Source organism: Macaca mulatta, chromosome 14 (genome assembly GCF_049350105.2).
Source record: "Macaca mulatta isolate MMU2019108-1 chromosome 14, T2T-MMU8v2.0, whole genome shotgun sequence".
NCBI classification, from domain to species: domain Eukaryota; kingdom Metazoa; phylum Chordata; class Mammalia; order Primates; family Cercopithecidae; genus Macaca; species Macaca mulatta.
This window is the reverse complement of record NC_133419.1, coordinates 111,748,516-111,892,694: the sequence shown is the minus strand read 5'-3', so window position 1 is coordinate 111,892,694 and position 144,179 is coordinate 111,748,516. Positions and strand designations below refer to the sequence as shown.

General features: G+C 39.4%; 1 long non-coding RNA gene across 1 annotated transcript; it reads left to right on the top strand.

Moving 5' to 3' along the window:
* The first annotated feature begins 47,632 nt into the window (after window positions 1–47,632).
* Window positions 47,633–136,473, top strand: LOC144334455 (uncharacterized). The gene is made up of 3 exons (XR_013404277.1): window positions 47,633–48,505; window positions 89,424–89,484; window positions 136,284–136,473. It is a non-coding gene; the product is annotated as an uncharacterized LOC144334455 (long non-coding RNA).
* Window positions 136,474–144,179: the final 7,706 nt, after the last annotated feature.

Below are 144,179 nucleotides of genomic sequence, written 5' to 3'. Positions count from 1 at the left end.
TTTTGTTCATCATTCATCACTTTCCTCTATAACCTCCAAAAACTGTTTCTTCCTGTAAGTGCTTGCAATCTGTGTTTGGTTTCCAAATTAAGAGGCAGGCTGCACATTTCCTATGGACTCAATTAGAGCCTGCAGTGTGATGCCCTTGCCTACTTGTTTTTATTTCCAGATTTCTGTAAGCTCCTGAGTAATTCTGGTCTATGGCTTAGGGTAAAGATGCATTATCATCCTGACAATGTCATCTGGTGAGATACATTTTTAGGCGGTAGTAAGTACCAACACTTACGAAGCCACAAGGAACAATGAACTGCCTTAGGAGGTAGCTGATAAGCATAGTTCTTTGAGGATAGGAACTGGGTCACATTTATCTGTTTATCACTAGTGCCTGGCACAATTCCTGGTCCATAATTATTAAAAAGTGTTGGTTTCATAAAGAAATTGGATGACATTGTTTGGTACTTCCAAAAGCAGTTGTTAAACTCTAGTACCCAAATGAGAGTAACATCTGTTTCTAGAAAGCCAAATGCATTCCTTAGTACCCACTTCCATTTATTTAAGATAGAGCTAAGATAATAAAATTGGTATTAATAAGGTCTTTTTCCCTACTGCTATTCTACTTTCTTACATTTTTCAAAGATGTGAGCTATTATTTTTCTGAGTGCTTCTATGTTTTCATTTGATACAAGGAGTTACAGAAATGTGAAACTATGAAAATTCATGTGAATTATGGAAACCTAAGCCCAGACAGAACTAGAGACCTAGAATATGCAGCTGTATAAGAAAGTTAAATAAACAAGTCTGCTTAGACTGGTAGGACTCTTACATAATACATGGTGAACAGACACGCCTTTCTGCCTGGGCTCACCCAGGAGTTTGCGAATGAAGAGAGCTTCTGCAGGGTAGGACCAATGGCTCATGGATTTTTTTTTCCTTAGCCCTTCACTAGCAATTGGAACATGGAAGGGTCTTAGCAAGTGTTAATGGAATGGATTCATGAAGGAATAATAAAGAAAGCCAAAATGAAATTTCTTTTAATTTAAAAAGTAATAAGGATAAAAATACCTGGGGATATGAGGAGATCCATTTCTCGAATATATATTCTTTTTAGGCTTAGAACAGAATAGCTGGTATGTTTGCGTTAAAGTTTCTGCCCTCTGATGGTTCAGAGAATGAGTGGTCTCTGACTAACCCAGCTGTACTTTGTCCTGCCATCTGTTTATCTAAATGAACTCTCATGCCATGTGCCTAAAGAATATGATATACGTTAAGGGATGATAGATTCCATTTGACTACCTATAAAATACCCAGTTCACTAATTTAGACCAATAACCAGAAGGTCAGTCTGAACTCATGGAAAGTTGAAGAGTATAATATTAAAAACAGAAAACAAGGGGAAGTTTTGACATCCACACTATTTACATCGTTGTCACATCCCAGCTTTGGCAGAGGCTCGATTACTGCTCAGAATTGCATTTGATGAGAAATAGTGTAAAGGCAGAAACATAAACTGGGTTCCCAGAGAAGTTACACAGGAGTGGCTTAGTCTTAACAATAAATGACCTAGCATTAGACCATCAAACCATCAGTTACAGCAGCAACAATTTCTGGTAATGTTGCTAAAGAAAATTTGGGGCATGCTAGAAGGAGTATGGTCCAAAGTGTTCTTGCTTTTTTCCTTTTGAGTTGTGGGTGGTTTTCTTTTCTTCTTTCCTTCCCTGCCTCTCTTTCTATATGTCTTATCATCCATTTATCTATCACCATTCATCAGTCATCTATCTATATGTGTGTCTACCTACTTACCTACCATCTATTTACTAAATTAAGCAGGATGAAATAATTTACAAAGTTACATGAGTATAATAATAATATATGTAGAAACCAGGTGAGCCTTAATCTCTTTACTCTTGTCTCAAACACTTGCATTTGTTTAGTTACTATTGCTTGAAATATTTTTCTTACAGTTGTATAGTGTCCAAATCCCCCTATTTCTTCTTAGCACAAATATATTAGCATTTTTTGAGACAGGGTTTTACTCTATTGCCTAGGCCACAGTGCAGTGGCACAGTCATGGCTCACTGCAGCCTCAACCTCCCAGGCTCAAGTGATCCTACTACCTCAGCCTCCTGAGTAACTGGGACTACAGGCATGCACCTCCATGCCTTGCTAATAATTTTTGTTTTTTATAGAGATGAGGTCTCACTATGTTGCCCAGGCTGGACCTATATCAACTTTTTAACGTTGCATTATGTCTTCTTCTTAGACTGTATGCTTCATGAGTGCAGTGGCCTTGTTTCGTTCCCCTCTGTATCTCTAGACCTAGCACAGTGCCTTTATGGTTAGCAAAGATTTATTTATTAACTGTATGATTGCATGAAAAGAAGAAAGAAATGAAAAAGTAAATTTAACAAACATATCTGAATACAGTAAGCCAGTGTAGGTGTAACAGAAAGCCTGTGGGTCTTAGAACCAGACAACAGGAGCGTATGTTGCCTCAACTAATTACTAACTGCGGGATTGTGTGCAAAAGACCGAACTTCTCAAAGCTGATTTCTCTCAGTGATTTCCAATAAGAATACATTTTGGTCATCAAAGCTGGTTCTCTGGCCTTTGCTAGTATCTCCCTTTATTGTCTGTGAATTCTATCCCCTTTTACTATTATGAGTATTCAAAATGAGCAGTCCCAGGAAAGCTTTGCTATAGGTTCAACTTACATGTTTAAGTAGGAATTCCTGATTAGAAGGTTCCCATTTAGTAATCATTCCACCTGTAGTTTTGTGGGAATTATCTGATCCTAGACAAAGGATTTAACATTTGAAGAAAGCAATGCAGATCTTAATCTGAGTAAGATATTATCCCAATGAGCTTAAGTCTCAAGATCAATCCATTAGGTATATCATATTTAAATTAAAGCTAGAGCACCCATGTCCTGGGGCCTCCGGTGGGTCTTGGTCAGGGGAAGGAGGGAGATGGGTATGGGGTTAGGGGAGAGGGTTATTCAGCCTGGACTTCACATTTACCAAGATCCTCCAATTTACAGTTTACAATATTTTCTTACACACACACACACACACACACACACACACACACACACACACACCCCTGCATGCACACACAATGATTTTAATCATGTTGAAAGTATTGATTTGTTAAATATAATATTTAAAGTTATATTCTAAAAATTTCACAACTCTTTTTTGGCATTTATTACTTATTTTAAAAATATTTCTAAATCCCTAAGAAATATAAATGGCTTGCTTTCTCTAACTTCTGAAATCTCTGTCTACTCTGTGAGATGAGGCTACCTCTGAGCTTATGTGACCAACCTTTCCACAAGAAGATATTCTCTTGAACGTGTCATGGAATTGCTTGGGTTTATTTTATATGTCAGAAAACTAAGGCAAACATGTATTTGCCATATTGTTTTTAAACCACCCAACCACTACATGACATCCAGTAGTAGGGTTAGTGATGGTTAAACCTATATTCTTGACATAGTGCACTATTATACCTAGTCCCTTTACGCTAGAAACAGGATTTCTCTGGCATTATCTGCCAACGATGTCTCAAGCAGCTCAGCTTTTAAGAATTGTTACATGAGACATTTGCTCTTGGCACTGGTAGTCAAGGTAATTTGGATTAAATTGGCATGTTTTAGCTAAGAAGTTGTTTTTAAATATGCGACTTTGTCTTTTCCTTGTGTTGATTTTGCCTGATATATTTTGATGTCAAGTTAGGTGTATATAAATTTAGAAGCTTTATGTATTCCTGTTGAAGAAAACCTTTTGCCATTATGAAGAGACTCTCTGTCTCCAGTTATGCTTTTTGCCTTAATTTGTTCCTTTGTCTAAAGCTTTTCTACATCTATTGGGTTTTTGCTGGGTTGAACTAAAAATCTTTTATATTGTATTCCAGAAGGAGAGACAATAAGTTTCATAGAAGGCCAGATTAACTTAATTTTATTCCAATACATTTACTACTAGTGCTCTGTGAATGACCATGATAGTTTCTGCTCAGCACCCCTTTCTTTAGCATGTTTCTCATCTCTATGGCTGTTGTAAGAGCTACCTTGGTTTTAGACAACCTTATCCCTGTGGGTGAACATCTTACCCAAACTGAGTCAGCACCATTTTTCCCAGGTTTTGACTGGAACTGAGAATATGACTTCTTATTCTGTGTTATAAGTTATTAGAAATATTACTTTGGAGATTTTGGTACCTGTGTTTCCCATGATGGGAAATAAAGCTGTCTTTAGTTATTGAGAATAAAACTTAACTTTTTTTTTTAATCTAAAAGAAACAGGTAAGGAGCAGAGAAAAGGGATGGGTTCTATACTATTTGGGTTGCTGGTTCCAATAGTCCCTAAAGCAGCTGTATCTGACTTTACAAAGGCCTTCCTTTGTCCCACTCTTTCCTGGAGTCTATGAGACAATAACCTCAATCTTGTTCAAACTAGTTTATGCTGTATTTCTATCATTTGAGACAAAAAGAGTCTTTATTAGTATGTTCCACAATGAGTTAGCCATTTTGACTATAGGAGGGTATTAGGTCGTGGTTTTCACAAAATGAATTTTGTCAGGTGGCTCAGTGGTGCTCAGTACAGCTCCGCTCTGGAGTTTTAAAAGACAAGATTAGAGGCAGTGCCATCTTGGAATTAGCAAAGTCAGTGCAACTTGTTTAAAGCAATGATGTCTAGAAAAGTGTTTTATCTCATAGGAATACAAATCCCACACAAACCTTATAGCTTAAAAAAGTCACTGTGTTTGGAGCCTGAAGTCAGTGAGCATTGGTTGTGAAAAATCACCCTGCAGGCATGATCCCAAGCTCACTAGGTTAACCGAACAGTCAGGAGGATGAAAATCAAACAGCCAAGAAGATTCATGATTAGCAGGTGACTTAATGAGTTTGAATTCGTCTCATTTTGAGGCTTTATATAACTGTAGCAAAATTTGAGAGTGTTTATGAAAGCTCATTTCTTTCTCTTTGGATAAATGAAAATTAACTTTAGTGGCTGGAACCTTTTTTGTCCTTTGAAGGCTTAATTTGTTGCTCTTGCCTTTCTCTGGGCTCACAGAAAGATGCCTGGTTCCCATAATACCACCGAAAGCACAATTTGCCAAGGGCTTGGTACCATTCCCCATGGCGGCAGAAAACTATCACAACTAATAAATCAGAAATACTCTGAACTCATTCTGAGTCCAATATTTGATTTTTAAATTTGATTTTAAGGATATTATGTTTTTCTTCTTGTCAAGAATAAGAGTGAAATAGTAGGAAATGAGGTCACAGTATAAGCCAGTCATGAAATACTTTCCTCACTTCTACCTTTTAACCTGGCCTGTCAAATTAGTAGAAATTAGGAATTCAGATTGTAACGTAATTAGACGTTAAAGAAACATATACTTCAATATATCTTATAAAACTGTATTTTATAAGTAAAAACTGTATTTTATAGTAAAAACTTTGATTGCTCCCAAACTAATTTCTAAATCTAACGCAATTTCAATATAAATCACAGTACAATTTTTTGGGCAACTTGACTTTCTAAAACTTATAGGACAGTTGCATAAAAAGCTATGTCAACTTTGAAAAGGAAGGGCAAAGCAGAAAGGCTCAGCTTGACAGATAGTAGGTTGTATTGCAAACCCAGATTGATAAAAAAGCAATATAATGGAAGCACCAGGAGAAATAAATAGATCAATGAGATCCATGTGAGTCTAAATAAATTCTCTGTGTTGGATTCTAATTTAATTACATGATGAACATAGTCTTAATGAGGTTAATTATTTGAAATTTGGCACACAAAGACTTTTGTGAATATTTCATGTTTCCTCAAAACCAATGTGGATTCTCTGTTGGGTGTAAGTTTCTCTACGTCTATTGGTTTGTAACGATTAATCGTGTTATTGAAGTCTCCTATAATCTTTGCTCCTTTTTACTTGATTAAAAAATTCCTTGTGTTAAAATTGTGTTAAAATTGAGTTATAATGATTTATTTTCACTCTGAGGATGATGTTTTTATGTTTATCGGATATATTCTTAGATACATATATGCTGGTCATCTTTACATAATTTGATTAGTCTTTCTATCAATATGTCATATAACCCAACCTTGAAGTTACGAGGCAGTGAGAAATTTCTACGCGAACACACATGAGTGAATTCAGTGACCAATCATCTGTAAATGATGGCTTGGAAATGCGGGTGGATGATAATAGTAGTTAACTGTGAGAAGAATACAGAAGATTTTGAGGTCAGGAAAGGGTAGAAAAGATGAGATGAGCAATATTCATTCATTCATTTATTTCCTTATTAAGTGTATATTTTCTGAGTGCTTGCTATATGCCAGGCACTAAACTTGGCATATTGAAGAAAGTTTTTAAGATGAATTAGTTTAAGATGAATTAGTCCTATGGTCCCATCAAGCATTTGCTTGCAAAGCACTCATGTGTAAAGACAGATCATGATGTACATATTCATATGTAAGAAATTGAATGTGGAGCGCCTTATATATATATAAAACATATCAGAAGTTCATCCTAATAAAATCTCCAGTTGTCTTTAGGAAATTTCAAATCTGGAAGTAGATTTAAGATAATAGGTTAGCATGATTTAAAAGCTACAACTTGATTTCAAAATAAAAAATATTCAATAATTACTCTTGTATCAGTAATGATCCCATTTGTTAGAACCAGACTGTAGCTATAACAGATCCTCTTCAGAGGTTTAAAGCAGCGATTTTCAAACTTAAGTGAGGAGGTGAATTACTTGGATACTTAATAAAAATGCTAGATTTTCCCTCCAGAGGGTCAGAGGGCTTGTAGTGAGCATAAGTATCTAGATTTAGCAGATCCTTAGCTGATTATGATACTAGAACTGCGTGTTTAAGAAACGCTGCTATAGACTCTACTAATTCAAGTTACAGGGCATTAGTAAACAAGCAATACCCAGAAAAGTGACTGCCTTCCAGGCAAGGAATGGGCAAGTGACATACTTGCAGTCTTATTTGGATGTGATCTTGTTTTTCAGGTACTGCAAATTCACTTCTTAAATATATTTAGAATATTTTTTGTAATATATTAATGACCTAAGGGGAATAATCCTCATAAAAACATGAAAACATAAATTTTTAATTATTTCTGGCTACATAGTTTCCAATCTTGTCTTGTTTCTATATCTGCATAACAGCTTTATTTTCTATGCCTAGAGATTCCTCTTTCAGTAATTGCAGCTTCTGTGACCTCCAGTTTCTTTGCTAGTTCTTTCCATTGTACTGGACAATTTCGTTGATAGTTTCCTGATTTGGGAAAGAGAGAACAGTGAACAATCTTTCTAATTTTCCTTTTTGACCACGGAGAAAAAAATTTACTTATTTTGACCTGGCTAAAGTCCTATTTTCTCCTCTAGAAACCATTAGGAATATGCAGCAAGGCACAGCGTGCTTGATTTCTGGAAGCATCTTAGGAGAATTCTGGGGAAAATCCCCATGACCACCCTTTATTCATAAGGAGATTATTTTTTCCCTTCCCCATTTAGGAAAACTCCCTCTAATATGCTTCCTACTGACAACTAAAGCAGGTTTGGGAGACTATTCAATTTTAATAATAAGACACTTTATGTAAATTAAGACCTACTTAAATTCAGAACTGCTTTAAGATTAGGAGGCACAAGTAAACCTGAAAATAAAGCTAAAATGGAACCAAGTTTAATACTCATGTATGAAAGGGATAAAGAAAATCATAATGTATTTGCAGATATAGACCTTTTGACTAGGATAGTAAGATTGCCCCTGAACTGAATATTCAAAAGATAGGTAATAAACAAGCATATATAATAGGCTATTATGTTTAAGCCATCCAGCTAGAAAGTTATAAAAATTTACGGGCAAGCAATGTACAAATTATTTTTCATAAAATATACTGAGTTGACAACTAGATTTAATGGAAAAATATGTAGAAGATTGGAAGAGGGCCATTGTAAATGGAAAAGCACACACTGAAACAGAAATTAGTATCATCAAACATGAGGTTGTTGAGAGACTTGGATTTAACCCAACAACAAATGAAGCAGAATAAGAGTATGGAGAAACACAAGGCTGGCAAACAGAGAAAGACACGAAGGTGCTCGTGTTATAAAAACCTAGGAGCACATAAACATTTCTCATAATGAAAAGCAACTGTGATGTTTTGATGACTGTGTTCTGTGATTATATCCTACATCATCCCTCTAATCTACTGATCAATAACACCTTATCAAAATATTAATAGTCTTTGCTCGGAATGTGTTATTGATACTAAACCCAGGTTGGCAGCTAGCAATAGTGCCAGTCTTTTCTAAATATTTATTAACTACTTGGTTGATTAATTTTTATGGAGTTTTGACAGGAACTGATATGGACTTTACTGGCTTCTATATTTATACCCCATTCTTTCCTTCCCTTTGAAAACCAGAATGACATTTTTGCCAGTCTTAAGCTCTGGCTATTAGAAAACACATATTGAAACCACATATTGACACCACTAACACATAGTAGAATGGCTAAAATGATAAAGATTGACTACCTTAAGCATTGGTGAGGACATGGAGGAACTGCAACTCATACTGGTAGAAATGTACAATGATTAAAACTACTTTGAAGAAAACTGTTCAGCAGTTTCTTAAAAAGTAAAACTTATCATATGATCCAGCCATTCTACTTTGAGGTATCTACCCAAGACAATTGAAAATATGTACACATGAAGCTTGTGTGCAAAGACTCATAGCAGCTTTATTGGTAATAGCCAGAAACTGGAAACAATCCTGATGATCATCAATAGGTGAATGGATAAACAAATAATGGTACATTTATGCAACAGGCTACTACTCAGCAATTAAAAGGATAAACTAGTGATACACAAAACACCACGAGTGAATCTCTAAGTATGTGAAATAAAAGAACCAGAGGAAAAAGGGTACATATTCTAATATTCCATGTATTTAAAATTCTGGAAAACACAAACATATCTATTGTGACAGAAAATGGTTCAATGGTTTCTAGTGACAGAACAGTAAGAGAGGAATTACAAAAGGACCCAAGGAAACCTAGCGGGAGATGAATACATTCTTTATCTTGCTTGTGGTGATGGTTTCACAGGTGCTTACATAGGTCACCAATCATCAAATTTCATACGTGTAGGTATTGTATGTGTATTTATTGTATGTCAACTGTGCATCAATAAAGCTGAATAAAAAAGTGAAATCATTACTGGAATCTTTCATCAGCAGGAAAAAATAGAACACAAGTCAGTAAATTATGTTTAGGTGGCCCAATAGCATATGAGGAAAATACTACACATACCTGAACACTGTGCCAACTTATTAAATTGTAAACGTGGGTCTTTCAGTCTCATATTCCTTCATGAGGAACACATTTTAAACCATTTGTATTGTTTCATTTACCCACAAAGTCAGTCAAAAATAGAAAAACACTTTTGATAACATTTGTAGCTCTATCATCAATTTTTGATTCTATAGATTATTGAAATAATTGAAATATCAGAGGATAGACCCCCTGGACTGCATCTGCTATAAATTTTTCTGCAGGCATAATAACCTTGATAAGCTTGTGCACTAGAAATTCAATTTCAAATGTGGGTTGGTTAAGGCACTGAGTACCCTAAGTACAGATTCCAGAATATGTTAGAAATAACCACTACAAGATGTTCTGGAATTGAGCTATAATATTAGCCTCACAGATATTGGCAGGCATTCTTTTATTTGATGAAACAAATAAGGCAGTGGAATTTATTGTACTATTTAGTAGGGGAAAAGGCAAGAGCTTGTATAGAGAAAACAAAGACGCTCTTTTGCTTTTAACAGAGGAGATAAAATAAAACCTTAAAAGGGGGGCTGCTCATTATCTTGGGCAACTCACATCTTGACTTCAGCATCATCATGCACTTCTTCCTCTCCTTTTCCCTTCCCACAACCCTCTCCTCAGTCAACCATTGCAGCATCCTTACTGAATTCACCTGCACAGCATCTCTCTGTTTTTCCCCTTCTGTAACCTCTCCCCTGACTATTTGAAATAGCCAATGCTAACTCAGTGTTGTTTTAAAATGCAGTGCTCAGACCAGCCGCATTGCATCACCTGGGAACATGTTAGAAATGCATATTTAAATGCACCTCTCCAGATGGCCTGGATTAGAGATTCTGGTGGCAGAGCCCAGCAATGTCTGGTTTAACAAGCCCGCAGGGTGATTCTGGTACATGCTGAAGGCTAAGAACCCTGATATAACCATTCTCCCTTTTGTGAGGTTCTCTTCCTAAACACAATTATTTTGCCTATCATTGCCAGATGAAATTTCCAAAGTGTAGATATGACTATATCCCTCCCTAGGGCGAGAGCCTTCTACCTTCTTCACTGTTAATACCAGTAAACTGTTAATACCTGCTGAGCACTTTCTATGTGCTAGGCTATATAGCTCCCAGCTGGGCATAATAACTAAGAAATGTGTGGTGAATGGATGGGTGACCACTTGCTCTTTTGTGGTGTCAGGTTGCAAGGGTCCCCATTACTGGTTCCAAGCCCTGGCCTCACATTAGATTCACCTGGGACTTAATAAAATATACCCCACCCAAGAACCATTAAATAGAGATCTCTATGGGCATGGTCTTGCATCGTATTTTTTTGTTGTTGTTGAGACGGAGTCTCGCTTTGTCACCCAGGTGCATCGTATTTTTTAACGCTTCCTGAAGTGATGATATGAAACTGGTTGATAGCCGAGTCACCTATCTCTGTGACTCCTGTCTTCTTGGCCTGTTTCTCTCACAGCTGAGGTCACTTTGTCCCCAGCTGCAGCAGCCACTGCCCTGCCCTTGGCTCTGTCATCAATCTTGTTAGACAAAGGAATGTAAGAAACCAGGGGTAGTAGCTGGACTGACTCAGCTTCCTGTTAACGGCATTTTTACTTTACTTCCTCACTAAGGTCTTGAGTTTAGCAACTGTCCTGGCTTCACTCTAGTCACTTTCCGCACAGCATCCAGAATGAGCTTGTCCAAACCTAAGTCCGTCCGTGGCACTCCTCTGCTCAGAACCCTCCAGTGGGCTTTCCAGTCTCATGGAGAATAAAACAAAAGTTCACTCGGTGACTTATGTATCTTCTGCTCTCCCCTCTCCCTTGCATGCCCATTCCCCCATTGCCTCTCTGGCCTCGGCAATTACTGCTCTACCTCTGTCCAGAGCTGACTCTGCTCCAGCCACACTGCCCTCCTCCCTGAGCCTTGGGTGTACTTGGAGCCTTTGTGCTTGCTGGTTCCTCTGTCTGTAATCATCCCCCCTCTGCCCATTAGCCTCATATCTCCCTTCCACACATCTTTACGGAGCATAACTCGAACGTCCTCTTCCCACTCAGTAAGTCCTACCGTGACCACTCTGTTTAAACTCGCTGGCACCTTTCTAGTGCTCCTACTTTGCTTTATTTATTTATGGTTTGTTGTCCATCTCTAAAGGCAAACTTCATGAGGTAGTGATTTTTGTGTCTTATTCACTGCTGTATCCCCAGTACTTAGAAGAGTACCTGGCACATAGTTTGTATCTGATATGATTTGGCTGTGTCCCCATCCAAATCTCATCTTGAGTTGTAGCTCCCACAATTCCCACATGTTCCGGACAGAATTGGTGGGAGGTAATTGAAATATGGGGGTGGGTCTTTCCTGTGCTATTCTCATGATACTGAATAAGTCTTTTGAGATCTGATGGTTTTTTAAAGGGGGAGTTTCCTCACACAAGTTCTCTTTCCTTATCTGCTGCCATGTGAGACATGCCTTTCACCTTCCAGTGTGATTGTGAGGCATCCCCAGCCACATGAAATTGTGAATCCATTAGACCTCCTTCTTCTGTAAATTGCCAGTCTTGGGTATGTCTTTATCAGCAGGATGAAAATGGACTAACACAGTACCCAATAAATATTGACAGAATAAATGAATTCCCGACTCCTGTGTTCAGGCTGTCAATCTGATAGTCCATTGTAGAACCTGAGCTTCTGCCTCATTCCTTGTGCCCACCTTCAGACCTTGGCGATCATTTCTCTACCCCAGGCCATCTAAGGCAGAATCCTTATTCTCTTCTGGCCAGGCCTTGCAGGGGTTGGAGAGTGGCTCCGGACACTACCAAGGCTGAGAGGCTTATGCCTACAGCCTTACCTCCTAACCCTGCCTCTGCCCTGCCTGTGTTTCTGTGTTAGCCTACATTAGTTCACCTCAATCTTGACCATTTTCCTCGACAGTTGCCTAGTGCTAAGCACCGTATGTAGTCTGTCCCATTCTGGTGGAGGACCCCTGTGGGAAGGCCTAGTGTCTATATTTTTAGTCCATCCTGTTTCTCTCTCGAGCTCTAAACTCTCTTTCTGTCAGAAGATGTGTTGTGTATTGAAGGCACTGAACCAAGATCAATTGTTATATCTATTTGTCTATCTAACTGTACCCTATGCTCCTTGAATGCAAGCTCTAAAGGACCAGGGATTTTTCTTTTTTGTTGTTCATTGCCATTTCTCCAGTGCATCAACCAGTGACTGACCCATTGCAGTCATGCAATATATAAACATTTGTTCAATAAATGGATTAATGACTTCCACTGTTATTGCTTAAGGATGTTGCTGCCACCCCTGAGTTCTCAAGTATAAAAAATTAGAAAATCCACACAAAGCAATGCTTTCATTTGAGAGAAGTTACAGAGTGACCTGCCTTGATTCTTAATTAGTTCTTTTTAATTTAACCCCCTTGTTGCTTAGTTTTTAAAAATGAATAAAAAAGAAGTACATCAAATTTGTGGAGAAGTCACTTTAGAAATGCTATAAAGATATAAAATAACAGATGGAGTTTCACGGTCATATAATAGTAAGTCAAGAAGCATCCATTTTAAAAATTGAAACATTGGCATCTAGATATCCAGATATTTCCAAATATCTGGATGTTAGATGCAACATACAAGCAGATATGTAATTGACATTTTGACTTTTCATGGTGAGATCCAGCCTTAAGGAAATTAGAAGAACAATTGTAAAGCAAGTTATTTTCTCTTATGTTGAAAAACATGACAATTTTTGGTACCTATCTATGATGGCATTTCCCACACCACAGTAGCCTTGGGAAAAGACACAACAAAGCAAAACCAAACCAACCCTAAACATCCATAGCTTCTGAGGGCCACAGAGGTGCTGGTTCTCCCTCTTGCCTTGGACTTCTGCCCATTAATGGCATAATGGCAATGTCTCTCATTTTGGGGCACTCTGCGGGGGATTTACAGGCATTGACTCACTTGTTCACCCCAATGACCTACTGAGGAAGAATTAATTGTCCCCATGTAAAAGATGAACAGCAATTTCATTTTTGGCTATTTATCCAGAAGAGTTGAAATCAGGATCTCAAAAAGATGTCTGCACACCCACAATCCTTTCAGCATTATTCGCAATAGTCAGGCTGTGGAAACAACCTAAACGTCCATCCACAGGTGAGTGAGTGGATAGAGAAAATGTAGCATATACATACAACGGAATACTATTTGGCTTATAAAAGAAGGAAATTCTATAATATGTGATGCCATGGATGAACTTTGAAAACATTGTGCTAAGTGAAATAAGCCAGTCACAGGAAGACAAATACTGTATGATTCCATTTATATGAAGTACCTAAAATAGCCAAATTCACAGAACCCAAGAGTGGAACAGTAGTTGCCAGGGCCTGAGGGAGGAGGAAATAGGAAGTGACTAATCAGTAGGCATAAAGTTTCATTTAAGCAAGACAAATAATCTCTAGAGATCTGTGGTATGATATAGTCAACAATACCATATTGTACATTTAAGAATTTGAGGGCAGACTTCATGTTAAGTGTTATTATCATAATAAAACAAAATTTAAGAAAATACAAAAAAAGATGGAAAAAACTCAGTAGTTCAGCAAAATCTAAGTAACTTTTGGTTAGGAATCAATGTAGCTAGGGAGAAAAACCTTTCCTCCTCCTGACCTTGCCCTTGCCCTTAGCTTCCAGGCATCTCCCACCTCCCAAGCTCTTCACCCGCATGGCAGTGGATGCTGATACCAACCTATACGTATAAAGTATTTAGTATAAGCATGAAACATTCTAAAGGATCATTTGCTGTTTATGCAAAATTCAAATTTAATTAGATGGTCTATATTTTTATTTGCTGAATCTGACAATTTTATTTCCAGTATCTCCTCTGAAAATATTATTATTGTGCTATAATACAAGAAATTTAACTAAGAGTAAATTATACTCATAACAGTGAACACATGAAATCACCCTGGGTGCCCATTAATAGTGGATTGGATAAAGAAAGCATGGTATGCATACAACATGGAATATTATGCAGCCATTAAAAGAATGAAATAATGTCCTTTGCAGCAATGTGGGTAGAGCTGGAGGCCACAATCCTAAGCAAATTAACAAAGGAACAGAAAACCAAATACTGTATGTTTTAATTTATAAGTGGGAGCTAAACATTGAGCACATATGGACATAAACATGGGAACATTAGACATTACAGACTCCTAGAAAGTGGAGGGAAGGAAGAGGGCATGGGTTGAAACTGCCTATTGGGTGCTATGCTTACTGTCTGAGTCCAATATACCCATGTAACAGTCTTACACATAAACCCCCTGTATCTAAAATAAAAGTTGAGAATTAAAAAAAAAAAAGAATAAAGAATACTAAGGAAAACTGTAGGAAGTACCTCACACCTTCTTGCGTTACACCATCTCTTTCATCTGATTGGTCTTTAATGCCACTTACCATGCTGGGTTTCACATCATTATTTGTGAGCCTGTTTCTCACCCAGTATTGATAAGTAGCCTGGGGGGAGGGAAGAGTTATTTCATGGTTTATTCCACATTGCGTCTCCTTAGTGCCTTGGTCGGCACCTTCACAAAGAGGTTCCCTGGTGCCCCACTTCTTGGAGCTGTCCAGGCCAAACTGGTCCACACCCAGAGGAGGTGAGAAGAGCCAGGGAGGGGTAGATTACCTCATGGGGAGGTCTGACCAGGCCCGAGTGGAAATACAGTGAATCCTCAATATTTGCAGATTCTGTATATATTTGGGAATCCACCTGCTTGCTAAAATGCATTTGTAACTGCCAAATCGATACTCATGGTGCTTTCATCATCATTCACAAGCATGCACAGAGTGGCAAACAATTTGAGCCACCCAACACAAATTCCTGGCAGAGACTGAACAAGGCTGTGCTCTACCTTGTTGTTTTGAGCTCTCATACTATAAACAAATGTGGTGTATTTAGTGCCATGTTTTCTGCGTTTTAGTGCTTTGTGTTGGTGATTTTGCTATTTAAAATGGCTCCAAGTGTGGTGCTAAAGTGCTGTCTAGTGTTCTAAGTACAGGAAGGCTATGATATGCCTTGGGGAGAAAATAATATATGTTAAACTTCCCTCAAGCATGAGTCACAGTGCTGTTGGCTGAGTTCAATATTAGTGAATCAACAATCTATATTAAACTAGATATCTTTATACAGAAGCATGTATAAAACAAGGTGATGTGTTGCTCGGTTGATGAAAATGTGACCACAGGCTGGCAGGAACTGAACCTGTATTTTCACTTGGAGCAATGGTTTAGTATTCTTGAATTCAGTGTTTGTGGCAACTTTATAGATCATAGCTACTGTGAATAATGAGAATTGACCTGTATGTTCTAGATATTTCTCATTTGTATGATTGACAGGCAACTCATCAGGCTGATATGGATAATGTAGGGGTCATGGAAATGAATTACTGAAACTCCTCAAAAGAGGAAAAAAACGTGGCTGACAATGACTTCAGAAAAGGGAGAGGGGATACAAATGGAGTTGCTAGTTTTTCTAACATTGAAGGCGATCCTTTTGAGAAAATACCAGCGGCAAGCTTTCCTGCTTCTGGCATTTGTTTTTCCTTTACAAACTTAATTTTCATTCCTGCTTTTCAAGAGGAAAGTTTCTTGGCAGCAGGTGATGGGATTTTATCTTGGGATCAGATATCTTTTTGTTCCACTCTTGGAAAATTCAAGCAGGGCAATGGCAATGGATTGCTTCAGAGCTTGACAAGCATAGGGTTAAGAGGCTTCACGAGATTTTTATTAATACAGCTAGGGAAGGCCAGAAAGAGCCAATTTACCGACGTCAGTCCCCTAAACTCCATTTTGCCGGAATGACTCAATCATCTATTGCGCTGGATCTTGTTTCTTCTGGGAATTCTGAGGGGTGTTAGAATTAAATTACCACCACTCAAACATTTTGTACTTGTTGTTTTTGAAAGAAAACCTTGTCCAAAAGCCCTCTCATCTCCTGGAGTGAAGTACAGAGATCCTTGAACAAAACCAGATAGGTAGACTAGAAGATATTCTCTCTTCAAGCCTTCTATATTTTTTTAAGTATCTATTACTGAGAAACTGACTTCGCAAGCCCTGACTTGCTGAGAAGTGTTTATTAACCAGCAGATTGTTCTCTCAGTTCTTTGGTACTATGCATCAAGCTCAACAACAGGTCCAGCCAGAGGCAAGATGGTGAAGAGATTTTGCCATTGTTTTTGTGGCTTCTTTGCTCTACCTCCCCAGTCAAGGTTCCTGGTTTCCATTCTTCATCTTTTCCACCTTTATTTTCAGGAAAATTTACCAATTAAAAGACTTTCTGAGAATATAAATTGATATAGCCATTTTGTAAGGGCTGTCAATCACAATTTTAAACATGTCTACCCTTTATCTCGCAATTCTACTTCTAGAAATTTATCCTATGAATTAATGCACAAAGATATATGTATAAGAATGGTCACAAAGTGCTGTTTTTTCATAGCAAAAAAAAACTAGAAGCAACTTACAATGCCATGTGTGAAAGCCATTAGAGAGAAAAAAGCACATCTCTCTCTACTGACATGGAATCATGTCTACAACTTTCTGTTAAGTAAATATGGCAAGTTGCAGAAAACGTATAGTATAGCTAGTTATATAAAAGGAAAAGAACATGTGTGCATAGAAAAATGTGTGAAAGGATAATATCAATCTCTTGATAATGGTAATCTTTGTAGCCATTTGAATTGGGTATGAGGAGGTGGGGGAAGGAAAGGAGTTGAGGAGTGGCTTTAAAAATTTTATTTTATATATGTTTTATTATTTGTTACATTAACATGTACTTTTATAATGCTATAAAAACAAATGTTATGAATGTTGCCCACTAGTTTTATTTTCCATTCAGGAAATTTCTGTGGAGAGGCAATAACTGGGTCACCAAACACCTGTCACCAAATAACTGTCACCACCTGTGACATTGTTGGGCTGCCACGCCCATGGTGTGCTGCCTTGACCATCCATTTCATTGATGCTGGATGGATTTAAATCATTTCTGTGCTATCAGTTCTATGGGCTTCTGTGATATATAGACAAACAGGCATGGAGACTATTCGGCTATGAAAAGAGGAGCTGCTAAGAAGTGAGGTCCAGTGTCAACATTTTCATCTGTAACCAATTCAAAAGATGTTGGATGCCTGGCAGACATGTCTGCTGAAATGATGCATAGGTTGCATAAAAATATGCTTTGGTTGACTGATTTATCCATTCATTCAGTTACTCAATAGCCATTTTACTGGGCTTCTACTATGTGCTAGACACTGGGCATGATTTAAGTATTAAACTCATTTGTGGACTTGTGCTTAAAGCCCACAACAAAGTATTAAAATATTTCAGTGCTGAGGACCTTACTGTTGTTGAGAAATGAAGCACTGATTTCCATACCTATAAAATAACACCACCATCTGTTGTGATAAGAGAAAACTCTTCAGTGCTTACTTAAAAATGTTAATGAAGAAGCTTCCCTGAAGATTATATGTAAAATCTCCTCGTTCAAATTTAGGCCGTCATGTTGTAAAACAAGTAGGAATTAGATGAGTCAATGTAGGAAAAAAATTCATCTGGTCAAAGTCTGCAGACAGAAACAGGGAAATGTTTTCAGATCTGAAGGAGAATATTAAAGAAGAGCAATTAGATAACCTTATTATCAGGAGATAATCCATAGACTATATGAAGATCCCTTGAAGGGAAGACAGGAAACAAGATGGGGAAGACAACATAAGGAGTCACCTTTGAGCAATTCAGAAACACTAAATAGGTCAACATAGGAACTTCACATGTGAGCCAGTGTGGAGTAGCATTGGGTACTTCCTAGGAAGTACAGTGCTTCTCCCAGATCATCTTTCTTTCTTATGGTCTGCATAGGATTCATTCTAGCTCCTGTCTTCCGGAGACCAGATCTCAGGAATTATGTTTTTACAACCTGGCCAGAACAGTGGCTGCTGCTGTAACTACAAACATTATGAGTTCTTCTTCGCCCCATTTGTCCTTTCTCTTTTGTGTTCAGGAACAGAGAGACTAAATTCTATTTGTCTTATATTCACTTATCCATTCATTACCTACAAATATTTTTAAAGAAGAACCATATGCCAAGCCCTGTGCTAGTTGATGAAGCACATGGAAAGGTACCCTTCTGGCCAGGAAGGCCCTCGTAGTCTCGAAAGGGAGACAGGCATTTAAGCAATAAATGACAGAATTACTCTTGATTGTCCTTTCTCCTTCATTCCTGATATCCAGTCCTATTGTCTCTGCCTCCAGAATATGTCTCCAATCAGACCGTGCCCCTGCAGTTCTACTGCCTACACCTGAGTCCAAGGCACTCTTCTCTCTCACCTGGAAGAAAGGGTCCTCTGGCTTTTGTTCTTGTTCTCTGCAATCCCTTTTCCTTACAGGAACCAGGAAGATCGTGAAAAGGATGGAAGTCAGATCAGGTCACTACCCTGCTCAAAAACTTCCAATTGCTTCCTACTGGACAGAAAATAAAATTCAGACTCTTTGCGTGGCCTCTATCTCTTCTACTACATCTGATACCATTGTGCTTGCTTCTCTCTGTGCTCCCATCACACCAGCCTTCTTTCTCCAGCTCATTCCTCCCTCAAGGCCTTTGCATCTGCACCACCTCTGTCTGAACAACTTTCTTCACACCTCTGCATGACTCACTGGGCCTCAGCACAAATGTTCCTACCTCAGAAAGGCTTTTCCTAACCACCTTCCTTAAAGTATGCCTCTTCCCATCTCTATGTATCACATTACCCTTTCTATTTTTCATGGTATCCATTGTTGTCCGAAAAAAATGTATTTATCCCCTCGCTTCTTACTATTTGTGTTCCCCATTGAGATTGTAAGCTGGGGGAAGCGGGGACTAAACTGTCTTGCTCCCCCTCTATTGCCTGGGTATAGGTCAGTATCCACATATGTTTGTGGAATAAATGAATGAGTATAAGTAATGGAAGTAAAATGTGTATTTGCAGCATCCTCTGTACTGTCCATATTATTTGCAGATTAATCCTAATACTAACAGAGATAGAATCATGCAGCCATTTGTGGAGTTGTAGGAGTGAGAAAGAATAGTAGAAGTTTGTAATCCTCTGCTCTTCCACAGTATTGAAATCAGTGGCTTTATTCACTTTTTATGAGCCCTTTGAGGATGTAAATAAAACCCCTGGACTCTCTAGGAAAATGTACATTTGTACGTGCACCAAAATATCCACATAATTTCACTGGGTTTATGTAGGGTGACCAACCGCCCCAGTGTGCCCCAGACTGAGGGGTTTCCAGGGATGCAGGACTTTCAGTTCTAATACCAGGACAGTCCTGGGAAAACTGAAATAGTTGGTCACCCTAGGATTGTATCCCCCCAAAAGTCCTTTTGTGAATCTTTTAAGTGCCCAAGAAGAACCCTTCCTGTGGATGTTAACATATCAGAAAATGTTAAATAATTACTGAGCCTCTACTAAGAGAAGATAGAGAAGTGAAGCTGATGAAGACAGTGTTGAATCTGAGTGTCGCTAATGTGCAGGGCAAGTCTGTGTAATGGGACCCCATGCATAAGAGGAGTTTAGAGAAAGCAGATGCTATGAACAGTAATAGCATCACTTTAGGTGATATCATGGGCAGGTGCTTATCACTACCCATGACTGAGTTAGCATAACTATCCCCCACTCCCTTCCACTCACCAAAACTAACCCATAGCGTGAGTGTTAATGCTATGACTGTCCAGTGCCAGTTGGAGGCAAGGACACTCTCATAATGTGGGAAAATGAACATGATAAAGAAAGCTTAGACTATCTCTTCTAGAAGGCCTTCTCTAATACTTGGCAAATTGTGGGAATCCAATAAGTATCAGATATAGGTAAGCAGAGGTCATCAGTGTTTTGTATAACTAAGTCGTTTGATCAATATAACTCCTAAAGGAAGCTAATTAAATACGCCCTTGCTCTTGGGATGAGGTTATGTATTCACTTGGTATGAGTTTTGGCAAGCTACAGCTATGGCGTCTTCATAATAAATTTGTGGACTATCTCTTTAAGAAACAACACTCTCATTAAGTTTGAAAATAACTTTTAGGAAGCTTATAGTCATGTTTTGTTTGAGGTATGTCCTGGGAAGTCATCCAGGGAGCTCTGACATATACCTTCCGGAGTAAATAGCTCTAAGCCATTCTTTCTGTACAAAACTGCAAGGATGAAACTATGTGCATGGAGTACAACCATTCTTACTGTCTTGTCCATTTGCCTGGAGTAGGGATAAGTGACTGCAGTAGACATTACTAATGTTTCCCAACATTCAGCTCACTTTTTTTTCCTGTAGGCAACTGCTCACCTGGCCTTACCTTCAGAAGGTGAGGCCATGTCACTAGTCCTGGCCAATGAATCTATATGAGCAGAAGGCATGCTCACCACTTCCAGGCTGAAACACAGAGGAGCAGGTGTGAAATCCCGACGTGCTCTACTTCTCTGCTATTGAGGAGGGAACCTTGTGTAGAATTGATAGAGTCACAAGATTGAAGCAGCCTGAATCCTTGAGTCACCTTGTGGGTAATACCTGTCCTAAAGGGTCAGTGAGACCCATGGTGGAGGTTACATGAAGAAGAAATAAACCTTTGTTGTCTTAAACTCCTGGGATTTCATTCAGTTAATTTACTACCTCAGTGTAATCTGGTCTATTTTGACCTATTCTACATCAAACCAAGGTCGTTAAACTATAGATGACAATGAGGGAAGCTGCAGCCTCTGAAATAACTTATTTCAAAGCTCTCTCCAACAGGGGAGTCCATATTGGATGTTAGCAATCCAGCTAACACTTACTTCCTAATTATACTCACAAAAAAATGAATTACATAAGCTGAGAGTCCCCATTCCCAAAAGTGTTCCAGTTCTCTATGACAGCTGCTCTATATCTCAGCCTTCAAAGTGCTGGGTCTGAGAGCAGCTGAACCGAGAAGTCTATGGTGCTCCAGGTTACCCTATATTATCTTGTATCCTTGCAATAACCCCCAAGATCCAGGCAGTGATTCTCAAACTTTTCCTGTTACATGTACCCAGCATCAGTAGACATCAGTAGAGAGAAAGCAATTGAGTACATAGCTTGTCAGAAACTTATGTTTTCTTGGACCAATAATAATATTAAGAACTAACATTTATTAGTTCATGCACATCTGTGAAACATTTATTAGTTCATGCACATCTGTGAAACATTTCATATTATTTTACCTTATTGATAAGGTCTTCTCAGACCACTCTATTGAAACTTGTAATCCCTGCTCATGCTATAAACCTTATCTCCCTTCTCTGCTTCGCTTTTTTCCATAGCCTTCCTACTAGGATGTAAGCTCTACAAGGACAGGCATCATTGCCTACTTTTTCACTGCTATATCTCCAGGGCCTTGAAGAGTTTCTAGCACATGGTAGGTGTTTGTTGAATCTACTGAGTGCCATGTAGCCAGATGGAGAATACTGAATTCACCAGAATTCTACTGTGTGGGTGGGTGGGGTTGGGGTGTGAGCTGAGGCAGGTGGCTTGGCAGGGTTGCTTTCCCCAAAAACAGTAGCTAGTGGCAGACTGGCCTGCACTTCTCAGGTGCTAAGCACAGTGGGGACTATCAGTTTCACAGTGAGCTGAGAACTAGGGGACAGGCACCATGCAAAGAAGTCAAAGAGAAGGATGAGAGGCAACAATATAGCTGAAGCTGTGTGTAATGCAATGCAATGCCTGTCTACAACCAAATATCAGAAAAGTTACTACACGAATGAGATACTGAGCGTCATTTGCTTTCTTCTGGGAAACAAAGCAAGGATAAATATTTGAATCTGGGTTTTAACATAAGGTCCAAGTGTTCTGGAAAGAAGAGAAACAAAAGACATAAAAGCACAAACCTTATTCTCACTCTTACCCCACCCAGAAGGTGAACTCTAGGTTATTACTCGTGGTGCAGTAGGAAGTGTGTGAAGTACTTCAGTAAAAGCAGTCAAAATTTGCTGAGCTCTTATTAAGTGTCAAATAACTTTACTAAGTGTTTTACCGAAAGTCATCTGATCATCACAACAACCCTGTATGGTATGTGCTCTTCTTACTGTCTTATTTCACAGCAGAGAAAACTGAGGCACCAAGAGGTTCACTACCTTGTCTCAGATAATCCAGGTAGGAAGTGGGAGAACTAGGATTTGAACTCGGCAGTCTGGCTTCTGAGTCAGCTCTTGTAACCAATGTGACAGTGCCTTTTGCTTTTTAATCCTTTGTGTCACTTAATTCTGACAATGGACATATGCTCTAGGACGATTCTTCTAGCTTCACAGATGAGGAAGCCATGGCTTGGGAAGGCTGAGTAAACTTGCCTGGTGTCACAAAGTGTTTAAGTGGTGGACCCTGAATTCAATTCAGATTGATTTCCTTTCTATTGCTCTTGTGAACCAGAAAGTATCTGAGACACATCTTAATGAATTTAGAGGTTTATTTTGCCAAGGTTAAGGGCCATGGCCTGTGACACAGTCTTAGGAGGTCCTGAGAACGTGTGCCCAAGATGGTTGGGTTACGGGGCTTGGTTTTATACTTAGAAAGACAGAAGTTGCAAAGCAAAGACATAAATCAATACATGGAGGGTATACATTGGTTTGGCCCGGAAAGGCAGGACATCTCGAAGTGGGGGCTTTCAGGTCGGTCATAGGTGGATTCCAAGATTTTCTGATTGGCAATTGGTTGAAAGAGTAAGCTCTGCCTGAAGAGTTGAATTCAGCATAAATAAATTATTGAGTTTAGATAAGGGAGTCATAGAAGCTAACGTTCTTGTCACGTAGAAGACTGCTACCTAGAGAGAAGAGATGGTGAATATCTCTCATCTGATCCTAAAAGGTGTCAGACTCTCCAGGAAAAGACCTAGTAAAGGAAGGAGATTCTTTCCAGAATTAAACTTCCCCCATAAGAGATAGCTTTTCAGTGCCATTTTAGAATATGTCAAAGGAATATATTTTGGGGTAAAATATTTTGATTTCCTTCAGGGCCTGTTATCTGTCATGTGGTGCTATCCCAGAGTCAAGTTGAAATTTGGCATCTTATTGTTACAAAGATTCTGTTTTGTCAGTCTTAAGGTCTCTATTTATTTATTTATTTATTTATTTATTTATTTATTTATTTATACAGAGTCTTACTCTGTCACCGAGGCTGCAGTGCAGTGGTACGATCTCAGCTCACTGCAACCTCTGCTATTTGGATTCAAGCAATTATCCTGCCTCAGTCTCTCACTTGGGATTACAGGTGCCCGCCCCCACACTCAGTTAACTTTTTGTATTTTTTAATAAAGGCGAGGTTTCTCCGTGTTGGCCAGGCTGGTCTTGAACTCCTGACCTCAGGTGATCTACTTGCCTTGGCCTCCCAACGTGTTGGGATTACAGGCGTGAGCCATTGTGCCTGACCGTAAGATCTCTGTTTTAATATTGGTGCTGGTCAGTTGTGTCTAAACTCCAAAGGGAGGAGGGTATAATGAGGCATGTCCAACCCCCTCTTTGTGTCATGGCCCGAGCTACTTTTTCAGGTTTCTTTGGGATTCCTTTGGCCAAGAGAGGAATCCACGCAGTCAGTTGAGGGGTTTAAAATTTTATTTTTGGTTTATACTCTCTTTTGTAGTATTCTGTACTTTTCCCTCACTACTTTTATAGTTGGACTCTACCCTAGGATGACTAATTTACTCAACCACTCTGTCCTACCATCTTCTGATGGTGGAGACTGTGCCTGGTATTGGACTAATAAATTGACTGAGGTCCTAGATTTCCCATTTAGAAGTTGGTGACTCTGTTGGTGTTTCTTCATTTGCACCCCTCAGGCCACCATCCATTCTTCTCCCTCCTCTGCTTTTCCCTGTGCCCAGGGAGGCGGATCTATATGGACCGCATCACTCCAGCTCCCTTGTCCTCTGGCTTCCTATAGAGTTCAGCCAATGGAAGGCACCAACAAGATATCAGAGATTCGGAGGAGAGAGTGGTTGGTGTATGGGGTATTTAACCCCAATGCACCATTTCCCCTGTTCCTTCCTTGCCTCCCTGCTATAGCAGCAGGTCATGGTGGCTGGATTCTCTTTTATGACTCCAGCTCTCCCTGGGGTGTGATAGCGTAATTCCTGCCCTCTACCCCTCACTCAGCTCCTTTGAAGCTAGGGATGATAACAGCTTTTCACTGTTGTTAGTTTCTGGGTGCTTCATCATCTCGTGTAGATGGGCTGTGCTATTTCCTGGTGAGGCTGTAATGTGACCCTTAAATAAGTCATGCAAATTTCCAGAGTCTCAGTTTCCTTTTATGTAAAATGTAAAGTATAAAACTTATCAAAATAGTATTGGTATATTTCAATTGCTCAGTCCAGTATCTAGTCCAAGGCAAATGGACAATGGATAGTAGCCATTTAAATTGTCATCATTATTAATATTCTGTAACCTTGGGACTTGGAGCACTGATAATTAATGTGATATGAATATGCAGTATAATCTTAAACAGCAAAAATGTACTTCTCCTTGCTCTTGGACTCTTAAAAACTCAGTGGGAACAGCAAAAGTGGGCCCTCCAGTAAATGCTCTACAGGTCACTGAGGTTGACCACTGGAAGTAACAATAACTGTGAATACTTTTTGAGATCATACTTTTTTTTGATCACATACCGTGCTAAGTCCTTAAAGTTTTTCTAAGCATGCTTTAATTTTTTTATGGGCACAAAATAGTTGTACATATTTATGGAGTACAGTTGTACATATTTATGGGGTACATATGCTAAATTCTTTAGTCAATTAATCCTCACAATGACCTTAAAAGGTGAGTAACAGTCATGAACTCTGCCAAAGTGGCCTGCCCAAGATTAGTCACAGCCAGACAGAGCTGGGATCTAGCCCATGCCTACCTCCAAGCCTGAGCTGTCCCGTGCTCGGAGCTGGAGGGTGGTGGCTAGCAGCACCAGCCCTATTTCCTTCAAGAGGAAGCCTGGCTTTCTCAGTGCTGCCTGGAAAAGAACATAACACTCACTTCTCTTCTTTTCCCCCAGATCTCCTCATTATTCTGTCACATAGGAGGCAACTGAGCCCCTCAGGTCCCTCGGGGTGCCTGAAGACTTTGTAGGCCAGTTAAGGGGGTAGCACTGAGTCTTGAGGTGGGCGTGTTTGATTAAGCTGTGGGGACTTCAAAGTGGGGTCAGAGGTCTGTGGAATCCATCAAAAGAAGCTTCTTGCCTGAAGCCACACAGAAGGATGACAGAGGAGCAGGGAGCCCTGCAGAGAGGGAGGGCCACGGTGGAGCAAGGGAGGTGGGACTGCAGAGGCTGGGAGTGGAGAGGCTGGCAGGGGGAGCACACTTTGGGCATCTGAAGGTGTGAGCCCCATGTGAGGGATGGGGCTTCTCATAATGACAAACTCGGAGAGAGCGTGGGCCCCACAGGACCCAGGAGGCAGAGGGAACAGATCAGAATGCCCGCACCAAGGGCCCTGACATAGAGCTTGGCTGCAAAGCCCCTGAGGAAAGGGAGTTCCAATTTGCTTTCTAATTAGCTGAAATATTTGGAATAAATAAACGGATTTCTCTGGAGCCCACTTTATTACATTTGGAGTCCTCTTTCAGAAGGGTTGGGAGGGGAACAACATGTGCCTCTGAAGTGGAACCATTTTGCAAATACTTGAATAGTATTTCATACTATATGATCACTTATGGGAAAGAAAAGACAAATGGCTTAAGTTTTCCCTTTCTCCCACCCTCAAAGAAAGAAAACAGTCCATGTATATGTTAGCCTTAAAAAAAGAAAAGAAAAGAAAGGAACCCCTTGGCTTTTCTTGCTGACTAAGAGAGAAGAGAGGACAGCTGATATCAGCTGCCTCAGGAGGAACTGCTTAGCAGGGAGCTGGGAGTCTTGACGCAACCTGAAAATATTCAACGAGGGGATTCTTTCTCCATACAGCATCTTCTAAGGGTAGGCTTTGATAAAGTTTTAAATAAATTCCACATTGAGTAAATACCTGCACTCTTTCTGCCTGTTTAATCAAGCGAGCTGGGGTCTCCCTACTCCTGGCTTCATGCCCCCGTGGAAGTCTGGATCAGCGAGAGAGATTACCTTGACCCAGTCATCTTTGGGTTTTTCACAGTTAATGGCTCGTTTTATCAGCTCTGTATCGTTCCCTGATCCACAGAAGGCTAAGATAGAAAAGTAGGCTCCTTCTTTGATGGCCACAAAAAGGCCCATTCTGCAGAGCATATTGTGTGTGGTAAAATCCACCAGGACTTTGAGGAGTAGAGGATGGGTTTTCACTAGAGCACATGGAAACAGACTTAGAATTGAACACCAGGCATTCACCCATCAAAGTCCTTCAGGCATTTCACCCGGGGATTCACCCCGATCACTGAAACTCACAAGGTGCCCCCTCCTCAAGTCAGCATGGTGGCTCTCCTGGTCTTGCTTCTCACATTCTTCGTTTTAGTTCTTATAACCTCCACACACAGCACCTCCACATAACTGTTTTTTCTTAAGTGGAACACTTATTTCTCATGCAAAACAATGCAATGATCTTATTTATGTCTTTGTTTTTATTTTTTGAGATAGGGTGTCACTCTTTTGCCCAGGCTGGAGTGCAGTGGCGTGATCATGGCTCACTGCAGCCTTGATACTCCCGGCTCAAGTGATCCTCCCACCTCAGCCTCCCGAGTAGCTGGGACTACAGGCGCATGCTGCCACACCTGACCTAAAACAGCGTAATGATTGATTTTGATGTCTCAGCTCACCAGTGCCCTCAGAGTCTCAGCTTCCTCCCCCCTGCCTTAATACTGTGAACTAAGTTGTATCCCTGCACATTCAAATGCTGAAGTCCTGATCCTCAGTGTGATAGTATTTGGAGATGGGACCTTTGGAAAATAATTAGGACTAGATGAGATCATGAGTGGGACTCTCATCATGGGATTAACACACTTATAAGAAGAGACAACAGAAAATGTGTGTGTGCTCTTTTTCTGCTGTGTGAGGACACAGTGGGAAGGCAGCTACCTTCAAGACAGAAAGAGCCCTCACCAGAACCCAACCCTATTGGCACTCTGATCTTAGACTTCCAAGCCTCCAGAACAGTGAAAAAATAAATACCTATTGTTTAAGTCTACAGTATTATTTATGATAGGCCAAACTGTTATTTACGGCAACCCGAATAGTCTATGGTAGTATTTATGGAATTATTTATGGCAGTCTATAGTATTATTTATGGCAGGTATTTTCTCAAATAAAGGCAGCCACCAAGAGGAATGTTGTTACCAACTGTATTAGTCTGTTCTCACAGTACTGTAAAACTACCTGAGACTGGGTAATTTATAAAGAAAAGAGGTTCAGTTGGCCCATGGTTCTGCAGGCTGTACAGGAAGTATGGCTGGGGAGGTCTCAGAAAACTTTCAATCATGGCAGAAGGGGAAGCAGGCACGTCTTACATGGCTGGAGCCTGAGGAAGAGAGAGTCAAGGGGGGAAGTGCTACACACTTAAACAACCAAATCTCACAAGAATGCACTCACTATCACAAGAACAACAAGGGGGAAATCTGCTTTTATAATCCAATCACCTTCCACCAGGAAGGGAAATCACCTCCCACCAGTCCCCTCCTCCAACACTGGGGATTACAATTTGACATGAGATTTGGGTGGGGACACAAATTCAAACAATATCACCAGCTATTAGAATAACTGATTTTTTTCCACCTGTCTCCACCCTGCTTTACAAGTGTCTAAAGAGAAAAAAAATCGTCTAATTCCTCCCTTAAGTGTCATGTGATATAACAAAAAACCTGCAACTTCCAGGGGCAAGAGGTGAGTCCTGCCTGTGCCTTTAATTGGCTGGTTAGCCATGAATGAGTGATTTACTGCTTTAGTTTGTGCTTATCTGCTGGCCAAGAGCATAGGTTGAAATAGATGATTTATAAAGTCAGCTACTGTCCTGAAATACATGACTTGATGATTTACAGAGATGGCAACCTGCAGATAATCCCTGAACAATAGCAAGACCTAGTACTAACAACAGTACTGTAAAGGCTGAGCATACAAACTGCTAGTGTTCTGGGAGTTTGTCTATGAATCCAAAAAGACGATCTTGAAAGGATGCTTTCCAGTTCAACTTACTTGAATTTCACTTAACATTTAAAATCAGGATGAAATATGAAAAAAAAGTTGATGATTTGCTTTCCTTTTTATAGCCTCATCTCAGGGTCTAATCTGCATAGTTTTGTTCTAGGATGGGAATGAAATAGTTGAGATGTCTTTCAGGACATTCCCTTAGTCTGAACTTTTATTTTTTAGTGGAAGGAAAATGTTGTATCCTGCATCACTTAAATTCTTTGTCATTCTCTAAATATTTATTAATCCCCTAATAATGTCTCCGGTTATTCCCAGTAACATGATCATTTATCTAAAAAAAATGTTTTTTGAATCATCTGAGGATCTTGATAAAAATAAATTCCCTAAATCCCCTTTTAATTAAGGAGGATTCAGGAATCCACTATACCCTGTGCTAAGACACACTTCCTTCTCGGCATTTGCTCCTGGCTCTGTGAATCTAGGGGAACATAAGATCCAGAGACAGCCCACTTGGTTTTATCTGGGTCAGGCCTACATCACTCCTTATGGGAAACATGAATTTCCTGTCTTGAAAAGATAAAATGATCACCAACCCCTGTGAATTTGTAAAACAGAATTTTGGAACGGTAACCGGAGGGGGTCACAAAGCCAGTTGGATGATCTTTTTTTAAGAAAAAAGTATAGAATCTTGAGCTAGGAAATAAGAGTTCAGGCCTTGGCTCTGTTGCCTGGGCAGAGTTTCCGGTTGTTTATAGGGACATTGATAATGCTTTCCCAATTGGATTACCCTGTAGGTTAACTGTGCTAACACAGGTTGTTGGGGTCCTTTAGGGAGCCTAGGAATTAGCCCCATCTTTGCTGATTAACCTCTGAACCAATTGAGGAATAGGACAAAAACTCAGTAAACGTTTAATGACAAAAGTGAGGATGCTGGATGCAGATTAGTGAAAGAGTCAAAATTAGTGTGCTAACCTCTTCCTCCCCAAATTCCATCCTGGAACAATAACTGAAGGGATATGTGGGTTGACACTCTTTCCCCAGTCTGGATAGAGGAAGAAGAAGAAAGAGACTATACTCTTTATGCTGAGGACTATTAATACTTTAGCCCTACTGCATCAGAAAGGTAAGACCAACCAGTTAATTCACCTCTATGGTAACAGGAAAGGTGGGACACAAGGCTAGGAGAGTTTAGGAAAACTGCTTCTTACAGAAAGCACAGGAGACAGATATTTCCTTCTAGAACAAAGGATAAGAACCAAATCACCCTGGGGGCTGGCTGGGTTGAGGTTGGATGGAGGAGGCCACAAAACACTTACATGACAGAGGGTTATGGTGAAGCCCCTGACCTGCTGATGACTGGAGTGACAGCTGTTTGTGGTCTCTGTTTTTCTGCTCAGATTCAAGGTTGAAGTCAGGAGCATGTGGTTAGCTGAACTTGGGTCACATGGCTCCCTAGGTACGAGGGCAAGTGGATCCCCTCAGTGGGTCTCATCAGACTATTTATATTGTGGAAGAGTCAATCCCAATAAAAGAAATTAGGCATCTTTTAGGAAGGGGAAATAGCTCTCTAAAATCAATAAAACCCCACTAGAGTCACTTTCATATTCTGAACTTTCCTTGATCTAGTCCAGAGTTTGTATACAAGGACCTTTAGAGTCTGCCTGTAGCCTAAATTTCTAGACTCATCTGTCATGTTTCTGCTCTGTCACTTTTCTGCTCTTTCCCCTCTGATCAGTCCGTATATATTCTATGTTTTTTCATGCCTCTGTACTCTGGTTTCATCTGCCTGCAATACACCTCTCACTCCCTACCTTCTATCTTTATACCTGGAAGACTCCTACTTATCCTTCAAGGCCCAACTCTTATTTACTTCTTGCGTTGTTGATAGTGAAAGGTGGAATGAAACAATCCCTTTTCCTCGATTTTCTGTGCTACCTTGCATGTGTACACATGACTACTATTATATTACCATGTTGTATCAAAATTATTTGTTTATCCTTCTGACATGACAAAGGCAGGGATTACCTCTTTCACTTCTGTGCTTTACAGAAATGTGATAGCGATTTAGCGTGTTTGGTTGTTTTCTGTTTTTCCTGAAATCTTCACGCAAAGACTGTTGATGTGTAAAGAGTACTAAACCTGAAGTCAGAGGACTAATTCTGTCCTGGACTTCCATTTGTATGGCCACAGAACCATAAGGTCTCAGTTTCCTTATCTGCATAATTAGAAGGTTGTACTGAAGCAGTAGTTTACAGACAATAGTAGTGTCTTAAACAAGATAGAAGTTAATTTCTCTCTTTCGTGCAAGAAATCCTGAGATAAGAAGACCAGGTCAGCTCTAGTGGCACCACAAAATCAGCAGAGACACAAGTTCACTCTAATGGATCCTCTGCCCTATTCAGAATGTCGCTTCTTAGTCCAGGATGGCTGCTGGGATCAATACAGGCTCCATCCACACAGGCCGTAGAGGGGAGGAAGCGGTGAAGGAAAGCTGAGACACTCCATTTTCTTATAGAAACTTTCGAGAAGTTTTTTGCCTAACACTTACATCTCATTAGCCAAAACTTTTCCACATGGCCAAAACTGGCTGCAGAGAAGAATGGGAAGTGTAGGTTTTTAGCTGCACAACTACATGCTCAGCTATACATAAAGTTTCTCTTAGCCAAATCTAGAAGGGGGAAACAATAATGAGAGGTAATGGGCAGTCTCTGCTATATTGGGCTACTTTGGTTAAGGTGATTAGAGAAGATCTCTTAAAGGAGATTAAAACTGAGCTTAAATTTGAAAGATAAGGATTCAGTTAGGCAAAAAGATATGGGAACAATGTTCCATGTAGCGGTAACAGTAAATGCAAGGTGATTAGCTGGGTTGGTGTGGTAGAGACCACACTATATACTCATCAATTGTTCACCAGTTGTGTCAATTTCCTTTCCTGGGCATTCTGAAAGACAATATATACCAGCCTTTCTTGCAGTTAGGTTGAGATCTTGTGACTGAGCTCTGGCCAATGGTCTTTGTTCCTTTTCTAGGCTCAGGGAAGCCCCCTCACCATCTTTTTTTCAAGGGAATCATGAATGCTTGTGTTGATGGTGATGATGTCTCAAAATGGAGAGATCCGGATCCCTGAGTCACTTCTCGGAGGAGGGCACCTCAGACTCTGATATGAGTAAGAAATCTTAGAGTACAGAGCTCTAAGATTTACAGACGCACAGTTTAAAAATCACTGGACTACATGACGCTGGAGAGCTTTTCAGCTCTAAGATTCTGTAAATGTTTTTATTTCTTACTTATAAGACACATAGCATGGCCTATTTTGACTCTTTTGTAAATTAAATGTTACTTTGTGGAGACAGATTAAAAATATAATTATTGTATTGAATCTTCAGAAACTAACTGCTGAGCAGAGTGCCAAAGAATTTAGATGCCTGGTAAGAATACATTTAAATTTTTTTTCAATTAAGTAACTAACACATGTTCCTTATGTAAAAGTCTAAAAAGAAAATGAAGATATATATATATATATATATATATATATAAAACAAAAGTTATCATGGTTCTACAGCTCAGAAGTAACCATAATTAATGTACATGTTGGTTTCATCAAGGTGGAGACTGGAGTCTTGGAGGATGGCTGTGCTGTGTAGTCAACTGTCTTGGGAATAGGGGTAGGGTGGGAAGGGTGTAATATAGCAGGTCTTGAAACCAGAAAGAAAAGCATATAAGGTGTAGATATCTACTTGTGTCTCTAGTGACTCTGAGCTGGCTTCTCAGTCCAGCCATAGTCTAGGGTTGTGGTTACTTCTCTCAGGCCCCAAACATTCCCACTGAGTAAAGAAATCTGCAAATCTGGGCAACATAGGAAGAGCCCATCTGTAAAAAAATATGAAAAAACCAACAAACTCAGTTGGGCATGGTGGTGTGCACCTGTAGTCCCATCTACTTGGGAGACTGAGGCAGAAGGATCAATTAAGCCCAGGAGTTTGAGGCTGCAATGAGCTATGATTTTTGTCACTGCCCTTCAGGATGGGCAACAGAGTGAGACCATGTCTCTAAAAAAAAATTTAAAAAAATTATTCAGAATCTTGGTTTTCCAGGCAAAGTCATGGTATTGGAATCAGAAGGATTTGAAATAAGTGTTGATTCAGCTCAACCTCCTTGTTTCCTCCACCTGGCAGGGGGAAACACTGTGTTTTATGACTTTCCTGAGGTATGCAGTAGAGCATGAGAGGCAGTGTAGTACTGTGGTTTAGAGGACAGTCTCTGAAACCAGGCTGCCTGGGTTAAAATCCTAGCTCTGTAACTGACTACCCAAGTGATTTGGAGCAAGGTACATAACCTTTCTGTGTCTCAGTTTTCTTTTTTTAAAAAAATGGAGACAGAAATGATTCCTGACTTGTGGAGTTTCTGAAGGAGAAAATAACTTATTATAGGTAAAATACTTGAAGCAGTGCCTGGCACTCAGTGACTTCTCAATAAATGATAGCCATTATCCTTTTTTAGCAGGAGAGCTGGGACTTGATAACAAGCCCCTGGATCCTTGGATTTGATGATCACCATCTGCCTTCTCTTTTTACCCTTCATATACTGAACATGCCTGCATTCCAGTCTCTACATGACAATCTCACTCAGGTTTTAACAACATAAACCTGATCATGATCCTTCTCTAGCTGAAGCCTTTTGTGGTTTCTCATTGCCCTGGAATTAAGTCTTAATTGTTACCTTGTCTTATTTGAGACCTCCACTACCCATTACTTTCCTACCTCTTCCTTGCACTCCTCTCGCCCTCAGCATTCTGCGCTCCAGCATTCTGTTCTACTCTTATTTCCTCTTATTTCCATTTAAGGCTCCATGTTCCCTGTGTCTTGGGACTTTTGCTTGTGCTATTCTCTGTATCTAGAACACTCCTTCCTCTTTCTCCCCTCTTTTATTTTGCTAGTTTGTACTCATGTTGCAGGATTCAGCTTAAGTGTTACCCTCAGTATGGGTAAACAGCAACATTTAAGAAGGCCTTCTTTGATCCCTCATTCTATTAGCTGCACTTATCCTTTTCCACTATATATATATATATATATATATATATATATATATATATATCTGTATATGAAAAATAATATATATTATACACGATATATGCACACATACACTTATTCATAAACAAAAGACTGGAAATAATGAAAACAAAATGTAAATTAATTTTAGTTCTTTCTGAGTTGTGTGTCCTTGGTAATGTGTAACCAAGTAATGTGTGTCCTTGGTAATGTGTGGGGGGTGTGTGTGTGTGTGTGTCTAGAGAGAGAGCTCCAAAAAACCTTTTCCTTCCTTTTCCTAATGCTTTTAACAACTGTCTTCTGCACTAGTTTGTAAGAATGATGAAGCTATTATCATTATGATTATTTTATCATTCTATTCTTCTGTACCTAGCATAGTGTACATACAGGTGCTCAATAGATATTTGTGGAATAAATGAATACAAGAAAGAATGAATAATAATACATTTGGTGATATGGCGTTTGTATGTGTATGGGGTGATACTTAAGCAGAGTACTTCCATCCTTGATTATCATCTTTGAATATAAAGGAAAGTGTACATTTATAGAAGTTTAAAAGTATTATTTAGTATCATTGCAAGAGGAGACCATCGTTGTTAACAAAACTCAGCTAGTATGAAGCATTGCTTGATTTTTCTTCTCTGCTCCACGCCAGTTTACATAGAACAACGTCTCATTCCTGCCTCTCCCAAAAAATACCAATTGCTTTTCTAGAGCATCACCTTTTTGAAATAGATTCTTACTTTCTGCCCAGACAGAAGTGTTTTCCACCCTTTCCCAAATTATTGCACAAATGTACCACATATTTAGTGACTGAACACAGCACAAATCTATTATTTTACATTTCTGAAGGTCAGAAGTTAGAAATAGGCCTCCCTTTCAGGACTAAAATCAAGGTGTCTTCCTTCCAGAGGCTCCAGAGGAAAATCCATTCTTAGACTTTTGCAGCTTCTAGAGACTGCCAGCTTCTTTGGATTGTGGTCACACCACACCAATCTCTGCTGATTCATCTTCTCCTCTGACTCTGATCCTCCTGTCTCCCTCTTATAAAGACCCTTGTGATTATATTAGGCCCACCCAGATAGTCCAGGATAACCTCCCTATCTCAAGATCCTTAACTTAATTGCCTTTGCTAAGTCCCTTTTGCAATATATGGTAAGACATTCATAGATTTGAGGAATTAGGCAGTGGACAACTTTCGGGTCTGTAGGGGTGGGCAATATTCTACCTACTACACCCCACTCTTCAGACAGTAAGCAGATCTGAATCTGCTGCCTCATCAAATAGAGTCATATAAAGACCATCCAGTTCAATTCTCCTCTTAGAAGTGCCCAGTGAACAGACTTGCCCAGTGAACATACAAATTGTTCCAGGCCAGAGTTTTCTAATTGCATGACATTGTCCTAAGAGTGAAAGAACACGGAGGGCTAAGTTTAGGTGCAAGTACAAGCAGGCACCTCAGTGGGTTTGCATTTCACAAGATATGAAGAGCAAACTCTTCCAATAAGAAAGACTAGTTGCTGGAACCAGCAAGTAGAGTTAAGAGTCTTCCATATCCTGGGCTATTCAAATGAAATTAATTTTGCCCCAAGAATCTGCTCCATGTTTATGCTTCGGTCTAAATTAGACTTTTTAGTAACTTGGTTAGAATCTTACTTGTATTTGAATTTTCTCCATTTGATACTTGGCCTTTTACATTTTAGGGCAGATATTGCTCTGATTTGGGGGTTGTTTTCCATCTGTCACAAAGCATCCCTAACAGGCTGCCCTTGCCCTTGGCATAGGCCTGTGATTTTGGGCCCAATCGTTAAGGACAGCAAAATAAGATTACTTTGGTTTCAAGAGCATTGCTTTGCAAATCTCAGCTAACAATGAGAAGAGCCTGTTCTTTTATAGGCCAGTGGGGATGCATGTTCACTACAGAGCCTTCTGAGGCATCATGATGCATCCAGAACTCCATGTTTATATGAAATACAGCGCAAGGAAGGGAACTGGTCAAGCACCCCAGTTAATTTGTATGCATGTTAAATATATGACTTAGTGGATTTTTTAAAGCATATCTTTTGACAAGTTTCAATAACTGGCAAGGGTGTATGTCCACTACTATACATGAGACAGTGATGTTGCCTTCAGCTCACATATAGTCTTAATAGTGGTTCTTTTCATAAGTGGCATGCAAAGCGTGGCTATGAGGAAGAAAATGCTTTTAGCATCCTTTCCTTTTGAAATAATCGTGAAACCAGAGTTCAAAAAAGAACTATTAGTTGGGTTGGATGCTTTTAAAATTACTAAATATTAACCACTGAAATAAAACTAGTGAAGACGATTTTGGGGTGCATATGAAGTAAGTTGTTACCTTCAGCCATTTGGAAACATAGACAGGCACTCTTAACATCTATTTACTTTAGAAATAAGGTTTTTTATTAAAAAATTAAAGTGAGCTTGTCAACATTCGCATTCCAGTACTTTTAGTATAGTGGTCTTATATGAACTTATGTAGTGTACAGTGGTTGTTAAGATAAAGCAATGTTGAACTTTCCCCAGATTTCATGAAAAAAAAAATAAGCTGATGGGGAGAATAATACATTTTTCTCCCACGTATGTATTTTAAAATTGTTTCTGTCTGGTGCTACTTGTTTAATATCATATAAGCTAGTATCTATTTAATTTTTAAACACTTTATTATCGGTAGGCTTATTTTTTATATTTCCTGGTATTCTACAGAGTATCATAACTTTCAGCCTGTATATTACTTGAACAGATTTTAGAATTTAATTTGACACCCCTATCCTAACATTGTCTTTTGATTTGCAAACCTAGATAACCAATTACTGGACTTGGTTACTCACATGTTCCTGAGGCCTCCCAAACATGATGGTTCTAAAATAGCAACCTTCCCTCCTAAGGCTACCTGCTCTCTTCTCTCTGTGCTATTCACTCAGTTTCCCAAACTTTAAACTTAGAGACATCCTTGATTCCTCTTCCCTCAATATTTAATGGGTCATCAAGTTCTGTCAAATTTACCTATTCAATATCTCTGTAATTAATCTCTTTCCATTGATGATTTTATCATTTTGGCTCCAGTGTCCTTCTTGAGAATGAGATACTAAAGCAACTTTCCAGCCCCTCCCAGAGTCCTGTCTCCTTTCATCTCTTCTCTGTACTGCAACCTGGAATGAATTTTCAAAAACACCAATGTGATCATTATCCCTTCCTTTTGGAAAAGAGATCGCTGGCCTCAGGATAAAACCCAAGCTCTTTTGCATAGTTTATGTCACCATCCATGTATGGTGAATACCATCTACACTCTCTGAAATTAATGCCACAGTCAGTAGAACCATGTGCAACTCCCTGGATGCAATAAGCTCTCTTCTGTTTCTATTCTGGAGTGCATTCAATCATCCATCAAAATGTTACTGAGCGCTGCCTGTGCACTAGGCACTGTATGCTATTAAGACGTTCACAGCCTCATGGGGAAACCAGGTACATAATACATGACTGTAATATCTTTTGGTTATGTGCAAAGAAAGACCTATGTACAAGGTTATAGAAACACGAAGTATGGGTGCCTAATCCAGCCTGAGAAGATCAGGGAAGGCTTTCTGGTAAAAGAGACAACAATTCTGAGACTTAAATGATGAGAAGAATTTAGTTTTTCCCCTAAGAACTTGATATGACCATTAAGGGTAGTTGCATAGCACTTTACATGTATGTTTATGATAAGAAATCTAAAAGATAGTAGGTACTGCCTGTATGTCAGGCAGTGGATTAAATGTTTTACTTGTATCTTGTTAATATTTATGTTAGTATTGCATTATAATGTCCATTCAAATAGTTCACTGTGTTGTGTTCACATAAATCTAGAATAATGAAATAATAAATTGATGTTAAAAAGCAAAGTACACTTATGATAGAGTTAGTCCTTTCAGAAAAGGGGTGTTTTCACATATCTAATGAGGAGATCACATTAGAAGGTCCTGAAAGTAGGAAAGATTGTTCTTATGAAACTGGAAACCAAGCTTCATTTAATTTGGAAACATATTTGTTCTGTGAAAAATATTGAGCAAGTCATTTTTGGAAGTAAAATTTTTTTGTAAGAAGCTGGTAGTTTAGTTCCAGTTCTTTCATCATCTCCATCATATCAATAAGGGTTCGTAGTGCTACACTGAGACCAACTCTGGTTGATGTGAGCAACTAACTGTATTTAAGAGAGCTAGTGAGGCTGATAAAGAGGACGTGGTGAGGAAAATGGCGATGGGATGGTAAGAGAGGAGAAGCCAGAGAAAATGCAGTGAGCTGGGGTGACCAGAGTTCATTCACAGTACTTCTCTTACCATACAATTTCAATTTCTGTTTATACTTTCTAATGGTGGGACAGTATTGTTGCATTAGGAGGTGAGAACTGCAGAGGTAACTTCCTTATAATAATGCTTTCTGAAGCCATTGTTCCCATTAATCTTCTTAGTAAAAATAGCTCATGTTGGTTAAGTTGTTTCAACTTCACTAAAACCTGAAGAAGATGCAAATAAATTTATAAAAACACGGGTGAATTTCCCTAGTAATGGAGAAAAATGTTGCAGTCATAGAACTGAGAAGCAACCAACTGAAGAAGAAATGGAGACTTTCCGGTGAAGTTTATAAAGACCATTAAGTTTGAATTTGCCACAGGCAGTCCTACAACAAAGGAAGCCTTAGTCATATCCATCACATTAGGATCAAGGAAGTCTAGAGACTGTTTTATCATTCCAGAACTGTGTTCAGAAGCAGCAGCTTTTAGTGAACAAGAGGAAATGTCTTTAGAAGCAAAGCTGAAGATGATGAACGTTGGATGGGACAAACCAACAGCCGCAAGACCAGACCCTTTCAATAAAGAACACAAAGGGTTTTTGATCATCAGAAACTATGGGAGGGAAACATATAAATTCTCATCTTGGAAATATTTATGACCAAGATAATTAAATGATGAGTTCTGAGAATGGAATATGGCAGCTGCTTTCTTTCCTAAAAGTAATTTATTTTTATATTTGATTGAAAGGGACACTAATAAATTCATGAGTTTGGAACTAGAGGTAATTCATGTTTTATGTAAAAATTTTAGACACTTGCTATTTTGCAGTTTCATGTGATCAGTTTCCAAATCTAACAGTTAATAAATCAGAAATGGTGGTGGGGAAAGGAGGCTGTGAAGCGGATGGAATCAGTAGTAATGACGGAGAGCTAGCTTGAAGCTGTACAGCCAGGAGAAATGCCCTGGCTAGTCACATTATCCATCCATTCTTGTAAGGACAACATCGCTGCTTCCACAGAGCATGAAATGCTGCAGCTGGTCCCGTCTACACTGCCAGACACTGGGTGCTGGGTACTAGCACTGGCATGGTTGCCACTGAAACTTTAAGACTTGGTCATCCTGACTATTGTTGCCACCAGCAACAGTTGTTTGTGGTATTTCGTTTTGTTTAGTTTTTCATCCTTATTGCTCAATTCAAAGACCGGGGTGTGTGTGTCTATTTGGCAGAGCCTAGGACATGGGCCTTTGCCTTACTTGCAAGCCAGCCTGGGTAAAGTGTAACAGTATCAGGGAATATCAGCTTCTACAACAAGAAATAGGTTCTGTCTTATGCCTTGGGAATTTCCTAAGTAAAGGAAGGGATTCTGATGCTGGCCAAATGGCAAGATCATGTCTACTCTTCTCTCCAAAACACCTAAGTTGCAAATGCCTGCTGTGTCTGATGACAATTGAAACTGTAAGCTAATGATTTAGATGAAGAATTATGAGGTGCATAATTGAATTCATAACTGAACCCTGAAAGCTATGTATCTCAGGCCTCTTGCTGAGCATTCTACCTCCTAAGGTTAAAATTTACCAATTTGTTCTTTCCCCTCTTAATGTTCTTCTCATCCTCTATTTAATCACTGCAAAATCCCATCCTCTATTTAATCACTGCAATATTATGTCATTGATTGCCTCAGTATGCTAGTAAAGTGAATTTGCTGTTCAAAATGAGGGTTAATAATAAATGAATATAATTGTAAGAATGTTACTGATGAAACTATATTTAGAAATAAAAGGCTGTAAGATGAACAAAGTAAATTTTTGAGTATAAAGAGTTTGGCCTCTTTCACCAAGGACCTGCCAACATGGGCAGCCTTCACACCAAAACAGTGAAGAAGGTAGCCCGGGTCATCATAGAAAAGTATTACATGCACCTGGGTAATGATTTCCACATGAACAAGCATGTGGGTGGAGACTGTCATTATCCTCAGCAAGAAGCTCTACAACAAGATAGCAGGCTGAGTCATGCATCTGAAGAAGCCGATTCATAGGGGCCCAGTAAAAGGTATTTCCATCAAGATGCAGGAGGAGAAGAGAGAAAGGAGAGATAATCATGCTCCTGAGGTCTCAGCCTTGGATCAGGAGATCGCTGAAATAGATCTTGACACTGGAGAAATGCTGAAGCTTTTGGACTTTGGGAAATTCATCCCAACTGTAGGCAAGTGACCTGGAGATTGGACTATTCGCCACATGGAGCTGTTTGAATCTTTCTGAAATGTTGTAATATTTTCAATAAACCTGGAAAAAAAAAAAGAAAGAAAAAGAAGAAAGAGTTTGTATCTTTGTCCTGTAAAAGCAGAAAGTTGTTATAGGACGTTAAAATTATCATCTGGCATCTTACTATGTTCTGGAAGGTTTCCATGAATTATCTCAGTTAATCTTTACTATGTGATAGGTGTCATTATTAGTCCCAGTTTATAGAAAATGAAGCAAAAAGCTACAGAAGTTAAATAATTTGCCTAACATAACACAAACAGTAAGTGGCTATACCATAATTCCATTCTATGTTTGTTAATTTCCAGTTTTTATGCTTTTAACTACCACATATTGAAAATGAAAAATACGGGTGTCTAAGGATGCCTCTACTTGCAATCACAATGTAGTTACTTAAGAAAATGTTTCATATTTACAAAATCTCTAAATATTATTATGAAAATAATAAAGAATATTGAATTATTTTATAAAATAAAAGAGATTGTTTCAGATAAACATGGCAGAATAAACACACATGTTTTCTTCTCTTTCCTCCCCCAAGTCTCACTAGAATGACAATAAAAGAAATTTTAGGAGGCATAAATTAACAAGGACATAAAGGCATAAACTTGGAACAGACAAATAATTTTTTTAAATTTGGAGGTAGAAACTTGGAAGAACTAAAAGTAACTGACTTAAGTGGCCTGAAAGATCAGAGATCCAAGCCTGTAGTATGAAAAGCCAATGAAAGCAAACTGATTGATGCTGCAGAACTTGAGGAAGGCACAGGAATTTGGGACCATGGGTATCTGGAAAAGTAGGAGGCTCAGGATGGGGCTTAAAAAGATGGATAGGTTGAAAATATTTATAAATATTAGTGATTAAATCCCCAGATCTTCTTCCCTAGGGCCACAGTTCCCCCATACTCTGGCCAGGGATTTGAGGTTCACTCTGGAGAGAATGAATCACATTCTGTAGATAGTAAACACAAGCTAGTAAACACATTCTCTCTAGATAAAAGCACACAGGTTCTCAAATTGGAGAAGCTGCACACAACTGCAGGTAAGATAGAGGAGTCCCTATATTGGAAACAGAGAATGTTAAATGTAAATATGCATATTGGAAATGAGATCTCCAACCTAACCCCACTCAGCTTCCTGAACACTAACCATGAAACTTGTAAAACCATTTTCTTTATCCTAAGCAATGAACCTGGAAGATTTTCATTTGGGAAGCAAAACTTGCACAAAGAAGAAGTGCTATGGAGACTACTTTTATGGTCCCTCAAAAAGACAACTGTGTCCATACCTGACCATCTTGCAGTGAAGCCTATCAGTTAGTAAGTCCCACACAGAGCTACTTAATTTCCAATGAGGTATCCACAAATCATCAAATGTTTGAGGAAAGACTGTAACCATGCACTGAACAAACAGAAAAAAAGAAAAGCGATGAAGCTTTTAAATATGCTCAGAAACACAAAATGCGAATAAAAAAGAATAGATTGATTTAAAAAGAAAGATCTTAGATATTAAAAAGTGATAGCAGAAACTAAAAATTTAGTGGACAGCTTGAAAAATAAAGTTGAGAAAATATTTCAAAATATATCTCCCAAAAGTGATGAGAAAAGACAAGAAAATTAAGGATCATTTGAAGAGTGCCAAAAGATATGATAATAGAAGTTAACAGAAGTTCCAAAGAGAGGGACCAGAAGAAATCAAGAAAAAATATTATTGAGGATCTTTTCTAAAAATATTTCCCAGAACTATGGGAATTAAGTTTCAGAGAAAAGGCTGAAAGATTGACCAGAAAAATGGAAATGAAAAACACAAACTAAAACTAAAACAAGGCATATCACCATAAAAATTTTAGGACACCTGAAATAAAGGAAAAATCTAAAAACCTCCAGGGGTCTGGGTTGGAGGGACAGAGGGATAGAGGGAGGGGTCATTACATACAAATGATTGGGAATCAGAGTAAGATTAGACTTTAGCAAGCAATATAGGAAGCTAGAAGACACTGGATTTATAAATCAGAATTTTATATCACGCCAAATTAGCAATCAAACATGAGGGTAGAAAGATGTTTTTGGACCTGCAAGTTCTTAACAATTTTAGGTCCCAAGGATCCTTCTCAAGAAGCTCCTGAAGACCGTGCTTCCCTAAAGTTATGACATCTTCCAAGAGAAGAAGTCAAGGTGTCTTGGAAATAGAGATTTTAACATAGAAACAAGATAAAGACAATTTCCAGGATAACGGAAAGAAAAGCCTAGGACAAATGTGCTGTGGCAGACCTCCAGAGCAACTGGTCCTGCTCAGAGCATGAGGAAAGAAGGCTCCAGCAGGGATGTTTGCAAGAAAAAAATGTAAAAAGCAAAACTGATGGGTTTTCAGTTGTGCCTGAACTCAGCTTTGTCAGAGTTGGGGAAGGAGTGACAGTTGTGTAGTAAACCAAACAATTTGACTAAATGAGGAAATTATTAATTCTAGAGAGCAAGATGGTATAGAAGAAAGAAAATTAAGCTACAATACACTGTATTGATTTACTCTGCATTATTCCTACATATTGATAAAATGTGAACAGTAAACATTGATTAAACCAAAAAGGGTGATAGAGTAATTTTAGAAGACTAGGAAAAAGTGAGTTTACACATTTATTTGTGTGTAAGAGGGTGAGGGGCATGGTTGTGAGAGTTAGATTCTCATCTTACATACTACAAATTAATAGCTCTCAATTAAATTTTTAAAATCGTAAAGGAAAAATATAAATAAACGATTTAGAAATATGGAAGTAAACACCAGAAGAAACAGACAGACATATCGAAGGTGGCTGATTCTGGGGAGCTGGAATTGAGAAAGCGGCAGGTATTTGCTTTTTTGTGCATTATTTTAATAAAAACAAATTAAATTAAGAAAGCAAATGTGCTCCTTTAAAATCTAACATCTTGACAAACATCTTGTTACATAATTCTCATGGAATTATAAATATTCTGACTTTTTTGCCAAACATCTAAATAATTAGATAGCCAAAAGTGATTCCAAAGTAGTAAAGTAGAAAAGCTACAAAGTTTCCTGTTCCCTTTCTACAAACTATTTGAGAAACCTTGTAGTTTATTTGAAAGTACTTCATATCTTAATATGTTCAGAAGGACATTCAATAAATATTTTTGAATAAAAAAATGAGCGTGAGTAGTAAATGTTCCAATTTTTAAAAATAGTGAGACTGTTTTTTTGACCATAAAAGTTACAGATTATATACTGACTGTATTTAAATTCAATGTTACTTAACACAGGATCTGGCCATACATATGGGAGATGCTTGCTAAGTGTTTGGATGGAACTGAAATTTTTGAGTGCCCTGAAGACCTGATGGAGCCAAGAATTAAGGGAGGGGGTGCTCTCGGTTGACTTGCTACAGTTTGATTTGTCACTTTCCTGTTGGAATGAAAACGAAATTCACAAATTCCTAGAGGCTTTTACTAGGAGTGAAATTCCAAGCTTTTATGATTCTTGTCTGTAAAGGAACTTATTGGACTTCATGCTTCAGATTACTGACCTACATCTGGATTCTAAATGGATTCACGGTTTTCCTCATAGTCTATAAATCACACATCCAAAATAAAACCTCTTTTAATCTACTCCAGTCCCAGCCACTTGTCAGTATTTTGTTAGCAACTGAAGAACATATCTTAAAAACAAAAGGTATTTTTAATATAGGGAACAGGTTTTTTTCTGTTTCATTTTTATTTTATATTTTGATTAATTTAGATCTTCTGCAATTAAAATTCATCTTTCATGTATTAGTTAGTAACACTAATGATAAAGTCTTCCCCTTTTAAGTAATCTTTCCCCTTTTATTTTTTTTAATTTAACAAATAAATATTTATTGTTTATTGGAAAACATGGTAGAAAACACCATCTGAATATTATAACAGCTTATAGAATGCTCACCATGCACCAGGAATGATTCTAACTATTTTGCTCACAAAAACTCACTTAATTTTCTTGTATTACTTTTCTGTTACTGCTCTGCTAAATTACCACAAATTTAGTGGATTGTAACAACACATCTTTATCATCTTACAATTCTGTAGTTCAGAAGCCCAACGTGGTCTCACTGGGCTAAAATCAAGGTGTCAGCACGACTACATTTTTTGTTTTCCTACTGGAGGCCCCAGGAAAGAATATTTCCTTACCTTGTTCACCTTCAAGAGGCCGCCCACGGTTCTTGGCTCATGGCTCCTCTCTCCATACCCAAAGCCAGACACTGCTTCTGTGATCACCTCTTTTTCTCTGACTCCCCCTTTCTCTCTCCTTCTTTCACTTTTAAGGATCCTTTTGATTATATTGGGCCCAGCTAAATAACCTCAGATAATTTTTCTATTTTAAGGTTAGCGGATTAGCAACCTTAATTCCATCTGCAAACTTAAATCTCCTTTCCTATGTAAGGTAACATATGGGTTCCAGGGATTAGGATATGGACATTATGGGAATCTTACTCTGCCTTCCATACCTCTCAACAACGCTAAAGGTACTATGATTATTATCCTTGCTTTACAGATGAGGCACAGAAAGCCTATGCAAATTCCCCGAGGTTACAAAACTGAGATCTGAACCCAGACAATCTCGTTTAGGAATTAATACTCTTAAAAATCACATTACGCCAAGATAACTCATCACCAACATATTGTAGTTTTAATTTTACTGTCTTTTTTTCTGTGCTTCTAAACATAATTATTAGAGTATAGGCATATTTTGTGACCCTTTTTCTTACCGTTTTCACTTTCTACATGAACTTGCCCCATCTTTATACTGTCTCTCTGGCATCCCATTTCAGCCCCAGGGCCTTTGCACATGCTATTTCTCCTGCCTGTGATGCTTTTCCATATATCTGTGTGGCTTACTCAGTCTTACTTTACTATGCAAATATATTTTCAGGAAGACCTTCTTTGACCAAGGTTTCTAAATATACACCCTATACCTTTTTATCCTTTCACTCTCCTTCATTTTTTTCTTTATAGAATTTATCATTAATTGATTTCATGTAGTATATTAATTTATTAATTCATTTATTATTTGTCTCACTTACTATAAAATAATCACCACAAGGACAGGGACTTTTTGTTCATTGATGTAGGCTCTCAATAAGTATTTCTTGAATAATGAATGAACAGTGGGAATTTTATAATTAAGGAAAGCCATTCACAATGCCACTACCATAACAAATATCATCTGTCTTCATGTTCTATGCATTGTCTATTTGTAAATATAATTTTACACATTTAATTATAGCACAGAGACATTTACATGTGTGTGTGTATATATTCAACTAAATATTACATCTTAAGCATTCTGTTCTATGGTCTTCAAAACTATTAGTTTTAACGACTTTATGAAAAAAATACTAAATTGGTGTATATAATTAACCAACCATTTATTAGATGTTGTTTAGATTATGCTTTGTTCCTTTATTAACCAACTGTTTAATCTTTGGTAACCTAACTACTTTGCACTTATTTGCTCATTAGGAAAAGTATATCTCGATTATCACTATTAAACACAATAACATAAGTAAAGTACCCATATTATACCTGAATAATAATTGTTTTCTTTATATTATTAGTTTCCTTTTCTGGTTTTATTTCTAATATATTGCTACTACAAAGTAATGCTTCACTGAATATTTGTTGTTATTGACATTTTTGTATTATTCCTTAGGAAAAATATCCAAGAAAAGTATCACTGAGCTGGAGTGGTTCGAAATTTTTGCTAAAGGAATTAAATCGAGTCAACTTATGATGAATATTTATATGTTGGTTTTACATGTTTCCCAAAAGACAGAGACGTGATACTCCCCTTTATATTTTATTTAGAGCACAAGGTTTTTACTATTTCAGAAATATTTACCATTATTCCCATTAATACTTTAAGCCTTCCAAGGTATAAAACTTTCCTTTGCCTCATGTCTCAAAAATATTCAGAATTATATTTAGAACTGGGAAATGATTATCTCAGCCCTTTTTGGGCTGAGTGGATTGTTCATTCATTCTAGCTTTGAATCTCCTTTGAATTTCTTAGAATTGTGCCCAAATTATTTCCTTCTGAGCTTTTTTTTTTTTGAAACATCTTTCTAATTTAACAGTTGCTTTTAAAAATAGATTCCTCATCAGTTTGCTGCTATAGTTGTCTATATCTTTCCTGATCTCAATTTAGTCACAGCATCTGTGCAAAATGGCATGAAAGTTATTTATTACTCCACCATCCAGAGGGAATGCTTGATTCCTGACATTTATATTCCCTTGAACATAAACGCCAGATAAAAAGAAAAATCAAACTTTATGCTTTGGGGACTGAACAGATTGCCTACCATGGTTAGTAGAGAGTGCCCTCCCCCGCCTCCTATTCCTGAATTAGAAATACATTTTCATGGATGGTGTCCCTAAATGACCAGATATTTTTCTTTTTAATTAAATTTGTTGGGAGAGTTTGCACTGGGGAAAAAAGACCTACTGGGCTGCTAGAATAGCTTAATGGTTAAGAATAGGCTTTGGAAACCTGTAGACCTGGGTAGGTTGCCTTGAGCCCGTTGCCATTAGATTCCTGAGCTGTCAATGGGGATAATAGTCCTTAGCTCATAGATTTTTGTAAAGGTTAAATGAATTAATGTATGTAAAGTATATGCAAAATGTCAAATAAAGGAAGTGACAAAAATGTTAATTATTACATAATAGTTAAGGTAGAAATAAAATGACCTTTACATGCAAAAACATGTGCAACTTGACAGCCACTGCTACAAACCTTAAGAGATTTGCCATTGCTTGCCATTAAACCCACTAAGGGTTTAAATGCTTTGTCAAACTGACAGGCATCACTCTGTGGTGGTTTTAGATTCTGTGCTGAATTATATCTTTTAATAAGACTTGTTCTTATAGAAGACTCTAGTAGAGTTACACGGGTGATTATACAGAAATAAAAGCAGAGTTTTCACATGGTGCAGATGGTTTAATCATGGTTACATTAGGATTCAAGTGAAGGGAAGACTCTTACCAGCTCACTTGCAATACTCAGGCATTAGAAGATGAAGTTATGTGAGGTGTAAGGAAGGGCTTCCCATTTGTGGCAGACATGAACCGATGCTTTGGGGACTGAGCAGATTGCTTACCATGGTCAATAGAGAATGCCCTATTGAAGTCACATAAGGTCATTTCTGACCACAAGTCATGAGATGGAAGAAACGTGAGTTTCTAGAACAGAAAAAAAAATTCTGTTTTTTTTTTTGAGACGGAGTCTAGTTCTGTCGCCCAGGCTGGAGTACAGTGGCACGATTCCCGGGTTCCCGCCATTCTCCTGGCTCAGCCTCCCGAGTAGCTGGGATTACAGGGGCCCACAACCGCGCCCGGCTAATTTTTTGTGTTTTTAGTAGAGACGGCGTTTCACCGTGGTCTCAATCTCCTGACCTTGTGATCCGCCCGCCTCGGCCTCCCAAAGTGCTGGGATTACAGGCGTGAGCCACCGCGCCGGGCAGAAAAAAAAAATTCTATTGTGAGTCTTCATACTACTGAAACTGTAGCGCTTAGTTTCAGTTGATTTGGGATGCCCTGTCTTTCTCCTCAGAATTGGGGGATGGGAGTGTGATCCTGTACCGAGGCTTGTCTTCTAGAAACACCAACATTTGTCAGTAATCCTCATTCATGTTTCATTGTCTGTAATTAGTCTATTATGGTTGCTAATTGTCACATGTTTCTAACTGAAAGCTATTTTTTAGGTTCCTAGAATCTCCTCATTTCTTCTACAACCCTTCGGGTGCCAAAGAATTGAATCTGCAGCTCTCAGTCCATGTCAAGCCACCAGGCACTCTGTGGGACCACCTAGGACCCTGACAATTTCCATGGCAATCTTGGCTGCCCAGGATTTCTCAGCTGCTCTCAGACTCCACCAGAGCAAGGGGCACTCTGTGAGGCAGCTGTGGGCCAGTCTTTGCTGACACAGCACCCAGACTTTCACCTCCGAAGTCTGTGTCTCCCAGGGATCTGGGTTCCCCTCTTACATTCTTCAGTCCTGTTTGGGAGTTTAGCATTTCTTCACCAAGCTTCTTTTTGCAAGGGACCCACAAGTTCTACAGGAATCTTGTTTCTCTCAGACCCTCTCTTCCTAGCCCAGCAGAGGATCTCAACTAGATCCCAGAATGGGAAGGCGTTTCTGACTCGTCATGCATTCCTCCAAATCTATGGTTTACGCTTATGATAGAGGCAGGAGGCATCCAAGCGTTCCCGGCGAAACCTCGCCTTCAAGCCTAAACCAGCCTGAAGGCTGAAAAACCGGACAGCTGGTCCCAGATGAAGCCCGCCCTTTCCTGATTCTGAATAACGCCCTCCTGCGCGCTGGTAGGACGGGGCGGAAGTTCACGCCATTTGCAGCGGGGAGGAGCCTGTTCTTGTGTGGCGACCTGGGCTTCGATCTGTGAGGCGGGAAACCTGCTGGCAGGACTCTTGCTTTGGTGAGAGTTTTTTCTTTTTCCTTTTCCCCCAATACATTCCGTTTTCCTCACCCTTCTGTGTGTCCGCAAGCCTAACCTTTCCTGGTCATGTGACAAGAGCCGGTTTTAGCTGAACTAAGGGGAAAGTTCTGCAATGTTTAGACATCTCTTTTGAAACACAATAACCTTTAAGATAACAAAAAATGTTAAATAGCAATTTGCTAAACATCAGGAAAGACATAGAAGTCAAAAAATGAAAGCTTTTAAAGACAAAAGTCATATCAGATACAATTAAAAATATTCAGAAAATTTGGAACCAAGTTCATATTCAGGAACATGGCATACATTTTGTAGGGACTCACTCAAAGTAGAGAAAAAAAAAAAAGATATAAAAATGCTTACTACTAGTTCTTTCTCCCAAACCCAATTGCAGAAATGCCATAGAAGTAACAGGAAAGTGTATGGATTTGAGCATTTAACATTAAAAATTGGGATGGTTCTGAGGAGACAAAGTGCTTGTGTCCTCACACGGGAGAAAACAGTAGCTGTGGTAGGAGAGGCACCAGGATCTAAGGATAAAGGGAAGGAGTTAGAGAGCTAGGTTTTCTTCCCATTTCCAGTCTTCCATTATTCCTTCCATTATTTGAAGACCTATGCTTGTCCCTCCACTAGTGGATTTTTTTTTTAGAAAGCCAAACAAAAGCAAACATTAAAACCAAAAATCCTGGCCGGGCCTGGGGGCTCACGCCTGTAATCCCAGCACTATGGGAGGCTGGGGTGGGCAGATCACCTGAGGTCAGGAGTTCAAGACCAGCCTGGCCAACATGGCGAAACTCTATCTCTACTAAAAATACAAAAATCAGCTGGGCATGGTGGCGCATGCCTGTAATCCCAGCTACTCCAGAGGCTGAGGCAGGAGAATCTCTTGAACCCGGGAGGACGAGGCTGCAGTGAGCTGAGATTGTGCCACTGTACTCCAGCCTGGGCAACAGAGCGAGACTCCGTCTCAAAAAATAAAAAAAATAAAAAAAGAAAAGCAACAACAACAGAAAACCCCAAATCCCCATCAGTTCTATCCCAGTGCAGCCAGGATCCACAGCAACCTCGGGGCCATGCTGGTGCTCACTGTGGTGAGGAACCGGTAGACAGCAAATTGGGGCTGGTATTGGGTATTTTATCACTCCACCCCACACCCCACTTCCCATTTGAGGGCTAGTAAATTAAAATCAACAGAGGAACCTCACGTAGCGGACAGGGAGTAGGAGCTGTGCACATAATGATGGGCAGAGTCAGGCTGTAGCGCCAGTGTCTTCCACTTTGGGGCATGCCCCCGTCTTGTTTAAGCATATTAAGAGAGCCATGATAACCAGGGATGAGAGTTTGACTCTGTCTCCCATTTCATATTACCAACCAGGGAAATATGAGCTCACAGGAAACACTACAAAAAAGGTATGGATAGACATATACCTTTTAAAATTATTGTCCAGCCTTAAAAAAAAAAATAAAGCTAATATTATTCATCCTTAAAAAAAATCCTGAAATATGCTGCATAGATGAACCTTGAAGATGTTATGCTAAATAAAGTAAGCCAGTCATAGAAGAACAAATACTGCATGATTCCACTTATGTGAGGTATCTAAAACAGTCAAACATGTAGAATCAGAGAGTGGAATGGTGATTGCCAGGTTGTGGTGCGAGTGGGAAACGGGAAGTTACTAATCAACAGGTATACAGTTTCAGTTTCAATTATGCAAGATGAATAAGTTCTGGAGATCTGCTGATCAGCACTGTACCTAGGGTCAGCAGTACTGTATTTACACACTTAAAGATTTGTTAAGAGAGTACATCTCATGTTAAGTGTTTTTACCATAATAATAATAATTTTAAGAAAGACTGCCAAGTGAATAAGCTATACCATATGCAATGAAATTCATGGCCTTAATAAGTCAAGCATTCATTACTAATTTATATTTTCAGAAAGATGTAGAAGAATATTGTTGATTGAATTAAAAAAGCAGAATCAAGTGGAAAAATTGGGTGAGGAAAATATGGCTATTGAAATAAGAACTCCATAAATGAATGTATCACAATATGGCTGAACAATTAGTTTGCTATAAGATCAGGTTAAGAAACTCCTTCAAAAAGCATCAAAATGTAATACAAATATTAGAAATATAAAAGAGAAAACAAGTAATATAGAGGATGGAATGGAAGTGACACCATGCAAATCAAAGGTGCCCCTAGAAAGGAAAAAAATAAATAACTGGAAGAAAAGAAATGTTTGTAAAAAGCATAAACAAAAATTTGATTGAATTTCAGGTTGAGAGAAATCACTGGGTGCTGAACAGGTTAGAAGATAAAACAAACAAAAGAACACCTGAAACATTATCGACATTAAGTACATAAAAAGCTAACAGAAAATTCTAGTTTCCACTGGGAAGTATCATATCACTTAAAAAAGAATAAGAATCAGAATGGTGGTTTCCAGCTTCACCCATGTCCCTACGAAGGACATGAACTCATCCTTTTTTATGGCTGCATAGTATTCCATGGTGGATAGCATTAAGAGATATACCTAATGTAAATGACGAGTTAATGGGTGCAGCACACCAACATGGCACATGTATACATGTGTAACAAACCTGCATGTAGTGCACATGTACCCTAGAACTTAAAGTATAATGATAATAATAAAAAGAATAAGGATCATGCTGACATTAGACTTCTTAATGACAATACTGGATGCAAGATAATGGAGTTGTCCAGCTAAAAAAAGTTGTATTTTTGATATATTTATGTAAACAATTATAAGTATTAGGATGTAATAAAGATATTCTCAGGTGTACATGACCTCAGGCTTACTACATGTAGATCCTCTTTGAAGACATGTTTGTAGGAAGTTCTCTGATTAGAGGAGAAATAAATACAGAAGAAAATGATAAAACATGTAAGATAAAAGGGTAAGTAACTTAGTAAAGTTCAATATTATTTCAAAAGAATGGACCAAAGAAAGTATATTTATACTAATCTAGAACTAAGTTCTAGTTGATTAAAAACATAGTTGGGGTGAGACGTAAATGTATTCATAACAATCTATTCAGAGCTGCTTGTCTTGGCAATCTGGGACCCCTGTATAATGAGATAGCCAAGAATAGGTAAGGAAACAGCCTGTTGCAGGAGAATGACCCTGGGGTGGGAATCAGGAGATCTGAGATTTACTTCTGTTCTGCCACTACTTTGTTGCATGCCCTTTGCAAAAAAACTTATCTCAATTATTCAGGTCTTTTTTCTTAAGTGTAGATGAGGCGGTTGGACTAGGGCTAAGTTCTTTTCAGTTTTCTTATTCTATGACATTCACACTTAATCTTTAATCAGAAGCAATGATATGGAGGTTTCTGTCTATATATGTTTTTCTGAATTTAGTATTATAATCATAAACAGTAGTGGCCAACAGTGATCCTTTTGGAATACTGAAGCTGAAACTCTTCTAAGTGCTTTTGTGAAAATATTATCTCAAGGTAAATGACATTTATCTCTCAATTAGGCAGTAAAGGACAGGAATGGAATTTACATTCTACTGTTTCATGCTCATATTTTATTGACTTCATTAAACTTTGCATTTAAACACTGTATATGTCTGCAATTTATTAGAAAATTAAATGACAGTGACATTTGATACACACAGTTGAGATGGAAAGGTTACATTTGCATGAATCCCTGTTTCAGTTTTCAGTTTTAATTCTGAATTATAAGAGTCCTTTCTCTAGTCATTAACTCATTCTGGGCATGCATTTATTAGACTATAATCTATTGGAAATAGGAACTGTACCTGGTTTACATGGCCCACAATAAACACTCTGTAAATGGTTGAATGGAGGAAATCACTCAACCACATAGATGGATACTGCTTACTCCCGTTCATGGTCTAATGTTAGTGCAGCCAGCCCTCTGTTGGTGTTGGTGGTCAGGTTCTGAAGTGCTTTTGGTCACCTCTTTCCTAGTTCCCTGTTCCAAACCTGTATCATGGTGGACATAAGCCATCTATACAACCCTTGTCACCTTCACTTTAAACGAATGACTCTTACATTTACTTCACTGAGAAAACTGAGGTCACACTCTTGAAATGATACTAACACTGGCTGACTTTGTGTTGAGTACATTTTGGTGCTCTGTAGACATAGACAGTAAAACCCTCCTGCAATGCTAGTGAGGACAGCTGGTTGTCAATGAGTTCTAGCATCTGGGAACCCATGACCAATCATATTATACCTGAGTGTAAGTTGTTGGACGTCTTATTGTAGAGTGTGTTCCTTAAGTGTTTACTCTATCTCACAGACCTGAACTCTTCCAACTCTATTTTTTCTTCCTTAGTGTGTCCACACACCTACACATTCTTTCCTCCCTTTGGACAAGATCTTTCCATTCTACCAGTGCATTTCATCTCATCCCTCTTACTTTTCTCAGGACTTTGCTTTTTCTCTTGTGCCTTTAATTTCTCCTCTGCTGGTTCCTTTTCCTCAGTCCAATTCATTTATTTATTCATTCAATCAGATCAGATTAAATTATTCATCCTAATTCTTCACTCCTCTTTAATGTGGTTACGTGTCCCCCCTTTTACCATAAACTCTGTAATGTTCTCTCACTCTCATTTTTCTGGGTCTGTTTTCTCATTTGAAAGATGAAGTGCTTGAATAAGATCAAATTCTTACAGCTTTAATATTCTGTTACATACTTAATGGTTAATTAGCTGCAAAGATATGGACATTTTTATCTCCATATTACATATGTTTTAAATTTAGTGTCAGAATCATAAATAATAGTAGTCAGAGTATATTTTCCTACCTCATTGATGTTTGGCTTTGTTAGGTGACTGCTTTGACCAATGGAAAGTGCAAGGAAGTAAGAGCCAGACCCAGTCAAGCCTCTGAGAAGCATGATATGCTTCTGTTTGCCTCTTTGCTTTCCAGTGGTCTCCTGTGAGAAGAACATGCCCCAGGTAGCCTCTTCTTTGAGAAGCACAAGGAAACACATGGTGGTGGAACTGAACACAACCCACAGCCTGGAGCTAAACCCATCCTAAGCCAGCCAAGCTCTTCCAAGATCACCCAAACTCAAGTTGACCCATAGATTCATGGGCAAGGAAAAAAATCCCTGCTGTTTTAAGATCTCAAGTTTTAGGGTGATTTGTTATGCAGCATTATTGCAGTAAAAATGAACTAATACACTACCTAATCTCATTTTTCTATTCAACAATTATTTGTTGGGTAACTGATATATGCCACATGCTTATAATACAGGCTTCAGGGATACCACAGTTAATAAAATAAAGAGGACAAAAATAATAAGATAATTTTGCATTATGACAAATTCTAGGAATAAGACAAGATCAGTGATGTGATAAACTGTGGTGGGGCTATGGAAGAGCGCACATTTCATTTGGATGGTCAGAGAGAGCCTCCTCTGGGAAGGAAACATTTGAATGAGATGAATAACAAGGGAGAGGCTGCCAGAGGATGATCCAGTCACAGTGCATTCCTGCAGAAGAGCCAGGGTGGAGGTCCTACGGTGGAAATGAGTTTGGCTTAGGAACAGATTCGAGTATATCTCAAATAACTGAAAACTATAAAATTAACATCAAAAATATTTGGAAGGCTGGAAGCTAGGCTGATACGTAGAAATAAAACCCAGCCTCAGGAAGCAGCTGAGCCAGACTCAAAAACAAGGGGGGCAGCAAAGAGTAATGGATTCTGGACTGGCCTTGCTGGCCACCAACTTGTCACAGGCCTCCAGGTTGGGGTGGGTCAGCTGGCTTAAATGTGCAGCTGGACAGACAGCTGCTGTTTCACTGCATTGTCTCACTGCATCTGTCTTCATTATCTGCATCTTATTTTGTGTTTCTTGGGCCAATGTTTTCCAATCTCAGCTAGAGATATTTTACATTGTTTTCACTGCATGCAAATAATTTCACAATTTTCTGTGGAAAGCATTTGCTCCCTCCTTTCTTGTTTTTTTTTCCCATTATTTTAATAGAAGTCGTGTGCATACATGGTTTAAAGAGTCAAAGAACCCTGTAAGGTTTATTATAAAAAACAGCCACCCTCATGAGCAACACCCCCTGCTGACATTTCCCCATTCCAGAGGCACTTTCATCTTTTTTACATGATTGACATTTCACCTTCCTGTCTCTAAATAACATACTTAGTGCTACTTCTTGATTTACTACTTTTAGGTATTTTATATTGATTTCCCTCAATTGACTAGGAAGGCTTAGCTTTCTTCCTTCTTGCTTCTTTTATCAAACACCTTTCTATTCTATCCCATCACCGTTTCCTGTTGGTATAACGTTATGACAGTTTTGCTGAGCTTAATGTTTAGTTTGTATTATGATGATCACAAAAATGCTTTTAATAGCCAAACCAGATGGTAAGATGTAATGATCTTTCCTTTCCATAGTAGGCGGCTTCTAATATGGTCCCCAGTGATCTCTGGCGCCTAGTATTCAAGGCCTTGTGTATTCCCCTCTCCTTGGGTGTGGACTGGGCTTATTGACTTGCTTCTGACAATTAGAATACAGCAAAAACATTGGATGTCACTTTTGAGATGGGGCTGCATAAAGACCAGCTATCATATTGGGCACTATCTTTGGTTTGCTCACTCTTAGTGTGGTAGGTAGAGTTCTAAAGACATACCCCCAAATTCTTACTCCCTGTTTATTCAATCAAACACTAATCTCAGTACTTCTATGAAGGGATTTTGCAGATGAAACTAAGGTTGTTCATCAGCTGACCTTGAAATGGAGGGATTATCTTGGATCATCCAGATAGGCCCAAAGTAATCACATACACCCTTAAAAGCAGAAGAGCAAGGCAGGAGAATAAGTCAGAAGAAGAAGGCAGGAACAGGAGACAAGAGGCAGAAAGAGAGATCAAAGAGATCAGAAGTGTGAGAAAGCCTCAGCCTCTCATTCACTGGCTTTGCAGATGAAGGGGGTTACCAGCTAGGGAATGTGGGTAACCTCAAAAGCTGGACTCTGGTCAACAGTCAGCACTGACATGAGGACCTCAGTCCTACAGCCATGTGGAACCGAAATCTACCAACCACCTGAATGAGGCTGGAAGTGGATTCTCCCCCAGAGCCTCCAGATCAGAGCCCAGCCTGGCTGACATTGGTTTTAGCCTTTTGAGATTCAGAGAGAGCCTCTGAGCCTACCTGGACTTCTGACCTACAGAACTGTGAGATCATAAGGGAGTGTTCTTTTAAGCTGCCAAATTTTGGGGAATCTGTTATAACATCAGTAGAAAGTAAATACATTGTGGGAAGCCAGTTGTCAAGTTATGAGCATACAAAGGAAACTGGGGAAGTGATAATGTCAAGCATTCATTGTGATAAGGCTTATGTTATTGAATAAAATTTTCTGAAAGGATTACATGAACAAGGTCATTCACTTACCCAACAAGCACTTACTGAGTGCACGCTGGGGACATGGCCCTAAATAAGATAGACAACATTCCCGTTTTCATGGAACTTACATTGTAGTCAGAAAAGAGAGTGGGTAACTATGGTTTATTTTTGTGTTCTGTTCTTCCAACTCTACTTATAATCGGGAGAGATTTCATCACCTTTAGCCTCATACTTTTAGGAAAATTCCAAGATTATTTGACAAGCATTTAATAAACACCTACTAAAGCCTCAGATTGTGCCAGGTCCCTTGCACCGAATGTGTGGTCAACAATAATTCCTGTCCTCACGAATCTTACATGAGGAGAAGATGGCATATGTTGAAGTGCATAGCTACTATGCAATGGGATCTGTGCAGGAGACAGGCATGTTAGCCAAGGGGGATGGGTTTAGGTTTCTGGAGCATTGGTTGAGGTGCACGATAATGAGATGCTTTCTATTTAGCAAGCACTGTCTTTTTTCTCTTTGTCTCTGAAAATAACAAAAAGGGCCATGTTTTCTTCTCGTTTTCTTATTTCTGATTGCAGGGAGCAGATCTCAGAGAAAGGTAAGAGTGCATTATCCTTGAGTATTGCCTGCATTTTTTAATTTCTGTTCATAAAAGTCAGAGATCTATTAGGTATTTGACCTTGAGCTGGCCAGATGTGTTTGTTCAGTAGCAGAAGATTAAGATTTCCTGAAAGGCTTGGTTGCTTTTTTTTTTTTGTTCCTGAGCACTATGATTTTCTGGCATGTGCTATTCCCAACGTAATCTCATTACCATTACTCATTTACTAATTTAGCGAGAGACCATTTAGCTCAGGGGAACCCTATGTGTATTTTAAAAATAGCTACACATTCAGGTTGCTTTGATCTTGTAAAGAGAATGAAAAAGGAAGCTCTTCATTTTATATGTTGAAATAACTGATTTGAAATCAACCTGTTTTCCTTTATATACAAACATGTGCTTAGACATATGTAACCTGTATAGAAATGTGTTTTGTATGTTTGCATACAGACTTCACAGTGGGGTTTTTTCTTTTTTTGTAAAATACTGCTGTTTGGTTTTCTCATTAAGATTCAAAGAGCTTCACATTTGTAACTTTTTTTTTATTGATTCAATCAACAATCAATTGCTATAGACCTAACACTATGACAATTTTGAGGATATAAACATGAGCATGAAAGAGACCTCAAGTAACTCAGCTTGGTTGAGAAGCAAACACCTGGATTAATTTCTGGAGAAGGCGAATGGGTAAGAAATGCCTTTCCTTTGACAGAAGCTGAACCAGTGACATGATGATGTACCAGCCTCTATCACAAATATAATTTCAGGTTGGGACATAGCTTTTCTCCTGCAGGAGTGCCTCCCTAGGAACAATAGAATTGAGGTAAATAGAATTCTATTAGAATGAATTAGGCAGGAACTGGGAGTGAAAATTGGATGGGAAATCCTGTTTAAATAAACTATATTAGGTCAAGCACAGTGGCTCATGCCTGTAATACCAGCACTTTGGGAGGCTGAGGCAGGAGGATTGGTTAAGTTCAGGAATTCAAGACCAGCCTGGGCAACATTGTGAGACCCTCATCTGTACTAAAAATAATAAAAATAAAATTAGCCTGGCATGACTACGTGCACCTTTAGTCCCAGCTATTCTGGTGGCGGAGGTGGGATTACTTGAGCCCAGAAGATTGAGGCTTCAGTGAGCTGTGATTGTATCACTGCACTCTACTCTGAATGTCAGAGCTAGACCCTATCTCTGAAAAAAAGAAAAAGAAAAAGAAATAGAAACTGTATTCATTAAGGTAATGCTATCTATTATTTAAAAAATGTGTAATTACATAGGATAAAAGTGTATTCTTCAATCATGTCCAAAGTAACTGTACCTGGCTGATGGAAGCTTTCCTCCATGCAGTGACTCAGGAATCAAAGCTTCTTCCAGCTTGTAGCTTTACCCACTTCAGCACTGTTTTTCAATGTCATTGTGTTCTTCACCAAGCTGGCAGATGCTGAAAAAGATATAAATGCATGTGTGAAGCTCATAAGGCCCATCCAGGTTTAGAAGCGGCAGACAGCACTTCTTGTCCCATTCCACTGGCTAGAACTCAGTCATATGACATCATCTGACTAGGGGGAAAGCAGGGAAAGATAGTCTAACTGTGTGGCTAGGGGAAGAAAGAGCTAAACAGTTAATCTCTGACACAGAAGCCTTGGGCTGAATCATAATATTTTAGGTTGAAAAGTATTAGAGGGTTTTGTACCCATTTATTTTCTTCTTTCCTAGGTAGAGCACACATCAACTCTTTCTTAAATGACGTATGATCCAGGCTATTCTATATTTTTGCTTTTTCAGTCTGGACTGTAGTCTGTCAACATCCAACGTTAAATTGTGATTTCCAGAAAGGATCACATTACTCAGGATATAGTTAACCAGTAAAAGCACAGTGGGACAATTTTTTTTTCTCATCATGTCAACATCGCCCAAGACTATCAAATAGTTCTTACTTTTTATCATTGCATTTACTCACTGAATTTTGTAGATGTCATGGCTGGGAAAAATGCAAACTGCATTTTGGAGAAGACAGCATAAAATTTTTGAGTAAATATTCCTTTGTCTTGGTCATTATTGTGTTCCCAATGCCTAGCACACTGCCTGGCACATTGTAGGTATTCAATAAACATTTAATGGATGAAAAGGATTTTTAAATATCTTATAAGATTTATTAAACATACCAGAGACTTTCATATTTTCCATTCGTTTATCTTGCTGGGCTGCATCCCAAGTAATGTCTGCATATCAGTTTTCCAGTTTAATACATTTTGAAAATTTCAATGTTTAATACATTTTTAAAATTTCAGTGTCTGTACTTTTAATTTCTAGAATTTCTATTTGTGATTTTCCCCAGTTTATTTGCTTTTTGGATCCTAACTCTTCCTTTATGTCTCCGAATATTTTAAACATATTATATTTTTGTCTCTTTCAAAATGGTCTAAGTTCTGTAGATTGTGGCATTTGGAAGTTATCCCTTCTATCCTCCTCATTGCATGTGTGAGCTCATCTTCATCTGGTGTTTTTACCATGGGAGTCTCAGGTGTACTAGAGGTGGGAAAATCCCGTGGGGTGTTTTTGAATTTTTCCTCTGCTGACGTTTTTTACATAGAACCAGTTTTAGATCCATTTTTATGTTGCTATCTCATTTTAGGGTCGGGCTAGTAAAAATGTGGACCACACACTCGCAAATGGCATGAGTTTGGGGTTCTCGTTTCTGGTGGATGACTAGGAATACAGTCTAAAGTCTTAATTTCCTTCTCAATGGACTTGAAACCATATTATTTTCAGGCATATGTCTGGTTCTTGTGCCTCGCCTGTCCGTTCTTTCTTTATTTTTGGCATCCTTTCTTGCTTTTTTATGCTTAATCATATATTAAAAACATCTTAAAAAATATATTCCCCCCAGCATTTCAGTGGGTTTGGAGCAGGCACTGGGGTTTCCCACTGTGGTGAACACTGTGATGCATGGCTCAGAAACTCCTTCACTGAAGGATTTGTTGACCCAGCTGCTGGCAGTGCTCTCTGTAGATAGTGCTCAGCTGTCGGCCCCTTCAGGGATTACCTCAGCTGCAGGGAGCCCCCTTGTCCAAGGTCATGCTCCTTTCTTTTCCTGAGCAGCCTGCATCTAGTGACTGATTAATGCAAGAGCATAAAGGCTGGGCCATGTTGGCCCAACTCAGGACAATTCTGAAGAATTATTCTAGTTCTCAAGCTCGCCATGAGCTTGATCACGGCAGTCTCTGAACCTGCGTCACAGCTTGATTTCCCTCTTTGCCTGTTCTTGCTTCCTTCCCACCCTTTTGGGGAGGTTGATTGCCAGGGCTCCCCTGGGAAACATCTTCTCTACTAACCTCCACATCACAGTCTGCTTCCTGGGGAACCAACCTAGGATACCCATATCAGGCCACTCTATATTGACTAGAATTCTCATATTTTAAGACATTTAGAAAACTTTTTTTTAATAGTGTTGATGTGAACAGCTGCCAAGTCAGTCAAGTCACCTCATCCTATACTTGTGTGATAGATTTACGTAAGACCTCACTTACTATATTAAGTTTTTTTTTAAAATTCTGCCTTATGTTTCACGCTATTAGGATCACTTAAAATTTTGATATTTTTGGCCTTTTGATTTCTTCTCTTTTCCAGCTTTGTGACATTTTGAAGTTTGACATGCAGGCCTTCATCCTGATAACTGATAAAAATATTTATAGAAAGAATTAAGAACCTCTCCTGATTAATTCCTCCTCAGAACACAGAGCCACTTTTATACTCTAATCTCACATAGCTCCAATTCTATGCTACCATCTACATTTCAATATTTTACCTAGAAGGACATCATGAGAGACTTTACCAAATAAATGAATTTGTGAAATCCTGGTTCAATCTGTTTGCTGAATTCTTCTCATTTAATAACTTTATGAAAAAAAAAAAAAAAGAAAATTAGGTTGGTTCGTTTGGTATGTGTTATTCTCAGAGAACCATATTTTGTCTCCTGGTAATTACCTCATTCTTTCCTCAATGTTTACAAGTGATTAAAATGTTAGCTGGTATTATCTTGAGTAGAGAATTCTTCAAAAAATCTCTCATTTCTCCTATCCTGAAAATTGAACATATATATAATTCTAGTGATTAATACTCCTGTTAGTTAATTGATTAGTTTTTTATGGGGCTTTCAAAATCTGTAGGAGGTGACAATGTTTTATATCTCTATTATAGGCAAAACATAAGCATATAGACAAATATATAATATAAAGTTTAAATTATACATAGACACTCAAAAGAGTTGGTATTTGAGGTGTTAAAATAGCTTTATGGGATGGCTTTTAACGAAATAGTTAGATACCCATTCTTGATTTTTTAAATAAAACTAAGAATAACATTTTATTTCCTTAACACACAAAGGACATCTTTCTAAAGACAGTAGCCAAAATCATTCTCAATGTTGAAACACTAAAAAAATTCCAGTTTAAATCAAGTATAGGACCTACCTGATCTATATCACCACTGATAACTTTTTTATGATTTTTAACAATACAGTAAAATACAATGCAGAAATGAAAGCTATAAAATGAGACACATGTACCATTATTTGCAGATGGTTTAACTACAGACCTAGGGAATATAAGATAATTAAATAAAACATTTTAAAAATTAATAAAAAGTAATAAAGTGGTTAGTTAAAGTATAAGTATACAGATTGCTACATGTAATTTAAAACTCAATAGCCAGTTTCAAGACCTGAAAGAAAAATATTCTATTCCTAGTAGCAATGACAAAAACTTTGATAAAAACAAACCACAAAATTTAGAGGACTAAACCCAATAATAAATGTATAGGATGTAGTGAAGATTATTGTTAAACTTTACTGGGAAATCCAAAAATAATTGAATAAAAAGAGAGGTACCATATTCCAGAATGTATGTTCTAGAGAGAAAATTCTGTCCAAATTAAGTCCAGGCCTACTCCAATAAAAACCTAATTAGAATTTTTTTTTAAGAAATTTAAAGTTCATCTATAAAAAGAAACAGATTAGAATACCTAAGAAAAATATTTTTTAAAACAGAAATGTTTGATATTCTTCTACAAGATATTCGACTGAGTTCAACTTGGTAGAGTATGAGGATAAGATAACATTGTTCTTTCGCACTACTAACCCTTGACCATATTTCTTTCTCGTCCCTTGATGAAAATATGGAAAGGTTTTAAGATTTCCATTTAGATTTTTAAAAATGCATTTTGGTCACTTTAATGATACGAAAACACTCTAATGTTAGTGGTTGTAATATCCAGTGTACTTTAAAATTAAAACTCTAAGTTTCATTTAAAGTTGTATTTTCCTTCCTCCCTCAATGAGGACCAGAAAGCTACAGTAACAGTGATAGGTGCAGGAGGCAGATAAGGGGTGTCCCCAGAGAATCTCCCACCATTTCCTGATTGATTCTTTCTGAATAAGGTCCACATGCACACTAGGGGAACGGGCTGAAGTCATGGGAACCTCTTGCCTTGTGCGGGGGGGCAGGAGCCTGGCCTCTTCAGCTCCTGTATGGTGGTCTGGTAATCAATGCGTGAGATAGGGGCTCATTGACAGGACTCCCTTTCGCTTCGTTGAGTGTTTTCTTTTTTTTTCTTTTTTCCTTTCTACCCAATAAATTCTGCTTTCCTCACCCTTCAGTGTGTCCGCTGTGCCTACACAAGAACCTGTTTTAGTTGAACTAAGGAACAAAAATTCTGCATCAATAAGGGCAAAGAATGCCCTAGGCTTCTTGGATGTTAGGGAACAGCTTCTATTCAATTTACTGCATGCTCTGGCTCCTTAAAGAGAGGGGTGAAGGAGAGATGGGGGACAGGAAAGGTCTTGCCCACCAGCACAGTGATGATTACCAGAGGGTGCCCTCTGGGTGTGCTGATGAGTCTTTGTATCCAATGCTGATTCTTTCTCTCAGAAGGGACTCTCCTGGGTTTTGGAAGGACCACCATTTGGAGCTCTGAGAGGAGGGGGTTCTTTTTTTTTTTTTTTAATTTCAGAGTTTTATTGTGCTGCACCCAGTAGGATGGTTATACAATTTTCTCTCTCATTCAGTTTTGAAAATCTAAAGTACTTGCAAATTCTTAAAACACCTTCACCACCAGATTAGAACAGTAAGGATAGTAACCCATTTCTTAATAAGTAATGTCTTACAAATAAAAACACATTTAAAATAGAATCAAATGCATTCTTCACAAGTAATTCAGCATATATTCTTAAGCATAAGTAAACATGATATAAAAATATAGATGGTGTGTTCTTAACATGTGCCACGGTATCTCTCTGCCAGCTACTTCTGATTCCTCCCTTAGCCCCTGGGCATCTGGAGGGCAGCTCTTCCAGGGGCTGCGCATTGCCGTCTTAGCAGTCGTCTTATGCAGGAGTCAGACCACCTCCACATGGCTCCCATTCCATCAGTGAGATACTCTGTCCTTCCCATGCAGGGGGGGTGTGGTTAAGCTGAGGGTGGCCCTCACTCTTCCGCTCTTCCATCTCCTCTGGCAGCTCCTAGGCTCAGCTCTTCATAACCTGTGCTCCCCAAACTCCAGAGGATGCATACCATGCTCTTGGAGTGGCGTTCCTGGAGCCCTCACTCTCCAGCCCTCACTCTCCCTTGACTGATGATGACGGGAAACGCTTTTGTCCCTCCAGAGAGGTGGTGGAATGGGAGACACAAAGCACCTTAACAGCTCTCTGAAAACAAATCCTTCCTCTTGGCCTTTCAAACGTCAGTACTTTTATGCTCAAGAGTTAGTGAGCCTAAGAGTCCTAAACTGATGTTGAGAGGGCTGTGAAAACCTGAAAGGTGGCTCTGTGACTCCTGCCTCCTGATGTTCATGCCTTTGTGTAGTCCTCTCCCTGGTAGAAAAAACCAAACAGCAAAGGCCAGTAATTCACAGCTCACAAGAGAATAAATGGAAGTGGCCACGAAAGTGTGAAAAAAATATTTAATATCAAATCAAAATAACATATATATATAACAATAAATTAATTTTTATGGAATAAAATGTCAATGAAATTGACAGAGTTAAAAGCATGACAATAAACTATGCTAATAAAGCTGCAGTGAGACAAGAATTCGCATACTCTTTGTTGGGAATATAAATTATTACCAATATTTTTGAAAGCACTTTGACAGTAACTATTGAGAAATTTAGCAGAATTCATACCTTTTAGTCAAATAATTCTACCTCTAGGAATCTATCCCAAAGAAATCTGAAAAATATGTAAATTTAAAAAAGATTATTTATGAAAACAAAATTAGGTTAAAAAGACTTTATAACACCACTGTTTAAACTAGATAAAAACTAGGGGAAAAATGAAGTACCTAATAATAGTAGAATAGATAAAAATAGATAAAAGATTGATAATACATATGTGTGATAAAATATTAATTGAGCATGAAAAATCTTTAATAATGTGAGAATACTCATATTGCAATATTCATTGATAATTTTACATAAAATAGAATGTGCTCACCCACTCATTAAAATTATTTATTGAGTAAATATGCCTACTATTTTGTACACATGTGTTAAATTCATGCAATGTCCCTATTTTGTTGTGTATGGTTATAGAAGGAAATATCACAAAAATTACCCTTGAGTGTTCTGAACCTTGAGATTTTTATAATTTTTATTTATTGCCCTGTACTTCTCTGTATTTTTCATTTCTCCCCCATGTACATGTAAAGCAATAAATGAACCACTATGAAATCTCATTTCTTCCAGTACTTTCACTGGCGTTCTGCCCAAAGATTAGGCTGCCTCAAGGCCCTCAGTGAGGTAGGATATTTGGTTATCACAATCATCTCCCAGTTAATAATTATTACTAGTTCATGGGGTGTGGGAGTGGCAGGTAGTTAAAAACGAACAACAAGAGCAGCTTACATTTTGGGATATAGTGAAAATTGCAAGGTTTGCCTAGGGAGAGCTTTTTAAAGAGGACAGTGTGGCTTGCTGCTGAGATTTTGCAAAGCTAAGCTGCGTGTGTGTTGAGCTCCCGAGAGCCTGGCTGCTTAGCAACTGCCACATAAAGTCATCTTTCTCTCCTTTAAAAAAAATTCCAGGCTATGCATGACTTAAATGAAGATGTTCTAGTTCACTGGAGCTTGGAGAGCAATTACTTGTAGCTGTCTTTGGCATTTGTGCCAGGCACATCAGAAAATAAAATGAAGATGCTGTGCACGCCCCGTGTCTTCATCTCCAGATCTCCAGCATGTGGCAAGGAGTGCGATGAAAGGAGCAGCTGTTCTCCCCAGGCCTTATGTCCTCTCCTCTTCATAGAGAGAAAGTGCAGAAGAGCAGTTCTGGACTTGGTGGGCCTGGAGAAACCCTTCATTTTGACAGCCAGGAGTGGGGAAAAGGGGACAGAGTGGAAAGTAAAATAACACATTTGGGTTTACTAAGAGATCCTCCCACTTCCAGGTCATTTTTCTGCTTGCCTCAAGGGCACCACCCTATAGAAACTTTTTTATTTATAATTTTTTTTTTGAGACGGAGTTTTGCTCTTGTTGCCCAGACTGGAGTGCAATGAGTGGAATGGCACAGTCTTGGCTCACTGCAACCTCCACCTCCAGGTTCAAGCGATTCTCCTGCCTCAGCCTCCAGAGTAGCTGGGATTACAGGCGCATGCCATCACACCTGGTTAATTTTTTGTATTTTTAGTAGAGACGGAGTTTTGCCATGTTGGCCAGGTCTCAAACCCCTAACCTCAGGTGATCCAGCTGCCTTAGCCTCCCAAAGTGCTGAAATTACAGGCATGAGCCACCACGCCCAGCCTAGAGAAACTTTCTAAAAGCCAAATTAAAAGAAGGCCTTCCTTTTTCTGTAGTCACTCTATCCCTATTGTATTTGCCTTACAGAAATTAAGAAGACCTTAAAGCCCTCTCCATTCTTCAGATTCTGCATACCTGCTATGTGCATGCCCATCCATGCCATGTTTTGAAGCATCCGAAATAATCTTGATTAACTTTTCTTTGATGAACAATGCACTTCCTTCACTGTCACTTAGATCTTCAAGACCCCTAGTAGTTACCTCTGGTAGCTCTACTCGTACTCCTGTCTTCTTCAGCAAGGCACACAGGTCATGATGCCATCTTTTCTAGCACATACCAAAGTAGTCATCTGCAATAGGGTACTCAGAAACAGCAATGGTGAGGTCAGAGGGATCGGGGGAGGAAATAGTCCATGTGACACAATGACCCTCTTCTTTCCCTGTGAACAGTGTGAAAAATAAGACATTAATGATTTTGTATGCCTGCCCTGCTTTTATATGCAGAATGATGGTTAATTTTAATAAGTGACTTTTATCTGTAAGAGCACTAATCTATCAGGGTATATAAAAAGGAATATGACATCCTGTTCTTCAAAATGCTTACCGGTTAATGGGAGAGACAGACATAGTAGTAAACAAATTATACAAAGCACAAAGAAAGAAGAGGTGAAGGCACAGTGTTTCATATAAGCAGTAGCCTGGGGAGAATAGCCTCAGAGTCTCAGGCAGGAGCACTGATGTCATGGTGCAGAGGGGTGCTGGGGAATGGCTAAGTAAAAAATTCCCCCTGGATCTGGAGACAGAAGGAAACGGTCACCTAGAGGGCAGAGAATCTGAAAACAAGAAGGGACCAGATATGGATGGCACTAACATGATGATAGGAATTCTAATAGGTGAAGCCTGAGAAATCTACAGGAGGGCAAGAAATCCTGCAGAGTGGAGGGAATTTTAGGGATCAAAGAAGCAGATGCCTTCCTTAACCAGAATGACCAAAAGGACCAGCCTGCGGAGTAGGAAGGAGAGGAAAGGACCACACTGGGAGGCTGATTAAGAAGTGGACTCTAGAAATAGCAGAGACCAAGGCCTAAGTGAGAACATTAACGTGTATTATGCTATTTCTGTGTACCAGCCCCTGTGTTATTGTCAAGGACAGTGAGAAGTCGGCAATTTTACCCTGCTCACAAGCCTAATAAGTTAGCCTGTCAGTTTTGCAGATGTTGGTAGAAGGCATGAAACTTCTAAGTTAGAGATGAAGGACTTCACTGTCATGGCATAGCAAGTGGCATGAACATGAGGATATGTGCATCAGTTCCTCTTGCTCACGTCTCATGGGGATAATGCCGATAGGACCTGATGCATGTCTGCACATGTAGTTGGCTTCATTTCAGGAGACGAACCTGGAGATAAGGAACCCCATATCTTTTATAATGAGCAGTAATCATATTTCCATTTTGTTTTGGAAAGAGACACTTGTCCAAGACTGTTTGCTGTACACATTCCCTTTGAAGGATAGCTCAGAACAAAGGATATTGATAGTTAATACCTCTACTTGCAAGATGTGCAGATATGCAAGAGACCCATGGAGAATTGCCTCCCAACAGCTATGTGCTTAATACTTATAAGTGGATCTGAAGACTATCATTTAAAATGTTCTGAAAGAGCCATGGTCTGCAATGAACAATGCACTATTGCTCTATTTTGAGCATCCTTTCAAAATAGAAGTTGAGAATTTTTTAAAAAGGGTTTAACTTTTGAAAATTTCTGGAATGTTTTCAATTTCCCCATGTTTCTTAATTTTGCTGCATCTTATCTGTTTTTCTAGGGAATGAGTAGGAACACTTAGATAAAGACATTTCAGCAAGCCAGGAGAGAAACAAAAAGACAGCTGAGGTCTTCCACCAGCATCTATGCAACAGACTGGGGTAATCAGTCCTCCAGCACGGCATTGGTTTTGCTGTCTCTCCAGTCTCTTTATTATGAACTCACCACCCTTGAATCTGCATGACTGGGCAGCCTCTCCGTCACTGTTCAGGGCCTGCCTCCCTCCAGCACTGGGAAAGAGGACAAGTACTTGCACCCAGAGATTCAGCCTCAGGCTACAGCCACATGTGGATACTGTCTAGGCAGGCAATGTCCTTGATCTTATACAACAATGTGTTTAAGAAAGAATTAATCTAGGCAGAACTTACAGTACTAATTTTGTGCTACTTTAGCATTAATTAAAATCTCTCTTACACTCAAGATTTCTAGGAAGATTCATTTGATCTGTAAGATTCAATCCGTAACCCATTCAGAAGAGCTGAGCTTGCTGTGGATTTCCAAAGCACTGGACTCCAATATTCAGTTCCTGTTTGTGGCAGTCGATGATCAATTCTTACAAACAAATTGTTCTGCTTTGCTAAGATTCCAGCTCCTTCCTTTTCTCAAATCTCTTTTTTAAATGTGCTGCTTTGGACATTTTGTTATCTACCAGGCTTGAGGCCAGGAACTGATTTCATTTAAGAAAGTGCCTGGCTATGAAGTTGTAGACTCCTGGATTGTTAGTAGTTGGCTCTTGGAAAAGAAAAATTAATTAGAGAAAACTGAAAACTACTGATGTCACCTATGATTTGCCACTTTTCTATTTCAAGATTAATTGATTCTTTATCTAAATTCTGAAACCTAACACTTCCAGAGAAATTTTAATCAGTGACGAAAACTATACAATAATAACTAAGTTTATAAACATTATGTACTATATGTAGTACCTAATGCTGAGGGAAAAGTAAAAAACACTCCAGAAAGTTTTCTTAGACTTTCCTTAAATAACACCTGGAAATTCATCTGGAACTTCTTATCTGGTACAGGATTAAGTAAGAATGTAATATTGAAACTCACCACACATTAAAATTTATGATGCCCTTAAGAGACACTCAGCATTGATTCATTGTTTTTCTACAGAATATTGGTAAAAATTTCTTGAATATCTTCCAGGCTTAATCCATAATGACTTTAGATGAGCAGACATCCTTGGTAATGGTTTGGCAATTTTCTTAGACAGTACACCTCTTAGGGTTAGACAAGCTGGTGATCCATATTGAAGAACTTGGTGTTTGAATTAATGTTATCATTGAGGTTTATCGGGCAGGATTACATTCATCCACCAAAATGGGCATAGACCATGGGTCGCAGTGCAGCTTAGGCAAAGAAGTTTAAATGGCTTGGCCCAAGGCTATAAATGCTATTAAATAATTAGACTGTTAGCATACACACACACACACACACACACACACACACACACACACGTTCATATGCATAGGACAGTGTATTTTGTAAATGTGTGTTTTGCCCCATTACTGAGGTGGGTATGACATTATAAGTAACGGCTTAAACTTAAGAGAGAGAATGTGTGTGTGAGAGAGATCTGAGTTCAAAACATAGCTATTTACTTGCTAACGAATAATTTAACTTACTTGTTCCTTAAGATTAATAAGGAAAAAGTAAGAGAATATATCTTCTAGATCTCATGAGAAATAAAAGAAAATAATACATTGAAGATGGTTAGCATAGTGTCTGGAACTCAGTGTCTGGTACTGACATTCATTAAATGCTAGCTCTTATAATTATTGACACTGGAATTATACTCAGCAGTCTTAAAATGGATTGGTGGTGTTAACCATCAAGCACACTCAGCAGCAAAGTCTGAGGGTGGGAAACCCAGAATGAAGACTGGTCTTGTCTATAAATCCACCAGGAAATGCTAAGTGCTACATTTCAGAATGGTTGACTTAGTAGCTTAGAAAAATATTTTATGACAGATGTAAAATTAGATAAGGAGATTAAAAACAATAACTTTTTTTTTAAAAAAAACTCATTGATCAATTTATTCACATTTGTATTCAATAGTGTTTGAGGATCTAGTGCCCACCACGAAAAGTATGTGTGCTGAAGACATTAAGGAAATACGAGCTCTCATCTTTGTTCTCCCTTCAAGCCATCATTAAAGGAGAAGGTTATAATTAATATTTGTTTATTTAAAAGTAATAAAAATATAAATATTGAATTACTTTCACTTTTTTTCCTAACTATGGTAAACACAGATTTTAGTAAATAGAAATAGTGTTTAAAATTTCAAATGTATGGCCGGGCACGGTGGCTCACGCCTATAATCCCAGCACTTTGGGAGGCTGAGGCGGGCAGATCACGAGGTCAGGAGATCGAGACCATCCTGGCTAACATGGTGAAACCCCATCTCTACTAAAAGAATACAAAAAATTAGCCGGGCATGGTGGCACACGCCTGTAGTCCCAGATACTTGGGAGGCTGAGGCAGGAGAATGGCTTGAACCCGGGAGGTGGAGGTTGCAGTGAGCTGAGATCTCGCCACTGCACTCCAGCCTGGTGACAGAGCTAGACTCTGTCTCAAAAAAAAAAAAAAAAACAAAAAAACAACAACAAACATTCAAATGTATCTAGTTGATGAACTGCCCATGCAAAATGGTTATTACTGTCTATTTTAGTAGACGGTAATCTTAGGGAATACAATACATTACCTATAAACTAATACACTAATTTATTCTTAAGACTAATAAACTAAAATAACTTATTCATAAGATCATAATTTATAAGTCTGATTAATCAAACCAAAGTATCATACATTACCTATGAACTAATAGGTAGACTGATTAATCAAACCAAAATATAATACAGTACCTATAATATAGGTAATAGTGTTAATCACACCAAAATATAATACATTACCTATAAACTAATAAATGAATTTATTCTTAAGACTGAAAATAAATAATTTATTCATAAGATCCTAATTTATAAGTCATCTTCACTCAGAAATACAACCCTAAGATTTACACTTCTACCAAGCTTCAGTTTGAATAGATGGTGCACAATCATTTAAACAAAAGCAGTTTAGTTTTCAAAATGACTTAGAAAATAGAAACTTTTCCTCTTTCTAGATCTCTATAAGAAGGTTCACTTGAAGGTAAAATCAGCACCACTGTTTTTCACTCTTTCTTTCCAAAGCAGTGGTGGGGGTAAAATTCACCGGACAAGGATGACAAGGATACCTCCTTGAGGGGTAGATGCATTCCATTACAGTGCAACTGGAATAGAATGGTCCAAATATCCCCTGGGTGGGAAGTAATTTGAAGGGGCTTTATATGGGTTTATTGGAGCAGGGGGAGGAACAGAAGATTTCCCTCTTGGACTTGGCCCATAAATCCATTTCCAATATGGGGCACCTGCCTGGATACTGAGACAAAAGAAGGAAGCCTGGGCTGGCTGTTCCACTTTCAGGTAGCAGAAAGGGACCTGAGGACATAAGCTTCCAAGAGCATGTCAATATCCTTTCTAATGATGTTCACTTTTGAGAATGTTGGTGCTTATTATCCATCAAAGGAAGGTATATTAAAACTTGTGAGTTAGGCTGGTCTAGAGAAATAACTGGCATTGTGAGCAATAAGGTAAACTCTATCTTAGTCATCTAGAGGAAAAATTGGCTCAGGATTATGAAGCGATTATCATCCTGGGATCTGGATCCTATGGAGGGGACACCTGGTCCACATTGGGTGCTTTGGACTCTGGATTCCTAGGGCATTTAAGTTGAACATGGCTTCTGCCAGTGGTGATCTAATAATCCGAAGGATTCTCTGGTCTTCACAAGCTGCCCAAATGATGTAACTGGATTACCAAAACTTCAAATACCCTTCCTGAAAGCTCAGATGTAACATCTGCTTCAGTTAGTTTCAGTCCAGTGTGTGCACCTTCTTCTCCCAGGTTGTTGGAATTTGAAGTACTAATCACATATTTTGAGCTTTGTTATCAGTAGCAATAATCTGGTTTTTCAAAGAACACATGATGTGTCTTCATTCCTTCCCCTAGCATTGTCTTATTTTCAATAGGTATCCAGGAACTCAGGGGCATGGATCATGCTTTCATCTGCAGGGACATTTCTCCTTTATTTTTAAATTGTCTTTTCCTTCTACCTGTGAGGTTTTATTTTCATTTCTATGTTAGGGTTCAGTCATTATTTTAAATTTAAGCTTTCGAATCTTTCCATCTTTGCATAATTTGTTTCCCAAGATGCATTCTTCCTCTAGAGAGTTTTGATATAATCCTTAAGTTATTTTTTCGTCTTGTTCATCAAATGTAATATATATTTGGTAACTTTCTTCTTCAAGGGTTTATAAGGAAAGATTTATCTTGGGAATACAAATCAGTTTCTTCAGAGCCCTTTTTTGAATGATCATTTTAATGATCTCCAATTGGACTCTCTCTTTCTGTTCAGCTCCCAATGACCATTATCTATGCTAGATCTGCTTTCTTTAGTAGGTATCCAGTTAGGGACTTGATCAGACGTTTTTTCTTAAGAATATTTTGCACACTTTCTTTAGAATGTTTAACTATTCTTGTTTGTGCATTTCATTCATTCTTTTTTTCCTACTTCAGTTTCTTGTAAAAATAGTTTATGTTTTCCTAAACGTGAGAAATATCATCCATATCTTTCTTCTAGGCTATGTTGTTCTTCACTCTTGCGGTGTAACTTTAAAGCTGATTTTGGCCTCGGTCGTGTGAGATTGGATGGCTCCTGATCCATCCAATAGCTCCTGAACTATCACCTTATACTGTTTTGGACATATAGAGTTTTCTGCCCTCAGTTCTTTTTCTTGCAAGTGTATTTTAAGCACAAAGACTAGGACCTATTCAGTTTTCTATTTGCTTCCAGGCTCAGCATTCTGGTAGCTTGGTCTCAGGGATGACCTCCATCAAAGATGAAGCTTCATGGCCATCAGCAAACCATGTGGCCCCAGTGGCTGTCACAGTGTGGCCTCAGGTTGCCAGCACTGTGCTGGCCATGACATACTACAGGTGACTTTTGGAGTGTTCTATCCACACCATAAGCCAGCACCAAGTAATCTGGCACAGCAGGCAAGGAGAGGCAGGAATGACAAAATAAGGCTTCCCCACCCTGTTTCCATTGTGGCACATCTAGAACTAGATTATATTTGAATGGTCACCAGAGGAAATAGCAAGGATGTAAAGTTGCTTCAGATGAGTGTCTCTTCCTGGTATTCACAAGAGATAGAGTCCACATTTTCTTATACCTGTGATCGTTTTAGCATTTCTGGCCACAAGCAGGCTCCTCTAAAAGACTCACCTGCTACATCCTGGGCCAAGGCTCCTTCTTCCCTGTATTGAATCACTTGTTCTACAGCCCTAGAGATGTAATTCTGCCTACAAAAGTACCAGAAATCTTCATACCAATGGCAGCACCCACCCCAGTTTATTTTTGGTTATTGTACTACTGTGTGTGTGTGTGTGTGTGTGTGTGTGTGTGTCTGAGAGAGAGAGAGAGAGAGAGAGAGAGAGAGAGAAGAGGTGGGATTTGGATCTCAGTATTTCTGATTTCAAAACCTGTTCTGAAGACAGAGTTATGGAACATTACATGAGGCAGCAAGATCAATAGCCAACGTAAGTTGAGCCAATAGCAGTTCCAGTAAAGAGGGGCATTAGCATGGATACGAACAATCAGAAGAGATCCATGGAGGAGCTTGGATTTGATCTAGGCCCAAAGCAACGACTACAATTTGGATTAAGTAGAAAAGTTCTAGGTCAGCTCTCAGTGTCTATGTCTGAGTTCTGTGTCTTCCACTTGACTAGTTATGTGGCTTTGGATAAATTTCTTCACTTCACTCAATTTTCTTACCTTGCAAATGAAGATGCTTGGTCCAGGATTTAATGTCACCTCAGTCCCTAGCATATACATCTGATGGTCGTAAAAGTGTTTGGTAAGCAGATAAATGCTGTACCATTGTAATTTCAACCCAAAAGAACCATTTTGTATTCTGTCCCAGTTAAGAGTTTATGGCACATGAAATATTTGTTAAAATGTGAATTTATTTGATGACAACATGTCTCATCACTTGTTCAATTTAATAAGCATTTATTGAGTACTTGCTGTATGCCAGGATGTGTGTTAGGTATGGGCCTATAGACATGAATGAGACAGAGTTCATAAAGAAACTCACTATTCAGGAAGTGCAATTATGCAATTATATTCAGAATATAGAGGAGGGAGACATTAAGAATTGGGGAGGGGAGGACAGGGAAGCCTACCTGGAGGTCATGCTTCTGAGTAGTTTTGAGAAATGGTAAGGAGCTCCCCAAATAGACAAGAGGCAAAGAAGAGGACGTGCACAAAGGCACCAGGACATGGACCTTCTTTGGAGTGTAGAAGTCTCCAAACAGCATCATGCTGTGAGTGAGTGTGCAAAGCATAATGTGTGAAAGTAGGGAAGGCTGCTCGTGGGGCAGCAAGTAGGGAAGGATTGTGAAAAATGAAGCAAGAGGGGCTTAGGTGTAATATGTCAATGGCCTTTGCATAAGGACGTAGTGAAAATGCTCATCTTGGAGGCATTATGAGTCTAAGACAGGAAAATGTAACAGAAGGAATGTATTTATTTGCTAGGGCTGCCATAACGAAATACCATGGAGTGAGTGGCTTAAACAACAGAAATGTATTTCCTCACAGTTCTGGAGGCCAGCAGTCCAAGATCGAGGTGTTGGCAGGGTTCGTCAGTTTGTTTAAGACTTAGGTGTACAGATGGCCATCTTCTCTCTGCATGTCCATGGTCTTTCCTCTCTTTGTCCTAATTTCCTCTTCTTATGAGGACACCACTCATATTGGATTAGGGCCTACTCTAATCATCTCATTTTAACTTAATTGCCCCTCTAAAGGCTGTGTCTCCAAATACAGACACATTTTGAGATTTTGGGGTTAGGACTTCAACATATGAATCTTGTTGCCGGGGTGGGGGATGCAATTCAGCTTGTAATTGGGAGTCATTCATTCAGACGTAGTAGAATCTACTACAATCAGGACTAGCCCTTACAATCTGGAAGTGTGTCAATTACATTGTCTGGTAATAGGCGCTTCCCTTTTACCTTCTTTCAAAGATGTTTTTACTCATCCTTTATTGAAAAGTCTTCCTTAATTAAGCGAAAGCCAAATGATTATTTTCCCACAACTCTATTTTCCGGACCCAGACCACAAACATTATGGCAGGCATGGGATTTAAAGAATGGTCCAAATCACCCTGTCTTTCAAGGCCCAACTCAAACATAGCTTCCTTTGTATGCCTACCCAGAGTTTACCTGGCTGAAGGACAATTTTCCCTTCTCTGAACTATGACACTTCTTTTCTGCTTTTCACAGAGTTTAACTTATTTTGGTTTCTGTGTTTCCATAGCTCTCAAAGAAGCTTAAAAGCATCTCTACCTTGTGTCTTTAACCTCTGAGGACAGATTTTAAAGTTTTGTTTCATATAACCCGAAATATAGCATACATTCAGTATATGATGGTAAAATAATTAATGTAGTATATGACTAAATTCTTTATAGAATTTTGGGTTCTTGATGACCTGCGGTGCCCTTTCTAGCCTCATTGCTCTGTCTCTTCTACTGTAAGTCCAGACGACCTGGTCTTTCCTGTAGTATTAGCTCCTGGAGAAGAAATGATAGTACTCATACTAAGTATTGCGCATGGAGCTACAGACCCTGAGAAAAGATTATCTAATGATGAAGTAAATGATGGAAGAGGCCTTCAAGGAACCTATCCTTTAAGGAGATTGTGGCCAATTCAAGCAGAAGGAAGGAAAACAGAGCACAGTTTTACAGGACTTTAACCAAATCCCAGTAGTTTTCTACAGATATCATAGAGAATTTTGTTCTTTGGCAAAACAAGAAAAAACTTAAAAGAAACACGAAACACTGCACCCTTGCTGTTTCTTCTGAGTCATAGTGATTTTCAATCTGCAGGTAGAGGACTCCTGTCGGGGATGGAGTGTGGGAAAAAAGATTCCTGCAAAAACTTCCATGATCAATATGCTTACCAAGTAACACTGTTTACACTTCAGACTAAGCAAAAAAGAGAGGCCTCACCTGTATGGGCACTGCCATTTTTCAATGGGCAAACAAATATACTATTATGATTAATGTAATTAAAATTCCTCTAAAAACTCACTAAATTACTACTTCATTTTATTAGTTTTTTTTTCAACTGTTTGATATTGACAGTATTCTGGATAGTTTTTAAAATATGTGAAGTTAAGAAGGTCCTCTTACATGAAAAGTTTTGAAGTCAAGTACTCTTGATATAAATGCTTATTCTACGTGGAAATATTGAAATTTCTGCTCCAGGAAGTAAAATCAGCAGCTAATGAGACCTTTAAGACTTTGTTTCCATCTTTTTTAATTCAGTTTTGACTACACTTTGTTTTCAGTGTAATTCCCTAGGATGGCTCTAGGGTAGGGCTGGGAGCTGGTGGTTTGTTTATTTTTCAGCCAGCAGGGAGAAACTCCAGGATTCCTCTACAGGACACATGAGGACTAGAGCAGGGTGCAGACAAAACAGGATATTACTTTCTGATTCAGTTACATTAGAGAATTTCCCAAAGGGCTCTCATGTTGCTTCTTCTAAATAATCTGCATGGCAAAGTGGCCCCAGACCTGCCGCATGACCCCTTTGCATATTAGCATGAATAGGCATTGCCAAAAGGAAGTGATTCACTAAGTAGAAGTATTTAACAAAAAATAAAGAAGATGCTGGAAGGAACAGTGATGAAAGCATGTGTTTTTCAATGGTATCTCGAGCATGGCTTTGAGAGAAAATGTATGTTTGTAGACACTTACAAAGACTCAAACCTATCTTCTGATATGGGAGGAATATTATCAACTCAAGATAGAGGGATATGAATCGCACTTCAGTTTCAAATGTATTGTCAGTATGTTTGGCATCATCTTTACCTTTCTCATTATGTGGACTCAGACTAGTATCTGTGCAAACTTTGAATTCCCTGAACATGTCTTATAGAAGATTTGAGTAAGGGTAGTAGGGACCAGTCTAGGCTAATTCACACCAGCCTCACTTTTCAGTAGTCTGGACAGGGCAGTGACTAGCCTGGGCTCCCACCTCTGGAGTCCCACTGCCAGAGCATCTAAGTACTGTTGTCTATATCTGCCAGAGCATCGAAGTACTGTTGCCATTGTTTGCATATGTTACTCCCTCACTAGCTTGTTTCATATATTTAGTGCCCAGGACAGTACCTGCACAAAATTTGTTAAATAAATTATGTTCCTATTCAGATGCCTGGAAGTGTCATTGAGTAACACAGTAAGTCAAGAAGGCAAGTTATAATAAAACAGGGAAAGATGGTTACTGGAGAATAGAGTTGCTACCATCCTCTAAAGAGGACTGCATCTACTCTAACCTGGTCAATTTCTATGATGCAGGAATATTTAGATTTAAAAAAGAAAAGAAGCTATAAACCTGAATTTTTATGTGAACTCTCTGAATTTTTAAATCTTGGCAACTAACTTGACTTTTTAAAACCACTGTGTGGGCCAAGCGAAACACGCCTAAGGGCTAGTAGTTGTCATCTTGTTTAGAGACTGGAGGTGGCAAATGAACATTGATTCGTCTCCTGAGGACACCCCATGTCTCCAGTAGTCAGAATGGCCCTGCAGGGCTTCCTGCCGACATCAGGAATGGGGTGCTTCTCTGTTCACTCTCCAGAGGACACTGCAATCTTCCATTTCCTGTGTCTCCATGGGTTTTCAAATTGCTGACAAGCTGCTTCTCCACAGAATCTCTTGCCTGTGGCAGGGATTGGCTGTCAATGCTGTTCAAAGTCAGGCTTGGCATCTCTTGAGCAGGCATGTCTGTCTTGCAGTCTGGACAATACCATTTCTAAGTAGGAAGAAGGGACAGGGGTCCTCAGTTAGAAGGGACAGGAGTGTCCCCTACCCCATCTCCAAATAGGGATAGGTTGCTTGTTTGGTATTCAAGGGAATTGGATTTCGTTTCTGACAGTATTTGAAATTGTCTGAGTAACTACAAGCCTTTTATTTGTATTTTCTCAGTTACTTTTCACAGCAAACCTGCACGGCAGGTATTTTTATACCTATTCCTTCGTTAAGGATATAGAGCTTGGAGAGAGAATATGCCTAATATCACACAAGTAGAACATGCAGATCTGGGAGGTGAGCATTGGTGGCCTGTGTCCTTTCCAAGACCTTGACTTTGTTCATTCCTCTACGACGTCCCCTGTAACAGAGGTGGGGTTTAGCCTGGGAGGAGTGAAAGGTATTTCTCTCACTTTCTTCTCCTGTCTGGAAGGTTCAGGTAACTGTTCCAGGATAGGATAATTCGGCTCCAGTTTCCTAATTCCACAGTCCCAGTTCTAACAGGCAAGGAAGAGAGACCCCAGCTTCCTATGATAAGATGCTTATTCAACTCTGTTCAGCCCAGAGTTTCCAAAATGTGTTTGATTCCAGAGCCCTTTCTTGGAGCACTTACTTTATATCCCTGGTAAACCGTGTTCTATAGAACACTTTTTGAGAAATGTTCCATTGAACTGCAGCACAAGGCCACCTCTTTTGGGAGAATGCGGCTTAAGAATCTTCTGGGCCAAAGAGAATACTTATGAATAACAAGGCTGACTCCCAAATTCTGGTAAGAAGGCTAAATTAGAGAGACTTTAGACTGTAAGAAGACTCAGAGAGGCAACCAAATAACAGGATTGGCCTTTCTAAAGATTATAAATAATGCTGTAGAAAGAGTGCTAATTGGAGAATGTTTAAGAAAGCACCTTGCTTATGACAAGGCTTGCTAACTCCAGAAATGGCTTACCATGGGAAGACAGAAAGGGAGAAGCTGGGAAATACTTTACTTTGCAGGATTTTGAACAGAATAGCATCCCTTTGGCAAGGCTTAGGTGTGGATGCTTCTAATTTAAATTATTCTCAAAATGATTAGAAATCACCTGTTTTAGCCATAATTTAAAATCCACATTTGAAAAATGAGGACCAGAGAAGTAAAGGAACCACACAAGTTTGCAAGAAAATAATGATTGCAGAGCTCAGCCATGCACCCTCATCTCATAAGCTTGTTTTCTGCAAGCCACCCTCTCCTGTTGAATCTTTCAAACAGATACAAATGACCAGCGGTTGCACCAGGCTGCTTCTTGCTGCAGCCAAGCAAACACAGGACGTGAGATGACCACAAATGGTCAGCCCCTGCAGACAGCATGCCTGATGAGAGTACTCACCCAAAATAAGCAAACTACAACTGAGTTGGGGATTCCTAAATGTCACAACAAGGCAAATTCCAACTTCTCTTGACTTTGTGAGATGCTATAATTAAAAATAAATATGCAAGCCTGGACACTCACCCCTGAGTAAAGATTTCATGATCTGTTGTGCTGTGACAGGCCACTGGGGTAATTAGGCTCAACTTTCTGTCCCTTGCATTGGCTTCTCAAGTCAAGCGGGAGTAGGGTAATGGTTGGAAGTGGGAATGAGGATGCTAAACCCTTAGTTCATGCTGGGAGGTGAGGGTAGGCATCCCCACCACTAATGAAAGAGGGTCCCTGGATTTAGGCTGTAGTCAGCAAGTCTCACTAGTTAGTACTGACAGGCAATGAGTCATCCCTCCAGCTTGAATGAGGCTCATTATTTAATATGAAGTGCCAGAGTGCCAGCTGGCATGGTTGGAAATAAATATATCCGAGTGTTGTCAGCAATGTCATCTCAACTCCTACTTTGAAACATTTCAGATGCTTCCCACCTCACTGTTGCTGGTAAGCACTATGCAAGGAAAATAGGAGGCTTGGTGCAGATCTTTGAGAAAATAAGTGGAGATAATAATGCCCATTCTCTAGGACGACAAACTCTAGAGACATTGCATAAAGCCAAGTGGCCCACAACATACCTGACCCAAAGTGAGCATTCAAAGAGTGGCCATGGTTACTCTGGAGGCAGCATGTTTGAGAATTTAGATGGGCTTGGGTTTGAATTGCTGTGTTGCCACTTACCCTGTGGATTTGGACACTTATTCTAACTTCATTTTCCTCATCTGCAAAATGAGCAGAATAATAATGCCTTGCTATCTACCTTGAAAGATTATTAACAACATCAAAGATAATGCATATAAAGTGCCCAGTGGGATGTCTGTACATCATAGGAGTCAAATACTCATTATTACTCATCTAAATACTTGGGTGTAACCTAAGTTCACTCTTACAGTCCAGATAACACTATTCTGGCTGGTCCTTCCTCTGTCCCACCTTGAGTATGTTTACTAGGGTGGAGGGTCTATCTTTGTACACCAATGTGTATGAAATTGACTAAGAGGTTACTATGTGCCACATGCTATTCTAATGCTTTATATGTGCGAACTCATTTGATCTTTACTACAACCCTGTGAGGTGTAAAGATGATAAAGCCAAGGTGCAGAGAAGGGCAACTGACCTCCCTGCCCATGTCACACATCCACTAAATGGCTGAGCCAAGATTCACACTCAGGCAGCCCTCACCAAAAACTGTGCTGTTCTCCACTATGCCACTGACTCTTGCAAGATACAGATATAATCCCCTTTCTTTCCCTCAGTTTGTTGAAGGGCATTTCATGGATAGAATATCATATAGTCACAAATGTAAGCCTTTGAATAGACTTTACAAAATAATTGGTTGATTTCTCCACTTTCAGATTTGCATGGTACTCTCGATTTTTCAGATGAGATCACTGAAGCCCAGAGACAGAGACTCCTAGGGTGTGGGGTGGCCCCAGTTTACCTGCCTAACATCGAGGCTGTCCTTGTGACACTTTCCTGAGCACTTCAAGAAATGGCTTCCAAATCATGTGTCCCAAGCCTGTGCCAACTCCCTGAATAATGGTGGGGTCAAACTACTCCCTATTTTATTTTACTTGTGTGCATATGTGCATTTTTTAAAAGACTTCACTGTTTTAGAGCAGTTTCAGGTTCACAGCAAAATTGGAAAGAAGGCACAGAGATTTCCCATATATCTCCTGGTCCCACACATGCACAGCCTCTCCCATTATTAACATCCCCAACCAAAGCAGTACATTTATTGCAATTGATGAAGCTACACTGACGCTCATAATTACCCAAGTCTATAGTTTATATTAGGATTCACTCTTGGTGTTATACATTCTATGGGTTTGGACAGATGTCTAATAACATGTATGCACTATTATAGTATCATTTGGAGTATTTTCACTGCTCTAAAACTTTCCTGATCTCTGCCTATTCATCCTGCTCTCTCCATTAACTGCTGGCAACTGCTCATCTTTTTAATACCTCTATAAAAGTAAAAAAAAAGTTTTACCATTTCTAGAACATATATTTGGGATTACACTCTATGTAACCTTTTCAGGTTGGCTTCTTTTACTTACTAATATGCTTTTGAGAGTCCTCCATGTCTTTCATGGCTAGATACTAATTTCATTTTAGCCCTGAATAATATGCCATTGTCTGGATATACCATAGTTTATTTACTCATTTGACTATTGAAAGACATCTTGGTTACTTCCAGTTAGAGAAATTATAAATAAAGCTGCTATAAACATCTGTGTGCAGGTGTTTGTATGGACATAAGTTCTTAACTCCTTTGGGTAAATAGCAAGGGGCATGATTGCTGAATTGTATGGTAGGAGTATGTTTAGTTTTGTAAGAAACCACCAAGCTGTCTTCCACAGTGGCTATACGGTTTTTCATTCCTGTCAGCAATGAATGAGAGTTCCTGTTGCTCTACATCCTTGTCAGCATTTGGCATTGTCAGTGTTCTGGATTTTGGCCATCCTAGTAGGTGTGTGTGGGATCTCTTTGTTGGTTTAATTTGTATTACCCTGATGACATACAATGTTGAATATCTTCTCATATGCTTATTTGCCACCTGTATATCTTGTTTGGTGAGGTATTTGTTAAGATCTTTGGCTCAGTTTTTAATTGGGTTGTTTGTTTTCTTATTGTTGAGTTTTAAGAGTTTTTTCGTGTTTGGAATAAAAGTCCTTCATCAGGTATTTTTTTTGCGAATATTTTCTCCTAGGCTGTGGCTTGTCTTCTCATTCTCTTGACATGGTCTTTTGCAGAGCAGAAGTTTTTAGTTTTAATAAAGTCTAGCTTATTATTTCTTTTACGGCTTATGCCATTTGTTATGTATCTGAGAAGTCATCACCATACCCAAGGTTACCTACGTGACCTTGGCTTTCTCCTATGTGGGAGTTTTATAATTTTATGTTTTACATTTAGGGCTATGATCCATTTTGAGTTAATTTTTGTGGTAGGTGTAAGGTCTTAATTTATTTTTGCTTGGAAGTGTTTTAAAAATAATTCTACTTCTAGGCAGATAAAATTGAAAAAAAAGTGTTTCCCCACATATATTTGTAGAGTTTCTTTTCCTTAATTTGAATTAAATTCGATGTACAAAATTGATTTCTTGTCTGATAAAACACAAGCCACACAATTATGACAAAATATTATAGCTAAAGGTCTGTCATTTGGATAAAGGATTCCTGGCTGTCACTTGCTTGAGTTGGATTGGTAACAATCAATGAGACCCACTCCGAAAGGGCAAGTAGCAACAGTCCTGACCCCTGTCTTATACATTGTATTTATGGGTCCTCTGACCAAATTCATTTACTGGGGTTGCATATGGGAGCCAAGTGGTCTGATCACATGCTGTTGATATCATCTTGCATTCCTGTACTCACTCTTATGAGAAGTCACTTGTTTCTTCCAAACTGCTCCAGCTGCCAAGAGAGACTGCCATAAGCAGTCCCAAGGCTTTGGGGCATGAAATGGAGGGAAAATATTTTAATTTGTTTTGAAAATTAAACATGTGATAAATCACAAACTAATCAAAACCTCTGTCCGCCCCAACTTGGAGCCACTCTCTATCTGGAGCCTCTTGCTTAGTGCTTCTTCCTTATTAGACCAGTATTTTCAGAGACTTATCTCCAATCTCAGAAAGAAGCTAGAATGCTAAACATGACAAATGCATTCCTAGAAAACCATATATCTAAGAGACTCTGCAATATACAATTCCAAATATATGCATTACTACCTTGTGGAACTTCTTTATTTGAACTCTGGGGCTGACTAGCAGAGTTCACCCTGCTTTTTAAAAAAATATTGCCTTTTGAAAATCTACTCCAAAATAATTGGTTGAGTTCTCCACTTTCAGATTTGCGTGGTACTCTCGATTTTTCAGATGAGATCACTGAAGCCCAGAGACAGAGACTTCTAGGGTGTGGGGTGGCCCCAGTTTACCTGCCTAACCTCAGGGCTGTCCTTGTGACACTTTCCTGAGCACTTCAAGAAATGGCTTCCAAATCATGTGTCCCAGGCCTGAGCCAACTCCTTGAATAATGGTGGGGTCAAACTAGTTATTCCTTATTGTTTATTTATTTTAGTTGAGATGTGGCTGCCTAAAATAGACCACACTTTTCAGGCTCCCTTGAAACTCCATATGGCTACAAGGTACCATGAGATTTAGCATCCTGAAGGTCATGAGGACCTTAACAATAGTAGTTTCGGTGGAATGGTGGAGGGGAAAGCTGGATTTGCAGAAGATCCATAGAAAGTGAGAGATGAACAATTAGAACAGGAAGTAGAGACAAGTCTTTTCAGGAGATTTTGGAAAATAACTTATTAAGATGAAATTTATATAAGATACAATTAACCATTTTAGAGTGAACAATTCAGTGGCACTTGGTACATTTACAATGTTGTGTAGACGTCTCCAGTTAGTCCCCAAACATTTCAGTCACTCCAGAATAAAACCTCATATACCATTAAGCCATTTTTCCCCAATCCCCACTCCCCTGGCCCCTTGGCAACCACCAATCTACTTCCGTCTCTATGGATTTAACTATTCTGGATATTTCATCTAAATGGAATTGAGGAATAGGTTTGTTTCTCTTAAAGGGAACAGAGCAATGAGGTCGTAGTGGAGAGGAATGTGGGGCACCACAACTAAAACTCAAGTCCTGTGCTCTTTTCATTTGAAGGTGAAATCTCTGCACTTCCCAGAGCAGGAACTGCTTAAATAGGATACTGGGGTGACTTCTAATTTAAGTACTTCCTGCTCTTCCCTAGTTGTACTTCTGAGGTGGCAGACAGGGATGGACATGGGGGAAGAAATCTCTACTCTTTCTGGTTTCCAGAAGCCTTCATCTAGGTGGTTATTGAAATTAAATTTGCAATGCTTTTGAAGACTCTTGTTCTGTCTTTCATAGCCCAAAAATGGATGGAAACAGACCAGTGTAGAGATGAAAGCTGTTAGGCCTAGCTTACTCTTCTTGTCACAGTGACACAGTAAGGGAGCACTTGGGGAGACTCAGGGGTGACGTTGGGCATTCTCAGCTGGAGGAACTGAGATCTTTGAAGGCCATACTGGGATTTGGTTCTTGGCTGGAAAGCAATGCTCACATATTAATTATAGCCACTATATAGCAGGCATTTATTTTTGCTAGTACTACGGCTGAGTGCTCTCTATGCTAATTGTCATATAGCTTCATAATCCCTTTGTGAGATAGGTGCTATTAATACTTGCATTCTCATTTTTACAGACGAGGAAACTGAGGCTCCCAGCAGGAGTAACTGGCTCAAGATAATACAGCTGGAATAGATGGAGGCACATGTCACTTTGATTTGAAAGCCTGGCCTGAGGCTTGAATGTGCAAAATTGCTTAAATTTTAGCTTAACTTTAAAAGCATCTGTGGAATGATGGAGGGACCATGACCACAGGAGAGCCTGGCAAGAGAACCCTGCAAATGTCCCTTGAGGGAGTCACTCATATTTTGTACTCTCCTATTCAAATCAACCTCCGTGACTCAATGTTTCCTTGCATTTTGTGCATTTTGCTTTGCAGTTAGAATTGGCTGAATGTTACCCGTGACACTGAGCCAGTGCCTTTTTATTTTCTCACATTTGCATTCAGCCATTTGAGGGCTGCATTTTGTCCCCGTTTGCTCCCAAGATCTGGTTTGTCTGCCATGGCCCATCCATTGCTGTTGACTTACTATTTCCTCACTTGACATTTCAGCAGCTTCGCTTCTCACTTTCTACCTTCAGCATGAATGTTCAAGGGAAGTTTTTCACACCCCCATTCACACTTGTTCTCTCTCCCCCTGCTTCTTAAAGCTTGTGAGCCCAGCTCAGATGTCAGTTTTAGGCCCAGAGAGCCTTCTCCTGCATGGGCTCCTCAGCCTGAGGCTGTGCCATGCAGATTGTGGTGCACCTGACCACATGTGCCTCTCTGAAGGCCATTCCAAAGGAGGATGAGTGTGTGGTTGCAAAATGTACCTTTTATGGGCATCAGAGACAAACTCAGGGATTTCAAGCAGTGTTCAGTTTACGGTACTGGTAGTGAAGGAGGTTTTGTCCTATTTTGGCAAATTTGGAGACAGGGACAAAACAGATGGGAGACTCTTAACCACAAAGAAATGTCTTACAAAAAAACGGGAGAAGAACTCTCAGAAGTGATTGAAAAACCTGTGTCTGTATGTATAAGGCACTGTGGATATATAAGGTATCATCATGGTAGGGGGCTAGGAGAAAGGTATAGGGGAAGACTCTTGTACTATTTCTGCAACTTCTTGTGAGCCAACCACTTCAATATAGAAAGTTATAGTAGTCATAGTAATTTAAAATATTTAAAAAACCTGTGTCTACTTTTGTACCTGTATCCATATCTATATCTCAAGAAATTTTACTGCAGATTTACAATTGGAAATTGAGAAGAGCCAGCTTTGTTATGCCTCTGCCCTGTGGCTTTGAATTTCTCACATGCCACAGTCCCTCTTTTTGAGACAGAATTCACATATCATATAATTCACCCAGTTAAAGTGTACAGAGTTGGTCAACCATCAGTCTGAAGTCTCACACCCACTAGCAGTCACTCCTTATTCCTCTCATACACCTCCCTCAAGTCCTAGGTGACTATGAATCTGCCTTCTGTCAATATGGATTTGCCTATTCTAGAAATTTGATGTAAGTGGATCATACAACATGCGGTCTTTAGTGACTGGCTTGTTCACTTAGCAAACTTTCTTCACAGTTAGTCCGCGTTGTAGCATGGATCAGCACTTCAGTCCTCTTTATTGCTGAATTATATTTCGTTATATAAATATATAGAAATTTTGGCCGAGTGCGGTGGCTCACACCTGTAATCCCAGCACTTTGGGAGGCTGAGGCAGGTGGATCAGGAGGTCAGGAGATAGAGACCATCCTGGCTAATGCGGTGAAATCCTGTCTCTTCTAAAAATACAAAAAATTAACCGGGTGTGGTGGCGGGCGCCTGTAGTCCCAGCTTCTCAGGAGGTGGAGGCAGGATAATCGCTTGAATTTGGAGGTGGAGGTTGCAGTGAGCCGAGGTCACGCCACTGCACTCCAGCCTGGGCAACAAAGTGAGACTCCATCTCAAAAGTAAATAAATAAATAAATAGCATTTATTTAGCCATTCATGAGCTGATAGACATTTGGGTTGTTTCCACTTTGTGACTAATGTGAATAATGCTTCTCTGAACACTCATGAGCAAGTTTTGTGTGTTCATATGTTTCCAACTCTCTTGGGTACATATCTGGATCATATGGTAACTCTATGTTTAACATTTCAAGGAAGTGTAAAACTGTTTACAAAAGCAGCTGCACCATTTGGCATTTCTACCAGTAGGGTTTGAGGGCACTAGTTTTTCCACATCCTCGACAATACTTGTTATTTTCTCTCCTTTTGATTATAGCTCTCCTTGTGGGTATAAAGTAGTATCTCACTATGGTTCTAATTTGCATTTCCCTGATAATTAATGACACTGAACATCTTTTCATGTGTTTATTGGCCATTTGCACATGTTCTTTGGAGAAATTTAGAACCTTTGTCCATTTTTAACTTGGATAATTTATCTTTTTATCATTGAGTTGTAAGAGTTCTTTATATATTCTAGATACAAATCACTTATCAGATATATAATTTGCAAATATTTTCTCCAATTTTGTAGATTGTCTTTTCACTCTCGATGGCATCATTTGTAGACACATCTCCTCTTGAAGTCTCAAAATCTTTATGAATATATAGTCATGCACTGCAAAATGATGTTTCAGTTGATGACAGACTGCATAGATGACAGTGGTCTCATAAGTTTATGGTATCATATATTTTACTGTACCTTTTCTATGTTTAGATATGTTTAGATACACAAACACTCACCATTGTGTTACAATTACCTACAGTATTCAGCAGTGACACTCTACAGGTTTGCAGCCTAGGAGCAACACGCTATACCATAGTGCCTAGAGTGTGTAGCAGGCTAATCCACCTAGGTTTGGGTAAGTACATTCTATGTGGTTCACACAATGACAAAAATCGCCTCTGGATGCATTTGTCAGAATGTGGTCTCAACCTTACATGATGCATGACCACGTATCACGATACACTGAATAAAAGTCAACCCCACAATTTTTTTAAGGTACTATGGGTAGAAGCTAAAACATTGCAGTTAAAAGTTGCAGGGCGGGCGTGGTGGCTCACGCCTGTAATCCCAGCTCTTTGGGAGGCTGAGGCGGGCAGATCACGAGGTCAGGAGATTAAGATCATCCTGGTTAACACGGTGAAACCCCATTTCTACTAAAAATACAAAAAAATCAGCCAGGCATGGTGGCAGGTGCCTGTAGTCCTAGCTACTCGGGAGGCTGAGGCAGGAGAACGACATGAACCTGGGAGGCAGATGTTGCAGTGAGCCGAGATCGTGCTCCAGCCTGGGTAACAGAGCGAGACTCTGTCTCAAAAAAAAAAAAAAAAAAAAATTGCCAGAAGTTGTCTGTCTTGCTAAAAGTGAGATTCAGTACTTCTTGGGGACACCCTTGCTCTTGCAGAATCAACTGAATAGGCCCTTTAGCTGCACAAATACAAGCCAAGTCCCAACTTATTGCATTGATCACAGTTTTCTTCATGATGAGGCTTTAAACAGAGAAGGTGCGTTCTTTTGGTTAGTGTAAACTCCTGGGAATGTTTTAGTCAAAGCAACAATTTTGCAGATTTGCTTTTGTTTATTTAGTGGTGGAATGGGTGGGGAAAAAGTGTTTCTTGGCGGTCTGTGCACCGTGCCTGCCCTGTGGCTCATTCTGACAGAGATGGATGGTGTTTGTGTGTTTATCTTACAGTTATGTAGGAGAGATGAGCACAGAGAAAAGAAGTCATAGGGACTGCTTTCCAAAGGAGCCTTCTGCAATTCTGGGCTTACCCAGTGTGACTTTGGGGCCCAGGTTGCAAAGTGTAGCACTGAATCAAACAGAGAGTGATTCTCCCCTCTGTGCAGACTGAAAGTGGTGTGTTGAGGGTGCTGGGGTAGCACCCTTGGAATAGATATAGATGTTTCTGCAAAGGCATCATTGGTATTCGATACAATGAGGCTCTTCGCACAGCTTTAAGATTAGCAGCCCAAGAGGAGATAGAGCAGGAGAGGATGGGAAAGAGCAGAAAAGAAGCACATGGTGTCTGAATCACAAAGTTGTGATGCATCCAGGAACAACTGAGGTTCATCTGGACAGGGGAAGTTTGAAGTTTAACCATCAAGCTGAGACATTGTAATGTGGGGTCCTGTAACTGCAGTAGTACCCACAGGTTGCCTTTATAATGAAGTGGGGCTGGATCAGAAGTCACACGCTGGCAGCCTGGTGGCCAAATGTGATTGTGGACATATTTGATTTGATCAACACAACTTTCAATTAGATTTGAATTTAAATATCTATGGTGCACATGTGTTCCTTCTTTAGTTTACCACAGACCCTACCACTCCCTATTATCTCATACCATCCTCATTCGCACATTCATGCTACCCACCAGTCCTCTGTGGCTATCTAAGTTACTGATTCCTTGATTAGTCTCTAAAATGTCCTTTCTTTTTTGACATACTGTGGTTCAGCCTGGCTTTGGTAAGAGGGTTTTGAATATCCCAGCCCAGTCTGTGGACCTACAGACTCGACCAGCAGTCCCCAATATGGGGGTGGGATACCCATTGTGGTCAATCATCAACTGTGATTCTGGGAGGTGATTGCTATTTTACCATCTTTTAATGCCATTTTGAAATGAACTGATGAACCAAGAGTGAGAAACTGTCTGGAGGAAGCCAAACTTCACACGCTTTATGAGACATGAATACCAAGCAAGCATTGCCTGACTCCGTAACATCCAAATCTGCTCCTAGGATGGGTTCTAGAACCAGTTCTTAATTTTTGCCATACACTTGAATAAATCTATGTCAGCGTGTTTTTCCTTCATGAGGTTTTAGTCACTAACCATTAAATGTATCTTTGGTGATTGATTGTATTTTAAATATCAGTGAGCAGGTGGCAATGTCATCTTTTGGGTCAAGGATGTTTTCCAAATCTCTTGGAATTTCACCACACAGAAACTGTCTATTCTGTTGGATATAGTTTGGATGTTTGTCCCCTCCAAACCTCATGTTGCAATGTGATCCCAGTGTTAGAGGCAGGGCCTGGTGGGCAGTGTTCAGGTCATGGGTGTGGACCCCTCATGAATGGCTTGGTGTCATCCTTGTGGTAATGAGGGATTCTCACTCTGTGAGTTCATGTGAGAGCTGGTTGTTTAAAGGGAGCTGGCACCTCATCCTCTCTCTCGGTCCCCTTCTCACCGTGTGACACACTTACTCCCACTTCACCTTCTGCCTTGAGGAAAAGCTTCCTGAGTCCCTCACCAGAAGCCAAGCAGATGCTGGTGCCATGTTTGTTTAGCCTACAGAACTGCAAGCCAAATAAACCTCTTTTCTTTATAAAGTGCCCAATCTCAGGTATTCCTTTATAGCAACACAAAACAGATTAACACGCTGCTTATCAGAAGGCCAATCCTGAGAGTTAAGGGAACTCATTTAGTAAGAAAATGACTTCTTTCTCTAGACATGTTAGTTCTATTCTTCTAGTGACAATATTATCAAATTACAGGTGAGTAATGCCTTATATATTTTAAAATCAACTCATGGGATTATCTCACAGGATCCTGACTTCTAGGAGATGACAGGGCAGACAGGATTGTTCTGACTTTATGCAGAAGGGAGTTGAAACACAGAGAAATTAAGAGCCTGCTCAAAGATATACAAGTAGATAAGTGTTTGAAACATAAAACTCCATGAGTTCTGTTACATAGTACATTCAAATACTTTTTTATAAAGAAAATAGCATGTACTCTAGATGCTTCTTTGTAAACAATATTTACACAAGACTCCTAATTCCTCATTGTGTGCTTTTTCTCCCTTCCTCTTTCTTCTCCTGATCTGGAAGCCCGCAGACTAGAGCAACAATTGTGATCAAGACAAAGCTGACTGAAGATACCCAAGCTCAGGTCAGTGTGCAATTTTATGATAAATTACTGAAAGGATGTTCTTAGAGAAAAGGTTAAGTGTGGCGGTGTTGAGAACCACTGGCATGTAAAAAGCATAACAAAATCAGTGTAGCATAGAAAGAAAAGACAGTCTACCATGAACTTGATCTAATAGAATCAAATCAAATAATGCCCATGGTCACACAAGCAGGATATAAGAACAGCAATCTCTGATCAAGACATTCCTGTGCAGATAAAACCTGCCCAAGGGGCTGACCATGGTTTGCATTAGCAAGGCTACACTCCCCGGGAAAGAAGTGATTTCAGGAAGTGCATCAGCTAAAAGCGTGTGAAGTTCAGAGCCAAGAGTAAGAAAACAATTAGAAACAGACATCTTCTGCTTTACCACAGCTTGACCAAAGAAAAGTGGAGATAGTTTATATAAGCAACAGGGATCCTCAAAAGAAAGAAATCTAGCTTATGAGAAAATGTTTAGGGAAAATTCAATTTTCCTAGGAAAAAGAGACTGTAGTATTTGAATGAGTCCTGTGGGTAGGCACCTTGGAAGAATCACAGCACTCTTAACAGTCTGCGCAATTACACTGGGGTTTGTCCCTCCTGCAAATGTCTACTTGAGGGAATGCGCATGAGGCAGTAGTTTGTAGACTTGAGCTTGTGTTACTGTTGTGAAACCCAGTCACTAACTCTAAATAAGGCCCTGAGAAACATTGAGAACTTGATTCTGTGGAAATATTAGCTGTTTACAGTCATGAGAGAATTGAATTCTAAGAGATTGTGCAATAAATAAACTGTCCATTACTGACAGTCACTAAGAACTATAATTAAGAGAAAAAGCTCTCATTCAGAAGAAACAAATGGCTGGACAAATAAACAGGATTCTCTTTAGTAAATTTTCTAATTTATTTTCTTAATGGCAGCTCATCGATTGAGAACCACTGTGTTAGGCCATATATATCTAAAGGGTATTGTCAAGAGGTTTCTTTTTCTGGGCAGATGTCCCCATTTTTGGTCACTCGTTTTTGCCTAGGTTTTCTCCTGTACTCTTTAGTGGATTTTTTGGCATAATGGGAGAACTGGCAGGGTAAGCCTGCCAGAGGTCTGTTTACATGAGAAGAGAACTCATTCTAACGAAGGGAGAGCTGAGAAGCAAGGGCTTAACTCAAGAACATTCTGGGTGAGTACAGGAGGGGAAGAGTGATGCTAAATGCAGCCCAGGGGTTTATCACTCAGCTGTCCAATGATTCAGCAACTCTGGATTCATATCTGAGTCCTGGGTTCAGGTAGCTCTGGTAAAAAACAGAGAAAAACCAATGAAAGATTGGTTTGCTAAAATCTCCGTGGGCTACCGAGAGCTGAAGATGTCAGCAGAATTGGTGCCAGTGGAAATAGGAGAGAGTGCCCTTGTCGCTGACAGCAGTGTCTCTGTAGTGGTGTGCGTGTGGTGTGGCATGGAGACTGACAGCAGATGCAGCGGGGACATTGATGGAATCAGCTCTTTCTGCTGGCATCAGCAGTGTCTTCCATGGTCAAGGACAGAGAATGAGGAATCCAGATGAGCCTTGCTCAGTTGGCAGCCTTAGCAGAGGCACTGGCAGGGCTGGCGGGAACCATAGCACAGCTGCTCCTTTGTCATCTGCAGCAACGGAAGTCATTATTACGGTGATCCAGAGCAGAAGAGAAAAGTCGGGGGGACGTGGGGACAGGCATGTGCCAGCCAAAGCATGAGCTTATGCCTTCCCAGAATTATTTGGGAAGAATTTCAAGGGCCTGAGCTTTCTTGAAGACTGTGAGTGAGTAGATTCTAAGAAATTCTGTTTTGTGGCTGCATTCCCATTTTAGCCACAGGGAGGTATGTGCTGGGGGACCACAGATGATACAATGAAAAGGAGAGCCTGTGTTCTCTGAGTTACAAGCCTAATTTTAGGGGTAGGATGGACCAATGGGTTCTGCAAAGGGAAGGGATGAGTGGATTTCTTAGGTTCAGGTGGTGAGCAATTTCTCCCTTCTGCTGACTGTAGGAAGGAAACAAGAGAAAAGAAGTCTGGTATAATCATTACACCAAAAAGATACATGAATTCAAATGTTTACTACAATAGCCGAGATATGAAATCAACCTAAGTGCCCATCAATGGATGATTAGATAAAGAAAATGTGGTGTATATATACAGTGAAATAATCTTAAGCCATAAATAAGAAATGAAATCCTGTCTTTGCAGCAACATGGATGAAGCTGGAGGCCACTATTTTAAGTGAAACAACTCAGAAACAGAAAAATACCACATCTTATTACTTATGAGTGAGAGTTAAATAACATATACACATGAACATAGATACACAATAATAAACAAAGGAGACTCAGAAAAGTGGGGGCGTGGGGGGGCATGATAAGACATTACTTAAAGGGTGTATTAGTTATTCGGATGATGGATACACTAAAAGCCTGGACTTCACCACTATGTAGTCTATCCATGTAGCAAAATTACACTTGTAACCCTTACATTTATACAAATAAAAAATTTTTTAAAAGAAGTCTGTAAGATATGGAATATGCAGTAATTTCAAAGCTGGGTAAGAAAAAAAAAAGGAAGGATTTGGAGTTGGGAATGGAAATAGAAATCCAAGTCACCTAAGAGCCCATTAGCTTTAGGTTCATGGAGTCAGCAAAAGGGACATGAGAAGGAGGAAGTCTGATGGGGAAGGGCAGTAAATTAGAGAGAAGACAGTCATGAAGAGAGGAAAGTCAGGCAAAGGACCTGAAGAAGGAAGTTAGGTGAAGGACTGGAAGAAGGTCTGGAGAGGAAGTAGAATGCCACAGGTAACATACTAGGCACAAGAACACATGACCTTTGTAAATTTGAATCAAGTGTGAAGAGCTCCTCAACCTGGCATACAAACTAACTGCAATTACCCAAATAAGAAGTGATTGGCCAGGCGTGGTGGCTCAAGCCTGTAATTCCAGCACTTTCAGAGGCCAAGGTGCTAGATCACTTGAGCCAGGAGTTTGAGACCAGCCTGGCCAACATGGTAAAACCCTGTTTCTCCAAAAAAATTAAATAAATAAATAAATAAATAAAATAAAATAAATAAATAAAAATTTTTCTGTTTCTGAGTTGTTTCACTTAAAATAGTGGCCTCCAGTTTCATCCATGTTGCTGCAAAGACAGGATTTCATTTCTTATTTATGGCTTAAGATTATTTCACATGGTGGCATATGCCTGTAATCCCAGCTACTTGGGAGGCTGAGGCACAAGAATCACTGAAACCCAGGAGGCAGAGGTTGCAGTGAACCAAGATCACAGATCACACCACTGCACTCCAGCTTGGGTGACAGAGTGAGACTGTGTCTCAAAAAATACAAATAATACGTAAAAGAAATGGTTGAGGCTTAAATGGGAACATAACAGAATATGGGAGGAGGAAGAGTTGAATTTGGGGAATAGGGGAAGAAGTGGCTATTGGCTTTAATGAGAACTAGGGGTCAGGAGAACTGTGTGTAATCATTGCAGGAGCTCGTTGAGGGCAGAGTTCCCATCTCAGTGATCTTTCTCATCTTAGGACTTAGCACAGAGCACATAGTAGGTGCTAAATAAATATTGTTCAACTGAAAACTTTTTATAAGGTTATATGCTTGAAATAGTATCGCCAAAGGGTGTTTGCATGTTACTTGTTTATTCTTCCTCTTTCTTTCTCTCTCTCTCTCTTTCTTTCTTTTCTTGCCAGACTCTCGCTCTGTTGCCAGGCTAGAGTGCAGTGGCATGATCTCAGCTCACTGCAACCTCCGCCTCCGGGGTTCAAGCAATTCCCCTGCCTCAGCCTCCCGAGTAGTTGGGACTACAGGCGTGTGCCACCACGCCTGGCTAATTTTTTTGTTTGTTTGTATTTTAGCAGAGACAGGGTTTCACCACATTGACCAGGATGTTCTCGATCTCCTGACCTCGTGATCCACCTGCCTGGGTCTCCCAAAGAGCTGGGATTACAGGCATGAGCCACCACACCCAGCCGTTTCCTCCTTTTTCTAAATACATTTTTTAAAAACTTATTTTTTAGTTCCAAGGTGTATGTTTCTTATTGTGTCATGAACAGATAAACATTTTGATTCTTCATACTTCTCTAGTTTTTAAAAAATACATGCTGAGGCACTTCAGCTTCCTGGTTAAATAGGCATTCCAAAATATCTGGACCTCATTGCAGAGACTGCGCTATTGGCCGATTAGCTTCCTTTTTGATATATTGTTTAGAGTTGGGGTTGGCGCGTCAATGGAATCGGCTGATGGGGCAGAAGAAATGAGTTTTGTTAATAACCTAAGATCCTTATCAATGGCCCTTCTGATCGTGGTATTGACTTCAAACTTAACCCACTTCATTACTATAGATGGAAAGCTGAGCTGGGTTAAGCACAATGAGAGACTTTTATAGATAGGATCACAACAAATGTTATTTTCCTGAGTTCTGCATGTCCTGACCTGGGGCCTGCATGGGCAAATGCATAAGGAGAGCTTTTGGAAAACTGTCTATACCTAAAATAACTGGATGGGATAGTGGGCATTGTGAAGAGAGTAGCGCTATCATGAGGAAATCTCTGGGGTGGAACTTGAGTTCTAGTTCCAACAATGCCAGTTGACCTTGAGAAAGTCACCTAACTTCCCTAGGTATCAGTTTCCTCCTCTGTCAGTGCAGTTGAAATAGATGAATCCTGAGATTCTGTTCCACTCTAAGCAGCTATTATATTTCTTGTTGCTCTCCAAATTTAGAAGACATAGTGCATTTTTATTGTTGGCTACTTACTGTTGCATTTAGCTTTATTCTAAAATGTGGGTTGACTCTAGTGAGTACTCTCAGTCAGAGGTTAGGAAGCATCAGGAAGGGGCTAGAGATGAAGAGAGAGGCTCTCTATTAAGAAGAACCCTTTCCGCAATCAATATTCTGTGTAGTATGGGAACGGGAAAAAAGATAAATGCTTTCACATGTATTTTTTTACTTATCTACATATTAAAGGATTTTAGCTAATTTAATAAAAAAGCATACATGCATATATTTTTGTTTTATTTTATTTTTAATGGAAAATAATGCTCTTTATGGGGTATAAGGCGATGTTTTGATATATGTATACATTGTGGAATGATCAAATCAGGTGAATTCACAGATCTATGCAATAATTTATTATTTATTTCTGGTGAGAATGTTTAACATCCTCTCTTTTAGCTATTTTGAAATATACAATATATTATTATTAACTAAATAGTCACCTTGCTGTGCAACAGATCACAGAACTTATTCTTCTTGTCCTACTGAAACTTTGTAACCATTGACCAACATCTCTTCTTTCCTGGTCCTCTCCCCTCCCCCAGTGTCTGGTAACCACCAGTCTACTCTCCACTTCTGTGAGTTCAACTTTTTAAGATTCCACGTATAAGTGAGATCATATAGTATTTGTCTATGTCTGGCTCATTTCACTTAACATAATGACCTCTAGGTTCATCTGTGTTATGGCAGATGACAGAATTTTCTGATTTTTAAAGGCTGAATAGTATTGCGTTGTGTATATGTAACCCATTTTAAAAACCCATTTGCTTGTTGATAGACAGGTTGTTTCCAACAGAAGCGAATAATGCTGCAATTAACATGGGCATACAGACATCTCTTCTATTTCAATTTGGGGTGGGGTATACACCCAGTAGTGGCCTTGCTTTATCATATATAATAATTCAATTTTTAGTTTTCTGAGAAAGCGCCATACTGTTTTCCAAAATGGCTGTACTAATTACTAATACCACTGACAGTATACACATACAGGTTTATATGTGTGTTCATATATACATATATATGAGATACATATATATTCCACATATATATGAGATATATATGCCATATATATATATATATTTACTAGGTGGATTATATTTAGATAAAAGAAAGAATCATTTATTCATTAAAAAATATATCCTGAGCATCAACCACATAGCAGATGCTGTGCCAGGTCTTGGGTTATAAAGTTCAAAGAGTTTCTAAAATACAAAAGAGAAAAAGTCTTCATTCTATATTTATAGTATAATAATTATACTGCAGTTGTTACTAGTTGCTAATAACCCTTATAAATAGAAGAATTAAAAAAAAAAGATGACTTTGATTTGGTTAGTGAGTTATCCTGCAAGTCTTCTGCTGAATATAAAGAAGAGAGAATGAGAAGGAGGCTTGAAGAGGGTAGAGAAAGTTGTAAACAGCCATTTATAGAAGAGGAGAGAAAACAGAGGATGTGAAACAATTTAATGAAAAGAATTAATCATACATGTTTATATGTATGTGTATATATGCGATACATACATTCCGTGTGTGTGTTATAAAGAGTGATTATGAGGTGGTGTTGAGGACAGCAATTAATTTAGAGGACTATGAATTTAGAGCAGGATTTTTATTTAATCATATTAGAAGTGGAGAAGTTAAATGGTAAGACAGGTAGAGGAGAATTAATTAGGACTGGTTGCAAGTAAAAGAAAAGCCAACCCAATTTAGCTTAAATAGGGGATACATTAGCTAAAGAACTGAAACATCCAAGAGTCCAGATGTCTAAATAAAATTTGGTACAGGTGTTCAAATGATGTCATTAGGACTGATTTTGCTCATCTGCCTTTTCTAGATTAGTTCCATTCTGAAACAGGCAGTAATAAGACGCCTTACTCTTCCTGATCACTCAAGCAAAAGTCCTGGCATTTGCTCTGACTGGGCCTGATGGCTTGAGTTATTCCTGTACCTATCTCTGTGGCAACATATTGATAGTCTTGAGCCCCATCACATGTTCTACCTGTGGCATCATGGACTAGGTGGTAGAAAGAGTGGCTCCAAGGAGAATTTGAAGAACTGTCATTACGGGAAAGGTAAATAGGCACTACGCAGCAAAAACCACAGAGCCTTTCTCCGAGATTTTTCAATGTGACGGTGCTTTAAGGAAAGACCCAGGGGTTAGGGTTTCCAAGAAATGGATAATTCGATGATTAATGTGGGGGGTTATGGGTCTGTCTCGGATGGGAAACAAAGCGAGAGAAGGTGAGGTGACATTGAGACGTGAAGCCAGCTGACCTTCTGGGTCGGGAGGGGACTTTGAGAACTTTTCTGTCTAGCTAAAGGATTATAAATGCACCAATCAGTGCTCTGTGTCTAGCTAAAGGATTGTAAATGCACCAATCAGCGCTCTCTGTCTAGTTAATCTGGTGGAGACTTGGTGAACTTTTCTGTCTAGCTAAAGGATTGTAAATGTACCAATCAGCACTCTGTCTAGCTAAAGGTTTGTAAATGCACTAATCAGCACTCTGTCAAAACGGACCAATCAACACTCTGTAAAATGGACCAATCAGCACTCTGTAAAATGGACCAATCAGCAGGATGTGGGTGGGGCCAAATAAGGGAATAAAAGCAGGCCACCGGAACCAGCCCGGGCAACTGGGTCGCATCCCCTTTGTGGAAGGTTTGTGCTTTTGCTCTTTACATTAAATCTTGCTGCTGCTGTTCACTCTTTGGGTCTACACTACCTTTATGAGCCGAAACACTCACCAGCTAAGGACTGCAGCTTCACTCCTGAAGCCAGCCAGACCACGAACCCACCCTGGAGGAACGAACAACTCTGGACGCCACTTTCCGCCACCTTTAAGAGCTGTAACACTTACTGTGCGAAGGTCTGCAGCTTCACTCTTGAAGTCAGCGAGACCACGAACCCCCCGTGAGGAATGAACAACTCTGGATGCACCACCTTTAAGAACTGTAACACTCACTGCAAAGGTCTGCACCTTCACTCCTGGAGTCAGCCAGACCACGAACATCTGAAGGAAAAAACTCCGAACACACCATCTTTAAGAACTGTAACACTCACCGCGAGGGTCCACGGCTTCATTCTCAAAGTTAGCGAGACCAAGAACCCACTGGAAGGTACCAGTTCTGGACACAATGTCAAGATGGGAGGTCCCTGTGATGCTGAAGAATGCTCATATTGGAATTAAGAGAGTAAGGATGGTGTGACTATTGGAGGTAAAATTATAAAGGAGAGGCAGTTTTTCAAGAATGTGATTGTGGGAGTAGTCTAACCCGTGATGGTTCTAGAAATCAGTGCCTGAAACAAGGGCTTGTGTTTAGATGGTTTATTTGGGGATGTGATCCTAGGGAATTGGAGTGAGAGGCTGGGGAGAGTTAACAGGAGAGGTGGGAAATCAATGCAAGAGTATTTTAGTAAACTAGTTATTACCGTGGTGCTTGAACCTTCTGGGATCTTCTAAGGAGCGTGTACCCTGTGTCTCAAAATAGGTCCAGCTGAAGAACAAAAGAGAGAAGAATTAATCCAAAAGGTACAACTCCTATTTGTCAAGTGGTTGCCTCTTGGAGTGTTAACTCCTCTTCATTTCTGGATTGTGCATGAATGGAGCCAGTAGTATTTCCTGAGGTATCCTTCAAAGAAGCCTGTGGTGCTTATTTGAGGGAAGGCATTGTCAATGAAAAGTGGGTTAAAGCCTATCTGGAACTGATTGTTATACCTGTGCCTAGAATCAAAGGTAAGAACAAGAGCAGGTTAAGACCATGAACAAAAGGCAATCGAGAATAGTCTACACCCTTACACTGTTCACCATACAGATTTCTTAGCCTTCCACTAAGCCCAATTCATTGGTGGCCAGTTCACAATCTCTACAAATAATTTAATGTAGGTGAATCAGTGGAACCAGCTTAATTCCAACAAGTGCTAAGGCTGTATTACAGGGTCTCCTCCAATGTCAATCTTCCCCCTCAGCCAGTGGTTCAGCTGGGGGAGTTTGCTTGCCAGATGGGACAACCCAGACCTCCATCTCCAAGATGTCTGAGTCCTTAGGTTGCTTTGGCACTTTGGGGCTTTGGATGCTGTAATTGTCTGTTTATTACTATTGCTGGGTATGGAATACTGGGCACGGATTCACCATAAAGAGTCTCTTGAGTTCTCTGCCTCCGTTGTGTTGTAGAATCCTAGCTTCTCAAGGTAACCAGAGTTGACGACCTTCACCTCAATATTCTTTACTTTGCATATTGATCCACCAGTATGAGGAGCCCAAAGAGAACAGGTGGGGGTCATAACTTGGGATCTTTAAACATCTGTTAGTGGAAAGGTCCCTTCCCATCTCACCCCCTGACCCCATCAACCAGGACATCTAGTCTAGCAGAATCCAAGTGTGTGGATATAGGAAGCAATCCCCTAAGTGGGTCTATGACAGCGATGATAGAAAGGGTTAATCTTACATTCGTCTCTTGGTTTTGTCGCATGTGCATTCCAGCTGTTGGGTACTCAGCACCATACACAAACTATTATGCATATACGTACATCATCTTGGAGAAGAGCACTCAAACACCGCCAGTAACCATCCTAGAGCCAATGTCTTAGCTAAGCCTATAATAGGCTATTTCACTATTCTAGGCTAGCTGTGGACTAGTTGTGAACTAGTTGCATTCCTAGTTTCAGGTATTTCTTTATAGCAATGCAAGAATGGCGTAACACAGGATCCGTATTTCTATGTCACCTACCTCTGTTCACTTCATACCTATGTCCTTACAGGGGGTTCTCTATGACCATCTCCTCAAAAATATTGGGGCTTATTATGTAGGTGCTAGCCCAAAGTGAACTGCTACTACAGTTTAGCTGGACTCAGAGGTGACCCACATAGGTAGTACCAGAGGAAAATCCTGTCAAGGGGCATAGTTGCAAGCAGTGAATTTGATCGTTTACTTTGTGTTGAGGGTTAAGTGATCTGAGGTTGGGATGAACACAGAAAACGACTTTTTTTGGGTGATTAGAGTCTGGAAGAAGCAAGATTAAAATATAAAAGACGTGGAATTCTGGGGGTGAGACATGGATGAGCAATGGGAGGGAGAACAAAGCAGGCATGTCTGTGTTGCCTCACATTAATGCCCACCAGAGAAGAGGCACTCAACAACAAGGCAAAGAGGGCAACGTGTCATGCGGATATCAGGCAGGCTCTCTCCTCAGCCACCCCAGTGCTTGAAAAATGAGCCATTTATGGATGGAGGCTATGCCCAACAGCATAGACTCCCTCTTACCAAGGCTGGTCTAGCCACTGCCACAGCTGAGTGCCCAAACTGTCAGCAGGAGAGACTCTACTAAACTCTTCACGTGGCATCATCACATGAGGAAACCAATCAGCCACTGGGAGCAGGTTGATTACATCATAGCCCTTTTACCCTACAAAGGGGTAGTAATTACTCCTTATGGAACTGATAACACCTACTCTGGATATGGGTTCATACTGCCTGCCCTCCATAGCTCTCCCAGCACTACACCTAAGGACTTGCAGGATGCCTAACTTACCAGCATGGGATCTTGCATAACATTGGTTCAGACCAATGGACCTAATTTTTGGCAAAGAGTGTATAACAATGGGTGTGTGATCATGGGATACTGTTTTACCATGAACCGCATCACCATCAAAACAGAATGGTATGAGCATAAGGACAGATATATAAACCAATGGAACAGATGTGTGAGCCCAGAAATAAAATCATCAATATTCAGTAAATGGATTTTCAGCATGGATTTCAAGAATACACAACGAGGAAAGAACAGTCCCTTCAACAAATGATCTGAGGGACACTGTATATATACATGCAAAAGAATAAAACTGTAGCCTTATCTTACACTATACACAAATGTCAACTCAAAATCGATTGAAGACTTAAAGGTAAGACTTGAAACTGGATTGGTGATTACCAGGGGTAATTTATGTAGAAAAGAGGTTTAATTAGCTCATGACTCTGCAGGCTATACAGGAAACATGGCACCGGCACCTGCTCAGTTTATGGGGTGGCTTCAGGGAACTTTTATTCAGGGAGGAAGGTGAAGCAAGAGTATGCGTGGCACATGGTGAGAGAGGGAGCAAGGAGGTTGGTGTGGGGGGATGCCATACACTTTCAAACCACCAGATCTCATGAGAGCCCACTCGCTATTGCAAGGACAGCACCAAACCGGGAGGAATCTGCCCCATGACCCAACACCTCCCACCAGGCCCCACCTCCAACATTGGGGATTACATTTCAACCTGAGATATGGGGAGGGACAAATATCTAAACTGTATCAGGTCTACTCGCTTGAAATTCTTAATTTGTGCTTCTTGGACTGCTGCTATGGTTTGGCTGTGTCCCCACCCAAATCTCATCTTGAATTTTAGTTCCTATAATCCCCATGTGTTGTGGGAGGGACCCAGTGGGGGGGTAATTGAATAATGGGGGCAGTTATCTCTGTGTTGTTTTCAGGATAGTGAGTTCTCATGAGATCTGATGGTTTTATAAGGAGCTTTCCCCACCTTTTGCTCTGTACTTCTCTCACCTGCTGCCAGGTGAAGAAGGATGTGTTAGTTTCCCATTCCACCATGATTGTAAGTTTCCTGAGGCCTCCCCAGCTGAATTGTGAGTCAATTAAATCTCTTTCCTTTATAAATTACCCAGTCTCGGATATGTTTTTATTAGCAGCATGAAAACAGACTAATACAACTGCCCAGGCCCCATCCTGAGTTGATCATTTCCATTGGGTATGATGTATTACTACTGTCCACACTCACCCTTCTGACATGGTGGATCTGATAATGCCCACATAATGATGTGTAACTCCAAATACACTAGGGCCCTGGAGCCTGGCAGACTCTGCTACTTCTCTGACAGAGAAGGATGGCCTGGTTCCAGACACTGAGGGTTCTGGGATTATTCTAGTTGTGACAGAGGCTAAAACCAGCATCATATGCACCACAGTATCTTTAGCATTGTCAGATCTGCTGGCTCATGGTCCCAAATCATAAGTTTATAACTCCATGAATTTTCACAAGCAAACACAGCCATGAAACAAGCACCAATATCAAGAAATAAAACATCATCAACTGGCAGTACACTTTAAGATTTGTCAGACAGTGTCTTATATGAGGAAACTAGGCAACAATATTCTCAGTGGAAGTGTTAGAAAAATCATAGAATATATCTTTATATGACTCTTTTTACATTGAATAAACACCAAGGATGTAGTACTCCATTATGAAGCTATGTTATGGTGAGCAAACAGATATAGCATAGTCCCTGCCTTTACAGAACTTTTATCTAATGGGGGAGAAAAATATTAATCAAGTTATTATGCAAATGACTATAAAATTGCTTCTTCTCCCTCAGCTTCCTGGCCTTCTGCCATTTTGATCTCATCTTCTTAGCCCAGTCATTTAGGACCAATATTCCAGACTTGTTTCCTATCTCTGGTTTCTTTGGTCTTGGCCTCCAGTGTTGATCTTCGTGGTGTATGGTAATTGGACTCCTGCATTCATGTACAGGCTCTGACTAGACCTATCCATGACCCCAGACTCTTTTAAAGTCTTGGGAAGGAACTGCCTGATTCATCCTAGGTCGTGGTAGAGCTCTGTTCCTACCTCAAGCCACTGAGCTCCTGGTGGTGGAATGGAAGCATGGGGCAACAATGCTCCAGTAGCTATCCTGATGCAGAAGGGACCTCTCTGTCAGGCCGAGTCAAGCTATGAACTAGTTGTGCTACTCTCAAGCTGGTCCTGCCACAGGGAAATCCTCCTGGAAGCTTGGCCTCAAAGCTGTTTCTCAAGCCTCTGCTTAAAGTCTGTGCATTACTGAAGATTTTTCATTAATTCCTTTTTTTAAAAAAAGTATTTTATTATAGTGAGAACATTTAATATGAGATCGATCCTCTTAACAAATTTTTAAGTGTACAATACAGTATTAATTACTATAGGTACAAGGTACAGGTACAGATATATATAGGTACAGATCTCTAGAACTTATTCATCTTATTTAACTGAAATTTTATGCCCATTTCCCTATTTCCCTTCCCCTAGCCCCTGGGAATCACCATTCCAGTTTCAGGTCTTACCTTTAAGTCTTTAATCGATTTTGAGTTTATTTTTGTCTATAGTGTAAGATAAGGCTACAATTTTATCTTTTGCATGTGCATATACAGTGTCCCCCAGACCATTTGTTGAAGAGACTGTTCTTTTTCCATTGTGTATTCTTGAAACCAATGTTGAAGATCAGTTTGCTGAATATTGATGATTTTGTTTCTGGGATCGCAAATCTGTTCCATTGGTTTATACAGCTGTCTTTATGCCAATACCATTCTGTTTTGATTACTGTAGTTTTATAATATATTTTGAAATCAGGAAGTGTCTTAATTGGAAAGTACTCTTATACATTAGATAGACTAACTGCTCTTCACCCAGCTAGCTTTCCTGATCCATTTTAGCTCTTCCCATTCATTTTCTGCAGCATGGACAGAGAGATTTCTTAAAACTTTGAATCAGATCATGTAACTTGTAAATACTGTTTAAAATCCTAGAATAAAATCAAAAGTCTTTAACATGACTACAAAACCTCGTATAATCTAGCCCTGCTGACGTCTTTACCTGTGTTCCCTACCACATGGCAGTCTTCCTTCCTGATACATGAGCATGCCAAACACAGTCCTGCCTCAGTCTTTGACTTTTCTATTCTTTGTAACTGAAATGCTCTTCCCAAAGTCCTTGCATAGCTAATATCTCATTCAAATATCAGCTCTTCAGAATGGCCTTCCCTGACCATCTTTTCTTAAGTAATCCCCTCATTATTCACTAGCTTGTTACCATTTTATATTCTTTATTGCCCTGCCATTTCTTTTTAAAAATATTTTTCATTTCAATAACTTTAGGGGTACAAGTGGCTTTTGGTTACATGAATGAATTGTATAGTGGTGAAGTCTAGGATTATAGTGTACCCATCACCCGAGTAGTATATACTGTACCTAATAGGCAGCCTTTTAATCCCTTATTGCTCTCCCACCCTCCCCATTTTGCAGCTCCAAAGTCCATTGCACCGTGCTATATGTCTGTATACCCGTAGCTTAGCTCTCACTTGTAAGTGAGAACATGCAGGATCTGGTTTTTGATTCCTGAGTTACTTCACTTAGAATAATGGCCTCCAGTTCCATCAAAGTTACTGGAAAATACATTATTTTATTCTTTTTATGGCTGAGTAATGTTCCATGGTATATGTTTATGTTTATGTGTGTGTGTGTGTGTGTGTATATATATATAGAGAGAGAGAGAGAGTCACATTTTCTTTATCCACTCATTGGTTGATGGGCACTTAGGTTGATTCTGTGTCTTTGCAATTGTGAATTGTGTTGTGACAAACATATGTGTACACGTGTCTTTTTTAATAAAGTGACTTCTTTTCCTTTGTGTAGGTCCTCAATAGTGGGGTTGCTAAATTGAATGGTAGATCTACTTTTAATTCTTTGAGAAATCTCCATACTGTTTTCCATAAAGGTTGTACTAATTTACTTTCCCATCAGCAGTGTATAAGTATTCCCTTTGTATTGCATTCATGGCAATATCTTTGTTGTTTGACTTTTTAATAATGGCCATTTGGTCTGGGGTAAGGTGGTAACTCATTGTGGTTTTGATTTTCATTTCCCTGATGATTGGTGATGTTGAACATTTTTTCATATGTTTGTTGGCCACTTATATATCTTCTTTTGAGAAATGTTTATCCATGTCGTTTGCCCACTTTTTAATGGGATTATTTGTTTTTTTCTTGCTAATTTGTTTGCATTTCTTGTAGATTCTGAATATTAGTCCTTTGTCAGAAAAATAATTTGCAAATATTTTCTCTCATTCTGTAGGTTGTCTTTTTATTCTATTATTTCTTTTGAGGTGCAGAAACTTCTTAGTTTAGCTGGGTCCAATTTATTATTTTTGTTGTTGTTGCATTTGCTTTCTAGGTCTTAGTTATAAATTCTTCACCTAGGCCAATATCCACAAGAATTTTACTAAGTTTTCTTTTATAATTTTTATGATTTAGCTCTTAGATTTAGGTCTTTAACCTACCTGAAGTTAATTTTTGCACATGGCGAGAGATACGAATGCAGTTTCATTCTTCCACATGTAGCTATTCAATTTTCCCATCACAATTTATTGAAGAGAGTGTCCTTTCTCCAAATTACGTTTTTGTATGCCTTGTCAAAGATCAATTGCTTGCAAATATTTGGGTTTATTTCTGGATTCTGTATTCTGTTCCATTTGGTCTATGCATCTACTTTTATACCAGTACCATGCTGTTCTGGTTAATGTAGCCTTGTAGTATAATTTGAAGTTGGGTAATGTGATGCCTCCAAATTTATTCTTTTTGCTTAGGATTGCTTTGCTACTTGGGCTTTTTGGGTTTTAGAATTGAATTTTATGAATTTTAGAATTGTTTTTTCTAATTATGTGAAAAATTATATTCGTATTTTGATAGAAGTAGCTTTCAATTTGTAGGTTACTTTGAAACGTATGGCCATTTTTATAATATCAATTCTTGAAATCCATGAGCATGGAATGTATTTCCATTTGTTTCTGTCATCCATGATTTCTTTCATCAGTGTTTTGTAGTTCTCCTTTTAGAGATCTTTCATCTCTTTGGCTAAGTATATTCCTGGATTTTTTTTTTTTTTTTTTGTAGCTATTGTAAAAGGAACTGAGTTCTTGATTTGATTCTCAACTTGGTCACTGATGGTATATAGCAGTGCTACTGATTTGTGTATATTGATTTTGTAACCTGAGACTTTACTGAATTCATTCATCAGATCTAGGCGTCTTTTGGAAGAGTCTTCAGGGTTTTCTAGGTACAAGATCATATTATCAGCAAGTAGAAATAGTTTGACTTCCTCTTTTCCAATTTGGGTGTTCTTTATTTCTTTCTCTTACCTGATTGCTCTGGTTAGGACTTCCAGTACTATGTTGAATAGAAGTGGTGAAAGTGTGCATCCTTGTCTGGTTTCAGTTCTTAGGGGGAATGCTTTTGACTTTTCACTGTTCAATATGAAATTAGCTGTGGGTTCGTGATATATGGATTTTATTATTATTATTATTTAACTTTTAAATTCAGGGGTTCATGTACAGGTTTGTCATTGTATTTTCACACTGCTCTAAAGAAACACCTGAGACTTGGTAATTTATGAAGGAAAGAGGTTTAATTGACTCGCAGTTCCACATGGCTGGGGAGGCCTCAGGTAACTTACAATCATGGTGGAAGGGCAAGAGGCATGTATTACATGGCAGTAGGCGGCGAGAGAGAGAAGAGTGAGGAATGATGGAGGAGGAGCCCCTTATAAAACCATCAGATCTCATGAGAGCTCCCCCACTATCATGAAAACAGCATGGGGGAAATGCTCCCATGATCCAATCACCTCCCACCGGGTCTCTCCCTAGACACATAGGGATTATAGGGATTATAATTCAAGATAAAATTTGGGTTGGGACACAGCCAAACCATATCAGTTATATAGGTAAACTCATGTCATGGGGATTTGTTGTACAGATTATTTCATCACTTAGGTAGGTATTAAACGTAGCACCAAGTAGTTATTTTTTCTGATCCTCTCCCTTCTTCTACCCTTTGTCCTCCAGTAGGCCCCCAGGTCTATTGTTCTCTGCCTTGTGTCCATGTGTTCTCATCATTGAGCTCCCACTTATAAGTGAGAACATGCAGTATTTGGTTTTCTGTTTGTGTGTTAGTTTGCTAAGGAAAATAGCCTCCAGCTGCATTATGTTCCTGCACAGGACATTATCTTGTTCTTTTTAATGGCTGCATAGTATTTCATAGTGTATATGTACCACATTTTCTTTATCTAGTCTACCATCGATGGGCATTTAGGTTGATTCCATGTCTTTGCTATTGTGAATAGAGCTGCAATGAACATATGTGTGCATATGTCGTTGTAATAGAATGATTTATATTCCCTTGGATATGTAGCTAGTAATGGGAATTCTGGGTTGAATGGTGTTTATGTTTTTAGGTCTCTGATGAATCACCACACTGTCTTTCACTGTTTTTGAACTAATTTACACTCCAATCAACAGTGTATAAGTGGTCCTTTTTCTCCACAACCTTGCCAGTATCTGTTATTTTTGACTTTTTAATAAAGTATATTCCTTCTATGCTATGCCTAGGTTGTTGAGGGTTTTAGTCATTAAATGCTGAATTTTAGTGAATGCTTGTCCTGCATTTATGGAGATGGTAATATGGTTTTTGTTTTTAATTATGTTTGTGTGATGAATCACATTTATTGACTTGTGTATGTTGAACCATCCATGCATCCCTAGAATGAAACCCACTTGATCATGGTGATGTTTTTTTTATGTGCTATTGGATTCGGTTTGCTAGTACTTTGTTGAGGATTTTTGCATCTATATTCATACAGGATATTGGTGCATAGTTTTCTTTTTTTGTTATGTCCTTTCCTGGCTTAGGTATCAGGGTGATTCTGGCTTCATAGGATGAGTTTGGCAGGAGTCCCTCCTCAATCTTTTGAAATAGTTTCAGTAAAATTGGTAGCAATTCTTCTTTGAATGTCTGGTAGAATTTATCTGTGAAGTAGTCCAGCACTAGGCTTTTCTTTTTTTTCTTTTTTCTTTTTCTTTTTTTTTTTGAGTTTTTAAAGGAATTACTTATTCAACCTCACTGCTTGCTATTGGTCTGTTCAAGATTTCTATTTCTTCCTGATTGAAACTAGGGTTGTTATATGTTTCCAGGAATTTATCCATTTCCTCCATATTTTCTAGTTTTTGTGCAGAGTTGTGTTTATAGTAGTCTTAAATGATATTTTGTATTTCTGTGGTTTCAGTTGTAATGTCTCCATTTTCATTTCAGCTTTTTTGGATCTTCTTTCTTCTTTCTTCTTCTTTCTTGGTTAATCTAGCTAGTGATCTGTCAAATTTATTTATGTTTTCAAAGAACCAGCATTTTGCTTCATTGATCTTTAGATTCAATTTCATTTACTTCTGCTCTGATCTTTTCTTATTTTGTTTTATTTTATTTTATTTTTTTGCCAGCTTTGGTTTTGGTGTGTTCTGATTTCCCTTGTTCCTTGAAGTGTGATATAAGGTTGTCAATTTGTGATGTTTCATACTTTTTGATGTAGGCATTTAGCACTATAAACTTTCCTTTTAGCATTGCTTTTGCTATATCCCAGAGGTTTTGATAACTTGTGTCATTGTTATCATTCATTCAGAATAATGTTTAATTTTTATCTTGATTTCATTGTTAACTCAAAAATCATTCAGGAGTAGATTGTTTAATTCCAATGCATTTGTGTAGTTTTGAGAGTTCCTTTTGGAACTAATTTCTAGTTTTATTCTGCTGTGGTCTGAGAAGGTACTTGACATGATTTTAATTTTTAAAAATGTATTGAGACTTATTTTGTGGCCTATCATGTGGTCTATCTTGGAGAATGTTACATGTGTTGATAAGAAGAGTGTATATTCTGCAACTCTTGGGTAGATTGTTTTGTAAATATCTGTTAGGTCCATTTGTTCTAGAGTGCAGTTTAAGTTCAGTATTTCTTTGTTGACTTTGTCTTGATAGTCTGTTCAGTGCTGTCAGTGGAATGTTGAAGTTCTCCACTATTATTGTATTGCTGTCTATCTCTTTTCTTATTCGAGTAGTAATTGCTTTATGAATCCGGGAGCTATGGCTTTAGGTGCATATATATTTAGGATTATTATATCTTCTTTTTGAATTGATCGTTTTATCATTGTATAATGACCTTCTTTGTCTTTCTTTTGCTGTTTTGCTTTAAAGTCTATCATATCTGATATAAGAATAGCTACTCCTGCTTGCTTTTGGTTTCCATTTGCATGAAATATGTTTTCTCCCTCTTTACCTTGAGTTTGTGAGAATCCTTACATGTTAGGTGTGATCTCCTAAAGACAGCAACTGTTTGGTTTGTGACTTTTTTATCCATTCTGCCAATCTGTATTTTTAAATACACCCTTTAGAACACTTACATTCAACATTAATTTTGTTCCAGTCATTGTGAGATTTTTACCTACTGACTTTGTTTTCTTCATTGTGTTATTGTTTTATAGGCCTTGTGAATATTATGCTTTCAGAAGCTTCTATTCTGGTGCATATTGACCTTTTCTTTCAAGATTTAGAACTCCTTTTAGCATTTCTTATAGAACTGATCTCATATTGACAAATTCCCTCAGCAGTTGCTTGTCTGAGAAAGACTTTATCTCTCCTTCATTTATGAAATAGTTTTGCTGGATACCAAATTCTTGGCTGACAGTTTCTCTGTTTAAAGAGACTAAAGGTAGGACTCCAGTCTCTTCTGGCTTGTAAGATTTCTGCTGAGAAGTCAGCTGTTAGTCTAATAGGTTTTCCTTAATAAGTTAGCTCATATTTTTGTCTCACTGCTCTCAGAATTCTTTTCTTTACATTGACTTTAGATAGCCTGATGACTGTTTGCCTTGGTGATGTCCATTTTGCAATGAGTCTTCTAGAAGTTCTTTGAGCTTCTTAAATTTGGATGTCTAAATCTCTAGCAAGTCCAGAGAGTCAGGAAGTTTTCCTCAATTATTCCCTCAAATACGTTTTCCAAAATTTTTGCTTTTTCTTCTCCTTTAGGAACACCTGTAATTCTTAGGTTTGGTCATTTCACACAATCCCATATTTCCTGGAGACTTAATTTCTTTTAGTTCTTTTCTCTTTATTTTGTTTGATTAGGTTAACTCAAAAGCCTCGCCTTTGGGTTCTGAAGTTAGTTCTTCTACTTGGTCTAGTCTATTAAAACTTTCCACTGCATTTTGTAATTCCCTAAATGAGTCTGTTCTTTCCAGAAGTTCTGATTGGCATTTTTAAAAAAATATCTATCTCTTCAGAAAATTTTTCATTCACATCTTAAATTGTTTTTTAAATTTTTTTAAATTTATTTATGTTGGTTTTCTTTCTTTTGTATCTCCTTCAGTAAATTGATAATAAACTTTACTAATTATTTGAGATTTCAAAGATTTCATCTTGGTTTGGATCCACTGCTGGAAAGCTGGTGTGATATTTGGTGGTACTATGGAACCCTGTTTTTTCCATATTGCCAGAATTAGTTTTCTGGTTCCTTTTCCTATGAGTACACTACTTCTTCTAATTATTTTTAAGTTAATTTTGATTCAACTGGGTTTAAATTTTTTTTCCTTTTGAGTATGTGAGTTTAATGTTTCTAGTTTATTGTCTCCTTGCTTCAGCTCTGGATGCTTTCAATGGCAAAGACTCTGTATGGTTCCTGGGTTATAGACAATCTTTGTGGGATAGGTTTCTCAGATACTGGTGGTAGTAGCAATGTGCTGGGTGTGTGAGCAGGTTCACTGTCTCCTGTGGAACTGGAAGGGCAGAGGTGTCGTGGAACTGGAAGGGCAGAGGTGTTGTGGAACTGGAAGGGCAGAGGTGTCATGGAACTTATCTCATTCCCTAGTGATGTGCACTTTAAAACTTTGTTTCACTGGTATTTTATTCACTGGATTGGACAGTTCCAGCTTCAGACTAGTAGGAGGTACCCATGAGTAAAAAACAGCTGTCGCTAAAGCCATGGGTAAATGCAATACCCCAGTGGTGGGCAGAAGTCCCAGTCCCAAAAAGGTGGCTGGGGAAGCTCTCAGTGAAATTCACTGAGGTCTTTTGAGGAGGAAGCAAGAGAGCCATCACAGCTCTCCTTACAGGCCAGCAGGCAAGTGATCTGACTCCCAGTCAAACTCCTAATCCAGTGTTCTGACTATTCAGATCAGACAGGCACCTCTCTTCCTCTGCAGAAATGCTGATGTTCCATGTATAGAGAGGTTGGGATCTATTTCTTGTGCAAACCTGAACTAAGGGGGCATTCCTGTGGGGATGCAGTCACCCTGAAGTGTTCCAGAAAGCTGGGTTTCTTTCATGCGAGTTCAGTGTGAGTGTGCCTGTAGAGGGAGAGAGGGAGAAGAAATCCACTTCTCCAAGACCCTTCATGAGCACCAGAGCTGACTGACTGACTGTTAAGGTAGAATCCTTATGATTTCTATTATATAACAATTTGTTCATCTGTGTATCATCTTTCTATGAGAAAGCAACCTTGCTCATCTTTGCCCATTGTTCCCTGTTGTGTATTCCTGGTGTATAGATGAGACCCTGGCAGATGATAAGTGCTCAAATAATATTTGGAGAGTATATGAATAAGTCATCAGGGAAATAGTCATGGAGAGCTTGAGGTGCGATTTGGGCTTCAAAAGGTGGCAAATTATATGGAAGGAAGTGAGAAGTAGAAGCACTCAAGTGAAAGACATAACACACAGCACTCCTGTCATGCGTGCTCAGAGGTGCCAGATTTAAAGAGCACAGTCACACTGCAGATAGCATCATTTGTAGGTTATTACGATAATTTTCTGAAGATGATAATAAAATGTTTTGTTCTAACAAAACTAGTATATTCTGAACAATCTTCTTGATTGTTGATGAAAAAAAATTCAGGAAGAAACACTTGTTTCTAATTTGTACAAAGGTACCATATGGACTAGCAATGACCCTGACATGAAAGGAAATACAGAAGGCTGGGAGGAGCTTGTGTTAAAGAAAACCAGAGCCTGACAGAAGTTAAAATGGTGTTTGCAAATTTTATTCAGGAACTATTGCAATAGGGGGAAAGACACCTCAGCATAGAACTGAACTCCATTCCAAATACAAGGACAAATGGAGACTTAGAGCCAAGAAACAGGGTGGGAGGTCACTGGATAGAAAATTGTTAAGGGAAAATAACAAAGATAGGAGGGAGGTTCAGGCTAAACGGACTTTCGATAGGATTCTTGCGGAAGGTAGGGCAAAATGATAAGATATTGAGCATGGGGGATGGGGAATTTGATCAGATATTAAGGGTGGGCGATGTTCATGAAACTGATTCAGCAGGATTTTTGCTAAAACTGGACTAAATGGGCCAAGGAGAGAACATGAGTTTGGAGTCTTGAGGGCCTAGGGGAGCCCGACTAGAATTAGGTCAAGGAGAGAGTTTGTCACTTGTCACATTTGTGGGGCAAGGGAGGATGGTACTACTGAATGATAAATATCTTGAAAGTCAGGCAAAAATATCTTAATTTTATGTGTTAGTAAATTAGAAGCCATTGTAGATCCTGCTCCCAGTGCACTCGAGGGTTCTTCCTCCAGAGGTGCTGGGAAGAAGTTCAGAATGTTGTAAATGAGCAAAGGGCCACTGGGAAACATAACCTTCTGCCACAAACTTCTGTCTTCCATGGTACTGTTGTGCAGGAGGGGAGGGGAAATAATGCACAGTGCCAGATACATGGTAAACAATTAAGAAATAATTGCAAAATGAATGTGTGAAGCCAAAACCTGCATAAGCCATAGCATGGTTGCTAGCTGGCTGTAGACTACCATGTCAGCATAGTCTTGGGGAAGATTGGCAGGGGTCATAGAGAAGATGTGCTTGTCCGTGGAAGAATGATGACCCCCACCATCTCCTTGGTAAATTTATGCCCCAGAGGATAGAGTGCAACTCACAGACCCCGTAAAGCACAGTAAGAGTCTTTTCAAAAGAAAATCTCTGTGTTATCCCCATGAAAGCTCCTGAGGTGGGCATAGCTCATGGAGAGAAAGCAAGCCAAGAATTCCTATTGAAAACGCCTCTGGTTAGAGTCAACTCCCAGTCTTCATTTTCCCCTGTTTCTTGGCAGTTTTTCTGAACACAAACCAAGTATTTTTATAACTGTTCTTCATTAAAGTCATCAAGGGTTGAAAGCAGGAGAGCAGGCTGCTGAGGGATCTCACTTCTTTGCCTTGCCAGAAGGTCCAGGAACAGAGACAGGACCAGGCTTTAATCCTTGGTCAGGATTAAAGATGTAGGTCCTTCTCCTGACTCTGTCCCTCTCTCCTCCTTTCTTCTTTTCTTTCTTCCCTCCTCCCTTCCATCTTTCCCACTTTTTTCTTCATCTACTTTAAGTTCTAAGTATGTTACAGGTATCACACTGATGCTGAAAAGAAAGAAATTAATGAGAGATCCCATCTTTGAGCAGTCTACATCTTAGCCTTTCCTTCCATTCTTTGAAGATTTGGATCAAACTCAGGTGTAGGAGTAAAACTTGGTTTGGCTTTCAAGGCTGCTGAAGCTTAAATATTGCTGAGTTCCTATCTGGATTACTAAGAGGCGAGCAGTAAATTGAGTCATGGGAGCTTGAGAGGGACCTGTTCTCCATCTGTCTTGGTATTGGCTAGGTTGGGCAGACAAATAGGACTGAAGGAGTCTGTGCCATGGTGTAGGTTTTAGGAAGAATAATTGGCTGTTCATCGAAGACCTTAAGTATCTGTGAAAAGAAAGCACAGCTTATATCACAGAAATGTTATTTGTACCCCTTTTGCTTCATTCAAAGGAAGAGGGTGATGGAACATGTATGTAGGTATTCTTAGGTTTTCAAACACAAGTTATTAGAAGAGTCTTCTCTAATTTTTGAAGCTATTCTTGATGTTATATCCAATATACTAATAAAGACTGCTAAAATTGCTAGAATAATTTCTTTGTAGAAAATATCTCAGAATGTAAATGTCTTTGTTGATAATGAGGATAGAAAAGTAGTTGATAGTTAAATTCAAAAGTTGAAGCCAACAGATCGAAGTTCTAGCAGTCATGGTTTAGCCACTAATAAGTTGAGTGACCTTGGGTAATTGATTAGTCAACAAATTTGTTTGAATCTTGGCCTTCTTACTATCAAATAGGTTTCATAACATTACCTACCCCACTCACATCACAAGGGTGTTGTGGGCATTCATTGAAACAAGGATATGAAAGTCCTTTGAACAATGGGAATTAGTGCTAAATTAGATTTGAGCATAATGAACTGAGTGTCTCAGAATACGTGAGAATACACATGAATACACTCAGAATACACGTGAGATACTTAGCCCAGATGCCAGTGACTATCATGTGGTAGACTAAGATTTGTTCTGCTTTTCTTTGCATGTGCTGACTATGTTAACCTTTCTTCCTCTCTCACCTCTTTCACTTAAGGTTGGCCCTTGAAATGAGAGTTCCTGATGTTTCTTTCCATAGTAATCTGATCTGTACTAAACAAGGAAGCAGGAGTTCTCTGACTTTTAGCCCCTATTCCCCTTTGCTGCTGCTGCTTTTTTTTCTTTTTTTGTGGATGCTTGCTCTGTTGCCCAGGCTGGAGTGCTGTGGCACAATATCAGCTCACTGCAACCTCTGCCTCCCAAGTTCAAGTGATTCTCCTGCCTCAGCCTCCCAACTATCTGGGATTACAGCTCCCCACCACCATGCCTGGCTAATTTTTGAGTTTTTAGTAGTGACAGGGTTTCACCCTGTTGGCCAGGCTGGTCTTGAAATCCTGACCTCAAGTGATCCACCCACTTCAGCCTCCCAAAGTGCTGGGATTACAGGCGTGAGCCACCGCACCCAGCCTCCCCTTTGCTTCTCAGAAGCTTAATTCAAGTTTTTCTTGGCCACACCTAAGCTTGTCCTCCTGTGGCTTTTACAGCTCCCCCTCGCTGTGGTCCTCCTACCTCCATGTTATCCTTCCCCTCAGAAGGACAGAGTCTCTTCCTTCAAAAGTGACCTCCTCTTTTCAATGGCTTTCTAGGCATATTTTTCCAATGTCTGATGTTTAGGATTTGATGATGTCTTTCTAGTCAATTCAGAAACCTCGTGAGAAGGATCATCAGTCTCGTATTTTGAATAGTGATCTGGTATCAGACCAAAGCCCACATTTCCCAGTTTAATCATTCATCTTAGTCAACAACTTTGTTTTTCTATTTCCAAAAATTAAACCCCTCATCCCAAATGTGAATCTGCCATCATTTTAAAGATGGGAAAATGGTATCATAGATATTAGTGGCAATTCCTGAGAAGGAGCCATTCAAGATTTTTGGAATATTTATCATTGAAATGTATGTTTAGGCTCTGGAGGTTTAAGTCATCATTTGAATTCAAGCATTCTAGTATGTTTGACTTTTTAAAAAAGTAACTGTTTTTAAATTAGGGCTGTGTCCATCCAATAGCTAGTAGCCAGCCCATTTACAGACCCTGGATTTGTAGTTTATCTGCTTTCAGAAGGTTATTAAATTGATTCCAACAAACGTTGCTGTAATAGAGGTTCTAAAATAGGAAATTGAAAACCATGAAAAAATTGGGGGAATAAAATATTCATGAAACAGAGTTACTGTTAATGAATGTTAAGTTGAACTGCCCAAGAGGCAAAAGGAAAAAAAAAAAAAAAAGCATGAGAGGCCAACACTCAGTCTTTCTGTCATTCAAAAGGGAAGATTTCAGGTTTTTAAGAGAAGCAGGAAAATGTAGCTGATGATCCTTTGTCCATTCAGCAACTCCTAAGAGCTTTCACCTACATCACCTTTGCGCCCCCCCCTCCCCAATTAGCTGGTAGATTCCAGGTAATTTACTTAATGCAATGCAGGTGATCCCTTATCTGTACACTTGGAAAGCAAATGGGGTGGGGATAATAATCCCTGGCTCATAAGTTCGCTGTAAGAATTTAGTGAGGTGCTTATAAAGCTCTAGCAGGGTGCATTGCACATTGTAAACATCCAGTGAATTCTGCAATTCCTGTGATACCCTTCCAGGAAGATGTTACTATCTCCATTAAGAAACACGATTCCTCCATTTGTCAGAGTGTCACTAGTTTATGGAAAGCCAGGAATCCAATCCAGGTCCCTAGTCACAAAACCTATGGCCTTTCTACTGTATCTGTTAACTCTAAAAGGCATTTGCCAGATGAGAGTTGTTTTACTTTTTTAAAAGAATATTAAATGACGTAATGATCAGTGTAGGAAGCAGACTTTCTGGGGTTTTTCTTAGGCTCTTAGTAAGAGCCTTGAGATTAACATTGGACCATAACTCAGGAAAATTGGTTCTGTAAGGGGCCAGGCTATGAAGTCCAGCTTTGCAAGGAGCTAACTTAACGTAGATAGAGGATGAGCCCCTCCACCTATTCAAATGCACCTAACCCTGGCTGGTCATATAAGGTACTTTGTAATATTCATGATAGCTTAATGGGCCTGATTATGATGACATGAGAGGTGCTTCTCTAACAGAAACAGCCCTCAGCAACCTCCTTCCTCTGCTTGATCTGCTTCTGGATAAGCTAAAAAAAAGGCATTTTCTTGACTCCATAGCGGCCCATCCCCTGGCTGTCTCTTTGTTTTGGTTCTAGTTTTCACGCCCTTGGCAACAGGCTCCTGCTAGGTATTGTGGACCCTCAGCCTACCAGGATTCCAGGACATGTTTCTGGAAGGTACCATGAGAGGCATGGTGTCCGCTGGCCTGCCTCTTTGACTAGTTTACTTTGTCTACATTCTCAGCTGGAGCTGGCACATGGTCAGCTGTGAATCAGAGGTTCCACCCCTGCCCTGGCTCCTTAGGCCTTAGGTTCTGGGGCTGATGGAATGGAGAACACGAATGAACCAAGGTGCCAGTCTAACTTCTGCTCACTTCTGACTTTCACCAACTTCTGCTTTAGTCTATTGCTGATCACAATGGCTCTTGATCAGACAGCTGGGTCTATTAATATTTGCCCTAACCAAGGTTTCTCATTTCCTACTGAATTATCATGACTTTGATTAAAACAAATATAATTGACTGAGTGCGTAGGTTTAAGCCGCTATTGATAACATAGGCTATTTTGTTGGAGTCTCACAATAAAACCTATGGAGTATGAAAATCAAAGCTCAGACAGTAGAAATAAGTTGCCAAGGGTCATACAGCTTGTCAACAGGAAGGCAGGGTTTAAACCCGGCCTGACTGCAAAGCCAGTGCTCTCTTTTACTATAATATACTCCTCTTTCTGATTATGTCTGTGGGTGTCTGGGAAGAAACGGTGCTTAGAAAATTTCTTTGTAGCTATTACCTTTGTTTTCCTGGTCCTTAAATTTAGAGAAGACTATTTCCCAAGAAACAAGTGATAGTCAGCTCCTGGTCCCTGGATATCTTACCACAGCAATCAGTATTATCCTCTGTCTGTGCATGAGAAAATATCTCTTTCTTCTCCAATAATACTGAATGATGAAAATGGGCTCTGATGCCTGATAGATGTGCAGTCTCCTGTCTCATTGCCAGATGTGCCAATTCAATTGGCCATTTTCAGCATGGATGCACAGGGACTTTTGACTCTGAGTGTTGAATTGTGATGCTGGAATCTTTTTTTTTTTTTTTTTTTCCAAATCAAGGCAATTGCAGGGAGGTGAATTTTGGACTTAAGGGAAGAAAAGATAAAATGCAATTTCCGGCTCGAAATTATTTTTTAAACTTCTCAGCCGGATGGATTTTCATTCTTGGCAGGTTTCGTCTTATCAAACATGTAGGGCTGGCAGCTCTACTTAGAGCCTATCCTAAGGCAACGCTGTGAAGAAGCTGCCTTCCCATTTTTATTTCCTCTTCTACTCCCAGCTCTCTCTCCTCTCCTCCTCCAGAAACCCTGCACTCTCATGCCTGGCAGCACAGCGTGGGTCAAAGAGCAATGACTCTGGACTGTCAGGATCTGGTTATTGGTCCTAGCCCTGCCAACCTCTAGCTGTGTGACTTTAGAGAGGTCTCTTATCCCACTAGGCTTTCATTATCTCATTATAAGATGGGCAGGCTAAGCACACAACTTCCAGCAATGTCCAGTGACTCAAAGGAGATGATGTAATCGAAGTGCTTTGCTAACTATATAAGACTTTCACAAACGTTGGTTACATTTTTATAAACTTTTGATTCTCTCAAGTTCCCCACCCATCTATTGAGGCCTAATGCCATGTAAAACTCAATTTTTTTTCTCTCCATCGTTAGCAAAGTTTACAATTCCTCAGGCCACTTGAACTGGAGAGAGGCTGGAGGAAGAGAAGATCTTTAGCCAATGCCCCTTCCATCTCCCCACAGGAGACATCTCCTCAGGGCGGAGGAGAGGGCAGCACGTATCATCGATGTCTATTCAGGGAAGCCATACAGTGCATGGTCACTGTGTGACATGCAGTTCTTCGTTACAATTGTAGGGAGCACCAGACTCACCAGGAAAAGAGGATATTGGCTTTCGATCTTGTCTCTGAGAGGTGCAGGCTTTCTATCTATGCTGTCTGTATTTTGCCTGTGGATCACTCACAGCAGAAAGCTAGCTAGGACCCTACAACATGGCCAAGCCCCAGTGAAACTTCCCCTTGTGAATGCCCTTCACCATTCAAAAACCAAGGATGCTTGTAAGTCGTCTGTCTCCAAAAAGAGAGTTTTGTAGCCAGCAGGGCAAAGACAATGAGGAAGGAAAGGCCTCAGTGCCAGTGTTTAGGTGGGAAACCCTCCAAAGAGATTCACCATAAATTTATTAAATGCTCTGGGTGGTATTATAAAGAAGAGAGCTATTCAATTTCATCTAATGTAACACTTCCCAAATATGTCTGACAATGTGACCCTCTTTAATTTTCTCCCCATAAAGACTAGTAACATTCCACAAACACTCTGGGAAACCACAGTACAGTGAAATTGCAAATCAAGAATCTAAATCTTGGCTGGGTGCAGTGGCTCACACCTGTAATCCCAGCACTTTGGGAGGCGAGGCAGGCGGATCACTTGAAGCCAGGAATTCAAGACCAACCTGGCCAACATGGTGAAATCCCGTCTCTACTAAAAATATAAAATTAGCCGACTGTGGTGGCACATGCCTGTAATCCCAGCTACTCAGGGGGCTGAGGCAGGAGAATCGCTGGAACCTGGGAGGTAGAGGTTGCAATGAGCCGAGATTGTGCCACTGCACTCCAGTCTGAGCAGCAGAGTGGGTGAGACTCTGTCTCAAACAAAACAAAACAAAACAAAAAGAATCTAAACCTCTAGGTTCAGAGTAAGACCTCACAATTTCATAATACTTCCTATGTACCAGGAGCTGTGTTCCAAGTACTTCTCATCTATTAACTCATTTAGTCCTCACGATAACTCCATAAAGTATCATCATCTCATTTTTATATGTACAGAAACTCAGGCACAGAGAAGTTAAGCAACTTGCTCAAGGTTACACAGTTATTAAGTGGCAAAACTGGGAATGGAACCTAGGCATTTTGGCTCATCTTGCTCCTAACCAATACTATTAGCAAAAATCCTGATCTATGAAAGAAAATAACAACTGCTTTACACAGGTTTACGTGGTTTAAATGAAATAAGGTAGGTTCCTTAATCCTTTACTTGGAATTATCTACCAGTTGGAGAATACTATTGATACCTAGTTTATAGGCATTGTGTCTGTCAAATAAGATATCATTTCTGAGAGTGTTCTGTGAACTTAAACTCTTATTATTCAGGCGGAAATGGTCTTGGCCTGTCAATCAGTGATAGATTTTTCAAAGAATAACATATCAGCTCCTAAGTCCTCTTTGGTAAGTAACCTTGATTCCTATATGTTGGGTGCAGGATACCTTGATCTGAGAGTGCAGGAAGAATCTAATCCTAAAATTTTTCATGAAGGGTAGAGAGGAAATTCCCCTTCTGAAAAAAGAAAAAGAAAAAGAAAAAAAGCTATGCAATGTTTTCTTTTCTTTTTTGTTTTTGTTTGTTTTTTTCCATGAAATACGCCGTGCTTGGAAAGAAATTCTATGGAGAGGGATCATGGGTTATGTTAGCAAAATAAAGACTGGGCCTCTCTCTGCCCTTATTTCAGCTTCTGATGAGAAGCATTGGTGGGTGAGAGAGAATAGTTCATCCCAGTCCCATATGGTGAGCTAAGGAGCTCTGATTCTACTTTGTATAACATTTCTCGCTTTGAGAAGTTCTCCTGTAAGTGTCAGCTATAGTAACACTTACCGAATCATTTTTAAATTGTTTCTCGTCTTTTCCTACCAGCCTTAGAATTGCTTGTGGAGAGAGAATGTGTTTTATTGTTCTCATAGCCCCAGAACCTAGCACAATTTGGCTGAGGATGGAAGTACATTCAAATTGGTCTTGGGATTTTTTAATGGCGACCTTGAGTATTCAATCCTAATGCAAGATATAAATTGATTTCCCCAAGTAATTTTTGAGTAAAAAAAATCAAGCTGCTAATTTTTATAGCTTCATAAACTGTAAAGTGCCTTCCTCACTCCTGCCCTCTGTCTATGGGCCCCTCTCCCAAACTTCTTCAGTTTATGTCCAGCAAAATTATTGTTGCTGTCAAATGAGCCAAGTGAGATGAAAATGTGTGGTGTCAATGGCCCTCTAGGGAATAGAAAGAGTGATAGAGTGCTGTACTAGCTGGAATGTATATAAAAACATTGTTCTCTTCCATAAAATTAATTTCTTTTTACTCCATCTTTTGATTATGGAAGTTATTTAATTATAAAATTGACACACATGGCACTTTTCCTTTTGTGCAAAGTGTGGGTCTTCTTTTCCTCAGCCCACTTACCAAAAGTGAACATTAGAAATGGTTTCATGTATAATTTTCCAGAAACTTCTGTGCATATGCAAGCATATAAATAAAAGATATAGTATATATTCTTTATCATTGTACTCAAATGAGTTCATTTTATTCATGCTGTTCTGCAACTCCTTTTTTGAAACTAACAATCAATCTAAGAGATATTTACACATCAGCACTTCATTTTTTTAACTGCCATATGAAACTCTTTTGTCTGAGTTTATCATAATGTAACCAGTCTTCTTTTATTGCACATTTAGGTCGCCTGCAAAATGTTGCTATTAAAAAGAGTGCTGAACACAGCATTTGTATGTTTGTAATTTTATCCTGTTAATATTGCCAAATTCCTCTGTCACGTTCCCCGCTAGCATACAGTGGTGTAGCACCCATTTACAACCTTGCTAATGATGGGTATTGTCTGATGCTTTAATCTTTCCCAATCTGATAGGTAAAAATGATATCTCATCATAATGAAAATTTCATTCAATTATGAGCAATATAATCATCCTTTCATGTTTTAAAGGGGTATTCTTTTGCTTTTTCTGTATGAATTGCCTGTTCATATCCTTCCTCATTTTTCTATGGAGTTGTCTTGCTAACATGTAAATTAATATGTTAATATATAAAACTCTAGATATTAAGGAAATTCACCTTTTGCCAGTGATCTGTGTCTTCTGAGTCTATTTGTAGTGGATTTTGCCATATGAAAGTTTAAATTTTGTATTAAGTGAAATTCATAGATTTGGGTTTTCATGTCATACTCAGAATGTCACTGCTGCCAGATTATATTTTAAATATTTTATCGTCTCCCCGAGTTACTTCATAGTTTCATTTTTGAAATTTAAATCTTTGACCAATCAGTAATTTATTTTCGGTGAAAGAAATGAGGTAGGAAGAGGAATTCAGCGTTACATTTTCTACATAGCCAGTCAGTCATCTCAACTCCATTAATGGGCTTCCTTCACGAGTGTCTTTGTGTCTGCTTCTAGACTCTATTCCGTTCCACTGATCTGCTTATTTACACTTGTGACAGCATCAAATTTTACAAATTACTGGAGACATTTTAGTAATTTAGAACCGTTTTCCCCATTTTTTGTGCTGCTTTTTTAAAAATAAATTTTCTGGCTATATCCCCATGATAAGTTTTTCTTTTGAATGTTAAGATCAGCTTGCAAGTTCTAAAAAAATGCCTGTTAGTATTTTGATTGTGATAAAATTGTAGTTATACACTAATTTAGGAAGCATTATGATCCTTAAAATAGGGAGTGAATCTTATAAAAATATATCTTTTTCTTTATTTAAAGTTTTTATTGATTTTCAGCAAAGATTTTTTCCTATAGGTTTTTTTCATATGTCTTGCACATTTTCTTTTTAAGTTTATTTCTAGATATATTTCTTAATATAAATTAAAAATGAAATCTTTTCTGTATTTTTCTGCTCATTTTATGTATTGATTATTTTATATCAGTTTTGAACCACCATTTAGTTATACCTTGTTTATACAAAAGGACACATAGACGTTTTGTTCCTGATCTCTTGCATACTCAAAAAATTCTATATGCTGTCTTTACACTTGAAAGAAAATCTGAGTCACTTATTATTTTCTATTACTGAATATGGAGGAAGCATCAGTTTTCCCCATAGGTGAATTTTTGTACGTGGGAGATGAGAAATGCTGAATTTCATTGAATTCTTTTATTATACTTGAAGTCTGAGAACTTCATTGGGCTATATCTTAGAGCTGTTTTTTCTGTATCACTATTTTTTCTGAGCTGTAATATGCTATTTTTATCTGTATAAATTCTAGATTTCTGTTATTTATTTCATGGTAATTTTATTTTCAGGTATTTTTGATTTTTTTGTTCTAATTGTCCTGTTCTTACTTTTTCCTAACTCTAATTCAAAATTTGATCTCTTTAGTCTGTCTTCTGCTGGCACACCAGTACTTTACTTCTAATTACTTTTATCTCATAATTTGATAATATTTGTATTCGTATGTTTTTGTTTCAAGCCAGTCCTCCATGTCTTTATGTTTTTCAATTAGTGTCTATTCTAATATTTTGCTGTTTTGAACGTTTGATGGCTTTCTTTCTTTCTTTTCTTCTGAACTTTTCTTGCTCACTATCCACTAACTATCTTGCTCTACTTTCTCATCCTTATTCTTTCTTTTTAAGTTTTTCAAATCTTTCTTCAAAAGCGTATATTTCCTTCTACTTAGTTGATGATGCCCAATGAAAAGTGAAATTTGCTTGTTTGGTGAGATAGTCGTTTTTGGAAAGTTGTTCTTTATATTTGTGTTTGATCAGTTTCTTTTCTCCTTTTCTGTAAGTAGAGGTCCCATGCTGGTTTGTTTCTGATAATCAGTCACTCTTCAATGGGTGCCAGTCCACATGGGAGGGCTATTTACTGGAGAATAACTTTAGGAAGGGTGGGAGGCAGGGAGGTGGGCTGGTTGGCAGCTTCAATTCAGGTGCTTGTCCTCACAATGTCCTCGCACTCAATACGCTGCCTCCTTTGCCTGGGAATACCTCTATGCAGCTTTTGGTGTGGTCCCTTTAGGGTAAAAATAAGAAAAGCATGATGTACAGTGAAGCTCTATGTAGTGATTTATCTTGTTTGAACGGGCTTTGATCAAGAGCTGCAAACCTGTTGTCACTTGTTTGCTCTCCTCTTCCTGCCATACTTCCAGTTACCCGTGCAGTGCCTCCTTCTCTGTTCCTTCTGCCATCTTGCAATTATTTCAGAATGGCCAGACTGGGAGGGCAGAGGATGAAGAATCTGGGCCTCCCCTAGGTTGGAGCAGGCAGGAGGGGATGGTTAGAACTGCAGATGTTCAGGGAAGACTGAGCAAAAGCATGGTGTCCAAGAAGTGACACAAAATTAGGGTGCAGTTTAAGCAAGAGCAGCAATCGGGGTCAAAATATGGTTTATATGTGTGTGTGTGTGTTTGTGTGTGCACATTTGTATGCATCGAGTAGGTAGGGAGTGAGCAGGCAATGTCACTCCATTTGGGCAGATCCCCACAGCCATAAATGGGGGTCAAAAACAGGCAGGAAGGCAGTTGCCATCAGAGCAGAGTCCCACTCCAGCAGCATGTGGTTTGAGGATGGGGCTCGCTTTTCCAAATGTTTGCTGACCAGGAGACGCAGGACAGCACAAGCTTGGGTGTTAGACACACATCTGGGTTTCAGTTTCAGCTTCAGAAATTATTTCTTATATGACTTTGGAGAAATTCCCTAACTGCTCAACATTTTGGTTTTCTTAACTGTAAATTGGGGATAATTGTGTCTGCCTCATAGAGTTATTGTGGGGCCAGAGATGAAACCTGAAAACGGTCTAAGTGCCCTGTCTGGCAGGTTATAGGAGCTCAATAAAAGATAGTAGTTTTTAGTATTAATGGCTCAATTGAATGATGATGATAAATCTCCTGGTCTCCCACCGTTCCCCACTCCAAGCCAGCCTCTACCATCTGCCAGTGTTCCCACTACACACAGACCTGGCCGTGTCAGTTGCTACCACACAACCTGTCCACCATCTCGAGATGTCCCTGCCTCCCTTTCCAGCCTCACCACCTACCACCCACCTTTTTTTCTTTTTCACATGAAACTTGCCTTTATTTCTAGAGTCTGTAAAATACTTTCAACTCACCTGGCTCTTCTATATGATGTGCCTTCTGCTTAAATACCTTTTGCTTTTTCCCATGGGATCCACCTCTGCTCCCCAATCTGTAGAGTTAGACACACACCTGGGTTTGAATTCTAGCTTCAGAAATGATCACTCCCTACCCAATATCTCACACACACACACACACACACACACACACACACACACACACGTACATGCACATGTACGCTCACTGGTCACCTCCTGCCCAAGGCCTTTCCTGTGCCCTGAGACAGACTTAAAGGTACTCTCTTGTGTCTGTAGTACTTTGCACATATCCTTATCGCAGCAATATTTTGGAACATTGAGAAGCAATGCTAATTTCTTTATTAATTGTTCATTCAGAGGATCTATGACTTATTGAGAACCCCCAATATGGTCAGAACTCTGCTTAGGTACTTTCACAGATGTCTTATTTATTTCCACAATAATTCTCTCAGCTGCACAGTTCTCTCTAGTTTTCAACTCATGACACAGAGGCTCAGAGGGATTAAGTACCTTGATCAAGATTACCTGATCAATAAGTGGTGAATCCAGATTCTGTCTGATTCCAAAACCCATGCTTCAGCCAGCATCTGAGAAGAATGAAATGAGCAATGTTGCCAAAGAGAGATGTTCAGATTTCAGACAGAAGGAAAGAAAAATCAATATTCATTAGTCTGCCCTGGTTCAGGTCCATATATGATTTTCATTATGCTTTTTGAAAATGAATCCCAGACAAATACAATCATGCTGTTGGTTTGCAACGATTGGAGGGAGAAATGAGAATGCACTTACTCATGCCTGAGCCTGTCCAGATCCATTTCTTTCTTAGGAAGTGTTAAAGTCAAATGTGTCTAATGTCCCAGCTATCCTGATGCTGTCCTGTACGATCCTGTCTCTGCCTGTGCTGTAGAAAATGCAGATTGTCCACATCCATATGGAATCATTTCTGCTATACTTTCCTACTGGTGTATTATTAAAACACCTGCTGTGGTGGAACTTACTCAGTGAATGGGGCCGTCCATTCCTTCAGTCCTCCATTCACTCCGTGATTTTATTTTATTATTTTATTTTATTTTTTGAGATGGAGTCTTATTCACTCTGTTGCCAGAGTGCAGTGGTGCAATCTCAGCTCACCGCAACCTCTGCCTCCCGGGTGCAAGCAATCCTCCTGCCTTAGCCTCCTGAGTAGATGAGATTATAGGTGCCTACCACACCCGGCTAATTTTTGTATTTTTAGTGGAGACAGAGTTTCGCTATGTTGGCCAGGCTGGTCTTGAACTCCTGACCTCAAGTGATCCACCTACCTCGGCCTCCCAGAGTGCTGGGATTACTGGCGTGAGCCACCGTGCCTGGCCCTCAATCTGTATTTATTGAGCATCTACTATGTGCTGAGCTTTATAGGCTGCTCAGAACCTCTGCCAAGGGGACGCAGGAATGTGCTCCTGGTAACTTTGGTCTGTAAAGCACATAAACAGACTCTCAAGTAAATGTCTCCCTCCTCTGAGGCTGACTTGTCTGAGTGTCTTGTGCTATTATCTCCTTCACCTGCGGGCACTGATGACATTATTACCTAGATGACTGCAATGTTTGCCAAATTATCTGTCTCCTAGAACCTTTCCCTGTGGAGACACCACATTTATATTCAGGACAATGTATAATAAACTCATATAAAGGATTTCTTTTTCTTTTTTTTTTTTTAACAGCAGAATGGACCCACCATTTGCCTGGCTTTATAGGTTAAAACTGGACCTTTATTTCCTCCATGAGAATAGAAATAAGCTATTACTAGTAACAGGTGCAGTTGCAGTCAGAGGAAGATGGGGTTTTGTTCAGTGAAGCTCCTTTCATTCTGATGTGCATGTGAATGGGCTTCGATCAACAAAAATGGACCTGGAGGTTGTGAGTTGGAGCTGGAGAGAACTGAATTGCTCTTCACAGTAGAGGGAGAAAAAAATTTGAGTTCCTAAGGGGGGTGAAAAGGGAGGTGGGAAGAGAAAGAAATTGTAGAGAATGAGGGAAGGGAGAGAGAAGACAGAAGTATGAAAAGAAGGCAGAGTTGTTCATGGGATTAAATTGGTTCATAAAATCTCCCCAGAGGTGAGTGGCCAAAAGCACTTACAAACAGGGATGTCTGATGTTCAGTGTATGAGTTCATTATACATTGTCCTGAATATAAAAATTATTTGCCCTGTTGTATTGCAAACCATGATGACATCCATCTTCCCTGAAACTTGAGTGAACTTTCTTATACAGAAAAATGCCTTGTGTGACTGGCTTAATGAGCTAAAAAAAGAGAAAGGGACAGAGTTTCAGTCTCTGAGTCATTGTGATGTGTTTTAGGGTCCCCATATGCATGACAGTGAGATAAACTGGAAACCGAACCAGTTTGGCAGGCTGCCATTTTAGAATTGGATTTGCCATTCTAAGTCACTTAAAAGTAAGGTGACAACTGGACAGACACTCAAAGACAGTAGGTGAGCCAGATGGGTATCTGAGGGAAGAGAGTTCAAGCAAAGAGAATTGCAGGTACAAAGGTCCTGAGGGGTGGGGCTCAGAGGGCAGAAGAGGGAGTACAAACCATATTGTGGGGAACAGAGGGGTCTCTATTTCCAGAGAAGCAGCCTGGAAGAGAGGGTGCAGCCTGGAAGGGAGGGTGCAGCCTGGAAGGGAGGGTGCAGCCTGGAAGGGAGGGTGCAGCCTGGTGCCTGGCTCATATCTCAGGCGGCAGGAAGGGCCATGTGTTGGATGGATTTCATCCCCCAGCCAGAGAAGCCACATTATCTGAGTGTCAGTAGCAAATCCTGAAGGCCTGAAAATCACTTTATTCTTCCCGAAAATGCTGTTGAATTTTCCCCAGTGCACTATTACCACTTAAGTGTATGCAGTGTTATTACTCTGCAGGTCATCAACTGCAGGAGCTTCCTCCTTAGCAGAGACACTAAATTGTTGACAAAAGGCGTGCTCATCAGCTTATACTTGGGCAGTTATCCTCATCCTTAACCAACAAAGGGTTGGTTTTGATACCTACACTACCATCCATCTCCTCAAAATCCACAGCCCACTTCTGCTTAAGTTTCTTTCCTGAAGGTCAAATTGCACAGATCATGAAATTAGACATCACTTCACTCTTGTGAGGGGAGATAACCATATATGACATATGACCACCTGTCCAAGGAGAAGTTCAGAGAATCCCACCCAGCCTCCCTCTCATGGCCCTGGGTGCCATGGCTTATATGCAGGGTGGGCTGAGTGTTACAGAATCAGGACCTGCCTGCAGGTGCTGGCTTCCTGCTGATGAGTGTGGATCTCAGGCTCATCCCTAAAAATACCTTGATTCTGGCTCTATTCAGAGCCAAAGCATATCCAGATAACTTGAATCGATCCCCTCCAGACTTGAATCTGAAATTGCCTCAAGGAAAACTTGCTAGAAGGAGATGGTTCTCTGTCCCAGGGATTAATGATGATTCCACCTGTGTCATAAACTAAACAACAAATGTCTTTCTCCAGGTGAAATGTCCCACCTCTCTTTTTCTAGGAGTGTATGGCGTTGCACAGCCTTCTCCCCCCATCCCTCAATCCACCCTGGGCTAGAGGGATAATGCCCAGTTACCTAATCTCCCCCCGCCACTCCCCATGTTTCACCTCTCCCTTGTCCCTACCTGGACATTCCCTTCTTACAACTCAGTTATTTTATTTCTCTCTCTCTCTCTCTCAATCTCTCTCGACATTGTTTCGAGCTTTGCTGTTGTTGACTCCCTTTCTTCCATGTGTTCCTGAAATATTGGTTTCCTGGAGTTCATTGCTGGTCCCATTTCCTCACTGGTGGTCTTGCCTATAGTCATGATTTCAATGAATAGGTAATAAGCTGAGGCTTTCAAATATGTCTTCCACACAGACCTACCTCTGGGGCTTTTGTACATCTAACTCCCTGTTGGAAATCTCCACTTCAGCTTCTGAACAGCATCTCAAACTGAATGTGACCAATGTGGAATCCATAATTTCTCCCACCCCAAGTCGATCCCTCCTCCTGGTTGCCATGAGTCTGTCCAGTTGACCAGGCAACACGCCTGCCTCCCTGCATTTAGTCAGCTGGCCGTCGAGCCCCGCCTCCACCTGCAGTGTCCAGTGTCATATTGTTTCCCATCTCCTCCTCTTGTGTCTCACTCTGTCTGGGCACTATTCCAACAGTCTTCTCACTGGTCTCCATGCTTCCAGCCTGGCTCTCTCAAATGTCCTCAACACCATAGGCAGATCTGTTTCTATTAGTTCTTTACTTCAAATGTTGATGGTTCTGCTTTGTCTTAGAGCACAATCCTCTCTCCACACTCACTTTCGGTAATCCCTCTCCCTGTACATCAGTTGGGCTCCTGCCACACGAACACTCAGGTCTTGGCCCTAGCCTCAGGCTCCCATGTTGGCAAATTCCTGTCCATCTTTCAAGACCTGAGGCCCCTTCTGGGAATCTTCTCTAATTTTTCCCAGCCCACCTTAACCAAGGCGGGTTAGTTACCCTTGGACCTGTTCCCAAGCCAGGGTCTCCTCCCTCTCTTGTGAGTCTTTCCGGCCCTCTGAAGTCACACAGTCCCAGAATTTTTGTTGTTGTTGAGTTGTCTAAACCAATCAACTCATTCTGTAAATATTGAGAGTAAAACCAGACATGAAGTGACTTGATGAGGTCACACAGCTAGAATCGGCAGAACTGGGACTTGAACCAGGCAGGTCTCCTGGCTCCTGACGTGGTAAGTGTTCATGGCTGGGAACTGTGATTCTATTATAACTGTAGAGACCAGCAATAGGACATTGTCCAGTCAGATCACACTGGCAGTTTCCCTTAGACACATCGTGGGAGAAATCAGAAAGGCAGAATCAATCTGGAGTGCTCCTTCCCATGTGTCTAAAATCCGGAGTTTCACCCTGCAGACTGGTTTAAATCCTTCTATGTGCTCTGTCACAACTAAATTTTTCTTCTGTAATAATTCCCATACTTGCATAGTTATTTGCTTACTATCTGTTTTCTCTAGTAAATGAAAAACTACATGAGGATGGGAGGCCACGTTAATCTCATTGCTGGCTAGATACTTGTATAGTGTCAAACATGGTTTACACATCAATGTTTGGCAAATGAATGACGGATGGACATTCTTTAAAAATATCAAGTCACTCCCCTCTTGCTGTGTGCCTATTAACTTGTGTGTATCTTCAGTCTTGGTCCATTTGCATATGATCATTAGGGACTAGGAGGAAGAAAAAAAGGTCCTATACTGACTAGAGAGAGAACCTTTCTCTGTGGATTTAACTTTTATTACATAAATAATGCACACTTGTAGAAAATTTTTAAAATATAAATAAGTAAAAAGAAGAAAATGAAAATCACTTGTGATCCCACAACTATTATTTGGTTACAAAGTCTCTCAAACTTTTTTCTTAAAAACGTATAAAAATGTAAATCATTCTCTGCATAATGTTTTGCAATTTGATTGTTTCACTTAACAATGTATTGTGAACATATTTCAACATCATGTAATATAATCTCCAGCATATTTTTAATGACTTCATTGAATACCGTTAAACAGAATAAATGATGCATTTAACCAGTTCCTTATTGGTGAACATTTATATTTTTCTAGTTTTTTTTAAACCATAGTATGGGCCATGTTGTAGCAAACTGTCTTATTACTAAACCTCTGTGCATATCCATAATTATTTCCTTAGGATAAATTCCTAGAAATTGAATGACTAGATCAAAGAACATGCTCGTTCCAAACTTTTTAAAAACACATTGTCAAATTGGCCCCAAAAGTTTTAGGAATGCATATTCCCTCCAGCAGGGTATGACGGGAGTCTTGGAGAGAAATGTTTAATCTAGAGTCCTTCCCCTGGCTCACCTACTTGCCAATGAGATTGGCTGGACCGTTCCGTCCTTTTACTGTCTTCAACCAAATAGGTGCAGTGCTCAGTTCTCAGCCATCTATCCTTGCATGCCTGTCTCTTTTTGATTTTTTTTTTTTTTTTTTTGAGACGGAGTCTCCCTCTGTCGCCCAGGCTGGAGTGCAGTGGCACCATCTCGGCTCACTGCAAGCTCCGCCTCCCGGGTTCACGCCATTCTCCTGCCTCAGTCTCCCGAGTAGCTGGGACTACAGGCGCCCGCCACCACGCCTGTCTAATTTTTTGTATTTTTAGTAGAGACAGGGTTTCACCGTGTTAGCCAGGATGGTCTCAATCTCCTGACCTCGTGATCCGCCCGCCTCGGCCTCCCAAAGTACTGGGATTACAGGCATGAGACACCGCACCCGGCCCCAACAGATTTCAATTATTTTCAAATGGTTGCACCTATATTGGAGGACCTATTTAATGAACCAACTCAATGTGCTGATGGCTCTTCAACCCAGATGCCTCGCCCTTCCCCTCACTGGAAGGAAGCCCCACAATTTCATCAGCAAACAACATACTTTCACATCTTTCAACGTATCAAAATTTAATATCCAATTTAGGAAAATGACAGTTCCCATCTTTAGAGGAATGAGAGGAAATCTTTTCATAAGGGCAAGGGGTGATTACTTACCTTTCACTGAAGGTTCAGCATTGAAGGAAGCTGCAGAGTTTTTGCAGGTAAATATCTCCTCTCAAAATGTAGCAAACTTCCTTTGCTTAATATATAATTTAGCACCTACTCTGCAAAATTCTTTGCCTATAGTACATCAGTCCCCACAACAAATGCCAAAGGTAGATATTATTATCTCATTTTACATATGAAGAAAATGAGGTTTAGAGTGACTCATTCATCATTCAAGGATATCTACCGAGTGCTTATCATTGCATTTAGAAACATGGAAGTTATTGGTTGTCTTAATAAGAATGCTTTCATTGGAGCAAAACCCTGATTTGAATGTGTTCAAGAAAGAGTTGGGAGAAACTAGGGATAGTGACTATTGTATAGAGTGCTCTTTCAAAGAGTCTTGCTATAAAGGGAAAGGGAGAAAGGGGGCTATAGCTACAGAGGAAAGTGGAGTCAAAAGAAAGATTTTTAGTAAAACGGAATAACAGCATGCTAGTATGGGAAGGGTTTGAATACAGAAAAAAAATCCTATGATGCAGGAGAGAAAGAAGTGGCAAGGTTTGCTCAGCTGAGAGCACAGTATGTTCATCCACATTAACAGAAATGAGATCTAGGGAGATGGGTAGAGGCAGAAGTGGGATTTGTGGAAATTCTCTCTTCTGATTCCTTCATTTTTCTCAGGAAAGCAGGAAGCAGAGCCAGTAATTGAGAGGGAGAGTTGGTGGGGGGCTGGTTAGGAGAACAGAGGATGTATGAGATCCTCAGCTAGGAAAATGAGACGGTGAACTGGCTAGGGAGGCAGAGTGGTTGCCAGGCAGCAGAAGGCACAGTTGAAGATGGTAGTCATAAACTTAATGAGACTAGTCAGTAAGATTATGTGTTTTTCTCCAAACATATCTAACTGTACAGGCTCAGGTGAGGAAGAGGCAAAGAGGTGTATGTAATGAGGTTTGTCATTTAGCCAAGCCAATATGCCAAAGGAGAAGGACAAGGAAATTAAAAATATACTCAAGAGAGGAATTACTGAATAGTCGTGGAATTTTTAAATAGATAACGAGTAAAAAGAGGCCATGCAAGAGGTAAGGGATGGTGAACCACTTGTATAGATCAATAGAACAAGATCTTGATAGGAGTCAAAGTGTTGTTGAACTACTGGTGGTGGCAGGGAATTGGCAGGTAAAAGGCAGTGGTGAGAGAATGGGATAGTTGAAATTGGGAAATGGAAGTCAGCTACATTTCTCAAGGTCATACCATGTTATGTTGCAGAGCTGGGAGTCAAACTAAGGTCTCTCTGATCAAAGAGCCCACCCCAGTATTTAAGCAGTGCACTCAGGACAAGGTGAGAGATGCCTTAGTTCACAGAGGCACAGTTGGCTTTTGTGGTATCATTCATGCAAATGAGACCTCATGGCTTTCTGTGGCAAATATTTATAGCACCGCATGAGAATGGTAATGTAAAATTTCTTCTCCCTTTCTCCTCCCCCTCCTACTTCTTACAGAAATAGTAACTGGTTCAGATGGGCTGGGCTGGTTCCATGGAGAGCATATGTTTGCTGATGAGGAGAAACAGACAAAGCCAGCTAATGTGAAAACGCGGGGTCCCTTATGAGTTAGGGGTTTAAATATCAGTTTCTGGTGTTTGTGCCTGTGTGGTTTTCTCCATGAAACTGATCATTATCTTTCTAGCTTGAGATCTCCCCTGGGGGTGCTTGGTAAGGGCACCCACCCTCTTTAGATATTAACCATTCTCTAACAGCAAAACCACGGACAGGTCTTGTGGTGTTATATGTGGGGCAGAGTTAAATACAAAACAGACACTGAGGCACACTGAAATCCTGAAGCTGACAACAGCCCAGGAATGCTGAGATTGAGGCCCAGTCTCCTATGTGACTGCTGACTGTAAGAATGTTAACTCTAAATTTCCTGAATGTTGTCAGATCACAGCAGGGAGTCATGCATACTCCCTGTAACATTCTCTCTCTCTTTCTGTCTCCGTCTCTCTCTCTGTTCTCTCTCTCTCTCAAATACACACACACACACAAACACACACACACACAAACACACACATACACACCCACATCATAAAGCCTTGAGGAATGTGTTCAGGATTTATGCAAGCGGTGTGCCTGGAGACCACATACTCTGTGAGAAAAATAAAATCTCTAGTCCTGAGAGATGATAATGATCATTTAGATTAGAATCATAAAAAGGAGAGCCATAAGATTTACTCTTACCATGAATCTTGGATATTTCTGAATTGCCACCTTTCAAATGATGACATAATTTGGTCAGTTCTACTTCGTTCCCCCTGGTTTTCTTGAGTGACTTAAGCAAAGGGCCAACTGTGTGTTTCCAGCATAGAGCCTGGCACATGGAAACTGCTTAAACAAATGCTATTGGATAAACTTAATGGTGGCTTAAGGTCATTACTCAGGGGTGGTTGGTGATCTTAGACTCCCCTATAAGTTCCATCAACCCTCCTCTTCAAGTCACTCAACCAAGTGAGTTTTTTAAAATATGAGTTTGCAATGTAACCATAGCTTCCAAGTGAATTTTCTGGAAAAAACACAAAAAACCAAAAAACAAACCACCTCCACCTTGCCCCAACCAGATTGTCATCCTTAAAACCCCCATATGCAGAATGCTGAAGCTGGCCCCATCTCTCATATGACCATTTCTTCCTCCCTACTAGGTAATGATGGCTTGCCTGAGATAATCCACACCAGTGTACAGGAGTGATGACTCTTATACCTAATAGCTCTATGACATCTTGGGGGCAAGTTTCTTAACCTTACTGGTGCCTCAGTTTTCTTATCTGCAGAAAGGAATAAGAATATCAACATCCTATAGTAGTTTTCACAAATTATTATAATGGATGCATACTACTCAATTAATGAGCAGTTATAAGCAATATCCCTCATATGAAATATAGGTCCAGTGGTAATTCTGGATGAATGTTGCCTCTTTCAAGGAAAGTATCTTCATTGTATCAGGGACCTAGTCATTGTAACAGACTCACAGTGATTTCCAGGAGGGAAATCTCTGCTTTAATTGAGAGTGCTAACAACATAGGGATAGTGGGAGAGAAAGTTTTAATTATAGTTTTTAGGTGAAGCTCTTCTTTCACACTATCTTGGGACTGATCACTTCTGGTGGGGTTTCAGTGAGTGGAACTTTCTGGGAGCCTCAGAGCCATAACCAGTGGGATCTGCACAATGAGGGGCTTGACCTTCATCGACGCTACTGGCTCCGTGCCTTCCTGAGCAATACGTGATACCCCTATTGGGAAGGCAGTCCTGATATGTCCGGAGCACCTCTTGCCAACAGGAGGTCACTCCACCCAGGGATAAGCAGAGAGAAGAACCTATGCTTTCTTTACATGTGCACAGCATCCTTATTCCAGAGGTTGTTGCTCAGTGACATATCAGACCAGAACTCCCTGAATCAGGCACCAGGCTGTAAGCAGACTCGTAGTTTGAAGAAGTTATCCGGGTGATTCTGGCATGTTTTATCACTATAGTTCCCCTGCCCACAACTTTACTGACACTCACATCTTCCATACCACTTGAGAATCAATGTTCTATAGCTGACCCGTGAACTACATGGACTGAATGCACAGGTCTACTAATATGTGGATTTTCCTCCATCTCTGCCAACCCTGAGACAGCAAGACCAGCCCCTTCTCTTCCTCCTCCTCCTCAGCCTACTCAATGTGAAGGTGATGAGAATGAAGACCTTTATGATGATGCATTTCCACTTAATGAATAGTAAATATATTTTCTCCTCTTTGTGATTTTCTTAATAACATTTTCTTTTCTCTAGCTTATTTTATTGTAAGAATACAGTGTATAATACATATGACATACTACCTACTAAATATGGGTTAATCTACTGTTTATGTTGTCAACAAGGCTCTTGGTTGAAAGAAGGCTAGTAGTGTTTAAGTAGTAGTTAAATTAGTAGTAGTTAAGTCAAAAGTTATATGCGGATTTTCAACTGTGTGGTGGGCCAGTGTCCATAACCCCTATGTTGTTCAAGGGTCAGCTGTTTTATTTGGCTCTATTCTGAATGTGCACACTCTTCTTGAACAATTGTACAAAATAATAATCAACAATGTCATCAATGTGGATTGATTTTGTAGTTTCTCTTGAGTAACTGAATCTGAATATAATTGCTATGTATTTAATAATTTTCTGTGCGATTATAGTTTAACCCTAATAAAATCACATTAAGAAGGTCTCCCCAAAGAGAAAATCAATTTCACAAAAAAATTCTATAAGCCAAGGGTCAATATCGAACATTATGGCTACCTAGGGCTTGAAGTGGCATTATGTCTAGCCCAGCTTGTTGCCATTTAGAGTCTTTCCCTGCTCAGGAAAACATACTGGACCTAAAAAAGAAAATCCCTTCTTAGACACCTAATGTTCAAGGAATTAGTGGTTTCCCACCCCATTTAACTTGTTTCTACATATCATCATCTAGACTGTTCTTTTATGAGCCCCCGATTCCACCTCTAATGATAAACTGAGTCAAAGAGGGAGGAGAGAAAGGCAGGAAGAGAAATGTGGAGCAAATATACAATTGTTAAGCACTTATGATGTGCCAAGCAGCAAAGAATGAGTAATGGGACTCATCAAGCACCTACTGTCTACAGGCAGATTCTAAGTGCTGGCAATATTGCCCTTGTTCTTTAGGAGATTATAGTCAGTTTCCATCGGGTAACTGAGTGCTGCCAGTTGTCATAGCAGCAGGATTGGATCAATTAGTAATTGAAACTCAATGTAAATAATTACATAACATAATTTTCTGCTATTCTAGTAAAAAAAATTACTATAAACATATATCACTATGCTTGGACATTAGAAGGGATTCTCACCAAAGGAAACATTGGCATGACTGAAGCATTCACATGCACTGGGCTCTTGCTTGAGTCACATCCAATCCTCATATGACTCACCAGTGTTAGCAATCAAAAAATGAAGGCAGCCTACTCACATCTGGATTCTGATCATGGGCTCACTATGGGAAGTGCTTAAATGTCCTCGCTTTGGAATAAAGAAACACAAGCCAAGCATAAGGGGACGAAGGCCCATTGTCAACTTCAAAAGACACTGTTAGTATCCTTAGAATTCTTTTGCTTTGGACATCCTTTGTGTCCAAAGGATGATACATCCTTTAACTCAGGAACTAGACATGAGCAGCAGGAAGTGAAGGCCCATTTGGGGGACTTTAGGATTTGCTTCAGAGGATGAGCAGTTATCATAAGGGAGAGAAAGTTTGTGTTGCTGGTCGGCAAATACCAAGTGCTTCCTCTCTATTCTGTGGGACAAAATCATCATTGTACCTTTCCTTGGAAGCATGCTGTGGCTGGTACTGCTGGTACCCTTCACATATTCCCCTGGGTCTTACATTTCAGTGCTTATAGCACTAATTTACAATTTGGGGCACATTTGCCTGAGAGCTTTCTCTGACTTCTAGGGACAATCTGTGCACAGACATGGGAAACTAGAAATGCTAATTTGCTGCTTCTGAGAGCCATCAACCAATACCTGATGGAAATGGCAAACAAATTGTCCTGCTTTCTTGCCCCTTGCTGGGGTGACTCTGAGGCTCCTACTTTACACTGTCTCCTACAATCCTCCAGGAGGATGAAGCTTCAGGTGACCACGGCAGTTACTTGCTTGACATTACATTCTTTATGGTTGCCTTCTCTTCTCCAGCTCCACTCCATTTCCCTGCCAGTGTTTCCTAGGTTCACTTCCCAAATAAACTACTGGCACTTGAATCCTTCTCTCAAGGTCTACTTTTGAAGAAACCCAGACTGAAACTTATCATACTCTTCTTTTCTCATCATACTTTTTCTTACTCGGTCTAACTGGAAGCTTAGGTAATTAAGTTCTTTTGATCCTTCATCTCTTAATCTTGATAAACCAGTGTTGAAAATCCAAACACTCACAGAGATGCAGCAAGTTACATAAATGGGAGAAGTGAGCTGGATAGATATTATGCTAACCAGATGGTACATACTCTGTCTCAAAGAGCCAGCTGCAACTCAGCCCCAGCCAATTGTTGCCACATGGAAAAGTGGGCCCAATGTGGTCACATTGAGTTTCTCATGAGAAGACAGAAATCTAGATTTTTGTGTAGAATCTCTTAATATGTAAATATTGGCCACAAATTCAGATGCTTTTATAACACTGAGCTGGCCAAATAAAACACATCTGCGAGCCATATTTGGCCCAGGGGCCACCAGTTTGCAATCACTATTACAGAAATGCAAACCTTAGCAGGAAATTCACAGATAACATTTAAAGTAACAAGGGTTGCAGCACTTAAATGGATTTTCACAGCCATTATCACATCTCTTTTAACAGAACCCATCCTCCGCCCACCCACAAATGGCTGTATCCAGCACCGCATATCTGCTCAAAAAACAAAAGAGACCCAAGTGGAAAGAGAAAGCTAATCATGGACTTGGCATCTGACTGTGGTCTGGCTTAATACAATATTCTTAGAGCCAACTGGAAAGGAAACCACCGCCCAAATCCGTCACGACGTGTGCTATCACAGTGAGTTTAAATTGGGTGGAAATGTTGTGAGTTTAATAAAATAGAACTGCTGAGATGTACATATATATCTAGGTTTAGCTGATAGCTTTTCCAAGGGCATTGTGATGTCAAGTATGTTTGGCAGGTTCAATTCTCTCAGCACCCACATTTGCACTGTTTGTAAGATGGGGGTGATTGGAAGCACATGTGCTAATAGTAACTATGCATAATGTGTGAAATTAAGGAAGTGTGGAAGTTTCACTCATGGTCCTAAGCTAACCCTTTCCAGTTGTGTTGGGGGAGAGGAGCAGAGAGTGACATCATTTTTTTCTTCTTTTAGGAAACAACCTGAAGCTTTTAGCCTACCTTTCCTTTTGCATTTAGAAACCAAAATGCACAAATAATAATTAAGACCCTGGAATCCCATCTCCGCCGTAGGAAAGATCAGCATCAAGTGGTGCTTTTAGGTCGGCCGCAGTGGCTCATGCCGGTAATCCCAGCACTTTGGGAGGCCAAGATGGGTGGATCACTTGATGCCAGGAATTCGAGACTGGCCTGGCCAGCATGGTGAAAGCCCTCTCTACTAAAAATGCAAAAATTAGCTGAGTGTGGTGGTGCATGCCTGTAGTCCCAGCTACTCAGGAGGCTGAGGTGGGAGAATTACTTGAACTCAGGGGGTGGAGGTTGCAGGGAGAGGAGATTGCAATACTGCACACAGCCTGGATGACAGAGTGAGACTCTGTCTCAAAAAAAAAAAAAAAAAAAGAAGTGGTCCTTTTAGTTCTATGTGTCTACCAGCCACAGCCATATGTAGGAAGGAATAAGTTCTAGAGACCTAATGTACAGCGTGGGGAGCATAGTAATAAATACTGTCTTATATACTTGAAATTTGTGGAGAGAATAGATTTAAATGTTCTCACATGCACAAATGGTAACCAGGTGAGGTGATGAATATATAAAATTTCAATTTGTCAATTATATTTTAATAAAGCTGTTGGAAAGAAAACAAAATGGAACCCAATGATATGCTTTTGATTTAAAAAAATAACTATTTTGAGAGAAAAGGGCTATTATCAAAATAACTGAGCAGTACTCTTCAAAAGTGTCAAGGTCATAAAGAACAAGGAAAGACTAAGAAACTGTCATGGACTGGAGAACACTAAGGAGACACGACAAGTAACTGCAGTATGAGATCCTGAAACGGATCATGGAATTGTAATGGACCTTAGTGGAAAAATACGGTGGCATCTTAATAAAGTATATAGTTTAGACATTAGTATTGTACTAATTTTACTAATGCTACTTAGTACAATACTAGTTGGGTTACTTAGTACAATACTAGTTGGGTTACTTAGTTCTGATAATTGTCCTATGCTTACATAGGACGTTACCGTAAGAAGCTGAGTGAAAGATATATTGGAACTCTCTGTACCATTTTTATACCTCTTCTGTAAATCCAAAACTATCTCAAAATTCAAAAGTTTTTTTTTTAAAGATTGTTATAAACAAGATTTTGGTGCTTGGAATGTCTAAACAAGGTAATCATAACTTCTTACAAAATTTTGCCTTAGTAGGCTTTTGAAGGAAGAGGATCACAGTATGCTACATATAATAAGTAGAATTGTATTTTAGCTCTATTTTATAGGTAAATTGAGGTTCAGATACCTCTACTTGTCAAAGGTTACCCAGCTAGTGAGTTCATGGATAGCAAGACAGGTGACTGGTAATTCTCACTGGGAACATTTTCTTGGCCCTAAATGCCTTATGGTAGTGATTCTTACACACAGAGATAAATAAAAATGTAAAACAGACAGATATAAAAGACCAAATATGCACAGTATAAGTAAATGTAAGAATTTTTTGAATGATCAGATGCTATCTCAAATTGGTGATAAAAGCACATGAACATTTTTTCATATACTTATTTGCCATTTGTATATATCCTTCATTGAAATGTCTTTTACACATTATCCAACTGAATAATTTTTTTCACTGTTTAGTTTTAAGAATTCTTTATATATTCCAGATTCTAGTCTTTTGTTAGATATAGGTGGTTTGCAAATATTTTCTCCCATTCTATTCGAGTATTAGAAGAGCTAAGTCTATATTTGAAAAAAAAAAAATCAAATAGAATCCCACCTCCCATCATATCTACTATCCCCAGTGTACAAAGGGATTGAGTTAAGAGTGAAAAGCAAAACCATAAAAGTGATAGAAGAAAATAGAAGGTGGCTTTTACTATATAATCTCGGTGTGTGCTATATATTTATTTAAGGAGAACTCTAAAGGCAGAAATCATACAAGACTGCATGGATTTACTTAAATTGAAAGCAAATTTTTATCTCCCAGGACACCCCCACAGCACACATAAACCATCAAGCTGTCTGTTCCTTTATAGTCACTTTCACTTCCCTTCTGCTGCCCCCATCTTCTCCTTAACCCCTGGTAATCACTAATTTGTTTACCACTACTATAATTTTGTCATTTCAAGAATGTTATATACATAGGATTATACTATATATAGTCTTTGAAATTGGCTTTTTTCACTCAACATAATTCTCTAGAGATTCATCCAGGTCATTGTGTTGTATCACTAATTCATTTTTATTGCTGAATACTGTTCCATGGCATGGACGTACCACAATTTGTTCAACTGTTCACTTATTGAAGGACATCTGGGTTGTTTCCAGTTCTGGGGTATTACAAATAAACCTGCTTCAAACATTTATTCACAGGGTTTTGCACACATAAATCTTTACATCTCTGGGATAAATTCCCAGGAGTGCAAATTACTGGGTTTTGTAGTAGTTGCATGTTTAGTTTTTAAAGAAATCATGAGACTGTTTTCCAGAATGTCTATACCATTTAAATTCCCAGTAGCAACCTATGAGTAATCTAGTTTACTTGTACTCCCTCCAGATTTGGTGTTGTCTATATGTATATTATAAATACATATATATATATGTTTGTTTATTTCAGCCATTCTTCTAGATGTGTGGAGATTGTGTGGTTGTGTGCAGTGATTGTGGTTTTACTTTGCATATTTCTGATGGCTAATGATGTTGAACATCTTTTCACATGCTTATTTGCCATTTTCATTGGCAAATATTCTTCACTGAAATATCGTTTGACCATTATCCAACTGGATTTTTTTTCACTGTTTATTTTTGAGAATTATTTATATGTTCTAGATACAAGTCCTTTGTTAGATATGTGGTTTGCAAATGTTTTCTCCCATTCTGTATTGTCTTTACATAATCTTAACAGGTTCTTTTGCGGAGCAAATATTTTACTTTTGATGAAATCTAATTTATCCATTTTTCCTGTATGGGTCATGGTTTTGGAGTCAAATCTAGGAAATCTTTGCCTAGCCTTAAACCTTCAAGATTTTATCCTGCCTTTTCTAAAAGCTTTATAGTTTTACATTTTGCATTTAAGTTTGGGATCCATTTTGAGTAATGTTTTGTGTAAAGTGTGAGACTAAGTAGAGTTTTCACAATTGTTTTTTTTTTTTCCTTCATCACTTGAAAAATATGGTGCCATTTACTTCTGATCTTCATGGTTTCTAATGAGAAATTCACTGACATTTGAATTATTTTTCCTATATAGGTAAGGTTTTTGTTTTTTCATTGGCTGTTTTTGAGATTTCTCTTTTAGTTTTCAAAAGTTTAATTATGATGTGTCTAGGCATTGATTTATTTAGGTTTACCCTATTTGGAGTTTGCTCAGCTTCTTGAATCTGTACATTTATGTGTCTTGCCAAATTTGAGAAATTTCTGCAATTATTTCTTGGAGTCCTTTTTAGACACTCTCTTTCTCCTCCCTTTCTGGAACTCCACTGACATGGGTGTTAGAGCTTTTGTTATAGTCCCACGGGTCTCTGAGGCTTCGTTCACTTTTTTCAGTCTATTTTCTTCCTATTGTTTAGATTAGATGATTTTTATTGTTCTATCATACCGTTCACGAATTCTTCCCTATGTCTCATTTATTATAGTGTTAAGCCCATCCACTGAGCTTTTTGCTTCCATTGCAGTTTGTTTCAATTTCAAAATTTTCACTTGGTTCCTCTTTGTATCTTCTATTTCTTTGATAAGACTTTCCATTTACTTGCTGAGGCTTTCTACTTTTTTCCTTTCTCTATTCTAAGTGCGTTTATAATTGTTTTTTGAACCATTTTTATAATATCTTTTTTAATATCTTTGTCAGGTAATTCTGACATCCCTGCCAATCTGTTGGCATGTATTGATTCATTTTCCTCATTAGTTTGAGATGTTCTTGATTCTTGGTATGATGAACTTTTTCTTAATTGAAATCTAGACATTATGACATGAGACTATGGATGTTATTTAAATATGTTTTAGCTGATTTTTTTCTGATACTGCTCTAGTAGAGGAGGGGCGATATCATTTCATTACTGCTGGTGGGGGGTGGGAGTTCCAGTTCCCAGGTAGTCTACACCACCACTGCAATTTGAGTGGCCTCATTGTTGAGTAATGGTGAAAGTCTTGGTTCTTTTCCTGGCCTTTTCTGATATCATCCTGGAAGGGGTAATGGGGTGGCTCATTACAGCCTTGTAAGGGAAGTCTAGGCTCCCCACTCAATCTTTAAAAGTCTTATTATGTTTGTTTTACCCAGGGGTTTTAGTTGTACTTAGTAGGAGGAATATTTAATGTACTTCATATTCTCAGATGTGAAACTTCCAATAGTATTTTTATTTATATCTATTTTTAGAGAGTGACCTTGGAAGGCTGGGAATTTTTTAGAAACTTGTATTGCATTATCTCATTTATTGTCACAGCAATCCTATAATAGAGGTAATGTATTTTAAGTTAGACAAGAGTACTCATCAGGATTAAGCAAATTGCCTAGGATCAAGCAACTAAATAATAGACCAGAATTCTAACCCAGGTCTCTTTAACAGAGGAGCCCAAAAAATGTCTGTAATCTCTGGGACCTGACCTGGCCGTGGCACTTTCATTATCTTCACTAAACTTTATGAAAATTACAAATATGTGGAGTGAGTGTGTGTGTGTGTGTGTGTGTGTGTGTGTAAAGCAAAGGTGGGGATGAAATTTCCATCAGCTGGTAAGGTGAGGGTCAGTACTAGCATGTGAGAGAACAAAGTGCCTGGAAGGTAAGGACACCAGGAGAATCTAAGTCCCTCAAGAATTCAGAGACTCTGGATTTCCACAGGCTTGGAAATTGGAAGCAGGGTAGGTGTGCCACCGGTTAAAGGCATTTTTTGTTTGTTTGTTTGTTCGTTTTTTTACCTAGATCTTAAGGACAATCATTTTTACTTGGGTGAACTCTGATTCTTTGAAGTATGAGAATGAGACTGGAGGACTAGATCTGTGAATTAGGGGAACTGAACAATCTGATGATCATTTCACTCTGAAAAACAGAGCAACTTGGCTTAGGTCACACCCAGTAATGTTGAAAGCCAAGAAAATAACTCATGTCCTCTGTCTCCTTATTCAATGATATTTCCAGTATAAAAGGATAGACTCTGGATTTCTTTTGTTGCTCAAGGGTAAAGATGCTGGAACTATTATTTGACCTGAATAAATAGAAGAAAATGCACTCTACCTATTCGTCATTTACTCATCTCTTTTTAACTTGGAATAACATGATTATATCTGATGACCTAAGCTTCTCTACAATAGATGCATTCTGTATGTTCAGGATGAAATTTGGGTCAGGATAGATTCATTTAGATTTCCCATTCATCATTTCATTTGTATATGATTTCTCCAAGAGTCTTTCCAGTGTTTCAAGAGTACAACTTTGGAGTCTGCCCAATCCTAACCTACTGGGAGCAAGTTACCTTTCTGCAATACTTTAGATAATCTGGTTCATCAACTTTTCCAGTGCAATGGTGAGTCCATGAACCAGAGTCCCATGACTTCCATGGTGGGTTCCAAAGGCAAAGGCTAAAAAAACTTTGCTCAAAAAAGCCATCATCTGAGGATCTTTGCTCTTTTTGAACAGAGAGTGACCTTTGATTTCATGCTGTGCTCAGCCCTTTCACAAGATCATCGGATTTAACAGTGGCTTGAAGAAACCCAGTGTTACTTCATAAAACACATGTTGCACATAACAAATTCATAAGGAGGTAAGAAGAGATTTTATGAATTGGATTCGTAAACGAAGCATTGTAATAAAGTTGTTCTCAATATTTTGATTTGAAAGAAGCATCGGAGCTGACAGACCCAGGCTTCTGGAATCTATTTAAAAGCTTTAATGATCTTGTTTCACGAATAAGTTTGCCCCCTGGTTCCCAGCTTTTGTCCCTTTCTAAAGTGACCAGATTTGAGGGGAAATATCAGATGGCATAGGCCCTGCAGCTGTACTCTGTAAGTCACAGCTGAAAGTATCACTCTTAGGATGAAGGACATGTCCTCTTAGGATGAAACTCAAAGAAAACGGACAAAAAGACCTGTGCTAGGCCCAGTGTAGGAGGAATAAATTTCCCTTTATCTATATTCTTTTAGAATATTTTTTCAGTTTTGACTTCCTTCCTTAGCTTCGGCCTGTCATCTCTGCTGAACAGTCAGCTATGTGCTAGAGACTTGTTCTTCATTGCCATACACTTGCAGTAAAAAGAAAATGTCAGTTTGACTGAAAAATGATCTTGATGAAGCAGTAAAATTATTCATTTTATTAAATCTCAACTCTCGATTATGTATCTTTCTACCATTCTGCATGGTGAAACCGGACGTATACATAAAGTATTGTATGCATACTGGTGCACAATAGATCTTGCAAGGTAAAGCACTGTGTGATTGGTTTTTCATAGTGAGCTGAACTGGCCTCTCTTCATGAAACATAATTTTTATTGGGAAAAATGATTGATAGACAAACCATAATTATTCAGACTTGGGTGTTTGCTCAAAATGAACCATGTGAGATGGTCATTTCAAGGAAAACTATTGATAACATACATTGGCAATGGTAAAATATTGAGCTTCCAAGAAAAAATTAGAAACTGAGCTTGACAGCTTCCCAAAGACTCTTCTGATGAGGTTGTTGGTAATACTGACAAATGGCACTTTATATATTGAATAATACAATGTATTATTTTACGGGTCTGTATGACTCAATGAACCAATGTTTTCCAAAAGATCAATGCATAATGTTAAAAACATCATTCATGGTAAAAGATCCATTTCAAATGCAAGATTGGCCAATGGATTAAATATAACAGTACAGAGTTTCATTGATATATTTCAGATTCTACATGGCAACTAACCTTTAAGAAGCTGCCCTTGTTGAGTCCTTCTTTTTCCTTTTTTTTTTTTTTTTTTTGAGACGGAGTCTCGCTCTGTTGCCCAGGCTGGAGTGCAGTGGCGCGATCTCGGCTCACTGCAAGCTCCGCCTCCTGGGTTCACGCCATTCTCCTGCCTCAGCCTCCCGAGTAGCTGGGACTACAGGCGCCCGCCACCTCGCCCAGCTAATTTTTTTGTATCTTTTTAGTAGAGACGGGGTTTCACCGTGTTAGCCAGGATGGTCGCGATCTCCTGACCTCATGATCCGCCCGTCTCGGCCTCCCAAAGTGCTGGGATTACAGGCTTGAGCCACCGCGCCTGGCTGAGTCCTTCTTTTTCTAATGACTTATCTGTATAAAGTCAATTTTCTTCATATACATTAACCAAAACAACAGTCACAACCAATTAGATGCAAAACCAGAAATACATATCCACCTGTCTTCTATAAAACCAGATA